Genomic DNA, 144179 nt, shown 5'->3' on the forward strand with positions numbered 1-144179 from the left:
AGAGTTTGACTTTGACCAAACCTTATGTACAACATATTTTGGACAGGAGGGAGTACTAATCGAGCTAGCTACCTAATTGGAGCGCAGGTTGCTCATCCGGAGAGAAAAGATGCACATTGGCATATCAGTTAGTAAGGTGAGACACGCTTTGTTTGGTGATTGTTGTTCCGCCAGGCTTATTTTTTTTAAATATAAATAGTTTAGTTTACAGGTAACACACATAAAGCCCGAAAATACAATAACGAAACACCGCTTGGGAAAAAAAGCCTTTATCTATCCGCACAATCACAACTTTGGAGAAGAGAAGTCGTGAAAGTAGGCACGCCACAGTAGAAAGACCATGTCTTTGCCCGTTCCCAACAAGCCACCATTATTGTGTCATCCGCCTGTTACCCTCCAAAACCCCCCGACGGGCGTTGGTTAAGCAACACGAAGAGCCGGGAAGCTCCCAGGGCCGCTTAGTGGATCCCTGGCACCTCGCGTCGTCCCGCAAATCTTCTGGCCAAACGTCCTGGCGGTTGCTAGGGCGTGCCACCCGACCTAGACCCGATCAGGAAGGTGTTAGTGCTTCGATTGTTCCTGCATGGCAGACACGTAAACATTAAATACGAGCCCTATCGGCTCTCAGGTTTCCTTGTGGATCGGCTCAAGGAGCCGATCGCCCCATGCTTCACGTTGGATTTACAATGGCATGGGGATCCTGCTTGATCAGGACAAAGCTAAAGCGATCCACGACAGTTTAGGGTTTTCACCGCATAATCGGAACGTCCTAAGTGCGATCGGACCTAGCAGCTACGAGAGACGATGCAAACTACCCCTGCGAGAGGCCTAAAAACCAACATAACGTTGATCCCCGGAACATCCCTCGCAGGGACGGTAAACAACACCTAACGCACCACCGGATCATCCGACCCCAGACATAAGGCCTAACTATGCAGATATTAAACTAATCCTTGCGTAGCAAGGAGCAACTATAACGGATCGGATCTACTAAGTAAGAACAAGCAAGATGCTGCCCTTACGTCTAGATCGACGTAAGGGCAGCTAGGTGTCTAGGGACGGCATTGCCACGCAGATATGCACGTGAAAGCACCAATGCAAGCCCCTAAACACCTAAAGATAAATAGTACTGCTCGCCATCAACAAGGCTTCAGCACGAGCAGTACAAGGATAACGAATAAACGTATACTGCCTAGATCGCTAGATGCGATCTAGGCAGCATGGTGCTTACCCGGGAGAAACCCTCGAAGAGAAGGGGTGGCGATGCGCCTGATTTGTGTTGGTTGAACGATGATTGTCCTCCTTTTCCGATAACCCTAGATACATATTTATAGTCCAAGGGACTTTCTAATTGAGGCGTGCACCTAACCGTGCACGGGCCAGACTCTATCTCTTTAATCTAAATTACAACGCGATCTAATATGTTACAGATACACGGGCAACTTAGCCCAAACTCTCAGCGCGAGGCCGATTCGAAGATGCTCCACGTGTACGTCCTTCAAGCCCATCTTCACTTACGGCCCAACTCCTGATTTGGCCAGAATCGGGTGGTAACACATGCCCCCCTGGTTTTGATAATGGTAATTGCAAAACCATCTGTTCCCTTCGAAGGGTCATGTCGTGGCAGAACCGTAGCAGTTTTCTTCGTGATGATGTCTTGCCTTCTCAACTTCTCTGCTCGATTTGACGGTTCTGGCACCACGTCCTCGGGAACTGCTTAGGCATTAAATCGCTATACCCCTTTTTATTTGGCCACTTCCTGTGGTTTCTTTCTTCATCCCCCTGCTCCACAGTAGCCATCGGCAAACCGAAAAACCCTCCTCCGCTGCCATGTCTTCCTCTTCGTCTTCTCCCTCATCGGGTCTTTCCACCCAATCCTCCACCTCCCGTGAGCCAACGCCTGAACGGGACCCACAGGAGGTCCACGCGGCCAACATTCGCCGCGCCATAGCCGACGGGGACGAGTCGACCCACGACTCATTCGTCTGGTCAGAAGACGACCAGTCCTTAACGGACGGGGAGAGCGACCTTCGCTTCCTTGCCGTTGGGCAATCGGAGGAGGAAAGCGACGACGACGGCTTCTCCTGGGACGGCTACTCCTCCGCCGAAGAGGTGAAGGAAGAGGAGGAGGACACCACCTCCTCCGACGAACCGCCGGCCAAGCGTCTCTGCCCCTGGCCCGGCAACATCAGCGACTTCGACAGCGACTATGGCGACGCTAGCGAAGAAGATGAGGACAATGAAGGTCCCGCCGGTGGTCACTACAGCAGTGACGACGAGCCGGCCGGGAGCAGCGCCGACAGCGGCGACGGCGACGATGAGGGCAGCAGCGGCCCTTAGATAGGATAGAGCTAGGAGTAGTAGATGGGGCAATGTTCCCCCTAGCAATTCCTTTTGAGAGCAATCAGCTCTTTATGTAAGAAACCCTTGTTTATCAATGAAGAATTCCCCATTTGATTTTACTGATTCCTTAGTGATGATTTAGCTGATTGCCCTTCGTACTGAGTCCGCCGATTGTCGATTCGGTAGATGCTCAATGAGCCGATGGCAAAGCATCAGCTTTTCCAATAGATTGCAAAACAGGTCGATCCAATCACCTTCTCAGATATTAACTTGCAATCCATGAAATTCAGATCCAAACCTCCAACCGGACAGGTCCAACGTGCAGCTGTGAGACCCCTAGATCCTTGGACTTTAAAATCATCCGATCGTAGTATTTGTCCTGACGGCACAACTCCTGGATTAATGCTTCCAGGAAAGCTCCTTAGTCCGTTGCTGACAATCTTGATCTTGAAGCCGATACTCCTGTAAAACAGGTGTCACTCGTTCACAGCTTCCCTCGTGCCGTTTGTTTCTTTGCAGCAACGAACTGGTTTAGAGCCTGATCAACGATGATGGCTCCTTCTTCCAACTCCTCCTTTCAACCCCGGTGGTTTTACTCTGCAAGAGCTCTCCTGTTCAGCATGGTTAGGACGCAGAGATAGCCAATTTCAACACCACTGGCTCTTCAGGATGAGGAATTTTTAGGGCTAGCTGCCCCCCGAGCCTTGGTCCAGGCGAGCACAGAAGTGGACCAGCCACATGGGTCGTCATCGGCTTTCCAACTGTAGCGCAACGTTAGCCGATTCTAACCGAATCGGCTGTCAATAGCAGAGAACCTCCAAGGTGAGCTGCCCCCCGAGCCATTCCAGCTCTGATCTGCATGCTTACGCAGGCGCTGCTGACCTCGAGGATTTGCCAATGGAGCCACCAACCATTCCACTGAGGGACTTCTTCAGTAGAACATCGCTATGTACCTCGGTGACTGCTCCATTAGGCTTCTGCCTGTAACAATACCTTGAGTCGATGGCCGTGCATCGGCTTTGAATTCTTAAGTCGATGCCTCTGCATCGGCTGTGCTCAAAAATTTGGAGTTTTCGATTTTTTGTGGCCGATTTGTTTATGTATCGGCCCCCATGCTTGAGCTGCTCTGCTGGACGTTTGACATCCGTTCCCAGCTTCGTATCCTCGTATCTCATCCCTCTATGTGCCCCCGAGCCGATTCTGTCAAGTAATTGATGGCATCGGCTCTTCGAGCATCTCGTTGGATCAATGCTGAACGCAGACAAGGTATGTTGAGGATAATTTTGGCCGATTGCGGGAATCGGCCTCCTTTTTTGTCGCAAGGATTTGGCGATGATTTGCAACTTCTTGGATTTTCATTGTAGCTACGTGGCATGCTGGAGATAAGATCCTTTGCTTTTCATTTTTTGAGGGCCGATCTCAGGGACCGGCCTTGCCACGTATGTCCAATGTCTTGGACTTGCTACTCCGTCCGGGTCATGGATATCATGTTCGTATCAGCCGATGCCTCTGCATCGGCATCAGCCGATGCCTGTGCATCGGCTTTCGCCTGTTTTGGGCGCCATACTTTCTTTGGCGGGCGCGCCTTTGTCTCCAACGTCTGCTGGATTTTCACGGCCAGATCGGGCCGTGCTCTTCTCAACGTATACGGTATCGTGCCTCGGCTTCTTCCAAGTTTCGCAGCCGCTGCACCCTACGCTTCTAAGAATGGCTGAGTCCATCAGGGCACCACCTTGGTCGGTGATACCTATCTTCTTCTCCATCCGACTCCTCAAAGTCTTCTTCTTGAGATGACTCAGCTCGTTTACTCTGATGTGGGAGAGGTCCTAGACGCTCGAACACTGAAACTTCGTTCGTCCTTCTCCTTTGCTGTGTGCATTCTGGGCAGTTCTCGATTGTTGGCAATCGGCTCATTCCTGAGTCCCAGCAATGTTTGAAGAAGGGACAGTTCCAGTGCCTATCCACGTTGTCTTGTTCCCCTGACCTCCCACTGGCGCGACGTTCGTACCCATCGTTGTTGCCGCTATTCTGACGATACCTCCTGTTCTCCGCATCAGACCGACGATATCTTTCATCGTCTTCGTCGTAGCGCCGACGTCGGTCGTACTGCTGCTCATATTTGTTGAGGAGATGCACGGATAATGGGCGCTGATACCGTATGCTTCTCACCTCCTCCTCGGTTAGGTACCGTCTATCGTCGTCTTGGGGCCGGTCGCGTGGAACGGCCTCTTCTTTATCCTTGCCACGGGAGTGGCTGCTCTCTGCTTTGTCCACGCCATGGAGGATCACAAACCCTGCCATATTGACATCGAAAGAGAACCCTGGCTCTCTTATGGAGTGGCTTAGGTCCACCATGTTGACGTCCGGAAACGGACGCATGTCTACCTTCATGGCAAACTGTCCGAAAGTTAATCGGCCTGATTCTATCGCCATCTGAATTTGTGCGCGCAACACTTTGCAGTCATTGGTAGCGTGCGTGAACGTATGATGCCATTTGCAGTATGGCCTCTTGTTCATCTCCTGTGCCGTAGGGATCTTGTGGCCTTCGGGTAGCTTCAACTGTTTCTCTTTCAGAAGCAGATCGAAGATCTGTTCGGTCTTGGTCACGTCAAAGTCCAACCCTCTTGGAGGCCCCGGCGGGTTCACCCATTTGCGGGACACGAGTGCGGCGTCCGAGTCCACTCGGCTACTGCAACTTCCTGATCTTCCGCGGAATCTTCATCCTCATCAGCATTGACCAGGGTTATCGCGCGCTTGAACTTGTCCTGGTACAGTTCTGGATGGCGCTGTTCATATAAGGTCAGTCTATTGACCAGGTGCGTCAACGAGTTGTACTCAACCTGGAACGTCAGGTCTTTGAACGACGCTGCAAGGCCTGCCACGGCCAGCTCGACTGCCTCTTTCTCAGTTAAGTGAGCCGAATAGCATCGGTTCTTGACGGTTCCGAAACGTTGGATGTATTCGGAGACTGTCTCTCCTCGCTTCGCCGAACCTGAGCTAGTTCGGCAATACCATCTTCAGTACCTTCTGAATGGTACTGGGTGTGGAACAGTTCCTCCAGCTGCTTCCATGATTGCACTGAATTTGGCGGCAACGAGGTGTACCATCCAAACGCTGGACCGGTGAGGGACTGCGAGAAGAACCTTACCCGTAGCTGATCCGATACTGAAACCATGCCCAGCTGGGCTAGGTATCGGCTCACGTGCTCGATGGAGCTTGACCCTTCTGACCCACTGAATTTGTTGAAGTCCGGAAGCCGGTACTTAGGCGGTAGTGGGATCAGGTCGAACTCATTAGGGTACGGCTTGGAATAGCCGATTATCTTCTTCTTCGGCAAGATGCCGAACCGATCTCTCGGGACTGCGCTGATTTGATCTGCGGTGGAGGTGCTGGCGGCTGAGCTTTCCTGGACCGGGTGCAGTGGTGTACTTGGCTAGCCACGCTTGTTTCTCAGCTTCCGCTCCTAGACTCCCCGCTGCTGCAGTCGTTCTCCCTGCCGGAACAATCGCTCCTGCTCTGGCGATCCCTCCTGGTGGGGCCTGGATCGCTTGCGTCCAGCTGTTGCAATCCGGCACATACGCGCACACGTATCCGTGTGGGATTTCCTTGGGCGGGTCATGGAAGAACTGATAGTCGCCCGGGTCACCCCCAACTTTGTAGACGACGTATGCCGGTGAGCCTTGTTGCTGTGGAGCCGCCGTTGCGTACGGCAGAGGTGGCCTGGTGTGGAGTTGTATCTCTCCCTGGTGAGTCCCTAGAACAGGTCCTGAAGGGGAGTATCGACGCTCCATGATCTCTTGCACCACACGGAGCGCAACGCGCTCCAAAGTATTCACCGGGCTCTCGGAGTGCCGATGCGGTGAATGGGCCACCATGTAGTTGATTTCCGTCGCAGGGCTCTGGTACGTTCCTCTGAAGGGAGGGACAGATCCAACCCATCGAGGATGCCTTGTGGTGCGAATCCTTTGAACCTGACGCCGTGCGATCGGGTCTTCTCAAAGGAGCCGATGAGTTCGGCGTCCAGGATGGCCTTCAGATCATCGTACTTCTTCTTGTGTTCCGTGGGGAGATCCTTGTACGTGATTTGTTCTTCTGCCATCTCGGATGTCGGTGTTGACGTGGATGTTGCAGAAAATGGTCCCACCGGGCGTGCCAGAATGTGTTACCCTCCAAAACCCCCCGACGGGCGTTGGTTAAGCAACACGAAGAGCCGGGAAGCTCCCAGGGCCGCTTAGTGGATCCCCGGCACCTCGCGTCGTCCCGCAAATCTTCCGGCCAAACGTCCCGGCGGTTGCTAGGGCGTGCCACCCGACCTAGACCCGATCGGGAAGGTGTTAGTGCTTCGATTGTTCCTGCATGGTAGACACGTAAACATTAAATACGAGCCCTATCGGCTCTCGGGTTTCCCGTGGATCGGCTCAAGGAGCCGATCGCCCCATGCTTCACGTTGGATTTACAATGGCATGGGGATCCCGCTTGATCGGGACAAAGCTAAAGCGATCCACGACGGTTTAGGGTTTTCACCGCATAATCGGAACGTCCTAAGTGCGATCGGGCCTAGCAGCTACGAGAGACGATGCAAACTACCCCTGCGAGAGGCCTAAAAACCAACATAACGTTGATCCCCGGAACATCCCTCGCAGGGACGGTAAACAACACCTAACGCACCACCGGATCATCCGACCCCATCATAAGGCCTAACTATGCAGATATTAAACTAATCCTTGCGTAGCAAGGAGCAACTATAATGGATCGGATCTACTAAGTAAGAACAAGCAAGATGCTGCCCTTACGTCTAGATTGACGTAAGGGCAGCTAGGTGTCTAGGGACGGCATTGCCACGCAGATATGCACGTGAAAGCACCAATGCAAGCCCCTAAACACCTAAAGATAAATAGTACTGCTCGCCATCAACAAGGCTTCAGCACGAGCAGTACAAGGATAACGAATAAACGTATACTGCCTAGATCGCTAGATGCGATCTAGGCAGCATGGTGCTTACCCGGGAGAAATCCTCGAAGAGAAGGGGTGGCGATGCGCCTGATTTGTGTTGGTTGAACGATGATTGTCCTCCTTTTCCGATAACCCTAGATACATATTTATAGTCCAAGAGACTTTCTAATTGAGGCGTGCACCTAACCGTGCACGGGCCAGACTCTATCTCTTTAATCTAAATTACAACGCGATCTAATATGTTACAGATACACGGGCAACTTAGCCCAAACTCTCAGCGCGAGGCCGATTCGAAGATGCTCCACGTGTACGTCCTTCAAGCCCATCTTCACTTACGGCCCAACTCCCGATTTGGCCGAATCGGGTGGTAACACATGCCCCCCTGGTTTTGATAATGGTAATTGCAAAACCATCTGTTCCCTTCGAAGGGTCATGTCGTGGCAGAACCGTAGCAGTTTTCTTCGTGATGATGTCTTGCCTTCTCAACTTCTCTGCTCGATTTGACGGTTCTGGCACCACGTCCTCGGGAACTGCTTAGGCATTAAATCGCTATACCCCTTTTTATTTGGCCACTTCCTGTGGTTTCTTTCTTCATCCCCCTGCTCCACAGTAGCCATCGGCAAACCGAAAAACCCTCCTCCGCCGCCATGTCTTCCTCTTCGTCTTCTCCCTCATCGGGTCTTTCCACCCAATCCTCCACCTCCCGTGAGCCAACGCCTGAACGGGACCCACAGGAGGTCCACGCGGCCAACATTCGCCGCGCCATAGCCAACGGGTACGAGTCGACCCACGACTCATTCGTCTGGTCAGAAGACGACCAGTCCTTAACGGACGGGGAGAGCGACCTTCGCTTCCTTGCCGTTGGGCAATCGGAGGAGGAAAGCGACGACGACGGCTTCTCCTGGGACGGCTACTCCTCCGCCGAAGAGGTGAAGGAAGAGGAGGAGGACACCACCTCCTCCGACGAACCGCCGGCCAAGCGTCTCGCCCCCGGCCCGGCAACATCGGCGACTTCGACAGCGACTATGGCGACGCTAGCGAAGAAGATGAGGACAATGAAGGTCCCGCCGGTGGTCACTACAGCAGTGACGACGAGCCGGCCGGGAGCAGCGCCGACAGCGGCGACGGCGACGATGAGGGCAGCAACGGCCCTTAGATAGGATAGAGCTAGGAGTAGTAGATGGGGCAATGTTCCCCCTAGCAATTCCTTTTGAGAGCAATCAGCTCTTTATGTAAGAAACCCTTGTTTATCAATGAAGAATTCCCCATTTGATTTTACTGATTCCTTAGTGATGATTTAGCCGATTGCCCTTCGTACTGAGTCTGCCGATTGTCGATTCGGTAGATGCTCAATGAGCCGATGGCAAAGCATCAGCTTTTCCAATAGATTGCAAAACAGGTCGATCCAATCACCTTCTCAGATATTAACTTGCAATCCATGAAATTCAGATCCAAACCTCCAACCGGACAGGTCCAACGTGCAGCTGTGAGACCCCTAGATCCTTGGACTTTAAAATCATCCGATCGTAGTATTTGTCCTGATGGCACAACTCCTGGATTAATGCTTCCAGGAAAGCTCCTTAGTCCGTTGCTGACAATCTTGATCTTGAAGCCGATACTCCTGTAAAACAGGTGTCACTCGTTCACAGCTTCCCTCGTGCCGTTTGTTTCTTTGCAGCAACGAACTGGTTTAGAGCCTGATCAACGATGATGGCTCCTTCTTCCAACTCCTCCTTTCAACCCTGGTGGTTTTACTCTGCAAGAGCTCTCCTGTTCAGCATGGTTAGGACGCAGAGATAGCCAATTTCAACACCACTGGCTCTTCAGGATGAGGAATTTTTAGGGCTAGCTGCCCCCCGAGCCTTGGTCCAGGCGAGCACAGAAGTGGACCAGCCACATGGGTCGTCATCGGCTTTCCAACTGTAGCGCAACGTTAGCCGATTCTAACCGAATCGGCTGTCAATAGCAGAGAACCTCCAAGGTGAGCTGCCCCCGAGCCATTCCAGCTCCGATCCGCATGCTTACGCGAGCGCTGCCGACCTCGAGGATTTGCCAATGGAGCCACCAACCATTCCACTGAGGGACTTCTTCAGTAGAACATCGCTATGTACCTCGGTGACTGCTCCATTAGGCTTCTGCCTGTAACAATACCTTGAGTCGATGGCCGTGCATCGGCTTTGAATTCTTAAGTCGATGCCTCTGCATCGGCTGTGCTCAAAAATTTGGAGTTTTCGATTTTTTGTGGCCGATTTGTTTATGTATCGGCCCCCATGCTTGAGCTGCTCTGCTGGACGTTTGACATCCGTTCCCAGCTTCGTATCCTCGTATCTCATCCCTCTATGTGCCCCCCGAGCCGATTCTGTCAAGTAATTGATGGCATCGGCTCTTCAGGCATCTGTTGGATCAATGCTTGAACGCAGACAAGGTATGTTGAGGATAATTTTGGCCGATTGCGGGAATCGGCCTCCTTTTTGTCGCAAGGATTTGGCGATGATTTGCAACTTCTTGGATTTTCATTGTAGCTACGTGGCATGCTGGAGATAAGATCCTTTGCTTTTCATTTTTTGAGGGCCGATCTCAGGGACCGGCCTTGCCACGTATGTCCAATGTCTTGGACTTGCTACTCCGTCCGGGTCATGGATATCATGTTCGTATCGGCCGATGCCTCCGCATCGGCATCAGCCGATGCCTGTGCATCGGCTTTCGCCTGTTTTGGGCGCCATACTTTCTTTGGCGGGCGCGCCTTTGTCTCCAACGTCTGCTGGATTTTCACGGCCAGATCGGGCCGTGCTCTTCTCAACGTATACAGGTACTGTGCCTCGGCTTCTTCCAAGTTTCGCAGCCGCTGCACCCTACGCTTCTGAGAATGGCTGAGTCCATCAGGGCACCACCTTGGTCGGTGATACCTATCTTCTTCTCCATCCGACTCCTCAAAGTCTTCTTCTTGAGATGACTCAGCTCGTTTACTCTGATGTGGGAGAGGTCCTAGACGCTCGAACACTGAAACTTCGTTCGTCCTTCTCCTTTGCTTGTGTGCATTCTGGGCAGTTCTCGATTGTTGGCAATCGGCTCATTCCTGAGTCCCAGCAATGTTTGAAGAAGGGACAGTTCCAGTGCCTATCCACGTTGTCTTGTTCCCCTGACCTCCCACTGGCGCGACGTTCGTACCCGTCGTTGTTGCCGCTATTCTGACGATACCTCCTGTTCTCCGCATCAGACCGACGATATCTTTCATCGTCTTCGTCGTAGCGCCGACGTCGGTCGTACTGCTGCTCATATTTGTTGAGGAGATGCACGGATAATGGGCGCCGATACCGTATGCTTCTCACCTCCTCCTCGGTTAGGTACCGTCTATCGTCGTCTTGGGGCCGGTCGCGTGGAACGGCCTCTTCTTTATCCTTGCCACGGGAGTGGCTGCTCTCTGCTTTGTCCACGCCATGGAGGATCACAAACCCTGCCATATTGACATCGAAAGAGAACCCTGGCTCTCTTATGGAGTGGCTTAGGTCCACCATGTTGACGTCCGGAAACGGACGCATGTCTACCTTCATGGCAAACTGTCCGAAAGTTAATCGGCCTGATTCTATCGCCATCTGAATTTGTGCGCGCAACACTTTGCGATCATTGGTAGAGTGCGTGAACGTATGATGCCATTTGCGGTATGGCCTCTTGTTCATCTCCGTGCCGTAGGGATCTTGTGGCCTTCGGGTAGCTTCAAGCTGTTTCTCTTCAGAAGCAGATCGAAGATCTGTTCAGTCTTGGTCACGTCAAAGTCCAACCCTCTTGGAGGCCCTGGCGGGTTCACCCATTTGCAGGACACAGGTACTGGCGTCCGAGTCCACTCGGCTACTGCAACTTCCTGATCTTCCGCGGAATCTTCATCCTCATCAGCATTGACCAGGGTTATCGCGCGCTTGAACTTGTCCTGGTACAGTTCTGGATGGCGCTGTTCATATAAGGTCAGTCTATTGACCAGGTGCGTCAACGAGTTGTACTCAACCTGGAACGTCAGGTCTTTGAACGACGCTGCAAGGCCTGCCACGGCCAGCTCGACTGCCTCTTTCTCAGTTAAGTGAGCCGAATAGCATCGGTTCTTGACAGTTCTGAAACGTTGGATGTATTCAGAGACTGTCTCTCCTCGCTTCTGCCGAACCTGAGCTAGTTCGGCAATACCAGCTTCAGTACCTTCTGAATGGTACTGGGTGTGGAACAGTTCCTCCAGCTGCTTCCATGATTGCACTGAATTTGGCGGCAACGAGGTGTACCATCCAAACGCTGGACCGGTGAGGGACTGCGAGAAGAACCTTACCCGTAGCTGATCCGATATCGAAACCATGCCCGAGCTGGGCTAGGTATCGGCTCACGTGCTCGATGGAGCTTGACCCTTCTGACCCACTGAATTTGTTGAAGTCCGGAAGCCGGTACTTAGGCGGTAGTGGGATCAGGTCGAACTCATTAGGGTACGGCTTGGAATAGCCGATTATCTTCTTCTTCGGCAAGATGCCGAACCGATCTCTCGGGACTCGCGCTGATTTGATCTGCGGTGGAGGTACTGGCGGCTGAGCTTTCTGGACTGGTGCGGTGGTGTACTTGGCTAGCCACGCTTGTTTCTCAGCTTCCGCTCCTAGACTCCCCGCTCGCTGCGGTCGTTCTCCCTGCCGGAACAATCGCTCCTGCTCCGGCGATCCCTCCCGGTGGGGCTCGGATCGCTTGCGTCCAGGCTGTTGCAATCCGGCACATACGCGCACACGTATCCGTGTGGGATTTCCTTGGGCGGGTCATGGAAGAACTGATAGTCGCCCGGGTCACCCCCAACTTTGTAGACGACGTATGCCGGTGAGCCTTGTTGCTGTGGAGCCGCCGTTGCGTACGGCGAGAGGTGGCCTGGTGTGGAGTTGTATCTCTCCCTGGTGCGTCCCTAGAACAGGTCCTGAAGGGGAGTATCGACGCTCCATGATCTCTTGCACCACACGGAGCGCAACGCGCTCCAAAGTGTTCACCGGGCTCTCGGAGTGCCGATGCGGTGAATGGGCCACCATGTAGTTGATTTCTGTCGCGGGGCTGCGGTACGTTCCTCCGAAGGGAGGGACGGATCCAACCCATCGAGGATGCCTTGTGGTGCGAATCCTTTGAACCTGACGCCGTGCGATCGGGTCTTCTCAAAGGAGCCGATGAGTTCGGCGTCCAGGATGGCCTTCAGATCATCGTACTTCTTCTTGTGTTCCGTGGGGAGATCCTTGTACGTGATTTGTTCTTCCGCCATCTCGGATGTCGGTGTTGACGTGGATGTTGCGGAAGATGGTCCCACCGGGCGTGCCGAGAATGTGTTACCCTCCAAAACCCCCGACGGGCGTTGGTTAAGCAACACGAAGAGCCGGGAAGCTCCCGGGGCCGCTTAGTGGATCCCCGGCACCTCGCGTCGTCCCGCAAATCTTCGGCCAAACGTCCCGGCGGTTGCTAGGGCGTGCCACCCGACCTAGACCCGATCGGGAAGGTGTTAGTGCTTCTATTGTTCCTGCATGGTAGACATGTAAACATTAAATACGAGCCCTATCGGCTCTCGGGTTTCCACGTGGATCGGCTCAAGGAGCCGATCGCCCCATGCTTCACGTTGGATTTACAATGGCATGGGGATCCCGCTTGATCAGGACAAAGCTAAAGCGATCCACGACAGTTTAGGGTTTTCACCGCATAATCGGAACGTCCTAAGTGCGATCGGGCCTAGCAGCTACGAGAGACGATGCAAACTACCCCTGCGAGAGGCCTAAAAACCAACATAACGTTGATCCCGGAACATCCCTCGCAGGGACGGTAAACAACACCTAACGCACCACCGGATCATCCGACCCCAGCATAAGGCCTAACTATGCAGATATTAAACTAATCCTTGCGTAGCAAGGAGCAACTATAATGGATCGGATCTACTAAGTAAGAACAAGCAAGATGCTGCCCTTACGTCTAGATTGACGTAAGGGCAGCTAGGTGTCTAGGGACGGCATTGCCACGCAGATATGCACGTGAAAGCACCAATGCAAGCCCCTAAACACCTAAAGATAAATAGTACTGCTCGCCATCAACAAGGCTTCAGCACGAGCGAGTACAAGGATAACGAATAAACGTATACTGCCTAGATCGCTAGATGCGATCTAGGCAGCATGGTGCTTACCCGGGAGAAATCCTCGAAGAGAAGGGGTGGCGATGCGCCTGATTTGTGTTGGTTGAACGATGATTGTCCTCCTTTTCCGATAACCCTAGATACATATTTATAGTCCAAGAGACTTTCTAATTGAGGCGTGCACCTAACCGTGCACGGGCCAGACTCTATCTCTTTAATCTAAATTACAACGCGATCTAATATGTTACAGATACACGGGCAACTTAGCCCAAACTCTCAGCGCGAGGCCGATTCGAAGATGCTCCACGTGTACGTCCTTCAAGCCCATCTTCACTTACGGCCCAACTCCTGATTTGGCCAGAATCGGGTGGTAACACATGCCCCCCTGGTTTTGATAATGGTAATTGCAAAACCATATGTTCCCTTCGAAGGGTCATGTCGTGGCAGAACCGTAGCAGTTTTCTTCGTGATGATGTCTTGCCTTCTCAACTTCTCTGCTCGATTTGACGGTTCTGGCACCACGTCCTCGGGAACTGCTTAGGCATTAAATCGCTATACCCCTTTTTATTTGGCCACTTCCTGTGGTTTCTTTCTTCATCCCCCTGCTCCACAGTAGCCATCGGCAAACCGAAAAACCCTCCTCCACCGCCATGTCTTCCTCTTCGTCTTCTCCCTCATCGGGTCTTTCCACCCAATCCTCCACCTCCCGTGAGCCAACGCCTGAACGGGACCCACAGGAGGTCCACGCGGCCAACATTCGCCGCGCCATAGCCGACGGGGACGAGTCGACCCACGACTCATTCGTCTGGTCAGAAGACGACCAGTCCTTAACGGACGGGGAGAGCGACCTTCGCTTCCTTGCCGTTGGGCAATCGGAGGAGGAAAGCGACGACGACGGCTTCTCCTGGGACGGCTACTCCTCCGCCGAAGAGGTGAAGGAAGAGGAGGAGGACACCACCTCCTCCGACGAACCGCCGGCCAAGCGTCTCTGCCCCTGGCCCGGCAACATCAGCGACTTCGACAGCGACTATGGCGACGCTAGCGAAGAAGATGAGGACAATGAAGGTCCCGCCGGTGGTCACTACAGCAGTGACGACGAGCCGGCCGGGAGCAGCGCCGACAGCGGCGACGGCGACGATGAGGGCAGCAGCGGCCCTTAGATAGGATAGAGCTAGGAGTAGTAGATGGGGCAATGTTCCCCCTAGCAATTCCTTTTGAGAGCAATCAGCTCTTTATGTAAGAAACCCTTGTTTATCAATGAAGAATTCCCCATTTGATTTTATCGATTCCTTAGTGATGATTTAGGCGATTGCCCTTCGTGCCGAGTCCGCCGATTGTCGATTCGGTAGATGCTCAATGAGCCGATGGCAAAGCATCGGCTTTTCCAATAGATTGCAAAACAGGTCGATCCAATCACCTTCTCGGATATTAACTTGCAATCCATGAAATTCAGATCCAAACCTCCAACCGGACAGGTCCAACGTGCGATCTGTGAGACCCCTAGATCCTTGGACTTTAAAATCATCCGATCGTAGTATTTGTCCTGACGGCACAACTCCTGGATTAATGCTTCCGGGAAAGCTCCTTAGTCCGTTGCTCGACAATCTTGATCTTGAAGCCGATACTCCTGTAAAACAGGTGTCACTCGTTCACAGCTTCCCTCGTGCCGTTTGTTTCTTTGCAGCAACGAACTGGTTTAGAGCCTGATCAACGATGATGGCTCCTTCTTCCAACTCCTCCTTTCAACCCTGGTGGTTTTACTCTGCAAGAGCTCTCCTGTTCAGCATGGTTAGGACGCAGAGATAGCCAATTTCAACACCACTGGCTCTTCAGGATGAGGAATTTTTAGGGCTAGCTGCCCCCCGAGCCTTGGTCCAGGCGAGCACAGAAGTGGACCAGCCACATGGGTCGTCATCGGCTTTCCAAGCTGTAGCGCAACGTTAGCCGATTCTAACCGAATCGGCTGTCAATAGCGAGAGAACCTCCAAGGTGAGCTGCCCCCGAGCCATTCCAGCTCCGATCCGCATGCTTACGCGAGCCGCTGCTGACCTCGAGGATTTGCCAATGGAGCCACCAACCATTCCACTGAGGGACTTCTTCAGTAGAACATCGCTATGTACCTCGGTGACTGCTCCATTAGGCTTCTGCCTGTAACAATACCTTGAGTCGATGGCCGTGCATCGGCTTTGAATTCTTAAGTCGATGCCTCTGCATCGGCTGTGCTAAAAAATTTTGAGTTTTCGATTTTTTGTGGCCGATTTGTTTATGTATCGGCCCCCATGCTTGAGCTGCTCTGCTGGACGTTTGACATCCGTTCCCAGCTTCGTATCCTCGTATCTCATCCCTCTATGTGCCCCCCGAGCCGATTCTGTCAAGTAATTGATGGCATCGGCTCTTCAGGCATCTGTTGGATCAATGCTGAACGCAGACAAGGTATGTTGAGGATAATTTTGGCCGATTGCGGGAATCGGCCTCCTTTTTTGTCGCAAGGATTTGGCGATGATTTGCAACTTCTTGGATTTTCATTGTAGCTACGTGGCATGCTGGGAGATAAGATCCTTTGCTTTTCATTTTTTGAGGGCCGATCTCGGGGACCGGCCTTGCCACGTATGTCCAATGTCTTGGACTTGCTACTCCGTCCGGGTCATGGATATCATGTTCGTATCAGCCGATGCCTCTGCATCGGCATCAGCCGATGCCTGTGCATCGGCTTTCGCCTGTTTTGGGCGCCATACTTTCTTTGGCGGGCGCGCCTTTGTCTCCAACGTCTGCTGGATTTTCACGGCCAGATCGGGCCGTGCTCTTCTCAACGTATACAGGTACTGTGCCTCGGCTTCTTCCAAGTTTCGCAGCCGCTGCACCCTACGCTTCTGAGAATGGCTGAGTCCATCAGGGCACCACCTTGGTCGGTGATACCTATCTTCTTCTCCATCCGACTCCTCAAAGTCTTCTTCTTGAGATGACTCAGCTCGTTTACTTTGATGTGGGAGAGGTCCTAGACGCTCGAACACTGAAACTTCGTTCGTCCTTCTCCTTTGCTGTGTGCATTCTGGGCAGTTCTCGATTGTTGGCAATCGGCTCATTCTCGAGTCCCAGCAATGTTTGAAGAAGGGACAGTTCCGGTGCCTATCCACGTTGTCTTGTTCCCCGACCTCCCACCGGCGCGACGTTCGTACCCGTCGTTGTTGCCGCTATTCTGACGATACCTCCTGTTCTCCGCATCAGACCGACGATATCTTTCATCGTCTTCGTCGTAGCGCCGACGTCGGTCGTACTGCTGCTCATATTTGTTGAGGAGATGCACGGATAATGGGCGCTGATACCGTATGCTTCTCACCTCCTCCTCGGTTAGGTACCGTCTATCGTCGTCTTGGGGCCGGTCGCGTGGAACGGCCTCTTCTTTATCCTTGCCACGGGAGTGGCTGCTCTCTGCTTTGTCCACGCCATGGAGGATCACAAACCCTGCCATATTGACATCGAAAGAGAACCCTGGCTCTCTTATGGAGTGGCTTAGGTCCACCATGTTGACGTCCGGAAACGGACGCATGTCTACCTTCATGGCAAACTGTCCGAAAGTTAATCGGCCTGATTCTATCGCCATCTGAATTTGTGTGCGCAACACTTTGCGATCATTGGTAGCGTGCGTGAACGTATGATGCCATTTGCGGTATGGCCTCTTGTTCATCTCCTGTGCCGTAGGGATCTTGTGGCCTTTGGGTAGCTTCAAGCTGTTTCTCTTTCGAAGCGGATCGAAGATCTGTTCGAGTCTTGGTCACGTCAAAGTCCAACCCTCTTGGAGGCCCCGGCGGGTTCACCCATTTGCGGGACACAGTGTCGGCGTCCGAGTCCACTCGGCTATCGCAACTTCCGATCTTCCGCGGAATCTTCATCCTCATCAGCATTGACCAGGGTTATCGCGCGCTTGAACTTGTCCTGGTACGGTTCCGGATGGCGCTGTTCATATAAGGTCGGTCTATTGACCGAGTGCGTCAACGAGTTGTACTCAACCTGGAACGTCGAGTCTTTGAACGACGCTGCAAGGCCTGCCACGGCCAGCTCGACTCGCCTCTTTCTCAGTTAAGTGAGCCGAATAGCATCGGTTCTTGACAGTTCTGAAACGTTGGATGTATTCAGAGACTGTCTCTCCTCGCTTCTGCCGAACCTGAGCTAGTTCGGCAATACCAGCTTCAGTACCTTCTGAATGGTACTGGGTGTGGAACAGTTCCTCCAGCTGCTTCCATGATTGCACTGAATTTGGCGGCAACGAGGTGTACCATCCAAACGCTGGACCGGTGAGGGACTGCGAGAAGAACCTTACCCGTAGCTGATCCGATCATCGAAACCATGCCCGGCTGGGCTAGGTATCGGCTCACGTGCTCGATGGAGCTTGACCCTTCTGACCCACTGAATTTGTTGAAGTCCGGAAGCCGGTACTTAGGCGGTAGTGGGATCAGGTCGAACTCATTAGGGTACGGCTTGGAATAGCCGATTATCTTCTTCTTCGGCAAGATGCCGAACTGATCTCTCAGGACTGCGCTGATTTGATCTGCGGTGGAGGTACTGGCGGCTGAGCTTTCCTGGACTGGTGCAGTGGTGTACTTGGCTAGCCACGCTTGTTTCTCAGCTTCCGCTCCTAGACTCCCCGCTGCTGCAGTCGTTCTCCCTGCCGGAACAATCGCTCCTGCTCTGGCGATCCCTCCTGGTGGGGCCTGGATCGCTTGCGTCCAGCTGTTGCAATCCGGCACATACGCGCACACGTATCCGTGTGGGATTTCCTTGGGCGGGTCATGGAAGAACTGATAGTCGCCCGGGTCACCCCCAACTTTGTAGACGACGTATGCCGGTGAGCCTTGTTGCTGTGGAGCCGCCGTTGCGTACGGCAGAGGTGGCCTGGTGTGGAGTTGTATCTCTCCCTGGTGAGTCCCTAGAACAGGTCCTGAAGGGGAGTATCGACGCTCCATGATCTCTTGCACCACACGGAGCGCAACGCGCTCCAAAGTATTCACCGGGCTCTCGGAGTGCCGATGCGGTGAATGGGCCACCATGTAGTTGATTTCTGTCGCGGGGCTGCGGTACGTTCCTCTGAAGGGAGGGACAGATCCAACCCATCGAGGATGCCTTGTGGTGCGAATCCTTTGAACCTGACGCCGTGCGATCGGGTCTTCTCAAAGGAGCCGATGAGTTCGGCGTCCAGGATGGCCTTCAGATCATCGTACTTCTTCTTGTGTTCCGTGGGGAGATCCTTGTACGTGATTTGTTCTTCTGCCATCTCGGATGTCGGTGTTGACGTGGATGTTGCAGAAGATGGTCCCACCGGGCGTGCCAGAATGTGTTACCCTCCAAAACCCCCCGACGGGCGTTGGTTAAGCAACACGAAGAGCCGGGAAGCTCCCAGGGCCGCTTAGTGGATCCCCGGCACCTCGCGTCGTCCCGCAAATCTTACGGCCAAACGTCCCGGCGGTTGCTAGGGCGTGCCACCTGACCTAGACCCGATCGGGAAGGTGTTAGTGCTTCGATTGTTCCTGCATGGTAGACACGTAAACATTAAATATGAGCCCTATCGGCTCTCGGGTTTCCACGTGGATCGGCTCAAGGAGCCGATCGCCCCATGCTTCACGTTGGATTTACAATGGCATGGGGATCCTGCTTGATCAGGACAAAGCTAAAGCGATCCACGACAGTTTAGGGTTTTCACCGCATAATCGGAACGTCCTAAGTGCGATCGGGCCTAGCAGCTACGAGAGACGATGCAAACTACCCCTGCGAGAGGCCTAAAAACCAACATAACGTTGATCCCCGGAACATCCCTCGCAGGGACGGTAAACAACACCTAACGCACCACCGGATCATCCGACCCCGAGCATAAGGCCTAACTATGCGGATATTAAACTAATCCTTGCGTAGCAAGGAGCAACTATAATGGATCGGATCTACTAAGTAAGAACAAGCAAGATGCTGCCCTTACGTCTAGATTGACGTAAGGGCAGCTAGGTGTCTAGGGACGGCATTGCCACGCAGATATGCACGTGAAAGCACCAATGCAAGCCCCTAAACACCTAAAGATAAATAGTACTACTCGCCATCAACAAGGCTTCAGCACGAGCAGTACAAGGATAACGAATAAACGTATACTGCCTAGATCGCTAGATGCGATCTAGGCAGCATGGTGCTTACCCGGGAGAAATCCTCGAAGAGAAGGGGTGGCGATGCGCCTGATTTGTGTTGGTTGAACGATGATTGTCCTCCTTTTCCGATAACCCTAGATACATATTTATAGTCCAAGAGACTTTCTAATTGAGGCGTGCACCTAACCGTGCACGGGCCAGACTCTATCTCTTTAATCTAAATTACAACGCGATCTAATATGTTACAGATACACGGGCAACTTAGCCCAAACTCTCAGCGCGAGGCCGATTCGAAGATGCTCCACGTGTACGTCCTTCAAGCCCATCTTCACTTACGGCCCAACTCCTGATTTGGCCAGAATCGGGTGGTAACACCGCCTCCACCTCCGAAGAATGCCCCTGCCTTCTCGCCCCTGGGTCGAAGGGCGTCGTACCATTGGAAGGCAAAGCGACTCACCCTAGACACGAATGAATGCACACGACGGGATGCCAAGGACAAGAAAATTGAGCAGGACCAAATCTTCACAGGAGCTACCCAAAAACATTGCAATTCTTAACACCAACCACCCATCTCGATGCAAGTTCTAGGATGAAGCCGCCACAAGAAGACACAGAAAGATGTGGCTACCACCGGTGGTAGCTAGGCCGTAGCCGACCACATCAGAACGTCACCACCATAGATCAGTATGTCGCCACCAGGTTCCCAAAGACCACCTCATTCACCTCCCCGCCATCCCATGACGATGACTCAAGGAGGAAACGACACCACGCTGCAGCCACCCAATACAAGGGATTCATGGTTTCCACCCGGGAGGGGGATGAAGGGGATGTGGGTTGGACCTCTACATTGCCTCCAAGGAGGAGGACATCACCCGAAGCGTCTTCTTCGTTACCGTGACCACCACCGCTGGTCAAAGGTTTCCCCCGGGCTAAAGCCCACCACCCAACGACCTTGAATACGTTTCAGATCTGGGAAGACCAGATCCAAAGTCAGTGGGATGGGAACAACGCTAGTGTAGGCCAACATCTTCAGACTAGCCGAAGGCCAACAGGGCAACCCCCACTGCCGAGGAGAAGTCCACCAACACCGGCGAACACCTCCTGTCACCGGATGGACATCACCGTCACCTTGCGAGGCCGCCTCCCCCAAATGCCTGAGCTCTCAACATGAGCAACGAAATCCTCTCTTCCACCTTCCTCAGCGGACAGGTAGGAGGAAGGGAGTGTATGGGCTAGTGGAGGCCGGCTAGGGTTCGTGGCCTCCTCAGTCGCCTCATGTTCAGAACAATCAAAAGTTGTAATGTTTAGAAGTTAAACATGCAGCTGGTTTTAATGAACTGAACAGTTGCCCAAAAAAGTACACACCAAACAGACTCAATATAAAAATACACACCACATGGTATAGCAGAACACTCCACTGTCAATGTAGGCGGTAAGCATAGGAAGCACAATAGATGCCATATGGTTGCTGCTCTGAATATTGCCCAGCGACCCAATGAGAATCCTAAAATAAAATCTTCATACCATCTCCAACCGTAATGCGTGTTGCTGCTCTGAATTAGATCGTGAACCAGCTACATAGCATATCAAATTTCGCAGCGAAATCCCACAATTGTACCGCCTGGACGAGCTCGACGGGCTCCGAGTCGCTGCAAATCCTCCACCTTCCTAATCTGCTCCTACATATACTGCATGACTTCGACAAGCCTGGGCGTGGGGGCGAAGGAGGTGAGGGAGAGGAGCACGAGCAGCGCGGCGACAAGGTTGCCGATGCGGACGGCCACGGTGACGCGACAATACCACCCCCGCCGTCGCGTGGCCGCCCGCGATATGCCCGTCGCCTTGTGGCCGCCGCTGACGTTGCATTGCGCTCCGCGGCCGCCTCTTCCCCCGATTCACGAGCTCCTCAGGGAGAGACCATCAAATGATTGAGAGAGGAAGAGAGGATAATAATGGTGTGACGGTGGGAGAGATACTTTCGTGAGAGAGCCGTGAGAGGGATATGCTCAATTGCTTGTTGCTTTGAGATATGTGTTATTTGTTGCTTTAAGATCTCTGCAGCTTCATCAGATATTTTGGCCATTCGAAAGGCCACTTGCTTTTTATAATTTTCGTAAAATATAATAGAGGTTCTGGTTCCATAAATTTTGGTTCTGACCCCACACTTTTGGTTCCATCAGTTTGGTTCCGTCTATTTACCACCGCCAGATCAGGGTGGATGGATGGTTATTAAAAATGCCAACCACCATAAAACTTGTATTTACCTAGACCTTTTTGTACTTTGATATAAAACAAGAAATCTGGTAATTTCTCTTTAAAACACGATAGGTGTATCAAAACAATTTGACATCTACGATAGGTGTATCAAAACAAATTGACAGCTTCAATAAAATATCTGATGACTCCTCGGAAAGTATTTGGTAGGTGTATCAAATCAATCGATTGATGGAGTTAAAAACCTCCTCGCCAAAAAAATCTGCTAACTGTATCAGCTGAATTCTGAAATCTGGTAATTGCCCCAAAAAATATCAGATAGGTGATTCAAATTAACCTCGTAGTCGGATATAAAAATCTGATAATTGGTCTCAAAAACCTGCCGGACGAGTCAAAATAATTTGGTAAGCAAATTTAAAATCTTGGAATTGCTCTTGAAAAAATTGCAGGTGAGTCAAATTAACCTGGTGGCTGAATTTAAAAATCTAATAATTCCTCTTAAAAAACTAGCAGGTGAGACAAATTAACCTGGTGGCTAAATTTAAAAAACTGATAATTGCACTTAAAAACTCAGAAGGTGAGTCAAATTAAGCTGGTAGCCGAATTTAAAAATCTGTTGATTGTTATCAAAAAACTAATAGTTGCATCAAATTAAACTGATAGCTACGTCGAAAAACAAAGAGTTTTATTAAGTATATTTCCAAACAACATGGTAATTTTCTAACCGTTCCTAAACAGCCTAATCGTTATTTCAAAAAGAGTAAAACGCTTGGTGGGTCATGAAGTTGCCACGAACGAGCGGATTAGTCACGAACTGGGAAAATGCTAACTTTCAGTCACGAAGTTGCAGCGTTGCGAAACGTTAGTCATTCCGGTAGAACTGCCGTTAAGTCACTAACGCCAGTTGTCATTCCAGCATTTAAACTGTAGTTTTCACATAATTTTGACAACATTTGGACTGTAGTTTTTTACATAATTTTGAAAGCATGTCTACTGTAGGTTTGCACATAATTTTGACCACATTTTGATTGTAAATGTGCACAAAATTTTGACAGCATTTCCACTGTAATTGGACAGGTTTGCACAGAACATTGACATTTGGAATACAAACTGACAGTAATATAACATCAAATCAAAAGAACATCAATATGATTAAAAGGACTACAACTTGATGCAACACCTTTGTTGCCATTGCTCAAAAGGACTGCAATCTGTCTAACACCTAGCCCAAATACCAAGATAAACTAGGGCAAAGAACATCTAATCAACGTACAGTATAAATCTACCACGAATTCCAAATCGAAGGATATGCTCACAGAGTACTAACCGTACTCGGGGTCAGGGGCGCCGCGCTGCCTAAGACGCGGAGGCATCAAATCGACGGCTGGAGAAGCCATCGATCTCCTCCGCAACCGCCGGCCGCTGCCTCCAAGTTCTTGGCCGCACGGTCAAATCGCCATGGCGCCACCTCTCCCTTTGTTCTGTTCGTGTCTGATGGAGGACGAAAGTGTTCTGTGCATAAGTTGGGCTCTGGGACGGCAGCACGCACGCCTCACATGACCACTAACGGCGCCGTGTGAGCGACTTAACGACGTCGTGCCGGACCGACTAATGCGTGGCTACGCTGCAACTTCGTGACCGAAACTTAGCATTTTCCCAGTTCGTGACTAATCCGCTCGTCCGTGGCAACTTCATGACCCACCAAGCGTTTTACTCTTTCAAAAATCCAGAAAAAGTCCTCTAAACTAACGTAGTAGTAGCTATACTTACGGAACTTAGTTATCTCTCTTCACAAAACCTTTTAGTAGCTTTTTAGTCAACAAGCTACTGAAATCGATGCAAGCTAGATAAATGTGTGAACTGCCAAAAGAACGACGCACTCGCCGACATACATGGGCTGCGCTTGGGGTAATGTGTTTATTCGATTCTTTTGTGTGTCTTGCTATAGCCTATCAAGTTTGCCTGCCCGGCGCAGTAAGCTAGGGTGGAATATTTCGTGAAACAACACTGCACAGTGGCTCTCAGCTATATTTAGTTAGTTCAAACCCGCCGCATGAGAGTACTAGTCCTGTGCCGCCCGCCGGTAGTCCCGTCCTAAATAAAAACATGAACTACCTTGTATATTTTTTCCCTTTTCTAAATAAAAAGGCGGGGCTCCTTCCGGTTGTTCTAAAAAAAGGATTTGAATTTTCTTGATGGAGGGGGCTCTCCTTTTTTTTTTGAAGCAATTACGAGTAAAAAATAAATGGAATAGTTGTTGAAATAGTTGATAGATTGTCCATTGAGTGTAATTTAATGGATTTTATATCTTAATGAAATGAAATTTACTTTTTTGGTCAATATGAAATAGAAATCTGTCTGAATGTAATAGAGAAACTAATTTGTTAGCACAGATTGTAATTAACTTTTGTACTTCTAAAAGATGCACCAAACATGGCACAAAATATTGTCGCCCACCTTAGCTCTATTGTGGCGTTATTTAATCTACTGAGGCGCATATCACTTTCCTCGATGCGGTTATTCATGATGGCTTTTAAGTGCTTCCTAAGCACGAGGGTGGTTCTTAGGCGTGTGCATAAGCATTTATAATCGCAAGGTCCAGCGTGCGTTGTTGTAGTGTTGCCTGAAAAACTTTTCCCTAATTTTGGTGAAATTCTCTAAAGTGGGGATGGACCAAAAGTCTTCTCCTACTACGGAAGGAGGTTGATCCCGTTGTCACATGCATAGTGGTGGAAAGGGGGAATAATTTTTGTCGTCAACACCGACATGGGATCAACAACTCCATCACCATCTTCACTGAGAACATCGCCGCCATCTCCATCTTTTGACTTCACCCCCCCCCCCCATTTGGAACTTGAAAAGCTTTCTATTATTGCAAGCGTGCTAGTAATCTATATTGTATTGTTCTTTATTGGTTGAAGTTATAATTTATGACTTTTTGTATTTCCTCTACGCATTGCCATGGTTTGTTATTTTACTAATTCTCCATCTTCCCGATGGCATATGATACCTTAGCCGATTTCCTTGTAGATTCATTATTTAGCTTTAGTTCAATGATGGTATGAATGCCAATGGAACTTTGCCTTTATGCTCTCATAGGTTTGTACCTTAGAGCATGGAAGAGAGGATGAAAAGTCATAGATGACATAAACCACTTCACAATTATTGAATTGTGATAAGGGATGGTTTTAATGGGCTCATGGCGTTTCAGGCTAACTATACGTTGGATTTCTACGGCTTCAGGTTAGTCAACAAGGCTCTAGTCTCCTTACTTTGAAGAAGCCATATACGGTGGAAATTCGTTAGTTCCACCGGTAAGTTTGATTCAAAACCTACCCATGCTTGTGGTGAAGGTAATGGTGAATCATATGACCTCGTATCTACCGAGCATAGTGTGGGAAGGCACTAGAGTCTCATGTCTTCATACCTAATTTTACCAAGCGCTCGGCACACCTGATTAAGTGCTCCGCCGAACATGAGGAACTAGCAAGGACGAAACTTCATTGTATGATCCTTCCTATTCAATGTACTTATCTTGGCTTGCCGCTAAGAATGAGAGGATTTTTTGATGGCGGCAAATATGTAACCGATAGTGGATAAGGTAGGGAGTAAGCTGCCAACTTGGTGAGCATCCATACTTCAAAGAGGGGGTCGACTAGAATTAGTTAAGGCAACTCGACATTGATCCCCATGCATGCGATGATGGCCTTGGACAAACCTACCAAGTCCATTGTAGGGTTTTACATGGTATATCGGGGTTTCCTCTGGCATGGTCGAAAGGACACAATAGGTGGTCATTACAAGGTGACGTGGAATAAGGTGTGCGCATAAGGTGGTTATGGCTCAATACTTGGTGGATAAGCAGTGGAGTGTGCTCGACATTTCAACTGCCAAAGGAGGAGATTGGACTTTTGATGGCTCCAACCTCATCGCGGGTTAGGGGCGATCGTTGTACCCTCTTCTGGAACAAAATGTGGTACGAGGGCTCCCGTTTTCGAGACCGTTTCGCGGGCATTGATTCTAGAGTGAGCACGCTGGATCAGAGGTCCTAAGTGTTTGACACTTCTAAACATTGAAAAAGTTGGAACCGAGGTTGAACAATGGAAGAGGGTGAAGCTCCTACGAGGAGAGTTGTTCAACAATGCCATTGTCAAGGTGGCGAACAGGAGAGTACTTCAATAGGTAGACTGGTGCAATGTGTACGTGAGAATACATTGTCAACGGCAATCTCTTTTTCTTTTCTTTTTGTTTAAACCCTTCTTTTACTTGTCGTATTAATCCTTTTGGCTTTGAGTGGACGTCGGGACTTCCATCTATGAGACTGATACACCTTTTCCATGGCGTATCCTTGAAAAATAAATAAATGGAGGGAGTACTATCTCTACAAAAATATAAGTAAAACATTCCATGGAGTCGTAAGTTTGAAAGAACAATCACATAAACACCTCACGTTTCAAAGTAATACTCACTTTCAGTTGAGAGAATCTTTATCAAATGACGATAGGACAGCTATCTGTCAGTGAGAAACCGATCAAAGAATTAGAATAGAAAAAAAAGGAACACTTCCTCCAGATCGTTAGCAATGTAAAATATCCTCCTCTACGACAATGTGCAGTTTGGTGAGTACAGAACAATGGCATCTAACACATACAGGAAAATCATATGTTGGAGCTACTGCTGCTACCACTTAACTACACAACCACATGACTACAGGAGTGGTGTGCTATACAGTTGTTGTAAGACTGTTGTCAATTGCTAAGTCCCTACCCGGTGAAGATCCTCAATTGCGTCTAATCTGAAAACAAATATGGTACTCCGCCATCGCTGTTCATCATGCATGTTACTTTCACTACTGTCAGCTTGGTTGCTCATGGATCATTATCAGCAGAGTATCTCGAGAATATTTGTTGCCGAATCTCACTACACTCATGTACATGAGCACGAGAATGGTGGCATCTCTGCTAATAACCTTCAGTGAGAATCAACAAAATTCAGCAGTCAATGCTTTCCGGAAGAATTCTGCACTTGGTTGAACTGAAGTTAACATTTCCAAATGTTAAATTCTGTACCTCGCAGTTCAATAGTATGAAGTGCTGAAATGACTCATTATTTCCTAACTAAAGTACAAACTGTTTCATATGAATCTGGTAAAGAAGTTTAGACACTTCTCTCCATATGCATTATAAGCAGTACTAAGAGGGAACTCAAGGTGTAGTTCATTTTGCAGGTGAGAAGTACTAAAAATCATGAGAATGAAAAAAACAACCATGAAAAGGGCAACTAAATAAGACAGTCATGAGGAAAGGCCACGGTGTACCTTATGCTGTAAACTTCAAGCAAGGGTCTTGTGTGTGGATTTCACTAACTACTTAACCGCCTCCCGGAAGCTTATTTCTTGTCCGTGGCATGCTCCCTCTTCGAAGTAGAGGAGTTTCTGTTGAAAATACAAGTAAGCTACCATCCTTGGTTCCTGCTATGAAGCACTCTTCGGGGGTCACAGCTAGAGCAGTGATTGCCTTCCCAGCTCCATGATACCTCCAAACTATATCAAGAGAATGCATAGAACGCAGAACTATTTGCCCAGGCTCACCGGCGCAAACCATGAACTCTCCACAACAACTAAGTTCCATGCAATTGAGACGTCCATGGGCTGGTTGAGAAGCAATATGTTTTCCATTGATGGAATGCATGTGCAAGGATACGTCACTCTCAGAATAGAATACCACCCTTCCATGCCGTGATGCCAGCAATTTTGATAAACCAAAGCCTGAAGGATGCCGAATGGACCTGACATATCTCCCTTCACGCAGTGTATGGAAAATGCAAGTTCCATCGTTTGAACCACTAACAACAATGTCCAGTTCCGTGCTAACAAATAAGCAAGTTATGATATCGTCATGACCGCACAAGATATGAACAGGCCTTTCCAATATGACGTGATCATTTTCTGAAAGTTCCGAATTTCCAGATCTCATTTTCTTCTCACTTGGTCTGCCTCGAAATGCATGCCAGATCATAACAGTTGTGTCATAACTTCCAGTTGCAACCACATTCCCATCAGATGAAACTGCATCGCAGAAGTTCGTTAATTAATAAAAGGGGGGGGGAGGGGAACTAGGGTGAGAAATTCATAAAGCAATATGGATTGAGATGCACCGTTTACATTTACAAAATCCAGGCATCATACAAAGACAGAAAGGAAAGAATAAAACAACCTTGAATAGTCACACAAGAACTCAGGAACAGTCTAATTAAATGAGATTGCCGTTAAAATTTTCTCCTCCCTTTTTTTAAATCTAAATTAGTACCTGCGTATCACAAATAGATGACATTTTGGACACTGACACGGTATTCAAGATGTAACTTTGACTGCTAATTTCTATTGTAATATATATATACACACAAATCAAGAAAAAGTAAGATTCCAGAAATACTTTCAAGAAACTATACATATCATTTTTAAAACCCCAACCCAAATAATTAAAATGATATTTATGGTCAAAATTTTATAAATTTGACTGAAACCATGTCCAAAGCGTCATCTATTTGTGATATGTAGACTATGCATTAAGTAAGCATATGCAGTGGTCAATAGACTTTATTCCTTACCAGCAACTACTTTGTATCTATGCGAGAAACACAATCAAGAGAGAAGGATAATTGAATATGGCTCATTTCAAAAGGCTGAAGCCTAATGTTTATTGTTAAAATTCCAGCTATTTGCTAAATGTTATTTGCTTAAATCTGGGAGCTTTGGAAGCAGGCCAGGTCCATGGGGTTAAGAAGTTATTTAACCTCCCCACTCCTACACCGCCTTGGGTGCACATTCTTGGTGAATGCTAGAGCTACGAACTCCAAAATAATCTGAAAACTTCAAAAGAAAATGGGTGACATAAACTCGCTAAAAATGTCTACCTGCAACACAGCCAACAACATCCTTATGCTGCCTGATGCTCTGCACAATTCTTCCATCACAAAGAGAAATTATCTGGAAACTATTTTCCCAATTTCCACATAAAATCAAATATTTCTCGCTGTTAATTTGCATAGTTGCTAAGAACTGTCTTCCAAGCTTGACGTTCTCAGCTAGGAAAGTGCCAATTTTACGTGGGGAGATAACATCTGGACCAACACCAAAGAAATTTTCCTACAAAATATTATAAATGTTATCAACAGAAGGATATATACTAATATGAAAATATTATACATCTTGTAGAGCTGTAGTCAGGAAGAACCTGTGGCCCTGAAAATGTAAAATTTCCACCTAACTGCATTCGTGTTGTCAACCACAGCTTCTCTGATAATATGAGTCCTTCGTTCATCAGAACAATTGTGCCATCCAACAAACCAATAAATAGTACAGCAGACATGTGGCTGATTGTGCTAGAAACACTTGAAGTTAATGTTATTGACTGTGGTGCAAAATACAGTGGATGAGCAATTGGGATAGGAGGCCCTCTTCTTGGATGTTTCACCCGGAAAATCTGGATAGGTGTCTGTCCAAAATTCGCAATCTGGTCCTCAATAGCATATTTCTGCAGCATGTCATCCATGTTTTCCAGATCAACTGCACCTTCGTATGTCACATAGTAAAATATGTTTGATGCCTATAAAGAATAAAATATATGAATCAAATAACATTCCATTTCTAGAGTTTCAAAGTCGCTGGCAAAGTAACATAAGTGCACCTCGACGGCAGGCTGTCCCCGTTGCTTGTACCCAAATATGAGATCAATCCAGTGGTGGAGATTAGAGCTCACATATTCACTTTCAAGTGCTTCTCTGTTGATATGAATGAATTCTTCCGGCGAACCCTATATTTTTGCATGACTTAATTGTATGACTGAACACTGAAGATGCACATGCATACTAGCAGACTCCCACTTACAACATTAACAAGCATGCTAGAGCTACATGAACATGAACTGACATGATTATGCAACAAAGTGCTCTTCGCAACATTAATATTTATGGAGTTAATTTTGTCAGTTGTGAATGTCAAAGCAACACTGGACCAAGCGCTAGCTTGGTGGCTTGTGCTCAGGGTGTTGAGCCAGCCCACCCGGGTTATCCGTAGCGGTAATTCACTGGAGAGGTCTCATTCTTCCTAACAACGTATATCCATGGAAGGGATGGGTAAACGTTTTTTTTAAATGGTCAAAGCAACACTGCATCACTGCATCTGTCTTTTTAGGCATAGCTAGTCCTAGGCTCAGGTAAAGGATGAGAGTTGTGGTAGGCTTCGCGAGCCAACGCAAAAAGAAGCCGCTTCATGGATATGTACCTAGTCCTGATAGGACTGCATGGAGTATCCTAGTAGACAAGTAGCTCATCCTCAAGATCACAAGTATGACAATGATGTGGATAGCAGACAAAAAGAGTATCCATTACCTTTGCCCACGGAGGGAGAGCAACATCACCTAATAGTTCACCATCCTGCTTCACACCAAGATGGTATGAATTTGAATTTTGAAGAAATTCGGGCATATAAAAGAATTCAGGAATAAGCTCTTTGACATCACTTGTATTTGACAGGCTGTTTTTGTAAGCGCTGTCAATGCTCTGGAAGAGACGATCAGCATGATCAAACTTGCCACCCTGTACAAGGAAGCGTCAGACAGGCATAAATTTAAGCAACTGCTTTGTGAATAATGTGAAAATGTTGCATGCAAGTACTATAAGAGCTCGTTTGGCTCCCATCATTTGGGTCTGGAATCAAAGAATTCATTTGTGATTCTAACAATCAACTTGTTTGGCTGTCATGGAATTGGTATCAGAATTCAATTGAAAAATCCATGGATTTCATCCCATGCCTAATAATTCCTCTTGGCACCCTGTCATTTATGTGGATTTGCCAAATGAAATGATATCATCAATGCCATTTCATTTCATTTCATTTCTGCCAAATGAAATGAGGGGTGCCAAACGATCTCTAATAAGTATTCACAGAAGATAAATGGTGTTGCGATAATAAGAGAACACAATGCTCAATTAAAAAAAAAGGATGAAATATTCCATGACAAGAACATTGACAACCTGAAAGCTACGATGCAGGGTTGTAAAAGGTTCGAGCCTGAGAAGGTAATGAAGAACGATTCCCATGCTAGAGTAGTGGGATCCATAATAAAAACTGCAGCAAAAAAATCATGGTCATTTAGTGCAATTAATGTGAACTCAGATAAAAGGAAAACCAAAGGAACATTTTTTATCTTAAATCAAGAACTAACCTCGGTATATCAGGATCGCAGAAATTAAGATATCTATCTTCAAAAACCTGACAATAGCATATAATTTACATGAAGTTCTCATAAGGGATCCTAACCTAAGGATCAAAAAGGGGATCCTAACCTACCACATGAAAATAAGCGCTCACTAGTTACCGGACCTTAAATCGCTTCTCATCCAACGCACCAACCGGCTTCGAAAGATCTCTAAAAGTAGATGACATGTTGAAATCAAGATTTTCTGAGGCATAATCGGCCAGAACCCATGGAAATATAGGATACTGAGTTAAATCGTTGTAAGATCGTCCAGCAAGGGTATTAAGACTCATTAGATACTCAAAATTACTGATTTCCCTCCTTCGCCATCTTTCCTTGGTATTCTCAGCTATTTCAAGTGCAACTCGTCTGTCAACAAATGAAATGACACTATTTTTGTCTTTAATGCTTCCTTTAGGGAACAAGGCGTCATTCCTGAGCGAAACTAAGAGAGACCCAGCATTTTTAACATCCTTTTGGGAGGAGAAGTTCAAAAATATAGGTGCATTTGAATCATCAAAGAATATCTCCATTGCAGTATACTGTAGAAGGTAGCGTGTCCAGTGAACTCCTTTTATCTGAAAAAATGGAAGAAAGAAGATGAAAAGAATAAAAAAAATAGGGTGACCGAGAAAGGGGTGGAGATACCTTGGCTATGCTCCACCTTCTGTGATGTTTGATTTTATTGGATTGGTTTTGCATCAGCCCGCCATTGATTCTAATCAAACTGTCTCGGCATCCATAAAGTCTCTCCGCACCTCCCAGCTCATTCTTGCTGTCGGAATCTTTCTTATCTCTGAATTTGCTAAAAACAGATGATCCTCCAGTTCCTTCAACCAGAAAATCAAAAGAAAAATGAAGAACGGTTCGTGTGATATTTAACTGTCCTGCTAGTTTTCTCTTTGGGGTTACAAGAACACAATGAACAGAACATAGCACCTGGAAAATATAGAGCAAACAGCAATCAACACATGTCTGGTAGCTGGAGGCAAAATGTATATGAATCTTTTTACCTTGGTATAATCATTATCTGTGTTAGTAGATGATGTGTCTTTCTTATTCTGAACTGGAGCGCGATGATCTGACAAATCTGCAGCATTATTCAGGTTTTGGTTCTCTGAAGGATTGTGGGAAGATTCGCTTGTATCATTGGTGTCTTCAAATGGTCTATAAGCGCTGTCATCTGTGATTCCTCGCACACCTTTCAGAAGGAAACGCTTCATTTTCTCAGGAACTTTGGTGCTAAAAGAAGGGTGGTCATCATAGGGCTCTGTGCTTTCATTCCTAGAGGATGAAGGTTGACAAAGACGTTCATCAAACATGTAGTTCCGCTTGAGCTTGAACCTCCGCCGCCATTTATCTTCTGTTTTGTCAAGTTTCCAGTGAGTTACAACGTCATTTGGAAAGGGGTTTGCAGACCACGGCCCCCTCTCATCAATCAGAGCACGGAAAATGTGTATCCACTTATCCTGATGCAAGAGGCAAATAATTAGTATGTAACTATAAGTTCTCCAAAACACAGTAAGGCATTGGCAGCATTTGACTTACAGCAACAATTTGCTGATCCTCGTCAAAAGCAAGTTCAGAAGCTGCTTTTCTACTGTCATCTACGGAAAGCACAGAGGTGATGGAGAAATGTATCTGATCATCAATGATCTGCACTAGTTGTGTCTCCTTGGTAGAATATTCGTTAAGTTTAGAGTGAAGTTCTCGCAGCTTCCTTAGGCGTTCAGCCTGAACATCCTGCATATGTTTAACCTCATAAGCAGCCTGAAAGAAAACAAAGATGATTGTTTGTCAGCACTTACCAACAATTATGGAATTTAACATGGTTCGTACAACAAAAAAGAGTAAACCTATACATCACGGATTATCCCCTACCCAACTCACCACATTAAGAAAATGAGAAGGAAAGACAAACAGCCATACAGTGCGCAATCAACCACCGACGGTCGAAGTTGCACAGCTTGAAACACAACCATCTCAATGAAATGCTAAAAGTTTCAAAGACAGAAACAAAAAGGTTCTGAACAAATATAAACAGAAGGACAAAGGAACAACCGTGGCAAGAACACGATCCTTTTGTATAAAACTGAGAATGAACCCAGCCTCTTTATTGCTGTTAACTTCAATGGAATCATCTCTTCCCAAAATATTAGTAACAAGCATGGACTTGCCATATATGATAGTTTCAAGAATCAAGTGTGATAACACATGGAAGCGTGCACCATCATCAAGTTGCCCATAATGAGATCGAACTATGAGTAAAGACCTGTAACAACAAAGGAATTAGAATAGTGTCTCACACAAGCTTATAACAAAGCTCGAAGTTTACAACGTACCATATTAAAAAATGCAGCTTGTTTTTGCTTTGTTCATCTTCTGCAATGAGAAATGGAAGCAATGACATGAACTGCAGAACGCACTTGGATGCATTTTCTAATCCAGCTTTGCAGAGGTACAGAATTACAAGGTGAAAGAAAATTCTTGGGAATATCTCTTCCCTCAATATTGTAGCCCTGTCGGCAAATATATTCATTTTTGCAATACCACCAGATACAACAACAGCCGCCATTTCTGCAGCAGGGACCACCAATTCACGAGCCCTTTGCCCCAGAGATGGGACTGCAACACTTTGGGGACTCTTTGGGACTAATTTGCTTGGTCCTTTTCCATTCAAATTACACATAATATTCCATACCTTGTCAAAGAAGCTCCACCAATCATCACTTACTTCATCCCTATCAGCAAATTGGCAAGAGCTCCAAGGAACACTGAGAATTTTCATATTTGATGAGGGTGAGTGTCAACGTCTAGTTACTCTGAGTTTAAATATTTTAAAAATTCTAAAAAATTCAAGTGAATGAAAATGCGTTGTTCAGCTTGAGAAGCAGGACAACTTTAACATATAAGCTTAAGGTTGAGTATGCACGGAGTGGCAATATTAAATTGTTTCAGTACCAACCTAGGCAACATATATTTCAGAAAAAAAATCTTGGCAACAAATGTACGTAAGAAATAGATGCATGTGCTAGTGGTGCTGGTGCATGTTGACAAATATGTATCTTTATTTTTTCCTTTGAGATAATACCAAAGCTTGGCATCTCGATGCAGAGATAAATAGAAAAAAAAAATAGTATATACAATGAATTGATGCTGTTGGCAGGCAGCACCAGCCATACTTCCTATTTATCATGTCCAACAAGCTGACAACATATAAATGCTAACTGTTGAAGAGGTGCTCATTACACAATATAAGACGTATCTTACAAGGCCAAGAAAGGGAATATGGCACACAAAGCCATGTGCATCGATCCTGAAACAATGCCACAGAAACCCTGATAATCTGTCTTCCCAACATAAGCTGTATGGATTGTTTAGGACATAAGAAACCGTATGAACTTGAAAAGAAAAGATAGAGAGGGTCTCACATCCTGCAGCAGGAAGAGTGGCGCCATATGATGTACACTGATAGGTCGATATGACAAGTACAATTCAGTGTCATATGAAAAAGATCACTAGTCCGTGGCGCCTGCCGTACCTCTTTATACGCCGATGATACGGTCGTCTTCATCAACCCTCCATCTCTGACTGTGCAACCTTCGGAGATCTCCTGCAGATTTTTGGCTCGGCTACTGGGCTTCACACCAACTTCCTTAAGAGTTCTGCCACGCCTATTCGCTGCAGCGCCGAGGAACGGCAGATCATTGCTCAGCACCTGCTCTGCCCGGTCAAGGACTTCCCTATACCCTACCTTGGTGTTCCCCTTTCCATCTGGAAGCTACGGGCCCAGGATTTACAGCCCCTCATTGACAACCTGCACGGCAAACTCGCAGGCTGGCGCGCCGGTCTTCTCTCCAAGGGCGATAGGTTGGTGCTCATAAAATCTGTCCTTGCAGCAACCCCCATACACATCATGTTGGCCACTGACCTGCCTAAGGCGATTTCCGAAGCTATCATCAAATGCCAGCGCACTTTCTTTTGGGCTAATGGTCGTTCTGACAGTGGCGGTAATTGTGCCGTGGCGTGGAACGATGTCTGTCGACCTACAGACCTCGGAGGCCTCGGCGTTCCAGATATCAAGCGCATGAGCTGGGCTCTCAGAGCTAGGTGGCTATGGCTCCATCGATCAGACACTGAGAAGCCCTGGGTCAACTTCCCAATCCAAACCAACAAACACATCAACGCCTTGGTTCATGCTGCTTCCTACATCCACCTCGGCAGCGGTGAGACGGCCCTGTTCTGGTCTGATAGGTGGATTGATAAGCAATGCATCGCCGACATTGCTCCCGAGGTCCTGATTGCTGTCAAAACACGTGCCAAGAGAACCAGGACAGTGGCCACGGCACTTCATGGCAACGCTTGGATCCAGGACATCGTCGCAGCTCTCTCTGCTGACGGGATCATCCAATTTCTGCACTTGGTTGACGTCCTTCAGTCGAGGCAGCTCTCTCCCGACACCCCGGACACCTTGATTTGGCACCTGACCGAATCCGGGGATTACTCCTCCAAATCTGCTTATAGAGCTCTCTTCGAAGGAACGGTCACCTCACCCCACCATGATGCCATTTGGACGTGCTGGGCCCCCCTCAAGTGCAAAATTTTCGCCTGGTTGGCGTCCCTGGACAGATGTTGGACCAATCAGCGGAGACAGAGACACGGCCTCACCACTGACGATACCTGTGCCCTCTGCGATCAAGGCTCTGAGTCAATTGCACATCTCATGGTTCAATGTTCCTTCTCCCAACAGGTTTGGTTCGACATTTGCACTGACCTCAACCTCCCAACCTGCATGCCAAACCAAACAGCTGAGTTCAAGGACTGGTTCGCGACGGCCACTGCCAATACCCACCCTGACTCACAAAAAGGAGCAAAGTCCATCGTCATTCTCACCATGTGGAAGCTGTGGAGAACAAGGAATGACGCCATCTTCAACAATGTCGCACCCAACAGGCAACACGTCGTCCAAGCCATTCTCGAGGAAGCCAAATCCTGGTCGTTAGCTGGTGCTTCTGCGCTGCGCCGCTTGCCTTTACATGCTAGACCTCCTGACCATCTGTTAGATGACCCACCTGTTTAGGTTAACAAAGTTAACCTGTATAGTTCTTTTGTTGTTTTTCTCTTTCTTTCTGTTGGCTCTTGCCTTTTGTACTTTGGTTTGCTCCCGTCTTCTTGACGGTTTCTTCTAATATATAATGACGCATGCTTTGGCATGTGTTCGAGAAAAAAAAAAAGATCACTAGAGTGAAGGATCAGGGTTAATATACCTGAACAAGGAGGATGGAGGCATGGGATAAAAGGATCTAGCATCAAACCCAGGTGTTGTGAGATAGGTGATAAGGCGGCAACATGTGATGCCATAAGGTGACCATCTCCTAGTGTATGTCAACAGAGCCCTTCGGTGGATGACCACTCTTGCGATCCCTCTTCGATGTGCCTTCCTTTACCAAAGCAGTCGCAATGGAGGTCTAAATCTGTGCCAGCCGTAACAGGGTACAGCTGAGAAACGTGTGCAAGCAGTGGAGGCACTGGGCAAGGAGCGATAGCTAGTGAGCATTAGCATGCGCAATGAATCAAGGTGAACTGCTGAGAGTGCACTGGCCTCCTCCCATCACACGAAGATCAGCCTTGTTGCGCAGAAATGTAACTCCCAGGCCAGCAGGCAAGCTATGTGGAAGGAAGTCGTTAAGGCGTAGAGTCTCCAAGCAGGAGTAAGTATATAAAATATCCATGTTGAAGTGCATAAGTGGATTGACTAACGGTTTCCATCAGTTCGAACTTTTGGTTGTGTTGGCTAGTATGTGAAGCTTGACATGGTATCAGAGCCAAGGTCTCAAGTCCTGTGTGGCGCAATTTATCTTAAAATTATTGTTGCCCCTCCGTCCATGTACAAAGCCTCTTGTGCCTACCTCTGAGTTCCACGTGCTGGGTTTCTCTTCTCCCGTCACACGTCTGACTATTTCCATCAGTTCACACCCTTGGTTGCGTTGGCTAGTGCATGAAGCTTGACAATCTGCACCTTAGAGGAAGCTGACACCACATTGCGGACATCTGTCCATTGAACTTGTCCAGAGTGGAGTCTATCAGCCAAAGAATATACCCCTTACATGGAAAGGTGGGCAATCCACATATACAGTAACACACCCCCGCTCAGCTGTGACTCGATGAGGCCTACACGTGAATAGAATCTCACGTATGACTCCATAAGGCCTATACGTGACAGAAAGAGGGCAAGAGCATTTTTGTAAAATTGCGAAAGTCAAAGACTTGAACCCAAGACATGTGCTCTGATACCATGTGAACCTGAAGTCTGAACTGATGGAAAGAAAGTGGGCAGTCCACATGTATACAACTAAGAGTTTGAGTTGTGGCCCACGCATCCTTCGTGAGCCCTCATTGTTTTACACTGAGCGGTTCAAAGGGAGACGTTGCCTAGGGCGTCGACATCTGTAACACAACAGGGGTAGCAACCTGGTGGTGGCGGGAGAAACTGTTATAACCCCCTGATTGTTGTTAGAGAGGTATTTGTATATTATAGTTTCCCTAGTAGCTAGGAGGTTCTCCGCATATTTCACACATGTATATGTACTATATATTGTGGCCTTTGGGCCCCGTGGAATATAAGTTGCATATGCCCTAACATGGTATCAAACCAAGTTAGGTTTTTTTGGGCACGCGCAACTTGTGCAAGTGGATAACCATCTCCGACTGTCTCCTGTCTCGTCTATGGCCATCTCCCTCAGCGCCGGCGCCTCTTCCAGCCCGCCGCTGGCCTCTCCTGTCACCGGTCTTCCTTCTCCCGGACCGCCGCTGGCCGCTCTCTTCCCGGCCCGCCGCCGGCCGCCCCGTCGTCCCGCTCTGCCGCTGGCAGCTCTTTCACCAGCACACAGCCAATCCGTCGCCGCACTCAGCCAATCCATCGCCGCACTCAGCCAATCCGCGGCCGTCCCGTCCCCAGCCGTCTCCCTCACCAGCACAGGCGCAACGCGTCCCGCTTTTCGATCGTATGTGCTTGTGTGCTTGATTTCGATGACCAGTCCATCCCGTCAAAAAAAAGTCTGCATCTTTCGGCACGATGTCCTGCCCTCCTTGTCCGGTGATTCTTGATGGTGTTTCTTCCGCCGCTCCCATCTTGCACTCATGTCTTCCCTTGCTACTTGGTGCTTGTCCATTGACTTCGTCTTCGTCGGCTAGCCACTCTCTGTCGACTCTCGTGGCTTCTTCTCGTGGTTGTGGCCGCCTTCCACCGACTCCGTCTACGTTGGCTCGCCATTCTACATCAACACCCGCGGCTTCTTCATGTGGTAGTGGTCGCCTTTCACTGATTTCGTCTACGTTGGCTCGCCGTCCTATATCGACAACCGCAGCTTCTTCATGTGGTAGTGGTCTCCTTTCACCAACTTCGTCTACATTGGCTCACCGTTCTATATCTATGCTTGCCGCTTCTTCACGTTGTTGTGGCCGTATTTCGCTGCCTCCGTCTACATCGACTCGCTCTACACCGACTCTCGGCATGCGGTTCTGACCGCTCTGCATTGACTCCTCTCGTGGCTTGTGCCCGAGTTAGTAGTCGCTCTTCGTCGACTCTACATGATGCTTCCATGGATGCTGGTGATCGCTCTTCCTAAGTCGATGCTGCTTCCGCTGTGTCGCTCACTGCGCATGAGATTGCGCAACTACGGTGTCTACTTGATGCTTAGGATTCTTCACCGACAGGTTCTGCAGGTTCTGTTACTGACTTTTCTAGCAATGAGAGACCACCCTCTACTCACTCAGGTACACCACCGGATACTTGATACTGGAGCATATTTTCATATGACTTACGATTCTTCTACTTCGTCCTCGATTCGATTTGTAGAGTCTCCTATTCATGTTCTTACTGTTGATGGTACTCCCCTCCTAGTCGTTAGTCGAGGCACTCTTAGCACTTTGTCGTTTCATGTTCCTTCGGTTGCCCATGTTTCTCAACTTACCATACAACTCTTTTCTAGTGGTCCAATTGTTGACTCTAGTTGTAGTGTCAACCTAGACTTTGATTCATGTTCTGTTCAAGATCGTTGCACTGCTTGGTGCTGTCCCCGACGTCGTGATGGCCTCTGAGAGCTTGACTGGCTTCGTCTTCCCTCCGCTGTCACCATGTCCAGCCTCTCGGCACCTGTTGTCGCCTCTACTACATCTTTTCAGTAGTGACATCATCGTCTTGGACAATTATGTGGTTCTCGTCTCTAATCATTAGTTCATCGTGGTGTTATGGGTCTGTCTCAGGAAACGCTTCTTTGGATTGTCTCGGTTGTAGGCTTGGTAAGCAGATTCAGCTACCCTATTCTCATAGTGAGTCAGTGTCTGAGCGTCCCTTTGATCTTATTCATTCCGATGTTTGGGGTACGGCTCCCTTCGCTTCGAAAGCGGTTCATTGCTACTACGTTATCTTTATCGATGATTTTTCTCGCCACACTTGGATATATTTCATGTCTTCTCGTAGTGAGGTCTTGCCTATATAAAATTTTCTTGTTGCCATGGTTCGTACCCAGTTCTCGACTCCTATTCGTTTGTTTCGTGCTAATTCTGATGGCGAGTGTATCTCTCGTTCGCTGCGAGCTTTTCTTGCCGAGGAGGGTACTCTTGCTCAATTCTCCTGTCCTGGCGCTCATGCTCAAAATGGCGTCGTTGAGCGCAAGCATCGTCACCTTCTTGAGACAGCGTGCATTGATGGTTGCCGCTTCTCTTCCACCTCACTTTTCGGCTAAGTCTGTCTCAGTGAAGTCTTGGGTTCAAGTCAAAATTGCCTCTGACCATGTTTAGGCCTTATCCAACCAGACGCGAGAGGGAGTGTTGAAAAAATAACTTTATGTCCATGTCGTACAGGCCTTATCGGAGCCACACAATAGACGGGGGTTATGAAAAAAAAACTAGACCGATGGGGGAGGATCCTTCATTAAGAGCGTATGTGAGGTACAGATTTCCACCCGCAAAATTAAATTCACCCACTGGGATTCTGTCGTAGCATTGAGACTAGAAAAGAAACGTGTAGGCTCCATCTGGATTCGAAGAACATCGTGGGGTTCATGGGAAACATGAAGCGGAGACACGAGTTAAGAGACCTTGCAAACAACAAGAAACAAACAACGCATTGTGTGTGGCAAGGGAAGAGACAAAGCTCTCATATATTTCAGATTTTGGCCCCTTTTGTAAGGAGGATGTCTCTATCTATTGGAAAGATGAAGGAGTAGAGGAAGTTGCATCTTCGCCTTACAGCATTTTACAATACTACCCCTAGATGTACTAATGCGGGGGGATACATGATTATTTCCCTAGTGAATATACTGGGAATATTCCGTGAGTCCTGCTTAGTGATCTACCTCTTGTTGGTGTGAGACACGAGCAACCCGCGGTGGCGAGGCGCTGCCTAACTGTAGCGTGGGGTTGATGCCTCCAGTAGGCGCGGGGTTGACACGCCATGGCTCGATGTTTCTCATAGGAGAGGAGCGCTCCATGCGCTGAAGCTTCTTGTTGACGCAGAGTTTGCGTGCCGACGCTTCCCATCAGCATGGAGTCAACGCTTCGTGTATGGGCACGCCGACAAAGGCGCACCTGACAGCACGGAGTTGATGCTCCTTGTCGGCGCATAGTTGACACGTCGTGCATCGACACTTCCCCGTCACTGCGGAGTTGATGCTCCGTGACGCTCTTTGTGCATTGATGACTCCCATAAGTGCAGAGTTTTTCCACTAAGTCTGGAGAGATGTTGAATCCAGTAGCGTGGGGACCCCCTCTCCAACATATAAGAACTCAGGTTGGGACAAAGGTGCCATCAAGCTTCCACCAGTGGGCTAAGAGCCTATCCACGTGAGAGGGGTTGTTGAAGTATATGTGGAATGCGCAACCTTCTCTATCTGTTCAGACTTTTGGTTCTACTGATTGGTGTATTGAACTTAATATGGTATGGGAGAAGAGGTCTTGGGTTTAAGCCTCGGCTTTCGCAATGTAGAAAAAAATACTTGCCCTCTTTCTGTCCATGTTTAGGCCCGATTGAGCCATACGTGAGAGGCGGTGTTGAAGTATATGTGGATTGCCCAACCTTGTCTATCATTTTGGCCTTTTAGTTCTAGTGGTTGGTGCCTCTAGTGGAAGTGGAATCAGCACTGCCTTTGTGAAATTCTTTCACATGCTCGACGGCTGACCGCCTCGCCCGCCGGAAGCTTCTGCACCACCTATGGTGTCCCCTGTGCGATCAAGCGCTGGAGAAGATGTGTCATCTCGTCCTCAAGTGCCCATTCGAGAGGTGCCAAGAAAAACACAATAGTAAAAAAGAGCGACGATCAATGTGATTGTTGGCCCAAGTCGCATCACATTAGGCCTGAAGCTGAAGAGAGCCGGAGCGAGGGTAGAATAGATGAGAGTCACAGCTCCACAAAGATAACGAAGAACGCGAAGATCACTGTAGTGAAGTTGTGTGGGGACAGATACGAACTGACTTGGATTGTGCACAACATGAGAAATGTCAGGACAGTGATGCCTAGATAGAGAAGCCCCCCAAGAAGATGATGGTACAGAGTGGTGTCCATAAGGGGTTCACCATCACCAGGACAAAGATGCAGACCAACAGGCCAGAACATGTACAAGAGGGAAATAAACAAAAAGTCCCTATACAATATGTAGTTCACACACACAGCTAACAACCCCGCTTTAGCAGTTCTACCAGCGACCTGGGATGTTCACTAGTTTTCTGTTTCTGTGCATGAAAGGCTGTAACCCAAACTCTATACAACAACAACAAAGCCTTTATTTCCAAACAAGTTGGGGTAGGCTAGAGGTGAAACCCATAAGATCTTGTAACCAACAATAACCCAAACTCTATCTTTCCAATAAAATGTAACACAAAAGTATTTTCCATTTTCTGGAGAAAAAAAAAACTTAATAAGTACAAGGGGTGAGAACACTGAGCAAATAACACCCAATAAAGTTACAAATACTCTGCAACTAGCTACACAAGATTTGCATACCTAACAACAGTAACTAAGACGTAGGAAAACATAGGGAAAGAACTGTACCTTCTACACTGACCATTGCTCTCAGCATTTAAAATTTCATTTACTGTACACTTAATATCTTCTTTCCATTTGTCATCAGATGAAGGTTCATCTGTAGTACTAGGAGATGGAAACTGTAAACAGATAAAAACAGTATGAAATTTGTATGTAGAATAATTTCTTTTCTGTTCAATACAAGTATTTCGAAGTTTACCAAGAGCTTAATTCCTATTTGATTGAAAAGCAACTCCTGGATAAGCTTCAAAAGATGTAACACGTTATCACAGCCAGGCTGTGAAAGGAAAATATTTTCTTCGGAAGATGTCTGGAGCAGGCTCTCGACAATATCATCAAGTATGTCCCGCAGGAAAAAAGAACTTGATAATTGTCCCTGCAGATTTTAATCTCAGTAATGTCATCAGAACCAGACAAACAATATGTGGTACCAAGCTATTCATATATAATGATTAAATAAAGGAGATAAGACCAAACCTGGTCAAATTTCAAAAGGAAAAAATGAGCTGTATCTTCAAGCTGGTGCCAACCACCTTTTACAGAGCTCAGGTAGTATGACAGGACCAAAGAATACAAGTTCCTGACAAGAATTAGCTCATTGATCTCCACATTGTCCGGCTCAACTTTAGAAACTGATTTGTAGTCCTTAATTACATCAAGATTTGTCGATGTCTCAAGCCAAGAGTTCCAACCATGCTCCTGCAAAAACATTAAAGGATTAACACACAGCAAGTAATTTATATACAGATAAGAAAATAATTCGGTACCATTAATGCCTCAATGTTTGTAGGGTTTGAATAGAGTAAACCAAGAAGGTTAGTTAAGATTCCCATGCGTGCCGAAGAATCTTGACAAGACTGCATATATTTGAAGATGCAAACCAAAATCTGAGGAAGGAAAAAACGACCCAAGCTTGAAGGGTTGCAGTTCTTATCTCTTGAGGAATCAGATTGAGAATGCTCTTGTAGGACCTGTACAAAAAAAACAGCAGACCAAATTTACAGTTTTTAACTATAGTAAAAAACGAAGGTAAAATAATAAAAATGAAGCAGTAACATGACACAAATTTGGAATACAACCTGCTTTGGACTGCTTCCACCAAGAAGGACATCGAAAAAAATAGCACTTAAATTATCTGAGGGTGGAAATTTCAAGAGCCTTTCAGATATAACACAGAAAAACAATCGGGGTGCTGATGTTATTTCTTTTCTGAAGTTTTCAGATATGGATCTATATTGTCCCGTGGGAAAGGCAAATAATTTTGCTGCTTTCTTCTCAGATGGAATCCCAACCAAAAGCTTTCCAAGGAGCTGAAGCCCCAACAATCTGATTGGCTCAAATTCCCTGAAAAAACGAACAAGGTCAGATATACCAAAACACTTGATATCTATATCAAACAAGTATGTTATATGTAGATATAATGTGTTTCAATATCATGTTTATTATCATAAGATACAAAATCCAGTGATACAAAAAGAGGTCCTTGATCTAATTTTCAACCATGAACTTTGGAAAAAGTCCAAACTACAACCATAAACTACGAAACCGTCTATATTACAACCCTGAACTATTGAAACAGTTTACTTAACCCGCTCGACCTAATTAGAGTTGTTTTGATCTGATGTGGTGCCCCAGTAGGCATGGTCTATCTGGGTTCAACAAGAGACCGGTATCCTCTCTGCAGCACTCTCGTCTTCCACAAATTGAATCATCCATAGGCAGGGAACGGCACGCCCTGTTCCATTTAAGGAGCACTGTGACTGAACCTTGGTCCCTGTAGGCTTTTGGGGAAATTGTGGATGGGTTGGTCACTTGGACCTCCACACCCTCTCATATATATAGCTCAACTTAGGCTTACATGTTAACTCATACACTAGAATAGTCTAGACACTACTACTATACTAACACTCCATAGAATACTCTAGACTTTGCTAATAAACTAACTTAGATTCTAGCACACTACTGGAATATTCTAGACTTTCCTAGGAGACTACTACTAATCTCCAATTCCCCTAGAGCATTCTACTAGAGTACTATTACACTAATCTTAGATTCCAACACTCCCCCTCAAGATGGGCGATGGATATCTATCATTCCCATCTTGTTACATGCCAACAAACATTCCTTACTACCTAATCCTTTGGTTAGACAATCTGCTATTTGTTCTCTAGAGGTTACATGGCTTAACTTCAAGGTTCCTTCGTCAAGCCGTTCTTTAATGAAGAATCGATCTATTTCCACATGCTTTGTTCGGTCATGCTGAACGGGATTGTTAGCAATGTTTATTGCTGACTTGTTGTCGCACCAAAGATTCAATGGCCCTCTCCGCAGTAGCTTCAATTCTGATAGGAGGCCTTTCATCCATAACATCTCACACAAACACACCGCCATTGCTCTATACTCTGCTTCTGCAGTTGATCTGACACAAAAGCCTGATGTTGACCTTCTGTCATCAAGGCAACTTGCCCAATCAGCGTCACAATATCCCTCCACACTCAAGTGCCCATTGGCCTTGAACCATAGACCTTTTCCAGGACTTCCTTTCAGATAGCGTAAAATTCTATAAGCTGCCTCTAGATGTCCACTTCTTGGGTCATGCATGTAGCGGCTCACCACACTCACGGCATAAGATATATCAGGTCTCGTATGGCATAAATAGATAAGTCGACCAACAAGCCGTTGGTAGCGCTCTCTATTAAGCTGGATCTCCCGACCGAGCACATAGCCGGTGATTTTGCTCAATAGGAGTTGAAGCGAGCCGACACCCAAGCATACCAGTCTCATTGAGTAGATCCAACACATATTTTCGTTGAGAGATAACTATTCCTTTAGGAGATCTCGCAATCTCAATACCCAAGAAATACTTGAGTTGTCCTAGATCCTTAACCTCAAATTCTCTGCTCAATCTCATCTTCAGCCGGCTTATTTCATCATTATCGTCTCCAGTGATAACAATGTCGTCCACATAAACTGCAAGGATGGTAATAAGACGCCCTGAATGCCTATAGAACACGGTATGATCCCTATTACATTGCTTGTAACCCATATTGCGCATGGCTCTCCGGAACCTATCAAACCATGCCCTTGGTGACTGCTTGAGACCATACAAAGACTTCTTCAATCTGCACACCTTCCCCTGGGTGTTGGAGTTACTAAAGCCAGGTGGAATGTCCATATAAACTTCTTCCCGGAGATCTCCATGCAAGAAAGCATTCTTGACATCCAGCTGATGCAAGGGCCAACCAAAGTTAGCAGCACAAGAAATAAGAGTTCTTATAGTACTCATCTTTGCAACGAGCGCAAAGGTCTCGTCATAGTCAATCCCATATGTTTGATCGTAACCCCTTGCCACCAACCTTGCCTTGTATCGTTCTATTTTCCCTTCGGGGATTGCTTCACGGAATACACCCATTTGCAAGTAACTCGGACGTTTTCCAGCTGGAAGAGTAACAAGATCCCATGTATTGTTCTTCTCAAGAGCTTTCATTTCCTCCAACATGGCCTCGTACCACTTTGGGTCTTGTTTTGCTTCTTTCCAATCTCTTGGGTTCACCACAGATTGCAATGATGCGATGAAGGCCCTGTAGTTCGTAGATAGAGATGCATATGATACATAATTAGCAATGTCATGCTCCTCCTGGTACCAATTTGGAGGTTTTCTAGCTGCAGCTCGGGTTCCTTTTCTTAAGGCAATGGGCAAGTCCATTGAATCTCTCGTAATAGATGGACCTGCGTCATCAGACAATTCATCAGTTTCAACACCTATTGGAGCATGTTGCTCCCCCTGCACCTGTGTGTCACTTGTCGTGGGAGCCTGTTGTTGCGCATGTTGCTCCCCCTGCACCTGTGTGTCACTTGTCGTGGGAACCTGTTGTTGCTGCTGCTCATGCTGCGATTTTCTCCGTGTATACACTTTCAAGTTCTCTTCCTCGTTTGGCTTTCTCCATCTCTCTTCACTTGTAGCTTGTCTCCTTGTAGACACCCTTAGATTTTCTTCCTCATTTGGCTTTGTCCATCTCTCTTCACTAGTAGGAGATGGAATTGAACCAACAACAACTCTGGATGGTTCATGTTCCTTTGTCCTCAAAAGTTCACTCTCCCCCTCTCGACTAGCTTCGATTGTGCTAGGAGAGTCAAAGTCAAACAACGAGCTGAGGTCCGTCTTCTCTCCATAGAACGGCTCAGACTCTCTAAATGTCATATCCATGCTAACAAATGTTCTCCGCTCACTAGGGCTCCTACACTTGTAGCCCTTTTGTCCAGATGGGTATCCAATGAAGATGCACTTCACGAGCACGAGGATCCAATTTTCCCACCGAAGGTCTATGGTCTCTAACAAAGCAAGTACACCCAAACACCTTTGGCGGAACGATGAACTCATTTTGGCCATAGATCATTTCATATGGAGTCTTCATCCCAAGCACTCTTGAGGGCATCCGGTTGATGAGATAAGTAGCAGTCATAACCGCTTCACTCCACAAGAATTTGGGCACATTCATGGTAAACATAAGTGATCGAGCCACCTCCAGCAGATGACGATTCTTCCTTTCAGCTACTCCATTCTGTGGAGAAGTATCAGGACATGAAGTTTGATGAAGTATTCCTTTTTGGGAAAGAAAACTGCCAAATTCATTGTTCACATACTCCGTCCCATTATCTGTCCTGATAATTTGAATACTAGCGTTGAAGCGATTTTGGACATATGCATAGAAGTCCTTGAAGCATGTAAACACCTCACTTTTATGTTTCAGAAGATATATCCAAGTCATTCGGGAGTAGCAATCAATGAAGGTGACAAAATACTTCATCCCGCTAACAGAGACCACCGGGGAAGTCCATACATCAGAGTGAATCAGTACAAAGGGCAACGTGCTCCGCAGTCCACGACTCACATATGATGATGTCCTGGTGTGTTTTCCAAACTCACATGCATCACACACAAGTTTTTCTTTGTCCACCTTCTTCATTTCTTCAGGGAATATCTTACTCATAGTATCAAAGGACATATGGCCCAATCGACAATGTTGGAGTATCAACCTTGCCTCATTATCATTGGTAACAACTGTGAGAGCAGTGCACAACGCTTCATCGGGTTCCCTTCTATCCAAGTACCACAATCCCTTATGTCTCACACCTATCCCAAGCCTCCTTCCAGTCTTCCTCTCTTCAATTATACAATTATATCGATCGGCAATTATTCGACAATCAATATCATCAACCAAAGAGCTCATAGACACCAAACTCACCGTAAACAATGGAGCATATAATACCGAAGACAATGTAATGGACGGAGTGCATTTCACTGTGCCGACCCCTTTCACAGGTTGATAAGTTCCATCGGCTGTTTGGATTGTCTCTTTATGCATGGGTGGATGTGGAGTATATGATGCAAACTCACTCCACTTACCCGTGACATGTGCTGATGCTCCCGAATCCAGAATCCAATTTGAACAAGTTCCATTTAATGCAGGAGCCTGACTTGAGATTGCTTCTTCTGTTTGTGCAAGATTCACACAATTTCCTAGGACAGTTGTTTTTCCACTTTGTTTTGGAATTTCTGCACTCTCCCTTGATTGTCTCAACTTCTCAATCTCCTTGAGCAATTGAGTCATTTTCTCAAGTAGCTTCTCAATTGTTTGATTCTCCCCCATTGATCAATATTGCTGAAAATCACCAACAAACCAGCTTATGTGCTTCTTCTCTTCTCTGCTATATTTGACCTACTCTTGCAGATCTCCCGACCCCTCTGGATCTTTCTTCTGGCTGCACACGCAGAAATCGGCACCTTTGCTTCTCCCTCTTCACTGCAAGCCACAAGTAGCTGCACCTCACCCAGCTGCTCCCTTTACCACCACACCGAACTTTGCAAGATTCACCACCACTCCGAACGCTGCAGACGGTTGGCTCCGCACCTCTGCAGCAGCTCACATCAACACTTCTACCTGGGCAGCACTCCACTCCTCTGCCCGTCTGTTGTATTTCCCCTGGATTTTGCGGAACTCCACCTCACTCCACCGAATCACCACAGGCAGCCCGTAGCACACACCATCACCGCCTCTAGCTCGATACCATGTAGGCTTTTGGGGAAATTGTGGATGGGTTGGTCACTTGGACCTCCACACCCTCTCATATATATAGCTCAACTTAGGCTTACATGTTAACTCATACACTAGAATAGTCTAGACACTACTACTATACTAACACTCCATAGAATACTCTAGACTTTGCTAATAAGCTAACTTAGATTCTAGCACACTACTGGAATATTCTAGACTTTCCTAGGAGACTACTACTAATCTCCAATTCCCCTAGAGCATTCTACTAGAGTACTATTACACTAATCTTAGATTCCAACAGTCCCACTGTTAACATTTTTTAAGAACGAGACAAGCTCAAGGGAGAAAAATTGTCCACATAGATGCCACACCATTCAAAACACACATGTTTTGCAAACATCAAACCATCTGTCAAACCAACTAACTGAGGGGTAAATTGAACTGTTTTCATAGTTCAGGGTTGAAAGACTTTTCTAGAGTTCACAGTTGAAGAGTAAAACATAGAGATGGGTGTCTATCTTACAAAAACTTGTACATGGAAAATATGATTTGCGCTGAATATATTAGACAACTGAACCCATGATAAAGTGAACTGCTTTATTTTTCTGGCCATATGATTTAGTATTCAACACTGCAGGAAGCAAGGTCAAAATATAGCAGTGGAAGCACTCATCTATGTGTTGTTTTCAAGTTTATCAAGTATCTAATAACTTTACACAAGCAAGCAACTATTTCTAACCATGGTCAAGTCCCATTGGGTCTAATTTGCATGATAAGCAACATCTGGATTTATATGCAGTGTATTCTTAAGCGGGAACTACTGTACATAATGAAATTAGCTTTGTATGCCAATCAATGAAAATATATTACCTCTGAAGAAGATTTAAGAAAATACAACAGCCACCAAGGACATTTACGTGTTCCAAGAAAGATGACAAAAGTGAACCATGTGAAAGAGCGGGAATGATCATGTTCAGTATGTCCTCGATGCATGCTATGTCTTGGCTCCTCTCGAAAAATGATGCAAGAGCACCTATATCAGCTAGAGAAACCTTCAGCCTGTGAAACAAGACGTTTGTTGCATTACGAGCTAAGTCTGTCGAAATGCTTAGAGATTGCCGATTCATGATACATTGAAGCAATGGAAATAAATAGTTGAACTACAAGATATCGGGGAGAGGGAAAAGAACTTCAAATCATTTTAAAGGTTTTTTTAAGTTGGATGTACTTACTTTATGCTCATTTCGGCTAAACTCAGAAGGAGTAACCGAAGCTTGCGAATTTCTTCTATCTTGGGTCTCTCTCCAATAACTTGTTTACTAATTGGATGCAGCAAAGGCTTGGAGCCAACGACATACTTAGAATCTATCTTTTCCCAATAATATTGTCGTAATATGTCAATAATCCTAGGAAGTCCACATAGTAGTGGTAAAAACCTTCCATCCGTTTCAAAATATTGTATCAAGAATATATAAAGATCTCTCTGCACTTCATAGTTCGAATATAACCATATTTCTGGATTCAAATAAACTTGCGAAATAGCGTCTTTCAGAAGAACTTTCGACATGCCTGAATATGGAGGAAATTATATTAACAATGTGCAGCTTCATCGCACACAGTGAAAAATGGAGAGAGAGAGAGAGAGAGAGAGAGAGAGAGAGAGAGAGGGAGAGAGAGAGAGAGAGAGAGAGAGAGAGAGAGAGAGAGAGAGAGAGAGAGAGAGAGATTACCGCAGTTCCTTACAACATCAAACATATACTTCACTGCAGGAAGGGTTTTCATATTTAACAGCTGAGGTGGAGCAGCTTGAAGCAAGAAACCCAGAATAGATAACCCTGAAAGAAGATACATCTGTTGTTGATTCGATACATTTCCATCCAGAACAGATGCGACAAGCTCAATGACATCAGCTGCCAATTTATCATTGATGACAGATGTATAACAATATTGCCCACCATCAGTTACAGAATCACAAAATTGAGTGAAGAGAGGGAAAAATACAGAGACTCCACCAACGCAATAAATAATATCCTGTGGCAAGCGTCTTGAGCATAACTTTGTTCCGCCAATGATTGTTGCTTCAACTGTACTATTGTCAGCACTATCAAGTGTGGATGACACACTGAACAAAGTCTTGCTGGCACTAGCCTGAGGATATGGAGAAAAGAAAATTACTTTATTGATCAATCTGAGCTCTTTGTAACACCAGAGCTCACAATCTGCTCAAGGTTGACCGACAAGGAGCAAATTCAGACACATATGGCAAACCATGGGATTTGTTTCCACACTATAGTTTCCCTAGAGTTGCTATGTTTAGTTCCCTTAGGTCCAAATTTGCATAAACTCTGCTGGGCCAATTCCAATTCCAATTACACTATAGACTACACATGGGTAATTACTGTTCATAATTGAGTGATACACTTGATGAAACAGGTGCAACATCATGCTTATCAGGAAGAGAATGGAACCTGTGCATTAAGACCGAAAATTATCTTTGATGAAATGCCATCTCGTGCGTCCAGAATTCCCCTGTACAATGAATCATCACCATGGAAAGAGTACATATAACTTGGTCCCAGATTATATATGCCGTTTATTTGCTCTGACGAGAGAGCATCAGAAAATACATAAACTGGGCCCATTTGACCAGTAAAAGCAAAGGTCCTTTCAAAACCAATAGAAATAGGCTCTTCACCAACAGGCCTCAGTTCTGTACCGATGGTGCAGCGGGTCATTAGCTCATTGACTTTTGCATACCTGAAAATAGCAACAATAAGTTTCAGTTTTGCAAGATAAAACCAGGCAACATAAAATCTAAACAAACCTTTCTAAGAAAGCTCAAAATACCCTTGCCTTGTCTAAACTGGGGAAATGGCCAGATAAAGTTATTGTATTGCAGAGAGTTGGGATATACCCTATGCTACAAAGCAATTCGGGCCATACTACACTTTGTGCCTATACAGTTACAACAATACATCAGATAATACCTAAACAGATGTAAGCACATGTTTAAGGACCCCAACAGTATCTTATATCGATGTAACAAGATGAATAAATAATTACCGTACCCTATATAAATATGAATAGCTGTATGTAATTTGAACATTATTGTAAATTATGAGTGCAGAATAATTTGCTCACCTACACTTCTCAGATGATACTAGCTCCCCATCAATATAACACCTCAGCTGGCTTCCTCCGGAGAAAGCCCTTCCTAGTGTATGAGTAACAGAAAGGAACTTCCACTCTTTCGGTGGGAGCTTGAGTTGTAACAAAACACACTGTTGTTTTTTATTGATGGACTGTCAAAAAAAGGTTAAGACCAGACTTAAGCATAGGATAAAAAAAAAATGCATGGCCAACGAACCAAAGATATCTACAGCTACCATAGTGGAAACAAGAGTAAAGTACCGTCATATCTCAAATGCCTGATTCCAGATTTAGGCCAACAAATAGATGTAATTTTCCGTTGTTAAAGGTAATCTTATCTATTTTTGCCACATGGGCTAGCACGTGGCAAAGCAAACATAAAATTCTCACTCCGCCATCCAAGTTGAACTTGGGCCCATCGCAGTAGCCCATCGGTGCATACTTACCACCAGCAAGTTCTTCACTGCCTTATTCTACACTAGTGGTTATAAAGTTGAGAGGGAGGAACGAAAAGGTTTAGATATCCTGGCCTTTTTCCAGGCTGCCATGTCAACCATGTGGTATCCAAGGTTGAAAGCTGCTTTGAAACCAACGCTACAGCGCTAAATGCTTTGATATTTGAAGTTTAGGGGGATATGATATCCTGTTTTCTAGTTCAGGGCGGTACAGACTGCTCTGCCGGTTTAGGGTGGTATATGACTGATTCCTTTGTAAACTCAATTGTATTTTGCATCCACATATTGTACAATGTAGCTAGAGATTTTTTGGGAGACAATAGATCTACCTCTATATATAAATTGTCACAACTTAAGAACTTCCGATGGAGTTGTAAGAATAGGGATCAGCGTAATCGCATCAACAGTGGTCTATTTACCCAACATTAGTAACGTGTATTAGCAAGGTTTAGCGGAACGAGGTGTATTTCTTGGAATTTTTCTTATGCAACTAGTAAAAATGTTCGTTGAAGCTGTTATCATGTCAATTTCCACGAATCAACATTAAAGCTGTTATTGTGTCTGTTTCCACTTAGTTGCAAGCTGGAAATTCAATAAATTGTATTGAGAAAATGATCGATTGATGTAGTCAAAATGGTGATTGACGATTATTTAGTAGCGCAAAGGAAGACATGTTATCCATGTACTAGCTAACAGAAGTCATTAATCTCATAAACTATTTCACAACTATAACTCCAATTTATGAAGTACCTGATTTGACCCAAAATAAAGGAGAAAAAACAGCATTACCTCATATACAAGAGCACTTTTGCTAAGCATGGCTGAGCACCCCCTTCCATCTTCTGTGCAAAAGGAGAAAAGCCCCATCATACCATTTTCTGGGAAATTTTCTACCCTTAGCCAGCAAGAAAAGGATAGCCCTCTATTATAAGGCCATTGAAATGGAGATTTTATTTCTATACCCTGTAAAGGAAACAGAAAGTGACAGAACGTCACCGCATTAAATTTTGTATGAGATTGTACGCATACAATTTCTGTGATATATAAAATATTCAGAAGACACATGAAGATGAAACGATCAAAATGAAGTTATTGTCAAGAACATCATCATGTTAAGCAAGAAAAATGAAAGGATAGTTTAACGCATGGTAGCATATGCCTAAAGTCTTACAGCAGATAGCAAACATGTACAATTGACCCAAAAATACGAGAGTTCAAAACTTGGCATGTTGCTACTTCAACCATGGATAACAATAAAAATAAATTCTAAATTGTTAAATAAGCACGATAGGACGCACAGAATCTTGGCCACTGAACTCAAAAAAAGCTTCTGGTCCCTTTTCCTTGAGCATGTGGTTGAGACTTGTTAAAAGCAAAGGAGTATGCTTCTGCTTGACACCAATCTTCTCGCTACGTAAGAGGGCAAAGATTTTCCGGATATCCTTCCCACATATACTGTGTGCCCCAATTATCTGAATCAACTCTGCAATTTCGATAACTGTGTCATCCTTTTCCTCAATTGAAAACCAATCCAGAAGAACACTAAGCATCCCTGCTCTGAAACAGCAAGTTCTATTTGAAATGGATTGCTTGAGCAACTGCTGCAATACAACAAGCCCATAATGCTGAAGTGATGTGCTGCTCTGCCAATCAGAAATTGTTCGATGTTAGAAAAATGTAAAACATATAGGTAGAATTTATCGAAGGAGTTTGAGAGGGGACCTTTTGTAAAACGTTCAAAAATAATATAACAACGTCCTCATTCTGGGAAATAAATTAAGAAAAGAATTGTGAGAATAATACAAGAATGAAGCACACAATAATAAAATGGACTCGGCAATGATAACGTCATGTTGAACTGGTTCAAGCATACTAGCCTTTATTGTTGTTTTCTCATTTATCTCAAACTTCCCATCAACTAGCATACTAAGCAATGCATCCAACAGCCTCCCACTTGGCAACCATTTGTAATAATCCAATAGCAAGCTCTGTAAAGTTTGATAACCCGCACCAACTAGCACTCTGAAAGCGGCCTAGACAAGACAAACCAAGACTAATTAGCACATCAGACAACACTACTACATAAAACATACACCAATGTGATTACCTTTGAAGCCTTATTTCCTTTAAGCAATAAGGTTAATGTCTCAAGGACATTAAGGACCAAGCGCTCACCAGTTGCCTCATTGAAAGTTCCGTTCAATAAAGAGATAATATGTAGAAAGCACCCTCCATTGCGAAATAGATTTTGATAATACTAAGCAAAAATAGAGTATAGAAGCATATTTGTCAAATATTAATTCATTTATAGTTGGAAACAAACACTGCTCTTATTTTTAACAGCTATATGCACCTACCACACGGTCCATCATAATGATCTCTCTCATGCTGACCAGTAAATCAATTAACAATTCCGAGTTGACCTTTTCATGTTCATTTGCTTGTGTGAAGTTCTCTAAATATTTGGAGCAGAGATGCAACTTTGCAGCATGATCTCGTGCCGAAGATGGAGGCAACTGGTCGCAATAAATGAAAAAGTTAGTTTAGTTTCAAATGGTATAGCAAGATTACCAAAGAGAAATTTGAGATAAACAGAGTTTTACTCTAAATAAGGCAAGAACTTGCTCCACTAATTCTTTTCGGAGGTTCTCTTCTTGGAATAAGTTGAATAAACACTCAATACAGTCAGCATTGTGCAAAACTAGAATTCTTCCATCGCTAGATATAGTTACATAATCCTTAAGAAGGCTTAGACTTAATTTTAGACATGTAAGAGTGTGACCAGTTCTGTCCTCACGCAAAGTCATCTCAATGTTTTTTTCCCGAAAACCATCTTTATCGATGACAATGTCAGGACGAGGCAAACTCCTGGAGTTTTGTAGTCCTTGTGCTTGAAGGCATGCGACCTTAAGTACTCTAGTAATTCCATCCAAGGATTTGAATGACGCAAGAGTTTGTTCTGTGGCAAGTTGAAGAATAACACGGCAGCATTTAAGGAGAATGCTGACCACCACTGCATCAGAAACACAATGCTCAAGTGCATCTAGTAGTGCTGAGCATTCTGGCTACAAAGAACAAAAGAAATATAAAATAGAAGGCTTTTAGAAAGAAAAAACTGAAAATAGAAAATATATCATCATTACTGATAAAAAATAATAATATGCTTATAAGGTCGCAAAAGAGAAAAGGTGTTACCAGGTTATATGTGTTCTCATTAAGTGTCGCAGCAAACTCCAAGAAGGAAATAGCTTCCACATGAAGAATGTTAACATCCGTTCGGTATGAGCTTTCAGAATCAGTTGCTATCTTATTATTTCTAACACTGTCATTTTGGTTCTCTGTAACAATATGAAATTGGATGTCCTCGGCAGATGACCCAAAATAGAAACAATCCTCAGAGAATATCAAATCCCATACACCTTCCTCTCGAAAAGCTGTAAGTAGAGCTGGCGCTAAAACAAGAACCCTTCTGAATGTACGGATCGTATAAAGTTGAATGGTCTTGGCTAATATCCTGAAGCATGAGTCACATGAGGAGAGCAATCATCAAATGAGTTATTCTTAAAATTTCAAATATACAGATATGCAATGACTTGAACTCGGATAATAATCATGCTATAGTTGCTGTTGCGTCAAACTAGTCAACTTCATAGGTAACAGTTGCAATGTACTCTGAATAGTTTTTTTTTGTAAAGGTGTACTTCATTGCTAGTACCTTGATTAATATCAACTACCATATTAAAGCCGCATTTGACTGAAATACTGATCTTTGCTTGTTGGATTTCAGTAAACTCCATGGTTGATAAAATACATTAGCTTCAGAAATAATCAACAGAGCAAATGAAACAGCTAGGTAGCATTGATCAAAGACTCAAAGTAATAGAGCAATGTAATTAACTATTTTATCTGAAAAATAATTTATGCCAGTACATATGAAAACTTACTTTATATGGCTTGGTAATTCCGATTCACAAGCACAAGTTTTGATGCATAGAAAGACTGTTAGGAGAACCCTTATCATCCATCTCACAGATTGTTCCTGATAAGCTGATGGGATGGATACAGAAATTTGACTGACAGCAATTTCATCAGAGCTGCACTTTACAACGTCCGAGGGGAGAATAAAAGAGCAAAGTGAAGTGCTCAGCTTTACAGAATAGTCATGCCATTCTGATATATCCAGAAAATGAATTGGGCCAGATATAGAATCTAACGCGAGAGAAGTTCTCATGTTATCCTTTTGCCGGTGAAACTCCTGAATCATAAATGCAGGCCAGCTGATGCTATTTGCAAACTTATGCACCAACCCACTTTCGCATAAAAATTGCAAATTGTTGGCATTGCCAAATCTGAATAGCAGTCAAGTCAAGGACTAAATATGGGGAAAATACTTTAGTAGAATAATAACAAGTTCAAATACACTGTCTAAGTTCTTCAACTATATTGTAAGTCAGGTGTACTACTACATCATTTTGTCAAGAAAAAATAAACAAAACACTTTTTTCTTGGTAGAGCATATTTGTTTCAGTCAAAAAAAACATCAGTTTGTCCCAATTATACATGACATATAATTATTCTTAAATCAAAGGTTACAACAACATATTGATGTTATTTATATTTTGAGAAGCCTATTAATATTCTACAAATTCCAAAACTTATGCTAATTATCAATTAAAAGTAATTTAGAGCACAGGATACACTGCCTCACACATAATTTCCAAATATAGTAGCTGGACCAGAAGAATTTCACCCCTGCAAAAGCACATTAATGTCCGAACATAAAGTGAGATCAAATATAGAAGGTAAAAGAGTCTGATTTCTTAACCTAGCATCTTTCCATTCTAATATTTTACGGCAGATTTTAAAAAAATCATTGCAAAACTTTCATATTATGACATGTAGAGTTCGCAAAATGCCCATAGGTATGACAAGCAACTAGCAAAATATAATTTTAGATGAAGAAGTCAATACCAGTCTAAACACTAAGTCTGTTGTATTGTTTAAGCTACTATACTTGGAACTTCTGCCCATAGGTATGACAAGCAGCTTTGTACTGAATCAGCAACACTTATTATGTATCGGAGGAAGTATATGATTAGTATTTATCTTACCCAGAATATTTAACCATTATGGGTATAATACGAGAGCATAATAAGGCAAGAAAAACATGAAATGACATACAGAACTAGTCTAGGTGCTTAAAGATGCACCTTTCATCTCTTGAGATAGATGAATGCTTGGAAACTGAAAATTTATTTGAAGGAAGTCCTAGCCCATCCAGTAAAATTTCCAGCCCACCAATGCTTTTGAAATGATTCTGTGCACGGGTACCACATATAGTCGATCGAAGGGCGCACAAAGTGGTAAAATGAAGTGAGAGATCAGTCCACTGCTCTTTCAAATTCAGTCTCTGAATGACCCGTAACAGTTCTGCAGTTACATTTCTATATTTGTCAAATAACTAAAATGAGAGAAATTCAATAATAGCCATATGATGACATTGTAAATTACAGATGGATACACTGGCAAACGTCTTTAGGCATCCAATACTTATGGTCCCTGATGCTTATGATGATGAGGTTACGGAGACATGGAGAGTTACAGCGGAGTTCTGATTTCTTCTTAGCACCTCACATCCATTCAATGATATGTGTTTGTGTTTGTTAATCAAAACAGAACTTAATTTTGTGCAGCTTAATATTTTATTGACTATTCTTTGTATTCTTAGTACTCCCTCCAACCATAATAAGTGTCGGATTCTTACTAAGGGATTAGTACAAACCTTGACCCTTATTATGAATCGGACGGAGTACTATTGTTTCTTCAGTGATATTTCATCTTTAATAAGAAGCTAACTTGAATAATCAGTGAAGTCTGCAGACAGTGTCTACACTCTTTATGTCATCGAGATCCCTTGAGGCTTCTCTCACATGCATGCAATTCTTCCTAAGTCCTCACTTTAGTTCAAAGCTTACTACATAGAGATCATCAATAAAAAGTAATTAACATTAAAGTCTTCTAATAACATACATGTAATTATCATTAATTGATACTCCTAAATCTATTGTCCAAAGAGTAAAAAGGCTTTATATGGCAATAGAGTAAAGTACACAACTCCACTAATATATGTTTGCAAAATAATTTGCAGAACTTATGATATCAATTTCAATAAACAGCTAAAGGGCAACTTTACCTACTAACCGATTGACAGAACCAGCTTCGAGCAGAAGAACAATAGCCTTTTGATGCCAATGTTGAAGTACATCAGGAATGATGTTTTCTGGAGTACTTGTAGCCAGATAACTGTTTGATGGGACATATTTAGTGGTATCGGAGAAGTGGGGATCCCTTGTAACAGTTGGCTCCAACTTTATGAAGTTCGAAATTATTGTGATTATGCATATGAGTATCTTTAGCATAATCCTTGTATTTTCTACTGCTTGACCTGAAGATTGGTCATCTACAGCATGTAAACCGTTCAAGGTTTTGAGCTGATCAACTGCGGCTGAACATAAAAAAGATTAAATAGTTAATTAAAATTTAGCTAGTAAGACAATAAAGCTACAATTGGAACATTTAGTAGTGATAATATGAAATTATAGTTGAACTAAGAACAAGTAAAAAGACCAGAATAAGAATCCAGCACTCAGACATATCTTTAGAATGAGTACGAGCATCTGAATTGAAGTGCTACCTTTTAGTAGAGATGTAACCTTCTGCACACCACCATAATAGCTAAACACTTTACAGTTATGCATGGAGCGAGTCAGAATTGTCAGACACTCCAGGACATGTAATCTTTCAGTGCTTAATTCCAGGGGTTCTGGTTGGTCCAAATGCTTCGGAGAAGATTCTGGACTGGTGCCACCTAATAATGCAATACAGGAGCAAATGTGATCTCACTTATCACAGTAACAGCAAAATCACAAGCAGTATCATACAAAATCACCCATCCTCGATTTATCATTCACAGACAAGCACTATAGGTCACATACGGTGCTGCCTGCAGACAAATTGTTGTGTAGTGAGTACTGCAGCAATACCTTAGTGTGAGTAGTGTTCACGCATGGCATAGAGCCTTATGCCCTTTTGGATGGGGCCACATTGGTTAAATTTCATATGGCGGTCGGCCGGTGGCATCTGGACAGAAAACTTTCTATTTTGGATATACTAAGTTCTTAAGACCATCTTTTTAACAAACATAACAGTAAAATCATACAGAAATTGGCAAAGATTTCCATAACTAAATAGATTAACAACAGAGCCCAATGCACGACTATGGAAAAAATAGTCCTTAAGAGCATATAGACTGAATGGAAGAAGCAAAAGGTGTTGGACAAACGGAAGCTCTAGTTAAGCTGACTACTAAATTAACTAGCTTAAAGGTGTAGGACTAAAAGTAGGCATGAAAGTGTTAGTATCTCTAGCCTCACTTTCATGAAGAAGAGGATGACACTAGGAGAGTTGGGGCAATTTTCGTTGGTTTATTTCACACACATCTCACACAATGCCATGCCAAACTGAGGGCATGGGGTTACAGATTTATAGCTGCTAGCCAGCCAGAATATCCTAGTCTTCCCACCCCACATTAGCACCCTGGTGTACCCCCTTCTGGTTCACGTGACAAGGACGATCGACTTCAGACGTGACACACCGGGCGGCGCGGCGTCGGGCGACGGCAACGGCGGCAGGACGGCGGGCTGGCCGAAGCGGAGACAGTACCAGTACACGAGAGGCGTTCCAGATGTGCTCCCTGGGGGCGCCGGCGGTGACGGCGCGGCCCTGGCGGCCGGTCAGTCCGGCGGCGGCAGGGCTGGGTCCACCAGAACCTTGGCCTCTGGCGCGGTCGTCGAGTTTGACCGGTCAACGTCGCAAGCTGGAAAGGGAAAGCGGCGTCGCCGTGCTGGCCGAAAGGTGCAGGCGCTGCGCGCCAAAGCTCGGGCTGCTGTTCAAAGCGCCGGCCTGGTGGGTCGTGGTGGGGCCGCTGTCAGCGCCTCACCCTTGGATGCTTCTAGCTCTGGCCTTGGTGGGCCCGGTGGGACTGCCGACGTCGCCTCGCCGTTGGACGCTACCGGCTCCATGCCGTTGCTGGTCCAGGGGCTGGTCAAGGATGGGACCGTGGTGGTCCGCGCGGCCGATTCGGTGGACGAGGGAGCGGCACTGGAGGCGTCGCACATGGGAGCGGGGCTCCGCATTGGATCCATCCTGATCCCAGCCGCGGATGCTGCTCTCCTGTCTCCGTCGAGGCCGGGGCCCCCTTCCATCCAACTGCGTGAGCAGGGCAGCGCCGTGGAGAGGACGACGACTGCGTCGCTCTCACGTGCTTCTTCCATGTTGGGCCACTCTGGCTGCAGCATTGGGCCTTCCTCGCCACGCCGGCAGTGCGCAGCGTTGGTGGGTGGTGGAGACGGTGCGGGCCAGGCCCAGCAAGGGACGTTGCTGGCACTGGCCGAGCGCCAGATGGGCCAGGTCCAGGACGTCGCGGATGATGCGGAGGCCCTAGCTGCCACGCCGCGGCATTCAAATGCTGCGCGGGAGAACGGGGAGATTTCTCCCCCTGTCGACGTCGACGTGGCAAAGGAGACGTCGCTGGACTCTCCGGTGCTCCAGCTGGCCGTCGTCGTCAACGCTGAGGATGCTGACTCTTCGGAGGCGCACAAGTTCAGGGTCGAGGATTCCGATGGCGAGCAGGTTGACGAGGAGATTGTGGTGGACACACCTCCGGCGCGCGGCGTTCGCGACGTAGGCTTGGTTCCCTCTCCCTCGCTCGTGTCCCCGGCGGTGTGCCGCTTTGCTTCGCCACCAGTGGTGTTTCAAAGATCGCGGCAGCCCCCCCCCCCCACCACGGACGTCGCCCATCGCAAGGCCGCGAACCCTAGGGGAGTTTCTCACAGCCGCCAAGTCGAGCTCAGACGCTCTCCTGCAGACTCCGGCTGTTCGCCGCAGGCTGGCGGAGCTAAACTTCCAGCCTCGCCGTAGCTCTAGGATTGCAGGGCAACCTGGTGGCTTGAACGTGGAGATGAGAGCGGTGCGCAACCTGATGCGCAAGCTTGGCCTTCTCAAGGGGGATGAGGCGCCATCGGAGGCGGCCCTGGAAGCCTATCATAAGATGTACGAGCTGCCCCTGACGGATGACATGATTGAGGCGATCGCGGAGTTCTATGGGTGGTCGCTCTCGACGATCCGAGGATGTTCCCCACCGCTGTTGGGGATGACGGGTGGTCGCCTCATCGAGGCTTGACCCCTGACGGTGGTCCACGGGTGTCTTAAGCTGTTCCGATGTTGTACGAACCTAAGGTGCTGGTGGCCAATGTGCGAGGCCTCAATGATCGCGCAAGGCGTACGGGTCTTAGGAGTGTTGTGAACACTACGGGTGCGTCCATTGTATGTCTCCAGGAGACAAAGCTATCTGTTGTAACCCATGCGATTGTTATTGAGGCGCTAGGCGCAGACTTTGATGCTTACTTCTGCTTGCCGGCGACTGATACTAGGGGGGATCATTGTGGCTTGGACTAGCCGTGTGGTGCAGCTCGATAGCGCCCATTACGGGGCTAATAGTGTCACAGCTAGGGTCTCCCCGGTGGGTGGTGGCTCGGATGGTGGTTGACGTGTGTCTATGGACCACGAGCCGAGGCCGACAAGGTCGCCTTCTTAGAGGAACTTCGCGATGTCCGCAGGGGTCACCCCGGACCGTGGGCTCTCTGCGGGGATTTTAACCTGATCTATCGTGATGAGGACAAGAACAACGGCAACCTAAACCGTAGGATGATGGGCAGATTTCGACGCTTCTTGAATGACTGCGAGCTGAAGGAGATCTACCTTCACGGGCGACGCTATACGTGGTCTAACGAGAGGGAAACGCCCACTCTTGTCCGGCTGGATCGGGTGTTTGTCACGGCTGCTTGGGAGGAGCTGCATAGTAGCTGCATGCTGCGCTGCTTGGCGACGGTGGTGGCTGACCACTGCCCACTCCTACTGGACTGCACCACCAAGTCCTCAGGACCGAAGCGGTTCCAGTTCGAACGGTTCTGGCTTCGCTTAGAGGGCTTCGAGGAGGCTGTGCGGAGCGCCTGGGATGTTGTGGAGGGGGACCCTGACCTCTTCCGGCGGCTCACTGCTAAACTAAAACGCACAGCACGCAGTCTGATGAGCTGGAGTGACAAGAAGGTCGGTTGTGTCAAACTGCAGCTGATGATAGCGCGGGAGGTCGTCCTGAGGTTGGATGTGGCCATGGAGACTAGACAGCTGTCACCAGACGAACGCCGACTCAGGGCACACGTCAAACATGCTTACCTGGGTCTGGCCTCTCTGGAGCGCACCATGGCTAGGCAGCGGGCCAAGATCGCGTGGCTCAAGGAAGGGGATGCTAACACGGCCTTTTTCTACCAGCACGCAGCTTACCGCCGCCAGAAGAACGTGATCCACAACCTGCAGGTGGAAGGCGCGGTTACCTCCGACCATGCGACGATGGCTGGAGCTGCTTTCGCACACTTCGAAGGCCTGCTTGGAACCTCGGAGGAGAGACAACACTCGCTGGACTTGGACTTCCTGGACACCCACTCTGAGGATCTCTCGGAGTTGGAGGCTGCGTTCACTGAAGACGAGATCTGGGAGGTGATCCGGCGACTGCCTGTGGGCAAGGCGCCCGGGCCCGATGGGTTCACGGCTGAGTTCCTCCAAAAGTGTTGGGGCGTGGTGAAAGGCGACTTCATGGCTGCCTTCAATAAGCTGTTCACGCTGTGTGGGCGCGGGTTCCAAGGCCTTAACCAGGCCCTGCTAATCCTGCTGCCTAAGCGTCCGGATGCGGCTGCGTTAGGCGATTACAGGCCGATCAGCCTGATCCATATCTTCGCCAAACTGGTTGCTAAGGCGCTCGCTACGCGTCTTGCCCCTCGGATGGAGTCGCTGGTGGATCGCAACCAATGCGCGTTCATTCGCAAACGGTGCATCCACGACAACTTTATGTTGGTCCAGCAGACTGCTCGGTTCCTTCACCGGGAGAAGCAGTCGCGGGTGATGCTTAAGCTGGACATCGCCCGCGCCTTCGATTCCGTCTCGTGGGGTTTCCTCTTGGAGATCCTCCGCAAGGTAGGCTTTGGACCAAGGTTCCGCGAACTGGTGTCCATTCTCCTATCTACGGAGAGTACTAGGGTGATGCTCAACGGCGAGCCAGGCCCCCCGATCTGGCATCGACGGGGCCTGAGACAGGGAGACCCCTTGTCGCCAGCGCTGTTCGTTCTGATGATGAACTCGCTCAACAGGATGCTAGCTAAGGCGATGGAGCTGGGGATTCTGAGACGTTTAGCGCGACGGGATTTAGTGACGTCGGTATCGCTTTATGCAGACGATGTGGTGATCTTCTGCCATCCAGATGAGACGGAACTGCGTGCTGTACGCGGTATCCTGGAGCTCTTTGGTCATGCATCAGGGTTGCGTACCAACTTCGCTAAGTGCTCGGTCTCTCCGATCGCCTGTTCGGATGAGGAGTCGGTGGGCGCAGCTGAACTCATGGAGTGTCAGCTTGCGCCTTTCCCGGTGAGGTACCTTGGCATCCCGCTGTCCACCAGAAGGCTGACGGCTGCATCATTCCAGCCTCTGGTAGACCGCCTGGCTGACAAACTTCCCACCTGGAAGGCATCGATGATGCCTAGGGCGGGACGTCTGACGCTGATCCGTTCGGTCCTAGCAGCGATCCCTCTACATCAGCTGATGGTGCTGGGCATCCACAAGAAAGCACTAAAGCAGGTGTATAAGATCTTGAGAGGATTCTTATGGACGGGTAGGGCGGATGCCAACGGTGGGCACTGCCACATCAACTGGGCGCGGGTGTGCAGGCCGCTGCGGCTGGGGGGCTTGGGAATCCCAGACCTTGAGCGCACTGCCATCAGCCTCAGGTTGAGATGGATCTGGCGGATGCGCACTGATCCTCTGCGACCATGGCGCGGGCTGGACATGCACTTCTCGAAGACGGAGCTGGATGTCTTCGCGGCCTCCACCTACATGGTGGTCGGCAACGGGGAATCCGCCCTCTTCTGGGAAGACAGGTGGCTGGACGGCAGGTCCATCAAGGAGATGGCGCCGGAGGTGTACGCCCTAGTACTGAAGCGTCGGCGGAAGGCTCGCACGGTCCGAGAGGCGTTGGTCGCACTCTCCTGGATCCCCGACATAGTTGGGGCACTGAGCGCCCTAGCACTGTGGCAGTACGTACAGTTGTGGGGCAGACTCCGGGACACCCAGCTATCGGCGGGCCCAGATAGGCTGATTTGGCGTTGGACGACGGATGACCGGTACTCGGCCAGCTCCCGTTATGACACCCTCTTCCAGGGGGCGGTCATCTCAGGCTCCTGGAAGCTTAACTGGAAATCCTGGGCGCCGCCTAGGGTGAAGTTCTTCATATGGCTGGCCTGCCTCGACAGATGCTGGACGGGGGAAAGACTGGCACGACGTGGACTCCCGCACGCGCCTACATGCCCGTTATGTGACCAATCTGTCGAGACAATGAGCCATCTGCTCACAGGATGCTCCTTCTCCAGGACGGTTTGGTTTGAGGTTCTGTCGTGGATACGATCCACCTCAGGCCCTCCCACGGTTGAGGGTGACTTCGCGGAGTGGTGGTCGCAGGCGGTGCGGACCGCCCCCCGCCAGCTGCGCAAGGGCACTTCGTCGGTTATCATGCTTACGGCATGGTGGATCTAGAAGCATCGGAACGCGGTGGTCTTTGACAACGTGCGACCTTCGGTGACATCCTTGTTCAACGACTTAGTGGCCGAGGCGCGGCAATGGGCGGACGCGGGAGCCCGGGGTGTGCGCCAGCTACTCCCCTAGATTAGTTTTTCCTTTTCCTTGGGTCGAGTTGTACGGCGTGTTGTGTCCGTGCTCGGACTTGTACATAAACTCTTCTTTATCTATCAATGCATCGAAACGCAAGGCTTTTGCGTTTTCGCGAAAAAAAGAATATCCTAGTCTAAAGATGCTAACTGCCAGTCCTTATGCTAGTCTAAGATTCTAACTGCCAGTCCTTTGATGCCTCTAAAAAGCAGTCAAAGATCAGGGATGCTATCCTATCCTAACCACCTGTCCTTCACAAAGGACCATGTGTGTGCTGCAGTTCACAGGAACATGTGTGTGCTGCAGCAACTCCACAAAGACCAGAATACAATAACTTATTCATCATTCTTCCCCTAAGTCTTGTACGCCGTCTTGCGGGAGCGCTGAGCCATCCCGATCCGGGAGCAGAGCTCGAGGAACTTGACCCTCCCAAGAGGCTTGGTGAGCAGATCCGCGAGCTGATCCGTGGTGTTGACGTAGCTTGCCTTGATGCTCCCTTCCTCCAAGCAGTCTCGGATGAAGTGATACCTCAACCGAATGTGCTTGCTCCGTTCATGAAAAACGGGGTTCTTTGCCAGGCCAGAGCAGACTTGCTGTCCACCAAGAGCTGCACTGGTCTAGTGTCTCGACCAAGGAGATCACCGAGCAGTCGAGCGAGCCAGAGCGCCTGAGTGCAAGCGGTGGAGGCTGCTATGTACTCAGCCTCACAGCTGGACATGGCCACCACCTGCCGCTTGACCGATTGCCAGCTCACGAGGCACTTGCCGAGGAAGACGAGGATCCCGCTTGTGCTCTTGCTGGTGTCGATGTCGCCGGCGTGGTCGCTGTCGCTGTACCCGACGAAGTGCGCCGCCCCAGGACACCTAGGGTAGTGGAGGCCATGGTCAAGAGTCCCCGCAATGTAGCGGATGATTCTCTTCACAGCCTGCAGGTGCTCCGTCGTCGGACGCTCCATGAAACGACTAACGTAGCCGACGGAGAAGGCCAAGTCTGGCCGTGTGTGGGCGAGGTAGCGAAGGCTCCCCACAAGACGCCGGTATTGTGTGGCGTCCACTTCCTCTGTCGTGCTGTCGCGGCTCAATTTCAGCCTCTCCTCCATCGGAGTGAGGGCTGGGTTGCATCCAGTGAGCCCAGCTAGCTCAACGATGCGCTTGGCGTAGGCGGTCCGCCGAAGCGTGATCCCGGAGTGGTCCCGGTGCACCTCGGTCCCCAGATAGAAGGAGAGGAGCCCCAGATCACTCATCTGGAAGGTGGCCTTCATCTCTTCCTTGAACGCTGCCACCTCTGCATCCTTGATGCCGGTGATCACCAAGTCGTCGACATAGACGCCCACCAACAGGGTGTTTCCTCCACTCCCCCGTCGGTAGACAGCCGCCTCATGCGGGCTTTGCTCGGAGCCCATTGCCTTCAACGTGGAATCCAGCTTGGCATTCCACGCCCGTGGTGCCTACCGCAGGCCATAGAGAGCCTTGCGCAGGCGGAGTACCTTGCCCTCCTGGCCGGGAATCGCAAATCCCGGCGGCTGCTGCACGTAGACCTCCTCCTTCAAGTCGCCATTGAGGAAGGCAGACTTGACATCCATGTGATGGACGCGCCAGCCCTCCTGGGCAGCGAGCGCAAGGAGGAGTCGCACGGACTCCATCCGTGCCACGGGAGCAAAGGCGTCGTCGAAGTCGACCCCCTCCTGCTGCAAGAAGCCTCGTGCCACCAAGCGAGCCTTGTGCTTGACGATGGCGCCGGCTTCATCCCTCTTCAGCTTGAACACCCATTTGAGGGTGATCGCGCGGTGACCACGAGGGAGGTCAGCAAGCTGCCAGGTGCGGTTCTTCTCGACCGCATCCATCTCCAACTGCATGGCAGCGCGCCATGCTGCGTCTCTCTCAGCCTCTGCAAAGGACTGAGGCTCGCCGTCGTCACGCGCAAGCTGCAGCTGCGCCTCCAGGTCGCGTGGCACTTGTCCCGGCACCGACTGGTCGCCGAGAAGGTTCTCCATCGTACGGTACCGCAGCGGTTCGCCGCCATGATACGCGTCGATGCGCTCCCCGTCGTGAGAGAGCGGGGAAGCGAACTCCACCGGGCTGTGCTCAACATGAGCTGGTGTAGACGTGCCCGGAGGAGTGACTACCGGTGCTGGAGTATGTGGTGACGCCGGCTGTGGTGGTGTAGCAACCACCGGGGTCGATGGAGACTTGGGGACCGAGGTAGGCGAGCTTGTTGAAGAAGAGCTGCCTACTCCCCCGGCTGCCTCGAAGTGGACGTACTCGACAATGAAGTCATCATACGTCGGAGTTGAGCTGTCCTCCACCGCCTTGCCCCATGCCCATCCTCGCCCTTCATTGAACACGACGTCTCGCGACGTGCGCACACGCTGTGTCTTGGGGTCGAGGATGCGGTAGGCCTTCGAGCCCTCCGAGTAGCCAATGAACACTCCCGGAGTGCTCCTGTCGTCGAGCTTGCCGATGTGGCCGAGCTCCTTGGCGAATGCGAGGCAGCCAAAGACCCGCAGGTGGGAGACTGCCGGCTTTCGCCCATGCCAGGCCTCGTACGGCGTCCTGCCGTCGAGGGCCTTAGTAGGCGAGCGGTTGAGGATGTAGACGGCCGTCAGCACCGCCTCTCCCCAGAAGACAGCCGGCACCTCTCTCTGCTTGAGGAGGGCCCGAGCCATCCCCACAACCGTCTGGTTGCGCCGCTCGACGACGCCGTTCTGCTGCGGGCTGTAAGGCGCGGAGTAGTGGCGCTGGATGCCTTCATCAGCGCAGTACGACGCGACCCGCCCGCTGTGAATTCGCCGCCGTTGTCGGTACGCAGCACGCGCAGCTTGCGGCCGCACTCCGCCTCCGCAGCAACTTGCGAGCGCCTGATGGCGTCCGCTGCCTCTCCCTTGCTGCCGAGGAGCACCACCCACATGTAGCGGGAGAGGTCATCGACGAGCAGCAGGAAGTAGCGTCGTCCTCCTGGTGTGGCCGGTGTCACCGGGCCACACAAGTCCCCGTGCACGAGCTCGAGCTTCCCTTGGCTCTGAAGCTCGCCTGTTGGGGAAAGGGGAGTCGTCTCTGCTTCGTCAAGACGCAGACGTTGCACAGCTGCTCCACATGGTCAAGGCAGGGCATGCCTCGCAGCATCTCTGTGGTACTGAGCCGCTTCAGGGCCTCGAAGTGAAGGTGCCCGAAGCGCTCGTGCCACTGCCACGCCTCGTCCTCCCGACGAGCAGCGAGACAAAGGGGTTGTGCCACCTGCACATCAAGAACATAGAGGCGATTTGTGCCTCTGGTTACCTTGGCAAGCAGGCGACGGTGGCGATCCCAGATGCGCAGAACTCCGCTCTCGATCAGCACTCGGGAGCCGTTCTCATCCAGCTGTCCCAGGCTGATGATGGAGTTCCTCAGCGCGGGGGTGTAGTAGATACCGGTGAGCAGCCGGTGCTCTCCAGTCTTGGCGGCGAAGATGACGGAGCCGACGCCCTTGATCTCCACAGCGGAGGCATCCCCAAACTTGACGGAGCCTCGCACGTCGGAGTCGAGCTCGGCGAAGAACTCCCGTCGGCCGGTCATGTGGTGGGTGGCGCCGGTGTCGAGGCACCACCCGCCAGTCTTGTCGTTGCCAGAGCAATCGCCGAGAAGGGCGTGTGCTTTTGGCTCGTCAAGGTGGAGGAGAGCGGTACAGTGGAGAGCTGCTGCGGTCGGTGCCGCTGGAGACAGCTCGATGCTGGCATGCGCCATGAACAGAGCTGGCTCCTCCTCCCCCGCCTGTGCGACGTGGGCCTGGCCACGTCGTGGCTGTCGGCACTCGTTGGCCCAGTGACCAAGCTTGCCGCAGTTGTGGCAGGCATCGTCCTTTGCCGGCTTGGGCTTGCCGGCGGCGCCTCTGCCGGCATCACCTTGCGCCTTGGCATGGCCATCCTTCCGCGCCTTGCGTGGCTTGCCGCGCTTGCGGCCGCTCGTCGAGGAAGAAGGCTCCCCCTTCTTCCTGTCACCGTGGCCAGCGTCCCACTGCTCCCGAGTGAGGAGCAGCTTCCCGCCGGTGGTGATGGGCCCCGACGAAGACTGTGGCTCGTCGGTTTCGACGACCTTGAGGCGACCTATCGCCTCCTCGATCGTCATGGTGGAGAGGTCCAGCAGTGACTCGATCGAGCGAGCCATCTGCTTGTACTTCTCGGGGACGCAGCGAAAGAGCTTCTCGACAGCTCTCTCCTCGTCGTAGGCGTCATCGCCGAACTGCACCATCTTCTGCAGCAGAGTGTTAAGACGGAGAGCAAAGTCATCAACGTCCTCACCTGGCTTGAAGGCCAGGTTCTCCCACTCCTTGCGAAGTGCCTGCAGTGTGGACTTGCGAGCACGGTCGCTGCCGATGCGTGCTGCGGCGATGGCGTCCCAAGCCTCCTTGGCAGTCTGCTTGTGGGAGAGCGAGAACTGCATCTCGGCTGGGACTGCGGCGATGAGGGCATCCAGCGCCCGTCGATCCTCATGATGGTCGACGTCGCCGTCGTGGACTGCCTCCCACATGTGCCGCACCTGGAGCATGATCTTCATGATCGCGGCCCACTCGACGTAGTTGGTTTATGTGAGGGTAGGCCACCCAACACCGGGACCAACATCCCTGACCACCGTCCGGACCCCGTAGAGGCCGCGGTCTTGGTCATCCCAGCCGCCACCGCCGTGCGCGCCTCCTCTGGGAGCGCCATCCCGAGGTGCGCGGGCATGCTCGGCTGCCCACTGCGCTGCCCGCTGCGCCGCCTGCGGTGCCGCTGCGTCGACGCTGCCATCAGCAGAAACGGAGCCGTTGGTGCTGCCACGCAGCACCTCGACCTCCGCCGCCGCTGCACGTGCTGCCTCCGCTGCTTCTGCTGCTTCTACCTCCGCTCTGGCTGCTGCCAGCTCCGCCGCTGCCAGCCTCGATGCCCTTGCTTTCGCCGCAGCGGCCGCCGCGGCCACTCGTTCACGCTCCTCTGCCGCGGCGCGATCGGCCTCCTGCCGACGCCGCGTGCTGGAGGTAGCCGTGTGCTGAGAGTGGCCGTCGGACATGGCTCGCTGCCGGGGGCTGAGCGCTGCTTCCGACGAGCTGCTGCTCGACAACCCGGACGGAGGGAAGTAACCAGGGGCAGTTGAGGCTGCTACTGGTTGGGGCTGCTCCCTTCCCTGTGAAGGGGAGGAGTAGGAGATGCTCAGGCTGCAAGACAACCTGGCTCTGATACCACTTGTTAGTATCTCTAGCCTCACTTTCATGAAGAAGAGGATGACACTAGGAGAGTTGGGGCAATTTTCGTTGGTTTATTTCACACACATCTCACACAATGCCATGCTAAACTGAGGGCATGGGGTTACAGATTTATAGCTGCTAGCCAGCCAGAATATCCTAGTCTAAAGATGCTAACTGCCAGTCCTTATGCTAGTCTAAGATTCTAACTGCCAGTTCTTTGATGCCTCTAAAAAGCAGTCAAAGATCAGGGATGCTATCCTATCCTAACCACCTGTCCTTCACAAAGGACCATGTGTGTGCTGCAGTCCACAGGAACATGTGTGTGCTGCAGCAACTCCACAAAGACCAGAATACAATGACTTATTCATCAGAAAGAACCATTATACCCCTCTTATATTTGCTCTGGAAGATTAAGATTAAAAAAGGTACCACTGGTGCTGCCTACTGGTTTTACTGCTGCCGAGACCATTCTGGTACTTTACTTCTACTTATGTGACTCAACTACGTGTGACCTGACAGTGGCAAAACAATAAAAATACAAGAGTGGCCCTGCCAAAGTAAATAACAAGGCTCTGTGTAGTGGCAAAAGCATCCAAGAGTTACAATTTTGTCTCTACACCTAATTCCAAACTTCTAAGTCCCATGTTGAACAGGACATCATAATACATTGTATGAGCATAAATAGTAGGTAGGCTCTTATATAGTGCCACAAGCAAAAGTAGAATGCAGAAATATCATCATTCTGGGTGAAAAAAAAAAAGCATTGGAGAGAAACGAGAAACTGGAGCTGTATCCCAAAATATAAACTCATCATACAGTAGAGCCACTTACTTTCAGTGATAGTTGACGTTATCAGAGAAATTTCCTGAATCAGAATAAGAATGACCTCAGAAGGATGCCCGTAAGAGCATCCAACGACTATTTCATCAGATCCCAATTCTTGATCAACCGATTGCTCAATATGGTGTGGACCCCAATCTCTGAATGTTTGTAGAAATTTTAAGACAAAAATTTGCAGGGCTTTCTCCTTTTCGTCCTGTAAAAATTATTGCAAAGGGATACAAGATATAGTACTGACTTCTGACTAAATTGCTGATGGGAGTAACTAAACAATACACTGATTAATTTATCATAGAACACACATAATACAGTTATGTCTGACACTTGACAGAAATCTAACCGGATTAAGCGATCATTCTTATTACGTATATTTCAAGAAAATCAAAAGTTGTACGTTGTAGGTTGCAACAACACGTGTTGATACAAATGTTATCATGCTGGGAGCAGTTTTAATCGAAGTGAAACTATAACTGAAAGTTAAACGAGAAAAATACATTTTTTTCATTGTAAAACATTCCTTGCTGAACACAAGCTAAATCTAAGCCAAGTGGGCAAACAAGTAGGAAGGGTCGATCTACCAAGCTTAAAGGGCATACCTGATCATGGGCATTCTCGTAGTCCTCCCAAAGTGTATTTAAGACTCCCTCCTCTGCGCTATCACTAGAACGAGATGAGAAATAATTAGGAGAGCCAATCATGCTGATTTGCGCATAACAATCAAGTGACCATCATAGATTCTATCTATAAATCCTTACAGTTACGATTGTCCAGAAAAACATATTAAACGCCATTGACCAGTAACATGATTCAGTCTCAAATTACTGTTACACTTGGTGTGGTGTGATCTTACTGTACAAGTTCATCTTTATAGATAAAGCCCAAAACGGCCGCAGCAAATACAACTATACAAGTAGGTATTAGTACAAGTGTTTCTCAAAAAAAAAAAAAGGTATTAGTACAAGTTCAGGCTCGTCTCGGGAAAAACAACTCGCGCGTTACTAGTTTACTACTCAACCATACTCAGAACACACACTGGGCTGCTCCCAGAGCATCGGCATCGCTCTCTCCTATAGCATGCATTTCTCATAGTTAATTACATAAACACTTTACGTGCACGCGATTGCTCTAACAACAGCGAGATAGAGCGGAACAGCGCCCCAAAAAATTTTGGAGCCCTCGACCCGCACAAACAAGTCGCGTGTACCAATGCGAGGAGGTGAATGAACCGGATGCGGCCAAACAAATAAAACGTACCTGAAGACGACGCGGGGCTCGGGGGCGTCGTCGAGGTCGGCGCCGGGGAAGCAGCCGCCGCGGACGGAGGGGGAGGCGGGCGCGGGCGCCGCGGCGGGGTTCGGCGACTTTCGGAGGAGACCCCGCACGAGGTTCATCGCCTCCGAACGGAGCCTACTGCCAGCACCGGCGCATCACCGTTCACCGTTCACCACCGGCCGGCGACGAGGAAACAAACCCTATACGGGGTTCGATTAATCCGGAATGCGATCTCGATGTGGGACGGGGAGGAGCTCGATCGCGATCGACGGAAAAATTTCTCCGAGTGAGTGCGGGAGCGTGCGACGCGTGCTCCGAGCTCGCCTATGTTTAGACCCCGCGGAAATGGAGGGAGACGAGACGGGGATTGGGATTTTGGGAGGAGAGCGGGGACCTGGTGATCTGGGGGAGGAAGGAGAAGTTCAGGGGGCGTTTCGGAAAAAGTAGCCGCTAATCCGTTAGCTATTTAAATCTGATTGCATCCTCTTGGCGTTTACGCCTTTCTCTACTACGCGATATGAGCATGAAGGCGTATTTTTTGTTCCAATTGAGCTGTGTGTGATTGTGTGAGTTTGCAACCTTTGATAGCCATATTAACATTGGCAGGCTATCAAAAATATCGTTAAAGTGCAAACAAACTTCGCCGGTGATTCAGGGTGCCGTGGCACACCAGTCATGCTCGAGGTTAGTGGGCATCCTTCAAGGCGGAGCTAAAAGTCGACCGCGCATCGGATGGAGGACAGATTGGGTATCAGGTGTTGCGCAAGGTCAGCGGTGGCAGGAGTAGCACCGAGGCGATGATCACAAAATGTTGTTACAAGTGCATATCAGCCATTGGGTGGTAACTAGAGAAATGAATTCGCGTCGATTTGGTTCAAACTTGAGATATTCCCTTGTCTTGCATTTTTAGACTGCAAAAGCTTGGGCTGTGATTATGTCACGGTGCCTTGCTCACCAAATCATTTTAGTGCCGAATTGTAGCTGCACGTTTTTATTAGCAAGAAACATAAAAACGACCTAACACCTTAGATAATGCAGGTTAAGGTAACTTTTTACCACACCTCAAGTTAAGGTAATTTTATGAGAACTTCTCCTCAAGTTAATGTACACCTAACAGAAATATACTATGGAGAATATGATCAGGACAGATTCGCCAAGACAAGCCAAATCAAACAATATTACTTACACCATTCATACCTAAAACTGATTAACAGAAAGGAACCAACAAAAATCAGTAATGATTTTCTGACTATGTGATCAACAGGAATTTCAACAACAAACACAGTTAGCCACAAGTACAGTTTGGGCTCCATATGATCAGGACGAATTCAACATGACAGCCACGATTGAACATGATGACTTGCACGAGTCACACTTTAACTGCATAACAGATAAGAAAACAACTTAATGTAGTGAAACGCAACTTTCTATCCAGGATGAACTGGACGAACGAACCGATCACAATTGACTTGCACCAACTGCTTAACAGAAACAAAGCAACCTGATATTAGTAGCATGGAAGGACAAACAGCAGCAGGCTAAAAGATGATGGATTTGTCCATTTTGCAATGCATCACTATTAGTGAGCGGCACATCAGAGATCAGTGAGTCCTTGCTATCGACAACAATCTGCCACGATCTGCAGAAAAATTACCAAACACATAAGTCATAACCAAGCGTCCATATTAAAATTTATAATTTCAGGTGATGTTTTACTTATAACTAGTTTCATAGGTTACAAGAATGTATTTAACATGTGAACTTCACCTATGCAGAAAATAACTTAATGCATTTTAACAAAAAAAACTGAAGCAATGTAAACTGGTAATACAACATCAAAAAGGTTGACTAGCAATCTCTATTTTCACCAACCAGACACTTCTTGCTTCATCAGCTATTTAACCAATGAACAGCAATAGCGGAAAGGGGACTTTTTATTCCAGGGGTAATGATGCAATTGGCGCCCTGCTTCCCATGGACTGCTCCATATAGTAGCACAAGGGTTTTCAGGCAGAAGAATAACCAGACCTGAGTCCAGAATTCAGAAATGGCCACAGAAACAAGAGGCGACTTTTATTTTATGGCAGGACACACTGACATAAGTTTAAAGTTTTTAGTAAAAGCAAAAAAACAGCTGAGTTCCACACCTGTTAAAATATATTTACAAATGAAAAAAAAATGGTGAACTAATTTATGACTTGGATCCTAGTATCACCAAGTGTTTGTCCAACAAGTCCGGTACTGCTACTTGACAGATCTTTTGAAGACTAGATCAAGATTGAAGCCATATTAAAATGTCATGAAACGGAAAGAACATAGATTGCACTACTTTTGGTTCCAAGTAGCTGGGTTGAGCATCAGCAAACAGTAACTGAAATATGCCTCTAATCTGAAATACAACCTTTTGACATTACGGTGAGGATGAATTCGACAAGACAACAACAATTGATCATCAGGACTTGCAAACTTCTATGTGAACTGCTGAACAGAGAATAAGCAACTTGACACTTAGCAGTAGCAGCGCTGAAAGAAACCAGCAGCAGACTTTGATTTTTTTGTTGGATAATTAGGCACAATTTCCATGATTAATTCCAGAATATAAAACATGATGACAGCAACTACTAACATGTGAAACTCGAACATACTAGATGCATTAATCAACATGAGTAGCAGCAGCGCAAACGGTAAAGCATCCATCGCTAAACAGATCGAGATATGTCGCACGTACCGATCTGGTGGAGGTGTAGCAGATGATGTCGCAGCAGTAACGTTGTTGATGACAACGTTGTTGACGACGGGTCGAAGTAGACGGCGTTGAAGACGACGGTAGGCAGCACCGCCCGACTTGGACGGAAGGCGACCCGTGATGAAGAACTTGAGCAGTCGCGCAGAGCGCTTCCCAAAAACCTAATTCGCCCTCTCCCGTACAGGATCGCAAGGACGAGTGGTTCCGGAGACCTGCTCTCCCGTTCGCCGATGCACGTCGGCGCGCGGGATGGAGTAGGCTACGATGGCGGCGCAAGCGAGAGAGGTGGAAACCCTAACTCGTGTATTCGGTGTGTTTCTCGCGGTAGCCGGGCAAGAGATTATATAGGCTCGGGAAACCCTAGGCAACGTGGGCCACGCCCACGTCGCACGAACGTTTCGAGTCGGTTACAGATAGCCCACGATCCGGGAGCGACCCGAACCGACTAACTGCGACGCGTCCGTCTAGGACTCTGTTCGTTTTCCTGAGCTGCAAAAAGTAAGGAAAGTCTCGGCTCGAGGCTCAATCCACTCACCACGAGCGTGGCGCGCGTCGTCACGTGTCGAGTCGAGTCGAGACAAGCGAGCGAGGAGGAGGAAGAGCGCGCGTGTAGCACTCCTATTCTCACTCACTTACTAGTGGTGAAACAACCCACCTTATAAGGTGGTCTAACTTCCTCCCAACTTTCCATGTGGGACTAAACTTCCCACCACTTGCCACTCACTAGTGAGCTGCCACCAACTTGGGCTCAAACTCACAAGGCTGCCACTATGTGGGCTTTGAGGTTTATAGGGAAAACTGAAATCTAATTTGGGCCACTAAAAGTGGGCTCAATATTTCAACAATCCCCCACCAGATCTCAAATCCCCATTTAGAGATTTACCAATACTCGATGCTTGTTTATATACCAGTGTTTCAGCGGAGACTGTTAAGTTGAACTTCCGCCTAGAACCTTAAGCTACATCCATTCACACTTGAACAATGGACTAAGCCTTGAATTGCAAATTTTGCGTGAACAGGGTTTCACTCAAAGTCATAACCGAGTACATGGCTGCCGGTAGCCTACCCCGCGGGTGAAGCATATGCGTCATACTTCGTGGTCTCTTCATGAGTTTACTAGAGATCACCCAAATCTCATAGATTGCGACGTTTAACAATCGGACTCATATAGGTGTGTTATTTCAAGAATGCTCTGTAGGGCAGCAACTTTGCTATAATAGCCAACATAAACACATTAAGGCTTGTCGCCAACCTGCCTTACAGCAATTGAGAGTTGTGCATCTTCACATAGAGAGGGTTACATAATACTCTCCCCAATTAAACCACTAGTTTGTTCTTCCCAGGTCCTAATTCACGGGATCTCCGATCACAAAGGTTGGGTTACCACTATGGTGTAACATCAACGGGTCTCAAACCCATCTCCCTCGATGCACTTTCTATCACATTACGTGATAGTCCCTTTGTAAAGGGATCTGCCAGGTTTTTGTCTGTTTGAATATACGTAACAGTTATTACTCCGGAGTTTCGCAATTTCCTGACAGACTTCAAACGTCTCTTGACGTGTCTTGATGACTTCGCGTTATCCTTAGAATTGTTCACTTTGACAATTACAGTTTGATTGTCACAATTCAAAAGGATTGCCGGAACAGGTTTTTCAACCACGAGGCAAGTCCATCAAGAGCTCACGCAACCATTCCGATTCAACGGTGGTTGTGTCTAAAGCGATAAGTTCTGCTTCCATAGTTGACCTCATCAATATGGTTTGCTTGCAAGATCTCCATGACAACTGCGCCACCTCCAAAGGTAAATACATACCCACTTGTGGCGTACGGATCAGCTACATCCGAGATCCAATTCGAATCACTATATCCTTCAAGCACGGTTGGGTGCCCCGAATAGTGAATCCCATAACTCATTGTACCACATAGGTAGCGCATGACCCTATCAAGTGCATGCCAATGATCGGTACCGGGTTTGACATGAACCTACTCAACTTGCTAACAGCAAAAGAGATGTCGGGTCTAGTCGCGCTCGCTAAGTACATGAGTGAGCCAACGATCCGAGAATATCTCAATTGATCTATGGCGATTCTCCGGTTCTTGCGTAATGTCACACCGGGATCATAAGGTGTTGAAGAAGGCTTGCTATCAATATAGCCGAACCGGCTCAAGATCTTCTCAACATAATGGGATTGCGTTAGAGTAATCCCACTCTCGTTCTTAATCGGCTTGATGTTCAGAATCACATCAGCTTCTCCCAGATCTTTCATATCAAAGCTCTTTGACAAGAAAGACTTGACCTCGTGTATTACTTTCATGTTTGTACCAAAGATCAGAATATCATCCACATACAAACATAATATTGTTGGAGATATGCCCAAGAGGCAATAATAAATGGTTATTATATATCTTTGTGTTTACGATAATGTTTATATACCATGCTATAATTGTATTAACCGAAACATTGATACATGTGTGATATGTAAACAACAAAGAGTCCCTAGTAAGCCTCTTAACTAGCTTGTTGATTAATAGATGATTAGTTTCATAATCATGAACATTGGATGTTATTAATAACAAGGTTATATCATTATATGAATGATGTAATGGACACACCCAATTAAGCGTAGCATAAGATCACGTCATTAAGTTATTTGCTATAAGCTTTCGATACATAGTTACCTAGTCCTTATGACCATGAGATCATGTAAATCACTTATACAGGAAAGGTACTTTGATTACATCAAACGCCCACTGCGTAAATGGGTGGTTATAAAGGTGGGATTAAGTATCCGGAAAGTATGAGTTGAGGCATATGGATCAACAGTGGGATTTGTCCATCCCGATGACGGATAGATATACTCTGGGCCCTCTCGGTGGAATGTCGTCTAATGTCTTGCAAGCATATGAATAAGTTCATAAGAGACCACATACCACGGTACGAGTAAAGAGTACTTGTCAGGAGACGAGGTTGAACAAGGTATAGAGTGATACCGATGATCAAACCTCGGACAAGTAAAATATCGCGTGACAAAGGGAATTGGTATCGTATGTGAATGGTTCATTCGATCACTAAGTCATCGTTGAATATGTGGGAGCCATTATGGATCTCCAGATCCCGCTATTGGTTATTGGTCGGAGAGAGGTCTCAACCATGTCTACATAGTTCACGAACCGTAGGGTGACACACTTAAGGTTTGATGTCGTTTAAGTAGATAGGGAATAAGGAATGGAGTTCGAAGTTTTGTTCGGAGTCTCGGATGGGATCCAGGACATCACGAGGAGGTCCGGAATGGTCCGGAGAATAAGATTCATATATAGGAAGTCATATTCCAAGTTTGGAAATGATCCGGTGCATTTATGGCAGGTTCTAGAAGGTTCTAGAAAAGTCCGGATGAAATCACCATGGAAAGTGGAGTCCCGAAGGGACTCCACCTTGCATGACCAGCCAACCCTAAAGGGAAGGAGTCCAAGGTGGACTCCCCAAAGGGTGGCCGGCCAACCACCCAAGGAAGGGGTGGGAGTCCCACCTTGAGTGGGATTTCCCCCTTGGGTAGGTTTTGTCCCTATGGAAGGTTTTGGTTTCGGGTCTTATTCGAAGACTTGGATACCAACACTTGGGGATTTCCACCTATATAATGAGGAGGAGAGGGAGGGGGCAGCCCACTCTTGGCCGCACCACCTAGGGCTGCCCATGGCCGGCGCCCTAGCCACCCCCTCTCCCAAACTCTAGCCTCTCCTCCTCCACCACTTCTCCCGCATACGCTTAGGCGAAGCCCTGCCGGAGTTCTCCACCACCACCGCCACCACGCCGTCGTCGCTGTCGGGATTCCGAGGAGGATCTACTACTTCCGCTGCCCGCTGGAACGGGGAGAAGGACGTCGTCTTCATCAACACCGAACGTGTGACCGAGTACGGAGGTGCTGCCCGATTGTGGCACCGTGATCAAGATCTTCTACGCGCTTTTGCAAGCGGCAAGTGATCGTCTACCGCAGCAATAAGAGCCTACTCTTATAGGCTTTGGAAATCTTCAAGGGTGAGTCTCGATCATCCCCTCGTTGCTCCCGTCTTCTAGATTGCATCTTGGCTTGGATTGTGTTCTTGCGGTAGGAAAATTTTTGTTTTCTATGCAACGTTATCCTACAGTGGTATCAGAGCCGTGTCTATGCATAGATGGTTGCACGAGTAGAACACAATTGTTTTGTGGGCGTTGATGCTTATGTTTTCTTTAGTTTGAGTACTTTGCATCTTTGTGGCATAGTGGGATGAAGCGGCTCGGGCTAACTTTACATGACCGCGTTCATGAGATTTGCTCCACGCTCGACATGCAACTTGTATTGCATAAGTGGCTTTGCGGGTGTCTGTCTCTCCTACTATAGTGAAGATTCAATTTACTCTTCTATTGACAACACTAGTATCACCGTTGTGGTTCATGTTCGTAGGTAGATTAGATCTTACTCGAAAACCCTAAACCACGTAAAATATGCAAACCAAATTAGAGACGTCTAACTTGTTTTTGCAGGGTTTGGTGATGTGATATGGCCATAATGTGATGATGAATATGTATGAGATGATCATTATTGTATTGTGGCAACCGGCAGGAGCCTTATGGTTGTCTTTAAATTTCATGTTGAGTAGTATTTCAAAGTAGTTGTAATAGTTGCTACATGAGGTGAACAACCATGAAGACGGCGCCATGGACCTTGACGCTACGCCGACGATGATGGAGATCATGCCCGTTGATGATGGAGATCATGTCCGTGCTTTGGAGATGAAGATCGAAGGCGCAAAGACTAAAGGGCCATATCATATCAAATATGATTTGCATGTGATGTTAATCCTTTATGCATCTTATTTTGCTTAGAACGCGACGGTAGCATTATAAGATGATCCCTCACATTAATATCAAGATAATAAAGTGTTCTCCCCTCGTATGCACCGTTGATATAGTTCGTCGTTTCGAAGCATCTCGTGATGATCGGATGTGATAGACTCAACGTTCACATACAACGGGTGTAAGCCATGTTGCACACGCGGAATACTTGGGTTTGCTTGACGAGCCTAGCATGTACGGACATGGCCTCGGGACAACGGAAACCGAAAGGTTGAACACGAGTCATATGGATGATATGATCAACATGTTGATGTTCACCATTGAAGCTACATCATCTCACGTGATGATCGGTTTTGGTGTAGTGGATTTGGATCGTGTACCACTTAACAACTATGAGGGATGTTGTATTAAGTGGGAGTTCATTAGTAATTAGATTAAAACATGAACTAATTATCATAAACATAGTCTCGAGTAGTATTTTGAATTAATTTGTAGTGTTGGCATCCGTTTTTCTACCAAGCGCTAGTCTTGTTATTGAGATAGAAATACTGTTAAAATCTGACAATAAACTTTACGGACTGGTACCGTATTGTTAAAGAATCAAGAAATGATTAAGTCCTATTGCAAATTTTTAGTTAACCTCACATTGTTGATTCAGAGAGTTATGGTTTCAATTAGTACCTAAAGTCATCTTGTCTCCGTGAAACTTGAAGTTCAAATCTGTTTGAAAAGTAAGGAGCTGAAAATTTTAGTTTTCGGAAATAATCAAAGGTATGAGATATATGTGATATCTAAGACCTTATTGCAAGATGATAGAATATAATTTGGTGAGACTACATAAACTCATAAGTTTTATGGGAATGTAGGAAGGTTGAAGACGCAAGGCGTCCCAATCGTCCAACTATTGGGGCACTAACGATATTCGCATATCCATGAAGTGATCGTCTTTAGTATGCACCGTTGCTAAGACTCGTCGTTTCGAAGCATCTCGTGATGATCGGGTGTTATTGATTCCACGAGTGCATACAACGGGTGCAAGCCAGATTTGCACATGCGAATACTGAGGTTAAACTTTACGAGCCTAGCATGTACAGACATGGTCTCGAAAAATCGTCACGATATGATGGATAAAATTATGAGTGAAATTGTTCATCATATTAAAAGGTTACTAATAGTGAAATCCGGAACACTTGTCATATGATGATCAACTTCAAAGTAAGAACCTCAAGGTTATTGGTATTTGATCAACAAACCTAGAAGTTATTGATGTTGAAGTGTTTTTATGAATAATGAGGAAAGCTAAAAGAGAAACTACAAAGGATATTTTGGCAGAAAGAAAAGAAAAGACTAGAAAGTCTAGCTCAGGTGTATATAAATGATATACATGTTATGGTTGTATTCCTAGTTAAGTCACATAATGAAATTCTTGGGTATTAGTACCATATTGGTTGGTATGAAGTGTCATACAAAACAACGCAATACAAGAATACAATGGCCTAAGTGACTGACAAGGAATATGATAGGAATACACGTCTGGAACAAAAATAAAGAGTTATTATGTTCATCGTTGGCATTCTATCTAGCCCTTAGAATTTATAATAAAGAACTTAATAATTGTTATTTTGCTCTGGTCAAATGAAAACAATGAGTTGTTCAAATTATGACATTACTCCATGTATGATGGATAAGTTATTATAAATCTTAATGGTGAAACACACATACATAACACTGACGCTAAAATGCCATAAGGCAAATGATTTGAATTCCACTTATTTGTGGAACCGCCATTTAGGTCATGTTAGAAAGGAACGCATGAAGGAACTCCATGCAAATGGATTTTTGGAGTCACTTGATTTTTGAATCATTTGACGCTTGCAAATCTTTTCTAAAGAGAATGATTAAAATACCGTTCATAGGCCAAAAGTTGAACGGGCAACTAACTTAGTGGAAAAATACATGATGATGTATGTGGTTCATTGGGCATAGTTGTGTGCGGGAGATTCTTCTACTTCATGAAAACTTTCAACAATGAATTGAGTATATATATGTGGATATATTCAATAAGGAAGAAGTTTGAAACATTTGAATGGATTCAAATAAATTTCAGCATGAAGTGGAAATCATCGTAATAGAAAAGTCAAATATCTATGATTGGATCATGGTAGAAATATTTGAATTACAAGTTTTAGCGAACATCTAAGAGAGTTATGAAATTGTTCTACAACTCACATTTCTTGGAGTATCATAATGATGATATAGTATCCGAGATATGTATCCAAATCTTGTTGGATTAATGATGAGATAAAATATTATGACGCCATTATATTTTTGTGGATTATGCTTTAGTGACTACCGCTTTTACACTGAATAGAGCATCATCATGATCCGTTGAAATGACACCATACGAGTTATGGTATGGGTATAAACCCTAATAGTCTTTCTTTAAATTTTGGTCTAAGAGTTTACAACCAAAGTCGGATGAATGTCTTTGTTGGTTATCCCAGAGATTTAATTGGGAATTCTTCCCACGAGACAAAGACAAAAGTGTTTGTCAATGTTTCTTATTTCCGAGAAATTGTTTCTAGTGAAGTATTTAAGTGGGAGGACAATATAATTTGATAAAGTTTATGAACCTGAGCATAATGATCAGAGTAGCGCAGCATCGGAATTTGTTTCGAAAGCGGCCACGACGATCATGGCTCCCATGACTACAAAGTGTTTTAAGCCATGAAGATCGAAGTACATATTGAACCTTGTAGGTATGGTTTACTTTGTGATCAAATAAATGATTTGTGAACAAAGAATTGAGTTTGAACAATGATAAACCAACTACAAACAAAGAAGTTATGATGGGCCCTGACTCCGTTAAAATGGCTATGCGCCATAAAATCCAAGATAGGTGAATACTTTTCGAAAGTAAATGAATCTATGAATTTGATGGACTTGGATGAAATATCCTTAAATAAGCATGACTTGTCGAAAAGTTGTTTACGACAAAGTTCGAAGAGTTGACTACGATAAGATTAGATCTTCCGTAGCAATGCTTATGGTCTATGTGGATTATTCTAGTAATCTCTACATATTTCTTTATGAGATATATTAGTAGGATGGCAAAATATATTACTTAATAGAAGTGTGTATTAAAGGTGTATACAAGATACAACCTAGAGTTTTGCTAGTCCGTAGAATACTAGATAGGAATAGGAACTTCAATTGGATGAAGTGAGTATTGCGGAGTTGGAATCTTCACCGGATGAAATAGTCAAAGAGTTTTGATTTCATCAGAAACGATGAAGGTTCTTGCATTTGCAAGAAATTAAGTGGGAGCGCTGAGACATATTTGTAATACTTTATGTAGCTGACATATCGTTGATTATAAATAGTGTAATTATATAATTGATTAAAAAGGTTTCATTGAGAATTAACTTCAATGAAATAATATGGATCGAAACATATTTAGTGTCAAGATCTATGAAGATAGATTGAAACACATAATAAGTTTAAGTCAAAGTACATAGAAAGGATATTGAAGTAGTTCAATATTAAGAAAATGTTCTTGTCATGTGAAGTTTTAACAAGACTTGAGTGTATCTGACACTCAATGAGTAAAAACACATGAGTGATTTTAAATCACAATTAATATGTACATGATACGTCTCCAACGTATCGATAATTTCTTATGTTCCATGCTACTTTATTGATGATACCTACATGTTTTATGCACATTATATGTCATATTTATGCATTTTCTGGAACTAACCTATTAACAAGATGCCGAAGAGCCGATTCGTTGTTTTCGTTGTTTTTGGTTTCGAAATCCTAGTAAGGAAATATTCTCGGAATTGGACGAAACTTTCGCCCAGGGTCCTATTTTTGCACGAAGCTTCCAGAAGACCGAAGAGTCAACGAAGTGGGGCCACGAGGCAGCCAGGGGATAGGGCGGCGCGGCCCAGGCCTTGGCCGCGCCGGCCTGCCCCCGGGCCCCTCGTGTGGCCCCCGACCTACCCTTCCGCCTACTTAAAGCCCCCGCCGCGAACCCCCCAGTACCGAGAGCCACGATACGGAAAACCTTCCAGAGACGACGACGCCGCGAATCCCATCTCGGGGGATTCAGGAGATCGCCTCCGGCACCCTGCCGGAGAGGGGATTCATCTCCCGGAGGACTCTTCATCGCCATGATCGCCTCCGGAGTGATGAGTGAGTAGTTCACCCCTGGACCATGGGTCCATAGCAGTAGCTAGATGGTCGTCTTCTCCTTGTTGTGCTTCATTGTTGGATCTTGTGAGCTGCCTAACATGATCAAGATCATCTATCTGTAATACTATATGTTGTGTTTGTCGGGATCCGATGGATAGTGAATACTATGATTATGGTGATTATCAATCTGTTGTTTATGTGTTGTTTATGATCTTGCATGCTCTCCGTTATTAGTAGAGGCTCTGGCCAAGTTTTTGCTCTTAACTCCAAGAGGGAGTATTTATGCTCGATAGTGGGTTCATGCCTTCATCGTGACAGTAGGTTCTAAGGTTGTGATGTGCTGTTGCCACTAGGGATAAAACATTGATGATATGTCTAAGGATGTAGTTGTTGATTACATTACGCACCATACTTAATGCAATTGTCTGTTGCTTAGCAACTTAATACTGAATGGGGTTCGGACGATAACCTGAAGGTGGACTTTTTAGGCATAGATGCAGTTGGATGGCGGTCTATGTACTTTGTCGTAATGCCCAATTAAATCTCACTATATTTATCATATCATGTATATGCATTGTTATGCCCTTTTCTATTTGTCAATTGCCCGACTGTAATTTGTTCACCCAACATGCTTTTATCTTATGGGAGAGACACCTCTAGTGAACTGTGGACCCCGGTCCTATTCTTTACATAGCATACAATCTACTGCAATTGTGTTTTACTATTTTCTTTGCAAACATCTTCCACTCGATACGCTTAATCCTTTGTTACAGCAAGCCGGTGAGATTGACAACCTCACTGTTTCGTTGGGACAAAGTACTTGGGTTGTGTTGTGCGGGTTCCGCGTTGGCGCCGGAATCCCGGTGTTGCGCCGCATCACATTTCGCGACCATCAACCTTCAACGTGCTTCTTGGCTCCTACTTGTTCGATTAAACATTGGTTTCTTTCTGAGGGAAAACTTGCTACTGTGCGCATCATACCTTCCTCTTGGGGTTCCCAACGAACGTGTGAGTTACACGCCATCAAGCTCTTTTTCTGGCGCCGTTGCCGGGGAGATCAAGACACGCTGCAAGGGAGTCTCCACTTCTCAATCTCTTTACTTTGTTTTTGTCTTGCTTTATTTTATTTACTACTTTGTTTGCTGCACTAAATCAAAACACACAAAAAATTAGTTGCTAGTTTTACTTTATTTACTGTCTTGCTCTCTATATCAAAAACACAAAAAAATTAGTTACTTGCATTTACTTTATTTGCCTAGTTTACTTTTTGCTTATTTCATCATGCTTAATCCTAAGTTTACTGTGGAAGAGATACCGGTAGGACGAGGGTGTATCATTGGAAGAGATAATATAGAAGAATTTTTCACCTATGTTAGTATGGATGAAGATTTTAAAGATATACCATTATTAAAAACTGCCCCTACTTATGAAAGTGCTGCTGCCTGTTTAATACACATGTTGGAAACTAGATTTGTTAGTCTCAATCCCATAATACAACATATGTTTCTTACACTTACGGATATAGAGATGGGAGAAAAGAGAAATTTTGTTTTAAAAATCCTTGCTAGAGAATTTGAAGATATAGCTAAAGAAGCTAGAAAAGTTTTTATCAAGCATAAGAGGCTTGGTTTCTTTCCTGATTTTAAACAAATACTTGAAAAGACGGATATGGATAGAATTAAGTATACTAGTAATGTTAATGATGGTAGAGAAATTAAAGCGCCAATGCCTAGTAAGCTACTAGGGATGCATGAAGCTTTGGAAAATAATTATGCTTGGCTTGTTCCTGAAAATTTGTTTGATGAGAATAGTAAGCCTAGGAGTAATGAGAAAGGAGTTACTTATATAGACCAGATACAATGCATTGTTGAGAAAGCTCCCAACGCTGAAGATAATAATGTTGATGCTCCATCTCTTGATGTTACTTGATTTACACTTTCTGCGCCTAGCTGAAAGGTGTTAAAGAAAAGCGCTTATGGGAGACAACCCATGTTTTTACTACAGCAATTTTTTGTTTTGTTGAGTCTTGGAAGTTGTTTACTACTGTAGCAACCTCTCCTTATCATGTTTTTGTACCAAGTAAAGTTTCTATGTCAAAGTTGATGTTATATTTGGGATCGCTGCGCAGAAACAGCATTGCTGTCTGTCACGAATCTGGGCACAGTCCTCTGTGGAAAATTCGAAAAAATCTGCCAATTTACGAGCGTGATCCTCAGATATGTACGCAACTTTCATTAGTTTTGAGTTTTTCCATTTGAGCAAGTCTGGTGCCAGCTTTAAATTCGTCTTTACGGACTGTTCTGTTTTTGACAGATTCTGCCTTTTATTTCGCATTGCCTCTTTTGCTATGTTGGATTTATTTCTTTGATCCATTAATGTCCAGTAGCATTATGCAATGTCCAGAAGTGAAAATAATGTTTGTGTCACCTCTGAATGTGTGAATTATTAATTGTGCACTAACCCTCTAATGAGTTTGCTTGAAGTTTGGTGTGAAGGAAGTTTTCAAGGGTCAAGAGAGGAGAATGATATACTATGATCAAGAGGAGTGAAAGCTCTAAGCTTGGGGATGCCCCGTGGTTCACCCCTGCATATTTTAAGAAGACTCAAGCGTCTAAGCTTGGGGATGCCCAAGGCATCCCCTTCTTCATCGACAACATCATCGGGTTCCTCCCCGAAACTATATTTTTATTCAATCACATCTTGTGTTCTTTACTTGGAGCGTCGGTTTATTTTTGTTTTTGTTTTTGTTTGAATAAAATGGATCCTAGCATTCACTTTGTGGGAGAGAGACACGCTCCGCCGTTGCATATGGACACATGTGTCCTTAGGTTTTACTCATAATGTTCAAGGCGAAGTTTCTTCTTCGTTAAATTGTTATATGGTTGGAATTGGAAAATGCTACATGTAGTAATTCTAAAATGTCTTGGATAATGTGATACTTGGCAATTGTTGTGCTCATGTTTAAGCTCTTGCATCATATGCTTTGCACCCATTAATGAAGAAATACATAGAGCATGCTAAAATTTGATTTGCATATTTGGTCTCTCTAAGGTCTAGATAATATCTAGTATTGAGTTTTGAACAACAAGGAAGACGGTGTAGAGTCTTATAATGTTTACAATATGTCTTTTATGTGAGTTTTGCTGCACCTGTTCATCCTTGAGTTTGCTTCAAATAACCTTGCTAGCCTAAACCTTGTATCGAGAGGGAATACTTCTCATGCATCCAAAATCCTTGAGCCAACTACTATGCCATTTGTGTCCACCATACCTACCTACTACATGGTATTTCTCCGCCATTCCAAAGTAAATTGCTTGAGTGCTACCTTTAAAAATTCCATCATTCACCTTTGCAATATATAGCTCATGGGACAAAATAGCCTTAAAAACTATCGTAGTATTGAATATGTACTTATGCACTTCATATTTTATTAAGTTGCTCGTTGTGCGATAACCATGCTTCTGGGGAACGCCATCAACTATTGTTGAATATCATGTGAGTTGCTATGCATGTCCGTCTTGTCTGAAGGTCTATCATTTTAGTGGTTGGAGCATGCAAAATTGTTAGAGAAGAACATTGGGCCGCTAACTAAAGCCATGAATCATGGTTGAAGTTTCAGTTTTGGACATATATCCTCAATCTCATATGAGAACAATAATCATTGCTACATGCTTGTGCATTTAAGAGGAGTCCATTATCTGTTGTCCATGTTGTCCCGGTATGGATGTCTAAGTTGAGAATAATCAAAAGCGAGAAATCCGAAATGCGAGCTTTCTCCTTAGACCTTTGTACGAGCGGCATGGAGGTACCCCTTTGTGACACTTGGTTGAAACATGGCATGCAAAGATCCGGTAGTCCAAGCTAAGTAGGACGAGGTGCGGACACTATTAGTATACTATGCATGAGGCTTGCAACTTGTAAGATATAATTTACATAACTCATATGCTTTATTACTACCGTTGACAAAATTGTTTCATGTTTTTAAAATAAAAGCTCTAGCACAAATACAACAATCGATGATTTCCTCTTTGAAGGACCATTCTTTTACTTTTATTGTTGAGTCAGTTTACCTATCTCCTTCCACCTTAAGAAGCAAACACTTGTGTGAACTGTGCATTGATTCCTACATACTTGCATATTGCACTTGTTATATTACTTTATGTTGACAATATCCATGAGATATACATGTTATAAGTTGAAAGCAACTGCTGAAACTTAATCTTCCTATGTGTTGCTTCAACACCTTTACTTTGATTTATTGCTTTATGAGTTAACTCTTATGCAAGACTTATTGATGCTTGTCTTGAAGTACTATTCATGAAAAGTCTTTGCTATATGATTCACTTGTTTACTCAAGTCATTACCTTTGTTTTGATCGATGCATTCATTACATATGTTTACAAATAGTATGATCAAGATTATGATGGCATGTCACTTCAGAAATTATCTTTGTTATCGTTTTACCTGCTCGGGACGAGCGAGAACTAAGCTTGGGGATGCTGATACGTCTCCAACGTATCGATAATTTCTTATGTTCCATGCTACTTTATTGATGATACCTACATGTTTTATGCACATTATATGTCATATTTATGCATTTTCCGGAACTAACCTATTAACAAGATGCCGAAGAGCCGATTGCTGTTTTCTGCTGTTTTTGGTTTCAGAAATCCTAGTAAGGAAATATTCTCGGAATTGGACGAAACTTTCGCCCAGGGTCCTATTTTTGCACGAAGCTTCCAGAAGACCGAAGAGTCAACGAAGTGGGGCCACGAGGCAGCCAGGGGATAGGGCGGCGCGGCCCAGGCCTTGGCCGCGCCGGCCTGCCCCCTGGGCCCCTCGTGTGGCCCCCTGACCTACCCTTCCGCCTACTTAAAGCCTCCGTCGCGAAACCCCCAGTACCGAGAGCCACGATACGGAAAACCTTCCAGAGACGCCGCCGCCGCGAATCCCATCTCGGGGGATTCAGGAGATCGCCTCCGGCACCCTGCCGGAGAGGGGATTCATCTCCCGGAGGACTCTTCATCGCCATGATCGCCTCCGGAGTGATGAGTGAGTAGTTCACCCCTGGACCATGGGTCCATAGCAGTAGCTAGATGGTCGTCTTCTCCTTGTTGTTCTTCATTGTTGGATCTTGTGAGCTGCCTAACATGATCAAGATCATCTATCTGTAATACTATATGTTGTGTTTGTCGGGATCCGATGGATAGTGAATAATATGATTATGGTGATTATCAATCTGTTGTTTATGTGTTGTTTATGATCTTGCATGCTCTCCGTTATTAGTAGAGGCTCTGGCCAAGTTTTTGCTCTTAACTCCAAGAGGGAGTATTTATGCTCGATAGTGGGTTCATGCCTTCATTGACACCTGGGATCGTGACGAGTAGGTTCTAAGGTTGTGATGTGCTGTTGCCACTAGGGATAAAACATTGATGCTATGTCTAAGGATGTAGTTGTTGATTACATTACGCACCATACTTAATGCAATTGTCTCGTTGCTTAGCAACTTAATACCGAATGGGGTTCGGACGATAACCTGAAGGTGGACTTTTTAGGCATAGATGCAGTTGGATGGCGGTCTATGTACTTTGTCGTAATGCCCAATTAAATCTCACTATATTTATCATATCATGTATATGCATTGTTATGCCCTTTTCTATTTGTCAATTGCCCGACTGTAATTTGTTCACCCAACATGCTTTTATCTTATGGGAGAGACACCTCTAGTGAACTGTGGACCCCGGTCCTATTCTTTACATAGCATACAATCTACTGCAATTGTGTTTTACTATTTTCTTTGCAAACATCTTCCACTCGATACGCTTAATCCTTTGTTACAGCAAGCCGGTGAGATTGACAACCTCACTCGTTTCGTTGGGACAAAGTACTTGGGTTGTGTTGTGCGGGTTCCGCGTTGGCGCCGGAATCCCCGGTGTTGCGCCGCATCACATTTCGCGACCATCAACCTTCAACGTGCTTCTTGGCTCCTACTGGTTCGATTAAACCTTGGTTTCTTTCTGAGGGAAAACTTGCTACTGTGCGCATCATACCTTCCTCTTGGGGTTCCCAACGAACGTGTGAGTTACACGCCATCAGTACACAATCAGATGTCCTGAGCTCTAAAAGTTAGGAGCATATACCAGAATGATTCATGTGATGATCATTGAAAAACAGTAAGAATATCCATGTGTGCTTTAGAAGGACCAAGGATATATATATAGTTTTATATGGGTAATGACAAACAAAATCGTTGTAAAGTGTTGCACCGATATTAGTTTGGTCATATATAAAAATAAAATTCAATCTCAATTAGGCTAAGTGTTATTAAAAAGGTAGCACAATGCTAGATTTAGAAGAGTTCTAAATATTGTGACGGATTCAACAAAAGAAGGCAGAGTATGTCATTGTTTTGACAATGATTGGGGATGTTGAGTCAAGAAGTTCTTTGAGAACTTGGTGTAGTTCCGATAGTGTCAGAACTTTGAAGCTATATTGTGTGTGACAATATTAGTGACATATTTCAGACCGCGGAATTAAGGTTCCACAAGAAGACCAAACATATTTAATGCCGATTCATTTGGAAAATGTGTGATGCGTGAAGACGCAAATGAATTGCAAAATACATACGTTTCTGAGTGTGTCAGAACCGTTGACTAAAACCTCTCCCGTGAACAGAACATGATAAAGCACCAGAAGGCCAAGGTGTTATATCTTTACATATGTAAACTAGATTATTGACTCTAGTGCAAGTGGGAGACTGTTGGAGATATGCCCAAGAGGCAATAATAAATGGTTATTATATATCTTTGTGTTTATGATAATGTTTATATACCATGCTATAATTGTATTAACCGAAACATTGATACATGTGTGATATGTAAACAACAAAGAGTCCCTAGTAAGCCTCTTAACTAGCTTGTTGATTAATAGATGATTAGTTTCATAATCATGAACATTGGATGTTATTAATAACAAGGTTATATCATTATATGAATGATGTAATGGACACACCCAATTAAGCGTAGCATAAGATCACGTCATTAAGTTATTTGCTATAAGCTTTCGATACATAGTTACCTAGTCCTTATGACCATGAGATCATGTAAATCACTTATACAGGAAAGGTACTTTGATTACATCAAACGCCACTGCGTAAATGGGTGGTTATAAAGGTGGGATTAAGTATCCGGAAAGTATGAGTTGAGGCATATGGATCAACAGTGGGATTTGTCCATCCCGATGACGGATAGACATACTCCGGGCCCTCTCGGTGGAATGTCGTCTAATGTCTTGCAAGCATATGAATAAGTTCATAAGAGACCACATACCACGGTACGAGTAAAGAGTACTTGTCGGAGACGAGGTTGAACAAGGTATAGAGTGATACCGATGATCAAACCTCGGACAAGTAAAATATCGCGTGACAAAGGGAATTGGTATCGTATGTGAATGGTTCATTCGATCACTAAGTCATCGTTGAATATGTGGGAGCCATTATGGATCTCCAGATCCCGCTATTGGTTATTGGTCGGAGAGAGGTCTCAACCATGTCTACATAGTTCACGAACCGTAGGGTGACACACTTAAGGTTTGATGTCGTTTAAGTAGATATGGAATAAGGAATGGAGTTCGAAGTTTTGTTCGGAGTCTCGGATGGGATCCAGGACATCACGAGGAGGTCCGGAATGGTCCGGAGAATAAGATTCATATATAGGAAGTCATATTCCAAGTTTGGAAATGATCCGGTGCATTTATGGCAGGTTCTAGAAGGTTCTAGAAAAGTCCGGATGAAATCACCATGGAAAGTGGAGTCCCGGAGGGACTCCACCTTGCATGACCAGCCAACCCTAAAGGGAAGGAGTCCAAGGTGGACTCCCCAAAGGGTGGCCGGCCAACCACCCAAGGAAGGGGTGGGAGTCCCACCTTGAGTGGGATTTCCCCCTTGGGTAGGTTTTGTCCCTATGGAAGGTTTTGGTTTCGGGTCTTATTCGAAGACTTGGATACCAACACTTGGGGATTTCCACCTATATAATGAGGAGGAGAGGGAGGGGGCAGCCCACTCTTGGCCGCACCACCTAGGGCTGCCCATGGCCGGCGCCCTAGCCACCCCCTCTCCCAAACTCTAGCCTCTCCTCCTCCACCACTTCTCCCGCATACGCTTAGGCGAAGCCCTGCCGGAGTTCTCCACCACCACCGCCACCACGCCGTCGTGCTGTCGGGATTCCGAGGAGGATCTACTACTTCCGCTGCCCGCTGAAACGGGGAAAAAGGACGTCGTCTTCATCAACACCGAACGTGTGACCGAGTACGGAGGTGCTGCCCGATTGTGGCACCGTGATCAAGATCTTCTACGCGCTTTTGCAAGCGGCAAGTGATCGTCTACCGCAGCAATAAGAGCCTACTCTTATAGGCTTTGGAAATCTTCAAGGGTGAGTCTCGATCATCCCCTCGTTGCTCCCGTCTTCTAGATTGCATCTTGGCTTGGATTGTGTTCTTGCGGTAGGAAAATTTTTGTTTTCTATGCAACGTTATCCTACAAATATAACACCTTCGCCCCCACCATGGCGATAGTAAACGCACTTGTCAGCCTCATTGACAACAAAGCCTACAGAAGTTAAAGTTCTGTCAAACTTCTCATGCCATTGCTTAGGTGCTTGTTTCAGGCCATATAAAGATTTCAGCAACTTGCACACCTTTCTTTCTTCACCTTTTACCACAAACCCATCAGGCTGATCCATATAGATTTCCTCTTCCAACTCTCCATTAAGAAAAGTTGTCTTTACGTCCATTTGATGAACTATAAGACCATAGGAGGCAGCCATGGATAGTAGTACTCGAATGGTGGTAAGTCTAGCGACAGGTGAATAGGTGTCGAAGTAATCTTCTCCTTCTCTCTGTGTGTAGCCTTTCGCTACAAGCCGCGCCTTGTACTTCTCAATAGTACCATCAGGTCTTAGCTTCTTCTTGAACACCCATTTGCAGCCCACGGGCTTGCATCCATGGGGTCGTTCTGATAGCTCCCAAGTTCCATTAGAAAGAATCGAGTCCATCTCATTATGGACAGCTTCTTTCCAGTCATCTGCATCTGGAGATGCATATGCCTCTGCAATGGACGTGGGAGTATCATCCACAAGGTACACAATAAAATCATCACCAAAGGATTTTTCAATCCTCCGTCTCTTGCTCCCTTTAGGAGCTTCATTGTCATCCTTCTCAATAACAATCTCATGTGATTGTTCAAAATACTCATTAGATGTACTAGATTCAGGAACTATCTCAGTAGAAATTCTAGCAATGCTATGCATATCTTTCATAGGAAACATATTCTCAAAGAATGTTGCATCACGAGATTCCATAATAGTATCAACATGCATATCCGGTACTTCAGATTGAACTACTAAAAATCTATAGTCTACACTCCGCGGAGCATAACCTAGAAAGATACAATCCACTCGTCTTTGGTCCGAGTTTGCGCTTCTTAGTAATTGGAATATTGACTTTCGCCAAACATCCCCATGTGCGCAAATACGAAAGTGATGGTTTTCTCCCGGACCACTCCTCGTGAGGGGTTTTATCTTTATTCTTGTTAGGAACTCTATTCGGGACATGACATGTAGTCAACAAAGCCTCCCCCACCATGCCTTTGATAAACCAGCGAGTGGCTAACATGGAATTCACCAAGTCGGTCAGCGTGCGGTTTTTCCTCTCGGCAACCCCGTTTGATTGGGGCGAATAGGGAGGCGTCCTCTCATGAATAATACCATGTTCCTCACAGAATTCATCAAAGATTTTAGGAAAATATTCACCACCACGATCCGACCTAAGACACTTGATCTTTCTCTCTAGTTGATTTTCAACTTCGGCCTTATAAATTTTAAAGTAGTCTAAAGCTTCATCTTTAGTTCGCAACAGATAAACATAGCAAAATCTAGTCGCATCATCAATCAATGTCATGAAATATCTCTTTCCACCTTTTGTCAACACACCATTCATCTCGCATAGATCGGAATGTATGAGTTCTAGAGGTGCCAAGTTTCTCTCCTCGGCCGCCTTGTGAGGCTTCCGAGGTTGCTTTGATTGCACACAACTATGGCACTTAGAACCTTTGGCAATGGTGAAATTCGGAATTAAACTTAAACTAGATAGCCGAGACATTAAACCAAAATTAATGTGACATAAACGAGAATGCCAAACACTGGTATCATCACCGACATTGCCACAAATATGGTTCACGGACTTATTACTGAAATCGAAAGCGAAAAGCGGAACAAGCCTCCGCACTCATAGCCTTTACCAATAAATTGTCCAAACTTGGAAACAACTACTTTATTCGACTCTAAAACAACCTTAAACCCATCTCTCGCATAGAAGGGAGCCGCTAACGAGATTCTTGTTCATAGTAGGGACATGCTGCACGTTCCTCAGCCGCACGATCTTCCCGAAGTGAACTTCGGATCTACCGTGCCAACACCACGAACGAAGCATGTGACCCATTCCCCATCAAGACGGAAGAATCCCGGGCGACCTGGTAAGAAGTGAACATGGATATGTCAGCACATACATGAACATTAGCACCCGTATCAATCCACCAACATGGAGATTGAAATACTGAAAGAACAGTAAAGAGATTACCGTACCCATCAGCATTGCTAGCGGTCACCGTGTTGACTTGCTTCCCCTTTTTCTTGCGGTCTGCCCTCTCTGGACAGTCCTTAGAAAAGTGGCTAGTCTCTCCACAGGTAAAGCAGCTCAGATCTGCTTTGTTTATCATCTTCTTCTTCTTGAAGGTTGTAGTCTTCATAGGCTTATTGAAGGAGGGCTTGTTATTCCCTTTGTTCTTGCTCGTAGGGTTTCTTCGCACCATGTTGGCGCTAGACCGACCCTCTCCTTTCTCGGTAGTATCCTTAGCCCGAGCTTTCTCCTCAACATCAAGAGACGCTATCGGGTTTTCAACCGATATCTCCTGTCTCTTGTGTTTGAGAGTTGTGGCAAAGTTCCTCCATGAAGGGGGCAACTTAGCAATAATGCATCCAGCCACAAACTTGTCAGGTAAGGCACACTTAAGGAGTTCAAGTTCTTTCGCAATACACTGTATCTCATGAGCTTGTTCGACTACAGAACGGTTGTTCACCATCCTGATGTCATGGAAGCTCTCCATGATGTACAGTTCATCGCTTGCATCGGTTGCACCGAATTTAGCATTCAGTGCATCCCAGAGCTCTTTACCATCTGTTATGTGCATGTACACATCACAGAGACGATCAGCAAGAATACTCAGAACGCATCCGACGAAGAGAGTATTGTTTTCCTTGAACTTGTTCCGATCTTGGTCAGATATAGTTCCTTCAAGTAAACAATTACTAACTTCGAACACTTTCAGATGAGTAAGCCAGAGCGTGGCCTTAACTTGCCACCTCTTGAAGTGCACACCGGTAAACTTATCCGGCCTCAGTGCATCAGCAAAACCAGCCATTGTTAACTCAGGAAATTGCCTATAATTAGGTTTTTGATTGTTGGATAATTAGGCACAATTTCCATGATTAATTCCAGAATATAAAACATGATGACAGCAACTACTAACATGTGAAACTCGAACATACTAGATGCATTAATCAACATGAGTAGCAGCAGCGCAAACGGTAAAGCATCCATCGCTAAACAAATCGAGATATGTCGCACGTACCGATCTGGTGGAGGTGTAGCAGATGATGTCGCAGCAGTAACGTTGTTGATGACAACGTTGTTGACGACGGGTCGAAGTAGACGGCGTTGAAGACGACGGTAGGCAGCACCGCCCGACTTGGACGGAAGGCGACCCGTGATGAAGAACTTGAGCGATCGCGCGAGCGCTTCCCAAAAACCTAATTTGCCCTCTCCCGTACGGGATCGCAAGGACGAGTGGTTCCGGAGACCTGCTCTCCCGTTCGCCGATGCACGTCGGCGCGCGGGATGGAGTAGGCTACGATGGCGGCGCAAGCGAGAGAGAGGTGGAAACCCTAACTCGTGTATTCGGTGTGTTTCCGCGGTAGTCGGGCAAGAGATTATATAGGCTCGAGAAACCCTAGGCAACGTGGGCCACGCCCACGTCGCACGAACGTTTCGAGTCGGTTACTGAATAGCCCACGATCCGGGAGCGACCCGAACCGACTAACTGCGACGCGTCCGTCTAGGACTCTGTTCGTTTTCCTGAGCTGCAAAAAGTAAGGAAAGTCTCGGCTCGAGGCTCAATCCACTCACCACGAGCGTGGCGCGCGTCGTGACGTGTCGAGTCGAGACGAGCGAGCGAGGAGGAGGAAGAGTGCGCGTGTAGCACTCCTATTCTCACTCACTTACTAGTGGTGAAACAACCCACCTTATAAGGTGGTCTAACTTCCTCCCAACTTTCCATGTGGGACTAAACTTCCCACCACTTGCCACTCACTAGTGAGCTGCCACCAACTTGGGCTCAAACTCACAAGGCTGCCACTATGTGGGCTTTGAGATTTATAGGGAAAACTGAAATCTAATTTGGGCCACTAAAAGTGGGCCCAATATTTCAACATTTTTTGACCCTGAGCAGACTTTGATTAGTTAGCCCTTACTAGATAACAGTGCCATGAATCCAAGATATATCATGCACAAAAGTCATAACCAACTCAAAGTCAGCATTTGATGAGCAATGTGCTAGTACTAATTCCAACGGTTACAAGACTGGGTTTGAGATGTGGCCTTCAGCTATGGGTTTGAGAATTGAATTTGGCATAGCTCCATACAAGACTAATTATTCACAAACCACAACCAGCAGATTAAGCAAACATATAGAAGCTTTAACGAAAAGGCAAGACAATAGACAAGACGTAATGTAAAGCCAAGTATCATACCTGGAGTGTAGAAGCTCATGTAGGGTAGGACGCTAAAATAGACTCCAGCCTCATCAACCTTCTTAACCTGTCCCGAATTGAGCTTTATCGTGAATAAGCCAGCACCTGAGCTAACAAAGATGACATCCACACCCTCTGCAAAGCCGACCACTAATGGTTCGTCATCAGGATTCACAACAGGTACTGTTTTCTCCAGCTCAATGACCCTGTATTGTACCCATTCAGCAGCTTCTTCTGTATCCACCTTCCTTGACCACGTATAAAGGCTGGAACCCTGAATGCAGGCAAATCCCAGTGAAGCGTTCTCCATCGCCATGAGCGTGATGTCCCACTCTTTGGGTTGCGGCGACTCAATCATGGATAATCGGTCCTTGCCCAAGTCGTACTTGACGATTGCATTGTCATGCTGAACCGTGAAGTAGACTGCATCTCCGACAAGGGTGCCTCGCCTAGGCTGGAGCGCGCTCCACGCGCCCGTCTCTGATGAGTAGACGCTCGCGACTATGATATCCTCGCGGTCATGGGTGGCCGCGAAGACGACGCGGAAGGGCCCGCCGTGGCAGTCGAGGTGGTCGCAGCCGTCGGCGGCGCAGAGCACCGCGGCGGAGTAGATGAGTCAGTCGATGTCCGGCTCGGGCAGGTCGTGTCGGTCGCCCGTGACGGGGTCCCAGACGAGGTAGCCCTGGCTGGCGTCGTGCTCCAGCATGTGGACGAGGACGCGGCCGTGGCGGCAGTCGAGGGGCCGCGTGCGGCGGCCGTCGGAGCCCGGGTGCGGGAATTCGGGTATTGAAGTGGTGGAGGCGAAGCGGTCAGGCGGGGGGCCCTTGCATCACCATGAGCTTGTGGAGGAGGCCGAGAAGCGGTAGCTGCGGCGGAAGCCGCGGTCGCAGATGACGCGGAGCCACGGCTTGCAGACGAGGGCGGCGCGGAAGAGGTGCTCCGGCTCGTCCGGAGGGAGGCGGAGGAGGATCTCGGCGATGAGGTCGTCGTTCAGCGGGCGCGGCGGCGGCGCCATGGTGCGGTGCGCTCGTGGTTTGTGTGGGGGATTGGGGAAGAGTCGGCGGAGCGGTTGGGAATGACGGCGCGTCGGCGCTGCGCCCTGCGGCACACTCGCGCTTGCGCGTGGACTGTAGAGTGATTTGGTGAGTGGCCTATTTGCTTTTGGCTGGGCTCTTTGTTCTCATTTCACAGGCCGGGGCCGAGCTTTGGGCCAAGCCGAACAACGCCTGATGCAGAAAATGTAGGCTAGGCTGGTCAGGCCGAAAAATCAGGCCCATGCGTGGGCCGGGTGCTCCTATTTGGGAGAACTGCTATACGCCGACCTGGCAAATCCTATACACCGACCAGGTCAGCCGCTACCGCGCCCCGCACACCCCGCGCGCGGTATGGGCTGGCCTGGTCGGCCCAGTTCGCCTATTTTTTCTGTTTTCTGTTTTTTTTTACTGTTTTTTTTCTTTTTTATTTTCTATTTCTGTTTCTTTTTATTTTTTGTTTATTTTCTTTTTATTTCTGTTCAAATTTTAAAATTGTTTAAATTTAGAAAAAAATCTAAATTGAAAATTGTTCAAAATTAAAAAAAATGTTCAAATTTTAAAAATGTTCAAATTTGAAAACCGTTCAAAAACAAAAAAAAATGTTCAAATTATAAAAGCGTTTATATTTGAAATCCGTTCGAATTTGAAAAATGTTTAAATACAAAAAATGTTCAAATTATAAAAGCGTTCAAATTTGAAATCCGTTCAAATATATAAAGTGTTCAAATTTGGAAAAAATGTTCACATTCGGAAACTGTTCATAACTAAAAATGTTAGTTTTTGGAAAAAATAAATTTTACAAATTTTTAAAAATGTTCAAATTTAAATTATGTCCATATCCGAAAATGTTCAAATTTCGAAAAAAAATCAAAATCTGAATATTTTTAAAATTTCGAATCTGAACAGATTTTGAAATTTGTTCTCCGAATTTTTTTTTTTAAAGTTAGATATTTAAAAAGAAAAATATTAACAGAAAAGAAACAGTAAAAAAAAGAACGTACCTACTCTTATTGGGCCACGGCCCAACCCACCGACCTGGTCGCTGGGGTGTGCGGCGCCCCGTACATGCCGACCAGGTCGGTGTACAGCATCCCCCCGCCGACCTGGTCGGCGCGTGCGGGGTGCCGCACACCCCCAGCAACCAGTTCGGATAGTTTGGGCCGCGGCCCATCAGCTCAGGTACATTTTTTCGTTTTTTTCTTCTATTTTTTTCTGTTATTAATATTTTTCTTTTTCAAAATCTAACATTTTTTATGAAATTATTTTCAAGATTTTTTTCAAAATATGAACATTTTTAAATTTAACAGTTTTAAAATTTGAACGATTTTATATTTTGAATATTTTTCAAAAAAAATTATATTTTTCAAAATTTGAACATTTTTCACGTTTGAACGATTTTTAAATTTAAACATTTTTCATGTTTGAACAATTTTCAAGTTTGAACGATTTTTAAATTTGAAAGGTTTTTAAAATTCAACATTTTTCATGTTTGAATGATTTTTAAATTTGAACGGTTTTCAGATTTTAAACGTTTTTTATATTTGAACATTTTTTAATTTAATTTTTTAAAAAGATTCTATTTTTCGAATATGAAAAATAAAAGTAAAAAAAGGAAACAGAAAAAACGAAAGAAAAACGAAAACAAAAAACAGAAAAAAGAAAACAGGAAAAAAAGAAACAAAAAATAAGAAACAAAAAAGAAAAGAAAAATCGAAAAAGGAGGCAGCCCGCACCCAACTGGGCCGGCCCGTACCGCGCGCGGTACGCGCCGACCTGGTCGGTGTATAGGGTTTGCCCCTATTTGGCGCTTCCCGCGCCCGACAAACACGTCGACACCTATAGCGCATCGCGAATGGACTGGCTCACCGTCCCGACGTGGCCATCTTCTTCCCCCTCCTATCTTCGTCTTCCTCTCGAGAACTGCACTAATGGCCGCCCCCGCCGGCCGTAATCGCCTGCCTCCGCTGCCCACGCCTCGCGCCGCCTTGGCTCTCCACCTTCTTGGTCTACTGCAGAATAGGCTATCAGTGACAGGCTCAAAAGGATCACTAGTGACAGGCATAGCGCATGTCACTAATGACTAGTCACTGGTGCGAGGTTACTAGTGACAGGCAAAGTGCCTGTCACTAGTATGTGTATACTAGTGACAGGCAAAAGAGATGCATGTCACTGGTTGTGATCGCCGATAATTAAAAAAAAGGATGAGCTTTCTACTAATATTCTATATTGCACAATAAGATGCTATGAAAATAATATGTATTTTCCACGAATATTTCAAATCGCACAATAATATGTTGTTGTATCAATGATACATTTACATCACCCAATATAACATAATATTTTCATAGCTAACAGTCATGCTAGCATAAGTATTTGGATTCTGTCATAGACTAAGGAAGGAGAACAACACCACCACAGTACATGTATTATGGTCATATGCATAGCTGCAAGTTACTTTCACTGTTCTACATTTCCATCAACTTGTTGAGGTGCACCTTTTTCATTAGGCCTTCCTTGTATGGCCATGAATCGCGCATGACACTGATGAGACACTAATGACGTGCTTAACCTGATACAAACAAGGAAATGAGGATATAATTGTGAGCAATGGCACCAGGTGGATAAACACTTGTTGGAGAATAAAGAGATTCTAAATAAAAAATCAAATAGTGGCACAAAAATAATCTTTCGCTATTATTTCTCTCACGAATGAAGTTATAAGCCTAAACACTAATTATTTGGCAGGTCAAACATGAAACAATCTCACCCATATGCAAACGAAACAATCTCACAATGCAATTGTTGTGAACGCACTGAAAGTTGAGCCTGGACGGACAATGGAGTGCCTAGAAACATGTATATGATCTAGCACTCCAAATATTCAGAGTAGAAATCCCGCGAGTAAAAAACGTGATTAGTAATCCACCTTACTTGGGAACTGAAACCCATGGCACCAGTCTAGTACCAGTATAGCTTCTGGATTCAACGTGTGCAGGTTAAGCTACAACATATAATTACAGGATATAGCTATTCTTGCATGGTGATTGGGAGTAGGAAGTTGGACTACCTCAAATAACAGAGCAACGAAGTTGTCCTCCAAGGCATTCCTTGCAGCAGCTTTAAGAAGGCAGCAGCTTTAAGAAGGCAGTAGTGCCCAATCTGCTCAAGGAGCAGATACACCTCCTCTTCTAGAACGACCATCGCTTCTGTTAAAGAAGCCCATCTTTGGATGAAATATGTACTGAAAATCTGGAATATACACGATGGATTTGCTGTGTGGTCATTACATGGAAATAAGAATCAGTGCTTGGACACGAACACAATCAGAACGGATGAACATGCTAGATCAGATCGTATTTTTCTCTTGGATCAACTCCACAATGGATGGAATACTTGCTTATACATATTGACGCTATGGTCCGGTAATTAATTTGTGTCCATCTATTGCAGTTCTAGATTTCTGTTCTCCGTTCGCCATCTGGAGATTCAGTCTAGGTACTCTATAATCTGTACTCTCCCATGTATACTGCTATGGTTCTATCCAGTGTACAAGATTGCAAGTAGCTCGGTGAGGCATAGGCGCTGCTGGAGCACAGCAAGGCAACAAAAACAACTCGTACCAAGAACAATTGGAGAAGTGGAGATGGGAGGAGGGGAAACTCACCGGAGGGTGTAGTCGCGACTATGTACATGCGCACTGATATTTGCATTGTGGGCGAGTTCATTGGCTGCAACATCTCTCTGCCAGGCCACCCATAGGACCTCGCGGCGACCACGCCTTCTCCTCTATCCGGCCGTCCACAAATTACATCTGGATGGTACATGAACTGCACCATAAGGTATCATGGCCCAGTGCGCAAGTACACAAATCTCATGTTATTTTGAACACCAAAACTACAACCTATGCAATTTTCAAGCAGGCTGCAGCACGACAGGAACAAACATCAGTCAAAAACACAAGTACTCATGTACTAGAAGACTAGCAGTACGCAGCTCAAGCGACATGGCACAGCCGAAACACATAACAGCAGTACAAGCATCAAGTAGCAGTAACGTACCATGCACGATCTGAATCGGGAGATATTAGGCATCACTGCATCAATGAACAAATATAAATGTCCTAATCAATGAAGAAAATTCTTGTGAAAATAATGCTCACTGAAAAGCAAGACCAAAGAAGCCCACCTTCAGATCGGAGTGAAAATTCGACCATAGTCGGCCAGGCGCGTCATTGCACGTCCCTGCCGCTAGACGAGGAACCTGATTTCTCAGCCGTACCAACAGCAGCTGGTAGTTGGTCGGGCCCTTCCCCGTTGTCGCGTTTGCCGGAGGAGGACCCGACGTCTTCCCGGGCGTGGAGCAAGACGACGGGACACCAGTCGACGAGCGCGAAAGGAGGTCTTTGATGGCAGCGGCGACGGTGGAGAGGTCTGTGAGGACGAAATCGGAGATGAGGCAGCGGTCCAGTAGGCGCCGCAGGATAACGGAATTAGGGAAAGGTCTTGAGGAGCGCCGCAGGATATCGGAGATTAGGAAGCCCTTGAAGGCGGCCATGTGGAAGATCACCGAGGGGTGGTGGCGGTTGTGAGGGAGGTGAGGAGGAGAATCTGGTGGATCATGGCGGCCGCCTCGGTGTTGGGGACCGCGGGGAAGACATGGGGCACGGCGCCCGGAGCTAGCGCGGGTCACGTCCAGGGCTCGCGTCGCGGCCGTCGGCAGCCATCCCTCTCGATGGTCGACGAGATCCATGAGTGCGAGCAAGGAAGGGGGTTGCTCGGGAGAAACGAAAGGGAATGGGGATTGATTTTTGCAATCACATGGCTGTGTCGTTTGCTTGATCAGTTGATCCCTGCTTCCTCGCACAAAGAGACCCGTGTGATGGCCATCGGACGCGTGAGGCGTGAGGCGTGAGTAAAGATGGCAATGGGCAGGGCATGGGCAGGGTAGAGCAATACCATACCCATACCCGTATAGCCAATGGGTACAAACTTCTACCCATACCCGTACCCATGGGTATAAAACTTTACCTATACCCATACCCGGCAGGTACCCGTATCCATTGGATACCCGGTGGGTAGGTTAAATTTTACACAAGTCAATCACAATTTACATTTATCGATAACAAATTTGATTAAAAATTAATTATCTGAACTCAATGACAGGTTTTTAAGTACATAACAATTAACAAAACATAAAAATCACATTCTCATATTCTATTCTAACTCATAAGTCAACAAAAATAAATGTGTCACGTAAGATTTGACAATAAATGGGCAGGGTATGGGTTTACCCGCGGGTACGAGACTATACCCGTGCCCTGCCCATGACTTAACGGGCAGGGTATGGGTACTACCCGTGGGCATAAAAGTGTACCCATACCCTACCCATGCGGGTACGGTACCCGCGGGTACCCGTACCCGTGGGTAAAATTGCCATCCTTAGGCGTGAGAGACGTGCGCACTCCTTTTTTTTTTTTGAAACAGAGACGTGCGCACTCCTTGACGCAAGAAACAGAGCAAGCAAGTTTTAGAATTCAGCAGTGCTTATACACGATTGATTTTTTAAACGATGCACTGTATGGCCGTCCGTTTCAGCTGGCTAGCAATCGCCTCCATTCCATCGGCAATTCGTGCGTTGGTCGGACAATGTTTTTCATACGCATAGCCATTCTCTTTAAGTTGTGCGGCAAAAATATGGGACGATTTGTACACCTAATGTCTCTACACGATTGTGCGTTATTAATCAAGAGATGATGAATGTAAAAACATCTTATGCAAAACGTCCAGTCATGGCTCTTTTCTTGTAGTGTTGTAGGCCGACCCATGGAGTAGTGACAGGCTTTTATAGATGCATGTCACTAAAGAATTTTTCTCTGTAGCATGGCTCCAAAAAGAACCGCTAGTGACCGTCTTTTTTATGAGCCTGTCACTATTGTTTTCTACTAGTGACTGGCTTATGCGAGCCTGTCACTAGTGTTTGTACTAGTGACAGGCATAATTTTGCCTGTCACTAAACATCTGGTGGCTATAAGCATTTCTGCAGTAGTGCACGGCCTCCATCGGTCCACCGCTGCCCCCAGTCTTCCTTCTAAACCCCCCATCTTCTCTGGTTCCGGCGAGCTTTCCGCACCACCCCCGAACCCTAAGTCGTTGGCTACCGCACCCCCACCCTAAACCCTAAACTTTTCTTCCTCACCTCCGCTGATCATCTTCTTCCTCTCCGGGTGTGCATCGCGAGCAAGGTGGGCCGGACCGCTGCGTCAGACGGGGTACGCGTCACCCCGCTAACCGATGCAACGGGCGTCAAATAGGAATTACCGCATGGGCCAGGAGAGGAAAGCCCAACATGCCTCCGTCCTCGGGCCAGGCCTCTTCACTAATTCGCACAAACGCAGGCCCAACCTAAGTACAACCTAGATTTCAATTGCGGAAACTCAAACCCAAGAGGGTGGGCATGCATCAGCTCATACCCACTATCCCGTGCCAGCCCTATACACCAATCAGGTCGGTGCCTACCAAGCACCGCACACCCTAGTTAGGTTGGGCTTGGCCCATTTAGCTTTTTTTCTTTTTTTCTTTTTTTCTTTTTCTTTTTTTATGTATTCTATTTCTTTTTTGTTTCCTTTTCTTTTCTGTTTATTTTCTTGTTGTTAAGTTTAGAACAAGAAAAAAAATAAGAATTATTAAAATTTTAAAAATCAATATGAATTTTTAAAATTCGATTTTTTTTCAAATCTGGAAATTGTTCATATATAAAAATAATAAATTTTCAAAAATAATGTTTTTCAAATTTTAGAAAATATACAAATTTAAAATCTTCTTATTAAAAAATTTAAATTTTGAAAAGAGTTTAGTTTGACAAAAAAGTTCAGGTTAGATTTTTGAATTTTTGAAAAACACAGAAAAAAGAAGAAAAGAAACAACAGAAAAGGAGAAAAACGAAAAAAAGGAGAAAAAAAACCTGGGGTGAGGGGCACCCGGTCCGCACCGACCAAGGTGGTGTATAGCTAATTCTCGCCTAGTTGAGAATTAACTTAGTGTTCAGACAAGTCTAAACCTAATAGATTTGCATCAATGTTGTGTGTCCTATGCGTTGCAAGTGCAGTTGTGAGATTTTTTAATTGCGAGTCAAGTTACAAGCTGAGCTTTTTAAATCGCAAGTGAGTTGTAACCAACAAAAATGGTTCACACAATACAAAATTACGAGGATGATATCACCTTGGCCAAGAATTAACTCCGTTCTCATTCAGCCTAGTAGTTACACCGAAGTCGGCAACCTCATTTCTTAAAAAAAAATGCTTCAACCGTTGATCTGGGGACCATTTGAAATAAAGAAATGTTGTATGAATTTTGGAGCATAGGATATTTTTTATAGGAAATTTTCTATGGTGTTGTTTCGAACAAAGGAATATAAATCTTTTTAAAATTTCTATGCAATAGACTATTCCATAGGAATTTGGAGGAAAATTAACATGAGGTCTCACCTCATGTTTTCATCTACTTATGCTTATAATTCCTATGTTTTTCCTCTGTAACATCCAAACAACGTTTTTGAAATGCTCATGTGGTTTTTGGTTTCTATAGGAATTCAGGATACATGACACCTCAAATACTGCAGTTTTCTTATTACTATGCTGTGAGTTCCTTTGCTCCAAACGGGGCCTTAGTCATGTGAAGTTACCCACATTATTTTTATTAAAAATAGTCAGCCATGTGTCAGGCAAGATCTTAAACTAATGTGGGAGTTAGTCAAGTTTTTTCATTGGAAAAAGTTAGCCGTATACAAGGCTTGAATTTTGTTTCTACGACATGGAGTGACTCGCGTTTCCTTGAACAACAATGCCTATGAGGCTATGAGTATGCATCTTCTGGTTTAGATTTTCAACGCAAGGGAGCAAGACTGGAGAAAATTTGGGTGTTGCTGCCGCCTGTACACAGTACGCTTATGCTAACAATCGTTCATCATGTTGAATTGTTGAGCCAGTACAGGAGCCATTGGATCAATGAATACGTAAAAGTCCTCATATGTGAGCAAGCAAGATACTTGCTATACACAGAATCCACCTGCAACGACCCTTTACCTACAATTTCTGGAAAAATAATCGAAAGAATTTGGAGGAAGCTCAATAGCCTGAACAAAAACCCAAGTTGTACTATCCCGCGCCGTCGTCCGGTCACCCCTTCGTGACACCAAAACTAACCCGGTTGGAGAGTTCATTCAGAGAGGCCTTGTCTTGCGGCCGGAGGCCCGGCCGCAGAGCAGCGCGTTCTTGGGGATGGGGTTCTCGTCCCGCCACGAGTTGGCCGGCGAGTACACCCGGAGGTAGAACTGTTGCCCCAGGTACTGCCTGCCCCAGCTCTCCGACCTCACGTTCCACATCCCCACATTGTCCAGCGGCATGTAGATCGCCGTCCACGACCCTGGATACACCTGCAAAAAAAGGTTCAGAAATCAGATACGGATGTTCCTTGAAGTTGATCTACTTGTCACTGACGATGAACAACATACCTGCAATGTGTACCGAGCGATCGCGTCTCTAAGGTTGTAGCTCTGCCGGCTCGCCGGCGTCCACGGTCCTCCCTCCATCCCGACGACCCAGAACGCGTAGCCGTCGATGTGCCACGACTGCACCTGGTTCTCGGCGTTCTCGAAGACGACCTCCACGTAGTCCCGCATGTTGGACGCCATGACGGCGGTCTGGAGGTAGCCGGGGCCACCGGATGGGTTGTCGGGCATGCTTCCCGGCGTGAACACGCCCTGGATGTTGTAGAAGTCGGCCACCTTCAGGGGGGTGTCGGCCGGGATGAAGGACACGCTGTTGACCGCGTATCTCAGCTTGCCGTTGATGGTCTCCCGTGAGTTGGCAAGCCGCATCGTCCTCGTTGTGTTGACGAGGCCGTAGTGGTACGAGCCTTGAGGGTTCGGCCTTGGTCCGCTCGCCGTCAGATTCCACCTGTGTATTCAGAGAGTTAGAGGAGCAGCTGATGTTTCAGTCATTTAGGACGGTGTATGCAACTTTCAGTTTCTTCAGTTGTGTTGTTAGTTGTGGCCTACAAAGCAATGCTGTGCAATTGACAACTGAGATGAACATATCTTTGAAACAAAGAAACTACCAGTAGAACATTTCAACAAAATGTTCAGACATTTTCCATAGCAATGTATGATGCAGAGGTGGACAGCCTTACCGGATTGACCTAGCCTGATTCAGAGACCAATCGATCTCGATCGTAGGCCCTGGGGGAGGTGGTAACGCTGCACGGACTCCATTTGAGTTGCTGTAATGGAGCACAGCAGTGTTGGTGAGTAGAGGGTTGGTGAACCGCGTCGACACCACAATGGTGTAGTCCTGGGGTGGCTGATCAGCCGTCACAAGGAACGAGTAGGACTGTCCAAGATGAACATCGAGCGACGAGTATGTGGTCTGCATGGTGTGTGATCCCTCCACCTCAACCAGGAGCAAGGAATGGCCCTGGATCTTTATGTTTACGGAGGTTGAGATGCCCACATTCGACACCCGAAAACGATATGTTTTCCCTGGGAAGATCATGTCGAGCTAGTTCAGTACACTTTTTTTTTTTGCGAGAGAGTTCAGTACACATATGTGTACACATATATGGAGTACTTGTCAGCTATTTTGCCCTGTTTTACTCTGATCATTTTACCTTGGTCTACTGTGAATTTGTTGCCATTCCAGCCTTGGCCATTGATGAGAAGCCCATCAGGGAAGGGAAGGTCATTACCACTGTCCAAGATGCCTTTCAAATCCTGCAGAAGTTCTTTTTTCAGTTTGGGTGACGCGCTAAAATTCAGGGCAAAATAACATTATTTTCACGAAATGATGCGCTTTAGTACATCAAACATAATACAACTTACAGTGTGGTTGAGCTTGAACCAGTCACCGGCCAATATAGTGAAATCACCAGCAGGGGGGTCGAATGGAACCGGGATCCTCGGGCGGCTCAGGACCCTGATGCCACCGTACCCGCCAGCCGCCTTATGGAACGCGAGAGAAGGGAAGTAGTAGTAGCTCCCAATTTGGTCCTTGAACTGCATGTTGTAGGTGAAATTTCCCCCCGGTGGGATCGGGCAGTTTGTGCCATACACACCGTCCTGCCATGAGCTCCTCCTCTGCTGAATTCCTTGCCTACAATGCATAAATTACATGATTAAAAAATGGTATTATTTATCCCAGTCGAAATCTCTCACACGCAGACTTAACATTTGCAGAACTATGCATTTGTCATACAAGGGTTTCAAGATCAGGTAAGAATGAGATTAATGAAGTCGCAATTCAGTATGTAGCCCATAGCTCATATAGAAATGTGTGCCATCTCAGTACATTCATTGATTCACAACATCAGAGGAGCACATCTGATGGATCCAACTTTTAACTGTGGTTTTCTTACACGAGAAGTTCTCCAATATGCAGAGCATGTGTCTGCAGGTGGAAATTCAGTAAACTCCTGCTAGCCTTGAAAAGGCAAAAGAAGCCACAAAACGCATCAACCTGCACATGCTCAATGCTGAAACACACTTGGCCCACTTAGACTACTAGTAGCAATATATTAGTTGTGCATTTTGTTTCTTTACATTGTTGATCTGTAACGAAAGCGAAAGCAGGAAGCAAAAGGAGGAAAAAACTGTTAACTCTACATGAGAGGATAAGAGATGCCCTACGAATAGATCTCATAACAGTATCAGATCCCGTTTATGGTTAAGTAAATCTAGACACTTGCGTGCCCTGAGACAGCTCACTCCCAGGGCCGACATAGGTCACGAGCTCTGCAGCTGCAAGTGGCTACTCTGCATCTACTGAAGTATAAATCTAACCACTCGCTTGCACAGTTGCGCAGCTGGTGTATTGGGAGCTGGCATATTCTTCCGTGGGCGTCCACATTTGGGCAACCAAGTCCTCTATCCCGGCAACAGCGTCGTCAGTAACATGTGGGAAAAAATGTCATTTACTCAAGATCATATTATGATGAATTTATCCCGGGGATGTCGGTAAGACAGTAACATATGCGGGTGAAAACGGGGCAGTGAAACAATTCTCCGCACATTTGAAGGTTTCACTTCTACGAATCTATATAGCGTGTAAATAGGCTCGGAAATGAGCCGACGGGCAGGAATGCAGCATCCGGGCAGCTTTTTTTTTTTTTGACGGTGTCCTAGAAGCATATAGACCGAGCTTGGAATGAACAGTTGAACAGCCGATTCAGGGAGAGACGCGTACGGTGTAACCGTGTAGAGATAGTAGAATTTACCATGAGAGTAGGAATGGTGCGGGGAGGTTGTTGAAGACGTTGATGATGATGTTGTCGTTGGTGACGGCGTCGATCTGCGGCCCCGGGAACTGGCCGTTGATCAGGATCCCCTGCAGCGCCGGCGAAAATGATGCAGCTCAAGAACAGAGCAAGAAGATGAGCGCCATGCGCGTACGGGCGGATAGACGTACCTCCTGCTTGACGCCGAGCGGGTAGATGTCGCCGAAGGTGATGTTCCAGGTGTAGAAGCGGTAGGGGTCCTCGGCCATGGCCACGACGAAGGAGGCGAGGAAGAGGAGGAGGAAGCAGAGGGGCGGCGAGGGGGCCTCCATTGCCCAATCTCCTCGTCACACGCCCGCTAACACTGTACTGTACTCTCTGAGTAATGGAGGGAGGGAGTGATGAGTGAGGAGTGAGGTGGTGGCGGGGCACAGGGGTCAAAGCGTGGCAGGGAGGAAAGGGATCGATCGATCGATCTGGTCTGCTCCGACTGAGATCCAGTGCCTTGTTTGTGTCAAGGCACTGTTGAACAGTACTATGCCTTGATCCCCTTTTCTGGCTGTTGGATCGAGAATGGACAGTCAGATGCGTATGAACAGTTCTCTGCTACAGAACACGTCTACAGAACATCAGCTACAGGTATTCGTCTACAGTAATATGCTGCAGGGCCCATCTACAGTACATATGCCACAGTACTCAATCATGGTTGTACATTTGCAATCCAACGGTTAATATGTCAAGGCACATCACTGTTCATTGGTGACTTGATAGAGTCAAGGCACCGGATCTCGATCCGGTCTGCTCTAGGCGAGGAGAGGAGAGAGGGAAGATAAATGAGGCGCAGCGCAGGCTGTGTGCAGTGATGGCGATTGGTGGCTGGCTGGAGCCTGGAGGGATGCGCGCGTCTGCGTACGTAACGCACGCGCTTTGCTAGATTTCGGGCTGGGATCTCGATCGCTGCAGCCTGCAGGAGAGAGAGAGGAAGATGGTCCTCGTGGTTTCAGGCCGGGCGCAAAGACAGAGGTCGTGCCGTGAGTTGGCAAGGCCTGATTCACGGGTCGTGGCTGCGTGGGAGAGGGAGGAAACGGCCAGACGCGTCGGCGGCGGTCGGGATTAATCCCACGCATATGTAGGCCTGGAATTAAAACTCGAAATTCGCAAGATAGGTAACTCGCGACTCGAGTCGGTCCAATCCGACCAAAATAGGCAAGTATATTTATGGTTTTTCAACTTGACAATCTTATTCTCCTAATATATTGATTGTTCTGGTACAATAATTCTAATGCTTGTTGGGCACATTTATGCCCAACTATTCGGGAAAATGCATTGTATATTTTTCATGTTCTATTTAACAGTTTTAAATGAGCTACTCGTAAGTTACTCACCAGCTTTGCGAGTCGAGCCGAGTTTCAAATCCAAACTCGGTTGTTAAACGAGTAGACTCGAGCTAACTCGATTGTTGATCGAGCTTTAGCGAGCCGATCCGAGTTGGCCCGGCTCGGGTCGAATTCCAACCTTACGCGTATGGAGACAATCTTCCTGAAGTTCCCCAAAATAACACTACTCCTAGAGTCCTAGGGGCGTTGCCGCGGTACATGCATATTGTTATTTCATAAATAGAAAGTGGGATGTAAATGAATCTAATCGCATTATTATTGTTGTCATACCATTTATCATATTTTTTAGCGGATTTGGATCGGAGAGCTCGTCTTGTGGCATGAATAAGCTCTTCTTTTCGTATGGGTCTTTTTTTCTGTTAGAGATGGATCGGAGATTAGACTCTAGGAGGATAAATGGCTAGGCAATGCGACGTTTCGAAAATAATATCCAGCATTATACAATATTGCGCGTCACAAGAATGGTACACTCGCATCTCCTATAGTGTTGAAAACTTCCCCACGTGACATTCAAAAGAAGTTTCACTCGGCCTAGACAAGCATCGTGGAATGACTTGGTACAGCGTCTGGATTCGGTCCATTTGACGCAAGGGTCCAATGTATTCAATGGAATCTTATAGAGACTGACAAATTCTAGGTGGTTTCTATGTGGCAATGCTTTAATCCAACCTCGTGTTACTGTTGATAATATAAAAACATGGAAGACAATAAAACTAAGGTGTTTGCATCGTATCTTTGTCAAGGGGTAATTCTTACCAAAGATAATCTTCCAAAATGCTATTAACAGGGAAGTAAAACGTTTGTCTTTTGTCACCATGACGAGACCGTAAATCACTTATTCTTCAGGCAAAAGTTTGATAGATTTATACGGTCAGTCATCCGGATAGGTTCTACCTTATACCCACAATGTAGCGTTGTGAATATATTCGACAACTAACTCAATGGCGTAAATCCTAGGTTCAAACTACTTACTAGGATTTTAGCGATTGTCGCTATTTGGTCGCTTTGCCTATGTAGGAACGATAAGATTTTTAACATTAAAATGCTTCTTTTATGCAGATTATCTATCGGTGTATAACTACGCTTCGTTTGTGATCGCCTCTACAGCGTGTGGAGCATCGCAACCTCTTTACAAAGATTGAAAACGAAAAAATTGGTTTGACGTACCTCAATGTATCCGCGTTGTCATGTATTTATAGTACAGGTCTGTACATGGATATACATCACGATGGTTCATATCCAAACAGATACAATAACCTGAACTAGATTCGTGTCAATCTCTACTCTACAACTTAGCGTGCAAGTCATGGTTGTGAAGCGCTCCTAGTACGACCTGATATGTCATTTAAAAGTCTACACGGTTGGAGGATAAGGCAAACTATATTTTTTTCAACATGGATGACGGTGTGATCTGCGGAGTAGGTCCTTCTCCTTGGACTCTTTTTGGTTTCATCTATGTGTACTCGTCGAGAACTTCAAGTACTTCGGTTTCATTTGTGGTTGCAATTTGTGGATTCATACGATTGTCCGCAGACTAGGTTTGGTGAAACTAGAGCTATTCAAGTCACATTTGATGCAATCTTAACTATCTATCATGGGCGGGGCTAGAACTATTCATGGGTATGCAATGAATACCAATAATTTGTTGCAAAAAATTTCAAAAAAAGCTCCTATATGCATGTATATACATGTTAGCTTTCTTTTGTACATGTATAACTTGATTAATGAAGCTCCGTGATTCGCCAAAAAAAAAAAAACTGTCCAGAGCCCTCCCTGGTTAGCCTTTCTACCTGGGCCAAATGAGCTTTCGCGGGGTGTTTTCCCTTTAATTGGGCTGCCACCAATCACCGAAACTCCTGCCAGCGACCACAGGCCAGAATCGAATCGACACCCAGGACAGCCGACGCTCCTATTGGCCGCTTTAAGCGGAGTGGTGATTTGCCTCCGCTCAGACCGGTGCGATCGAGAAGCACGTATCGTTACACATTTAAGCGTTCGACGATCTCGTACCCACGTGCGATTCGGCGATTCCTTGTATCGTTACACATTTTCAGGCTGGTTTCTTCGAGTCTAGTAGTATCTTTCGAGCGTCTGCATACATTTTTAAACTATATGTACGAATATGCGTAGGGGACTGCCGTTCACTCTAGGTGGAAATATACTGTTAAGAACTTGTATTGTTGTTCATCTACATCGATATTAGAAAAAAAAACTACAATTAGTTGGAATTATTTCGTCAGTGACAAAAATAAATCTGAATGAACTTTTGTCATCTCGTCAACTAATGCTGCAGGTTTTTTAACCTTTCAAATTACAATAACACTACATGGTGATTTGAAAACTGCAAAATGACACTTCGCATGGAACACTTCACTATCTTTTCGAATTACATCTCAGCTGGGGAAAACGGTATTGTAGAAACAGACATGAACCATATTTGTCTGGTCTTGAAGAAAATTTGCAATCTTCTTCCTTTCTTGAACACTCCATTTACGAATTTTGTTCTTTGAATAAGAGAATAATTCAAAGGAAAAATTAGAACACATGCTCCATTTTAAAAAGTATGACTGACTAGTTGTAACTTGAAACATTTCTATTACATGAAGAAATTTCAACTATGAACAGATTCCAGCCTTGAACGGTTTCCGTCTTTGAACAATTTTGAAAATGAACGCATTCGCAACTTGAACATTTTTGAAAAAAATGAACGGATTTCCACGTTGAACGGTTTCCAAATTAAACAATTTTTAAAAAGAATGGAGTTTCCCAGGTTGGACCTTTGTGTTACATGAACGGATTTCCACGATGAACAAATTCAAACCATGAACGGCTTCCTTACATAAACATTTTTAAAAGTTCAGAACGGATTTCCACCTTGAACATTTCTAGTACATGAAGGAATTTTAACTATGAACAGATTCCAACCTTAAACAGTTTCCGCCTTGAACGGATTCCGTCTTTGAACAAATTTAAAACTAACACATTCCTACCTTAAACATTTTTTAAAAATGAATGGATTTCCATGTTGAATGGTTTTCAACTTAAACAATTTTTAAAATGAACATGTTTCCCAGGTTGGAACTTTGTGTTGCATGAATGGATTTCCGTGACGAACAAATTCCAACCATGAATGGTTTCCTTGTACAAACATTTTTGAAGAATAGAACGGATTTCCACCTTGAAACATTTCTACTATATGAACAAATTTTAACTATGAAAAGATTCCAGCCTTGAACAGTTTCCGTCTTCGAACAAACTTGAAAATGAAAGCATTCCCACCTTGAACATATTTGAAAAGTTAACGGATTTTTAGGTTGAACAATTTCGAACTTAAACAATTTTAAGTGATGCAAGGAAATCGGATCGCTCAAGCGAAAACGACCTGGGCCGGGGCCCATTTACATCCGCTCGATGGTGGCATGCTTAGGCGCGCGTTGCTCGATCCAAGTTGTTATCAGTTGTTTTCGGTTTTTTGCTAGTTTTAATTCAGATTATAAATACGATAAATTTAAAATTATTCTGAAAAATGTTCAGATTTTGAAAATTTTAAATTCGAAAAATGTTTAAACAAGAAAAATGTTTAGATTTGAAAATGTTCAAGTTTGTAAAATGTTCAAACTAGAAAATTGTTTAGATTTAAAAAAATTTCAAACTAGAAATTTGTTCAGATTTGAAAATGTACAAATTTAAAAATTGTTTAGTTTTGAAAAACATCCAAATTTTAAAAATGTTCAAATTCAAAATTTGTTTAGACTTCAAAATTGTTCAGATTTTAAAATTGTTCATATTAGAAAAAAGAAAGTCGAAAAAGATGGAAAAACCGGAGAAGAAAACCGGACTAAATAAGAAAATAACCAGCAGCAAAAAGAAAACCGTAGACGACCAGGATGCAGACAACGATGTAAATGTGATGCACGAAAAACCGGAAACGACAATATCGCTAGTAATGGGCCGGCCCATGTAATCCATCCCTGTGCGGAGCCCCTTATACACATCGCAATAAGCGATGAATAGGGATTGCCGACGCGAACGGCTCCTCCTTGTCTTCCTTCAGGCCTCGTCGGCTTGTGGCGATCGATCTCACATTCTCACCCGCCTCCAGCCGGCGTTTTGTGCCCCTGTGCCGGCGTGCCGACGTGCTGCCGTCCGTCGCCACTCGCCATTGCTAGACGCTAAGCGCCGGCTGCCGTGAAGAATGCGACCAATTCGCTTTGCGAATCTTCATAAATTGTTCTTGGTTTTCTAAAGGTGCTTGCGTGGAGAAAGCTATTTGGGCAGCTTATTTTCTGATGCCCCGGAGCCCTGCAGCAGTTCATCACGCCTGTTCGACTATCCGTGAATTCAGCCACTATCATCACCGATTTTTCAGCACCATACAACAACATATCAGCAGCAGTTCATCACTTTTTTTTTCGAGAGCACGCAAATTGCGTGCCATATTTTTATAGAAGGTAGAAAAACATAGTACAAGAGATTACAACCGATTGCACACAATCAGCATAACCCACCAACACTCCACACCTAAACCCTAGGCCTCACTCTCGCCGTAGGGGCTCCTCCACTCCCTCTCTCGCACTCCTCCAGAGCTTAAACTCATCATGGATCCTATCCACTAGCTGTGAGACATCACATTGATCCCGGGCGTTGCCAAAAACCCTGGCGTTACGTTGCTTCCAGATTAGCCAGGCCGTAGCAATGACCAAGGAGTCAAAACTCCTTCGGTCTTTTGACGCCACCCTTTTCCTGGTCTGAGACCACCAAGATTCCAGGGTACTCTCCAACCCTGGCTCCTGAAGCTGAAGCCCGGCTCTTGCCAACCCTCTGAACCAGACCTGTCGTGCATAAGAGCATCGGACCAGCACATGATCAACATTATCTTCGCCCTGCAAGCAAACTGCACAAGAATCGGGGTTATCCTGCAGACCATGCCGGTGCCGTCGGTCAGATGTCCAAAGCCTATACTGCAGAGCCAACCATCCGAAGATTTTACACTTCAACGGCGCCCACGACCTCCAGAGCGGCGTCTCCATACTGAACCTGATGCTACCCTGGCACAACATGGAGTAAGTAGCCTTAGCCGAGTACAAACCTGTCGCTGAACCAGCCCAAGTAAAACGATCTGGTTGGGCCTCATCTCTGTGCACGCTCGACACTAGGACCCAGAGACGCAGGCAATGCACGCAGCCTGCCTCCGACAACTGGCCCTGGATATCATCAACCCAGGAATTGTTAAGCATCGCGTCAGCCACCGTCCTCCGATTCCTGCAGCAGTTCATCACTACTATCCGACTGTCCGAGAATTACTGAATAGACAAGTGAACAGTTCACCCATGGTAAGAACTAAGAAGTGCTTCAGTTGTAATTTCTGCTTTGATTTTTACAAATTATGATCCTGCTTAATATTCTTTTATAAAATTACTTGTAGGTCTGAAAATGAACAAATGCAGGACAAGTTTACTGATTTGAAATGTATGTGAGATAAAGTTGCAAAGAAACTGAAGGTAACATCGATGGTGACGCCAACGCCGATGTCTATTAAGGTTCAAAGCCAAAAATGAAGAGGGAGTAATCTTCCTTCCTATGAATTACAATTGGCACTAGTGTAAGGCATCATCAATCAAAAATATAACAACCATAATGTGAATTCTTTTTTATTGCGAATACCCAATATGAAAATCCTGGCTCCGTGGCTTCCTATTTTCTAGGGTTCTTTTGTGGTACCCCAATTGAATGACAGCCATTTATTTCCATCCATCCAATAGAACAAAAAGTTTTAACCACGGTCTAATATGTTAGGGCATCTTCAATGCCGCGACCCAAACAGACGCGTTGGGCCGTTCATTTTGAGCCGTTTGGGGGGCCGCGCAAACAAGCGGACAAGTAGACCTGGCCGTTGGTCCGTTTGTGTCGCGCACTGCGCCCAACACGCAAACGCACCCCAAAAGTCAAATACAACAAAAAAAGGAAAAAAACAAAAACATTTAAACCTAAAACATATTTCATTAAACATATGCCCTATTTTGGGCAAATTTATACATATGCCCTATTTTGGGAAAATTTAAACTACAAAATAAAGCCCTCTATATGGGCTTTAAACTTTAAAAAACCCTATCCTAGGGTTTGAGGAAGACGAGGTGGCCGCCGGTGCGCCGCCTAGTCCCTTTGGGCCACGTCGCCGTGGGTGTCGACGACGTCCCCGGGCGGCGATGCGCTGTTGTGGCTCGACCGCGCCGGGGACACCGGCCACGGCGACCACTGGGCCTCTTCCCAGGCCGAGTGGGGGTCCGGAGCCGCCCGCTGCTCCGCCTCGGAGGCGGAGCTGCCTCTCCTGCTCCGCCAGGCGCCTGGCCTCCTCGCGTCGGCGCCTCTCCTCGTCGCGGTGGCGTCTGGCCTCCTCGCGTCGCCGCAAGGCTTCCTCCTCCCGATGGGCCTGGCCGAGCAACGCCCAGGCCTCGGTGTCCTCGACCGTCTGCCGGGCCTCCTCCTCCATCGCAAAGGTGCGGATCACCGTCGCGAGATGAGGCCACTTGGCCTCATCCTCCGCCTTGGACAGCGCCAAAGCGACGCGCATGTCTGGGTCGTCGTCATCCTCCGGCTTCGGCACCAGCGAGGCGGGTTGCGCCAATGTCGCGCCGACGCGGGCGGCTGATGTCTACGCACGCTTCTATTCTTGTAGACATTGTTGGGCCTCCAAGTGCAGAGGTTTGTAGAACAGCAGCAAGTTTCCCTTAAGTGGATCGCCCAAGGTTTATCGAACTCAGGGAGGTAGAGGTCAAAGATATCCCTCTCAAGCAACCCTGCAATTACAATACAAGAAATCTCTTGTGTCCCCAACACACCCAACACACTTGTCAGGTGTATAGGTGTACTAGTTCGGCGAAGAGATAGTGAAATACAAGTAATATGGATGATTATGAGTGGTAAATACAATTTGAAATAAAAATGGCAACAAGCAAACATGTAGTAGAATGGGTTGTAAACGGTGTTTCAATGCTTGGAAACAAGGTCTAGTGATCATACTTTCACTAGTGTACACTCTCAACAATGATACCATAATTGAATACATAGATATTATCACTTCACTACGCTACTCTGAACCACTCTCCGATTTGATAATAAACACAAATTCATTGCCTAGGTCTGCATAACCATTCCTTAAAGTTTGCATTCTCAATCTATGGACACCCCACGCTGTCACTTTGAGCATACAAAGATGGTACTAACTAGTCACCAGAATTCATAAATATTTCTATAAATTAAGCATAAGAAACAAACACGATGTGCATGATGACCCATAAGTATAAGGGATCGCAACAGTCTTCGAGGGAAGTAAAACCCAAATTTATTGATTCGATGCAAGGGGAGCCTGATACGTCTCCAACGTATCGATAATTTCTTATGTTCCATGCTACTTTATTGATGATACCTACATGTTTTATGCACATTATATGTCATATTTATGCATTTTCTGGAACTAACCTATTAACAAGATGCCGAAGAGCCAGTTGTTGTTTTCTGTTGTTTTTTGTTTCAGAAATCCTAGTAAGGAAATATTCTCGGAATTGGACGAAATCTTCGCCCAGGGTCCTATTTTTGCACGGAGCTTCCAGAAGACCGAAGAGCTAAGGAAGTGGGGCCACGAGGGGCCGACACCATAGGGCAGCGCGGCCCAGTGCCCCGGCCGCGCCGACCTAGGGTGTGGGGCCCTCGTGTGGCCCCCGCGTTGCCCTTTCGCCTACTTAAAGCCCCCGTCGCGAAACCCCCAGCACCGAGAGCCACGATACGGAAAACCTTCCAGAGACGCCGCCGCCGCGAATCCCATCTCGGGGGATTCAGGAGATCGCCTCCGGCACCCTGCCGGAGAGGGGATTCATCTCCCGGAGGACTCTTCATCGCCATGATCGCCTCCGGAGTGATGAGTGAGTAGTTCACCCCTGGACCATGGGTCCATAGCAGTAGCTAGATGGTCGTCTTCTCCTTGTTGTGCTTCATTGTTGGATCTTGTGAGCTGCCTAACATGATCAAGATCATCTATATGTAATTCTATATGTTGTGTTTGTCGGGATCCGATGGATAGAGAATACTATGTTATGGTGATTATCAATCTATTGTTTATGTGTTGTTTATGATCTTGCATGCTCTCCGTTATTAGTAGAGGCTCTGGCCAAGTTTTTGCTCTTAACTCCAAGAGGGGGTATTTATGCTCGATAGTGGGTTCATGCCTTCATTGACACCTGGGATCGTGACAGAAGGTTCTAAGGTTGTGATGTGCTATTGCCACTAGGGATAAAACATTGATGCTATGTCTAAGGATGTAGTTGTTGATTACATTACGCACCATACTTAATGCAATTGTCTGTTGCTTAGCAACTTAATACCGAATGGGGTTCGGATGATAACCTCGAAGGTGGACTTTTTAGGCATAGATGCGGTTGGATGGCGGTCTATGTACTTTGTCGTAATGCCCGGATTAAATCTCACTATATTTATCATATCATGTACATGCATTGTTATGCCTTTCTCTATTTGTCAATTGCCCGACTGTAATTTGTTCACCCAACATGCTTTTATCTTATGGGAGAGACACCTCTAGTGAACTCGTGGACCCCGGTCCTATTCTTTACATAGCATACAATCTATCGCAATTGTGTTTTACTGTTTTCTTTGCAAACATCTTCCACTCGATACGTTTAATCCTTTGTTACAGTAAGCCGGTGAGATTGACAACCTCACTGTTTCGTTGGGGCAAAGTACTTTGGTTGTGTTGTGCAGGTTCCACGTTGGCGCCGGAATCCCTGGTGTTGCGCCGCATCACATTTCGCGACCATCAACCTTCAACGTGCTTCTTGGCTCCTCCTGGTTCGATTAAACCTTGGTTTCTTTCTGAGGGAAAACTTGCCACTCGTGCGCATCATACCTTCCTCTTGGGGTTCCCAACGGACGTGTACATTTACGCGCATCAAGCCTCATTTTCTGGCGCCGTTGCCGGGGAGATCAAGACACGCTGCAAGGGGAGTCTCCACTTCTCAATCTCTTTACTTTGTTTTTGTCTTGCTTTACTTTATTTACTACTTTGTTTGCTGCACTAAATCAAAATACAAAAAAATTAGTTGCTAGTTTTACTTTATTTATTGTCTTGCTCTCTATATCAAAAACACAAAAAAATTAGTTACTTGCATTTACTTTATCTAGTTTGTTTTATTGCTACTAAAATGAGTAATCCTGAAGTTGAAGTTCGTTCTTTTAAGCAACAAGGTGGAGAAAGTTTTAAAGATGCTTGGTATAGAATTAGTAATGCTCATCAAAGGTGCATTAAGAAACACTCCACCACTATCCTTCTTAGGAACTTTTATGTTGGTTTATCTAGTTGGAATAGATATGTTCTTGATACTCTTTCGGGAGGTAATTTCCTAGGTACTCCCGCTTTAGAAGCTAGTTGCATCATTGAGAGTCTAGTTGGAATACCACCTGTTAATGAAATTAAAATTGAAATCTCCCTTGAGGATGTTATGAAAAAATTGGAAACCATAGAGAAAAATTTTCCAAGTATTGAAACTAAATTGGAAATGTTATTGGATAAAACTGATGAACTTGATAAATCCCTAGGAGGAATTGATGAAAGAATTAGTGTCCTAGGAACTTGTTTTGTCAATGATAATCAAACCAATAGGATTGATGAACTTGAAAAAGCTATGGGAACCTTGGGTTCAACCTTTTCTTCTCTCAAGTATAATGAGAAAGCTTATGTGGTAAAGAGCAAAAATTCATGTACGCCGCTAAAGTGCCTAAACAAAAGAATTATTATAGGCCTAAAATTTCTAAAACCCCTAACACCACCATAGAGAATTTAGATAATGGAGCACCTAAAGTACCCTCTGCAACAAGTTGTGTTTGCATGAAAAATAATGATGATGCTTCTACTCTCGATGTTACTTGATTTGCACTTTCTGCGCCTAGCTGAAAGGCGTTAAAGAAAAGCGCTTATGGGAGACAACCCATGTTTTTACTACAGCAATTTTTTGTTTTGTTGAGTCTTGGAAGTTGTTTACTACTGTAGCAACCTCTCCTTATCATGTTTTTGTGCCAAGTAAAGTTTCTATGTCAAAGTTGATGTTATATTTGGGATCGCTGCGCAGAAACAGCATTGCTGTCTGTCACGAATCTGGGCACAGTTCTCTGTAGAAAATTCGAAAAAATCTGCCAATTTACGAGCGTGATCCTCAGATATGTACGCAACTTTCATTAGTTTTGAGTTTTTCCATTTGAGCAACTATGGTGCCATTTTAAAATTCGTCTTTACGGACTGTTCTGTTTTTGACAGATTTTGCCTTTTATTTCGCATTGCCGTATTTGCTATATTGAATGAATTTCTTTGATCCATTAATGTCCAGTAGCTTTATGCAATGTCCAGAAGTGAAAATAATGATTGTTTCACCTCTGAATGTGTGAATTATTAATTGTGCACTAACCCTCTAATGAGTTTGCTTGAAGTTTGGTGTGAAGGAAGTTTTCAAGGGTCAAGAGAGGAGAATGATATACTATGATCAAGAGGAGTGAAAGCTCTAAGCTTGGGGATGCCCCCGTGGTTCACCCCTGCATATTTTAAGAAGACTCAAGCGTCTAAGCTTGGGGATGCCTTGGGCATCCCCTTCTTCATCGACAACATCATCAGGTTCCTCCCCTGAAACTATATTTTTATTCAATCACATCTTGTGTTCTTTACTTGGAGCGTCGGTTTGTTTTTGTTTTTGTTTTTGTTTGAATAAAATGGACCCTAGCATTCACTTTGTGGGAGAGAGACACGTTCCGCTGTTGCATATGGACACATATGTCCTTAGGCTTTACTCATAATGTTCAAGGCGAAGTTTCTTCTTCGTTAAATTGTTATATGGTTGGAATTGGAAAATGCTACATGTAGTAATTCTAAAATGTCTTGGATAATGTGATACTTGGCAATTGTTGTGCTCATGTTTAAGCTCTTGCATCATATGCTTGCACCCATTAATGAAGAAATACATAGAGCTTGCTAAAATTTGATTTGCATATTTGGTCTCTCTAAGGTCTAGATAATATCTAGTATTGAGTTTTGAACAACAAGGAAGACGGTGTAGAGTCTTATAATGTTTACAATATGTCTTTTATGTGAGTTTTGCTGCACCGGTTCATCCTTGAGTTTGCTTCAAATAACCTTGCTAGCCTAAACCTTGTATCGAGAGGGAATACTTCTCATGCATCCAAAATCCTTGAGCCAACCACTATGCCATTTGTGTCCACCATATCTACCTACTACATGGTATTTCTCCGCCATTCCAAAGTAAATAGCTTGAGTGCTACCTTTAAAATTCCATCATTCACCTTTGCAATATATAGCTCATGGGACAAAATAGCCTTAAAAACTATCGTAGTATTGAATATGTACTTATGCACTTTATATTTTATTAAGTTGCTTGTTGTGCGATAACCATGCTTCGGGGAACGCCATCAACTATTGTTGAATATCATGTGAGTTGCTATGCATGTCCGTCTTGTACCGAGGGATCTATCATTTTAGTGGTTGGAGCATGCAAAATTGTTAGAGAAGAACATTGGGCCGCTAACTAAAGCCATGAATCATGGTTGAAGTTTCAGCTTTGGACATATATCCTCAATCTCATATGAGAATAATAATTGTTGCTACATGCTTATGCATTTAAGAGGAGTCCATTATCTCGTTGTCCATGTTGTCCCGGTATGGATGTCTAAGTTGAGAATAATCAAAAGCGAGAAATCCAAAATGCGAGCATTCTCCTTAGACCTTTGTACGAGCGGCATGGAGGTACCCCTTTGTGACACTTGGTTGAAACATGGCATGCGAAGATCCGGTAGTCCAAGCTAAGTAGGACGAGGTGCGGACACTATTAGTACACTATGCATGAGGCTTGCAACTTGTAAGATATAATTTACATAACTCATATGCTTTATTACTACCGTTGACAAAATTGTTTCATGTTTTCAAAATAAAAGCTCTAGCACAAATACAACAATCGATGCTTTCCTCTTTGAAGGACCATTCTTTTACTTTTATTGTTGAGTCGGTTTACCTATCTCCTTCCACCTTAAGAAGCAAACACTTGTGTGAACTGTGCATTGATTCCTACATACTTGCATATTGCACTTGTTATATTACTTTATGTTGACAATATCCATGAGATATACATGTTATAAGTTGAAAGCAACCGCTGAAACTTAATCTTCCTTTGTGTTGCTTCAACACCTTTACTTTGATTTATTGCTTTATGAGTTAACTCTTATGCAAGACTTATTGATGCTTGTCTTGAAGTACTATTCATGAAAAGTCTTTGCTATATGATTCGCTTGTTTACTCATGTCATTACCTTTGTTTTGATCGCTGCATTCATTACATATGTTTACAAATAGTATGATCAAGATTATGATGGCATGTCACTTCGTAAATTATCTTTGTTATCGTTTTACTCGCTCGGGACGAGCGGAACTAAGCTTAGGGATGCTGATACGTCTCCAACGTATCGATAATTTCTTATGTTCCATGCTACTTTATTGATGATACCTACATGTTTTATGCACATTATATGTCATATTTATGCATTTTACTGGAACTAACCTATTAACAAGATGCCGAAGAGCCGATTGCTCGTTTTCTGCTGTTTTTGGTTTCAGAAATCCTAGTAAGGAAATATTCTCGGAATTGGACGAAATCTTCGCCCAGGGTCCTATTTTTGCACGGAGCTTCCAGAAGACCGAAGAGCTAAGGAAGTGGGGCCACGAGGGGCCGACACCATAGGGCGGCGCGGCCCAGGCCCTGGCCGCGCCGACCTAGGGTGTGGGGCCCTCGTGTGGCCCCCTGCGTTGCCCTTTCGCCTACTTAAAGCCCCCGTCGCGAAACCCCCAGTACCGAGAGCCACGATACGAAAAACCTTCCAGAGACGCCGCCGCCGCGAATCCCATCTCGGGGGATTCAGGAGATCGCCTCCGGCACCCTGCCGGAGAGGGGATTCATCTCCCGGAGGACTCTTCATCGCCATGATCGCCTCCGGAGTGATGAGTGAGTAGTTCACCCCTGGACCATGGGTCCATAGCAGTAGCTAGATGGTCGTCTTCTCCTTGTTGTTCTTCATTGTTGGATCTTGTGAGCTGCCTAACATGATCAAGATCATCTATATGTAATTCTATATGTTGTGTTTGTCGGGATCCGATGGATAGAGAATACTATGTTATGGTGATTATCAATCTATTGTTTATGTGTTGTTTATGATCTTGCATGCTCTCCGTTATTAGTAGAGGCTCGGCCAAGTTTTTGCTCTTAACTCCAAGAGGGGGTATTTATGCTCGATAGTGGGTTCATGCCTTCATTGACACCTGGGATCGTGACAGAAGGTTCTAAGGTTGTGATGTGTTGTAGCCACTAGGGATAAAACATTGATGCTATGTCTAAGGATGTAGTTGTTGATTACATTACGCACCATACTTAATGCAATTGTCTGTTGCTTAGCAACTTAATACTGAATGGGGTTCGGATGATAACCTGAAGATGGACTTTTTAGGCATAGATGCGATTGGATGGCGGTCTATGTACTTTGTCGTAATGCCCGGATTAAATCTCACTATATTTATCATATCATGTACATGCATTGTTATGCCTTTCTCTATTTGTCAATTGCCCGACTGTAATTTGTTCACCCAACATGCTTTTATCTTATGGGAGAGACACCTCTAGTGAACTGTGGACCCCGGTCCTATTCTTTACATAGCATACAATCTATCGCAATTGTGTTTTACTCGTTTTCTTTGCAAACATCTTCCACTCGATACGTTTAATCCTTTGTTACGATAAGCCGGTGAGATTGACAACCTCACTCGTTTCGTTGGGGCAAAGTACTTTGGTTGTGTTGTGCAGGTTCCACGTTGGCGCCGGAATCCTCGGTGTTGCGCCGCATCACATTTCGCGACCATCAACCTTCAACGTGCTTCTTGGCTCCTCCTGGTTCGATTAAACCTTGGTTTCTTTCTGAGGGAAAACTTGCCACTGTGCGCATCATACCTTCCTCTTGGGGTTCCCAACGGACGTGTACATTTACGCGCATCAAAGCCAAAGAATATTTATAAGTTTTAACAGATGAGTTGTCAATTCACCTAGACTTGCTCGCAACAGTTTACTAGAGGCATGAACCTACTATCGAGCATAAATACCCCCTCTTGGAGTCACAAGTGTCCACTTGGCCAGAGTTTCTACTACCAACAAATAGCATGCAAGATCACAAATAACATATGACATGAATATATAATCAATCTTAACATAGTATTCAACATTTATCGGATCCCAGCAAACCAAACATAGAGGATTACATAAGGATGATCTTGATCATGTAGGGCAGCTCACAAGATCGATACATGAAGCACAAAGTGAAGAAGACAACCATCTAGCTACTCCTATGGACCCATAGTCCAGGGATGAACTACTTACACATCACTTGGAGGCGGGCATGGCGATGTAGATGTCTCCGGCGATGATTTCCCCCTCCGGCAGGGTGCCAGAAAGAGCTTCAGAATCCCTCGAGATGGGTTTGGCGATGGCGGCTGATGACCCACAAGTATAGGGGATCGCAACAGTCTTCGAGGGAAGTAAAACCCAAATTTATTGATTCGACACAAGTGGAGACAAAGAATACTTATAAGCCTTAACAACTGAGTTGTCAATTCAGCTGCACCTGGAAAAGCACTAGTAACTAGGGTGATGTGAAACAAGCAGTAATATGAGAGCAATAGTAACAGTAACACATCAGCAGTAGCAGTAACACAGAGGCAATGGCACCAGAAAATAGTTGATACTACTTCTAATGGCATATAGGACCGAGTGAGTATTTGATGATGAAATATGGACCTGGGTTCCTAACTATCTACACTAGTGGTAACTCTCCAATAACAAGTGTTGGGTGAACAAATTACAGTTGGGCAATTGACATAATTATTATAGAATTAAGACAGAACATCCAGTTTATTAATCATGTAGGCATGTTTTCCATATATAGTCATACGTGCTCGCAATGAGAAACTTGCATAACATCTTTTGTCCTACCAGCCGGTGGCAGCCGGGCCTCAAGGGCATCTACTGGTAATTAAGGTACTCCTTTTAATAGAGCACCGGAGCAAAGCATTAACACTTGGTGAAAACATGTGATCCTCATATCTAAGCCATCCCCTCCAGTTATCCCAGTTGCTGTCACTTTGGGGCCTCGGGTTCCGGACATAGACATGTGCAAACAACTTGTAGATACAATCTAAGCAATAATTATAGAGCTTAAATCTAAGATCATGCCACTCGTGCACTAGTGACAAGCATTAAACACAACAATATTGCAGCAACAATAACTTCACAAACTTTATTGATAGACTGATCATAATGTAACAATTTATCAGATCCCAACAAACACAACACTGATTACATCAGATGGATCTCAATCATGTAAGGCAGCTCATGAGATCATTGTATTGAAGTACATGGGAGAGAGAGTACCAACTAGCTACTACTAGAACCCGTAGTCCATGGGGGAACTACTCACGGAGCATGATGGAGGTGGTGGCGTCGATGGAGAAGGCTCGGGGGGTCGATCCCCGTCCCGGCAGGGTGCCGAAACAGGAACTTCTGACCCTCGAAACTAGTTTTCGCGATGGCGGCGGCGCTCCGGGAGTCTTTCTAAAGTATGATAGATATCTTTACGGTTTTCACGTCGGGAGGATTATATAGGCGAAAGGGCGATGTCGGTGGGCGCCCGAGGGGCCCACCTCATAGGCTGGCGCGGCAGGAGGTGGGGCCGCGCCGCCAGGTGACATAGGCATCCCAATGGGCCTGCCGAAGATAGTACCCGGGGTTTACTAGAGGCCCATGACCCGAAGAATAAGGAGATTCGGAAGCCCAAGATATTATTAAGGAAAGCTAGAGTTGTATTAAGAAAGGATACTTGTAATCTTGCGGGACGGGTTAGAAACCCTCCCGGACTCTGTAAACTTATGTATTACGAAACCCTCGGCTCCACCTCCTATATAAGGGGGAGTCGAGGGACAAAGAAAGGATCGAATCTATTGTCAACAGAACCCTAGTTTTCATAATCAGCAAGTACTTTTCGGCTGAAACCTTCGAGATCTACTTGCCCTCTACTTCCAGCAAAACCCTAGTCTACAATCAGTAGGCATTGACAAATTAATCCTTTGTCAATTGGCGCCGTCTGTGGGGACTAGAGGTTGCAAGGAGTTGATCTCGATGGCACGTCCAGAATCGTCAACTTCGTCGGTGGCTAGCAATGCGATGGATCGAGGTAAACGGGAAAAAACTGATCTAGTCGATTTTATTCCTCACCCGCCCTCCCGTATGGATGCATGTGCCTATCTGGAGGAGCCCATCGTCATGACGTTCGGAGAATTCCGATTTGGCATCAACAAAGAAGGATCTTATCGTCTCGAAGTTCCGATCTCGTCGGAATTTTCAACGATCGATTCTGGCTTTTCATCGAGTGATGAGGAGTTTCCGTCGCCACGCTTCATCGACACCAAGGCAAGCGGAAAGCTCGTCAAAATCTTCAGCGACACATCTTTCGAGTCGTCTGCGGACTCCTTTATAAGCAGCGATTCCGACAGCATCGACAGCTTCAACTTCATCGACAAATCTGCTGCCATCGGCAAGGTCTTCACCAATCTCTACGATGGTGTCACCAATCCCGACAAAAATCAATACTCAAAATATCATCAAGTCTATGCAATCGAAGAGGCAAGCCGAGCAGAACCAGAGACGTCAGAGGCTTTCGACGATTTGGGAAACCCATACGTCGATCCCACTGATCTCAGAAGAGGCCTAGGCACTAAATATGTCGGGTCTACACCTCGCGACAGAGTTCAACTCCTGCAAGCAGCGTGGGATAGAGCCGCAAGAGCCATGGATGGTACAGAATCAATGAACACAACTGCTACTGTACAAGAACTGCAAGCTTATCAATATAGACTTGCTCGTGTGAGTAGGGAGCTGGAAAAACAGACAGCATCCCTGAATAGAAGAAAAGAGGCAGCCTCCGCGTCAAGCAGGTGTCGAGCAGAACTCAGTCGACAATCAGAAACTTCGGGAGATAGTCACAGAGAAGCTCGGAGGAGGGCAAGATCTAGGCTACAAAATATACCTAAAGAAGAGAGGGGAAACATAATTCAAAATCTCGACATGTCCTTCATGTCGATTGATACAAGGGGAAATATCATCCCGAAAACGCCAGAAGCAGGATACATGGCAACGCAAGCTTACATACTCGCGTCCAGACCACCCCCTGGGGACCCGAGAGAAGCATTGTTTAATATGGCAATGGCTGGAGTTGGAGTTATGGGAACAGCGTTAGCAGCCACGCCTCCCGAAGAAAACCCTAGGCAAAATAGTCCACGACCCACGGCAGCGGTGCAAGATCCACCAAGAACAAGTGGAGCAAGAGACACAGCAGCTCAAATAAGGGTGGATAGAGTGCGACAAGAAAGAAGAGAACGTCAGCATTCACCAGAAGTTGCCGACGAAGATATGTGTGGACTCCCGTGCTTTACGAGACGAGTTCGAAAGACTCGCGTCCCGAAAGGGTTTAAGTTACCCGAAAATTTCAAGAAATTCGACAGCCTGCAGGATCCCGAGGATTGGCTCATTGATTATCTCGAGATGGTAAAACTAGTAGGAGGAACCAGAGCAACAGCCATGCAAAGTATCCAAGTTCACTTGAGTGGTGCCGCAAGATCTTGGATAAAGAAACTTCCCCAAGGTTCTATCGACAGTTGGGATAGTTTTGAGGATATCTTCGTAAGGAACTTCCGATCCACCTGCAAGAAACCTGCGTCATTGGAAGAGTTGAGGGCGTGTCGACAGAAACACGACGAGTCGATGAGAAAATATATACAGAGGTGGAACATTATTAAAAACTCGGCAGAAGATATATCTGACGAGAGAGCAATAGACGCGTTCGTGGCAGGAATTCGACGAGGAGATTTCGTCGAGGACTTAGGCAGAACTAATCCTAAGACAATATCAGCGTTGATGGAGATAGCAAACAAGTGGGCAGATGGAGAAGATGCGATATACAACAAGCTACATAGGTCGCCAGAAGAGGATCGTGGTCGAAAGTTTCAAAATAGAAGGCGATTTTCTCGCCAGTTCTACAATAATGATGCTCCTGGCCACATATCGGCTGGTTTCCGAGGAAACTCTGGAGGGAATAGTCGAGATGACTACCAAAGGAGTAATGAGCAACAAGGCGACAATAGAGGTGATTTCCGTGGTAACAGGCAAAATAGTGGACCAAGGTTTCAAAGACTTTATGTGTCCCCCGAGGAGATGATGAACGGACCATGCCAGATGCACTTTTATCTCGACAGCAACGGGAAGAGGCAGTCAGGGCATCTCCAAAAATACTGCCGCAATTTTCATGCAATGTTGCGAGCCGCAGGAATCGCAAATGCCCAAGCAATGAACAGAAACCCCCAGGGGCCAAGGAGTGAGATCCACCTTCCGCCTCCTCCCGCAATTACGGACGAAAATCGGCACCAGCTCAGAATAGCGGCAGCACCACACCCACCTCCATATGTTGACCCCAACTCCAATGGTGCGGTCTCGATGATTCAGAAAGCTAGGCCATCTAACAGGGCGCAGAAGGTAATCTCGCGGCAAGTGTTCATGGCAGAAAAGATGCCTCCACCAACAGTTGAGTACCTAAATTGGTCGGGGCAAGACATTGGCTTCACAATTGCGGATCATCCACAGCAAGTTCCTCGACCAGGACAATCAGCACTCATCTTACCCGCCGTAATTGCTGGCTTTGACGTGTCCAGAGTTTTTATAGATGGTGGCAGCAGTTTAAACCTTATGTATGCAGATACATTGAGGAAGATGAACATATCCCTGGCAAACCTGAAACCAACTGATACACGTTTCCATGGGATCACACCAGAGAAGCCAAGTTATCCGTTGGGCAAGATCAATCTCGACGTCCAGTTTGAGACCCGAGAAAACTACAGGATAGAGAATCTGGAGTTTGAAGTTGTGGATTTCCCGTCGCAATATCACGCTCTGTTGGGTCGACCAGCATATGCCAGGTTTATGGCGGTACCTCATTATACGTACTTATTGTGGAGGTTGCCTAGACCCAAGGGACCTATCACAATTAAGGGAAGTTTCGCGCTGTATGATAAGTGCGACAAGGATTTTCATCGACTGTCAGAAACTTTCGGGATGCAAGCAGAATATATGGCGCCAAGACTCACTGACTATGATGTGCTGCCAGATGCAGGGAGGTCACTCAAGGAACCAACGTTCAATACTGCCAAGGATTCAAAAGAGGTGCAGATCCACCCGACAGACCTAAAGAAAACGACATCCGTTGCAACAAACATGGATGTCGCATAGGAAAGTGCGCTCGTCAAGTTCCTCCGTGAGCACTGGAAGATCTTCGCATGGTGTCCAGCTGACATGCCAGGAGTACCCAGGGAACTTGCCGAGCACCACCTCAACTTAGATCCCCTCGCGAGACCAATCAAACAACCTTTGCGGCGTTTTTCGGAACCAAACCGCAAAGCAATGCTATCAGAAATAGATCGACTCAAAGATGCTGGTTTTATTAAAGAGATATCTACAGAAGCCACGTGGGTAGCTAACCCAGTGATGGTGCCGAAGAAAAACACGAAAGTCCTTCGCATGTGTGTCGACTTTACGTGTCTCAATAAACACTGTCCTAAGGATCACTTTCCCCTCCCAAGGATCGATCAAATCATCGACTCCACGGCAGGATGTGAATGTCTTTCCTTCTTGGACGCGTACTCTGGTTATAACCAGATCAGATTAAAAGAAGATGATGAAGCCAAGACAGCGTTCATAACACCTTACGGCGTGTTCTGCTACAAAACAATGCCCTTTGGTTTGAAAAACGCGGGAGCGACATATCAGCGGATGATGCAGAAGTGCCTTGCAACGCAGATTGGAAAAAATGTACAAGTCTACATTGACGATGTCGTGATAACATCAAAGAAGGGAACAACACTGATCGAAGATTTGAAGGAAACCTTCGACAACCTCGACAAGTTCTGCCTTAAGCTAAACCCGACAAAGTGCTCTTTTGGCGTCCCTACGGGAGAACTTCTTGGGTTCTTGGTATCGGCAAGAGGGATTGAAGCCATCGTTACTATGAGGAAGCCGACAAAGTTGAAAGAAATACAACAGCTGACGGGGCGAGTCACAGCTTAAAGTAAGTTTGTCGCCAGATTGGGAGAAAAAGCACTGCCGTTCTATGCATTAATCAAGCAAGGAGAGAAATTCCAATGGAACGAAGAAGCAGATCGAGCTTTCGAGAATCTCAAGCGCACAATTTCGACACCACCAATCTTGGTGGCGCCTAAAGATAAAGAACCTCTCTTGTTATTGCTGGCGTGTAGTCAACACGTCCGTTGGGAACCCCAAGAGGAAGGTGTGATGCGCACAGCAGTAAGTTTTCCCTCAGTAAGAAACCAAGGTTATCGAACCAGTAGGAGCCAAGAAGCACGTGAAGGTTGTTGGTGGAGGAGTGTAGTGCGGCGCAACACCGGTGAAACCGGCGCCAACGTGGAACCTGCACAACACAATCAAAGTACTTTGCCCCAACGTAACGAGTGAGGTTGTCAATCTCACCGGCTTGCTGAAAACAAAGGATTAAACGTATCGAGTGGAAGATGGTGTTTGTTTGCAAAGAACAATAAAAGCAGTAGAATGTATTCAGATGTAAAAGAATGGACCGGGGTCCACAGTTCACTAGTGGTGTCTCTCCAATAGATAACTAACATGCTGGGTGAACAAATTACAGGCGAGCAATTGACAAATAAAGATTCAATATATATCAACGATGATTACTATGTGATTTAATCAGGGCATTACGACAAAGTACATAGACCGCTATCCAGCATGCATCTATGCCTAAATAATCCACCTTCGAGGTTATCATCCGAACCCCTTCCGGTATTAAGTTGCGAACAACGAGATAATTGCATTAAGTATGGTGCGTAATGTAATCAACACAAATATCCTTAGACAAAGCATCAATGTTTTATCCCTAGTAGCAACAACACATCCACAACCTTAGAACTTTCTGTCACTGTCCCAGATTTAATGGAGGCATGAACCCACTATCGAGCATAATTACTCCCTCTTGGAGTTACAAGTATCAACTTGGCCAGAGCCTCTACTAGCAACGGAGAGCATGCAAGAACATAAACAACACATATATGATAGATTGATAATCAACTTAACATAATATTCTCTATTCATCGGATCTCACCAAACACAACATGTAGCATTACAAATAGATGATCTTGATCATGTTAGGCAGCTCACAAGATCTATAACAATGAAAGCACAAGCGGAGAAGACAACCATCTAGCTACTGCTATGGACCCATAGTCCAAGGATGAACTACTCACGCATCAATCCGGAGGCGGGCATGATGATGTAGAGCCCCTCCGGTGATGATTCCCCTCTCCGGCAGGGTGCCGGAGGCGATCTCCTGAATCCCCCGAGATGGGATTCGCGGCGGCGGCCTCTCAGTAATGTTTTCCGTATCGTGGCTCTCGGTACAGGGGGTTTCGCGACGGAGGCTTTAAGTAGGCGGAAGGGTAGGTCAAAGGGCGTCACGAGGTGGCGACACCACAGGGTCGCGCGGCCCAGGCCCAGGCCGCGCCGCCCTGGTGTCTGGCCACCTCGTGGCCCCACTTCGTCTCCTCTTCGGACTTTTGGAAGCTTCGTGCAAAAATAGGACCCTGGGCGTTGATTTCGTCCAATTCCGAGAATATTTCCTTACTAGGATTTCTGAAACCAAAAACAGCAGAAAAACAGCAATCGGCACTTCGGCATCTTGTTAATAGGTTAGTGCCGGAAAATGTAAAATAATGTTGTAAAGTATGTGTAAAACACTCAAGTATTGTAATAAAAGTAGCATGGAACATAAGAAATTATAGATACGTTTGAGACGTATCAAGCATCCCCAAGCTTAGTTCCTACTCGTCCTCGAGTAGGTAAACGATAACACAAATAATTTCTGAAGTGACATGCTACCAACATAGTCTTGATCAACATTATTGTAAAGCATATGAGATGAATGGAGTGATCTGAACAAAAGATTGCTAACAAAGATAATGACTAAACAAATGAATCATATAGCAAAACTTTTCATGAATAATACTTTCAAACAAGTATCAATAAGACTTGCATAAGAGATAACTCATAAGCAATAAATTCAAAGTAGAATGAATTGAAGCAACACAAAGGATGATTAAGTTTCAGCGATTGCTTTCAACTTGTAACATGTATATCTCATGGATATTTGTCAACATAGAGTAATATAACGAGTGCAATAAGTAAACATGTAAGAATCAATGCACACAGTTAACACAAGTGTTTGCTTCTAAGATAGAAGGGAATGGGTAAACTGACTCAACAATAAAGTAAAAGATTGGCCCTTCGCAGAGGAAGCATTGATTACTATTTTTGTGCTAGAGCTTTTTGTTTTGAAAACATAGAAACAATTTTGTCAACGGTAGTAATAATTCATATGTGCTATGCATAATACTTCCTACAAGTTGCATGTCTCATGCATAGAGTACCAATAGTGCTCGCACCTTGTCCTACTATCTCGGAAAACACGGATTCTCATCGCATAACATATGCTTCAACCAAGTGTCACAAAGGGGTACCTCTATGCCGCCTGTACAAAGGTCTAAGGAGAAAGCACGCATTGGATTTCTCGCTTTTGATTATTCTCAACTTAGACATCCATACCGGGACAACATAGACAACGGATAATGGACTCCTCTTTTTCATGCTTAAGCATTCAACAATAGTTAATATTCTCATAAGAGATTGAGGTTGTATGTCCAAACTGAAACTTCCACCATGATACATGGCTTTAGTTAGCGGCCCAATGTTCTTCTCTAACATATGCATACTCAAACCATTTGATCATGAAATCCACTACTTCAGACAAGACGAACATGCATAGCATCTCACTTGATATCCAACAAAGGTAAAGTTGATGGCGTCCCCAGAAAAAATGGTTACCGCTCAACAAGCAACTTATAAGAATTAAGACACATAACTACATATTCATCACCACAATAGTTTTTAAGCTATTTTTCCCATGAGCTATATATTGTAAAGGTAGAGGAATGAAATTTAAAGGTAGCACTCAAGTAATTTACTTTGGATGGCAGGAAATACCACATAGTAGGTAGATATGGTGGACACAAATGGCATGGTGTTTGGCTCAAGGTGTTTGGATGCACGAGAAGCATTTCCTCTCAGTACAAGGTTTGGGCTAGCAAGGTTGTTTGAAGCAAACACAAGTATGAACAGGTACAGACAAAACTCACACAAGAACATATTGCAAGTATTATAAGGCTCTACACTTGTCTTCCTTGTTGTTCAAACACTTTACCCGAAAATATCTAGACTTAGAGAGATCAATCATGCAAACCAAATTAAACAAGCTCTACCGTAGTTCTTCATTAATAGATTAAACTACATGATGCAAGAGCTTAAACATGATCTATGAGAGCTCAAACAATTGCCAAATTGTCAAACCATGTGCATCATTTTCCAATTCCAACCATATAGCAATTTAACGAAGCAATAAGCTTTCGCCATGAACATTAAAGCACAATTAAGAACACAAGTGTTCCATATGAAAAAGCGGAGCGTAATATCTCCAATATAAGAATAGCGAGATCCAACTTTATTCAAACAAAAACAAAATTAAACCGACGCTCCAAGTAAAGAACATAAGGATGTGACGGAATAAAAATATAGTTTCACTAGAAGTGACCTGATAATGTTGTCGATGAAGAAGGGGATGCCTTGGGCATCCCCAAGCTTAGATGCTTGAGTCTTCTTAAAATATGCAGGGATGAACCACCGGGGCATCCCCAAGCTTAGACCTTTCACTCTTCTTGATCATAGTATATCATCCTCTTCTCTTGACCCTTGAAAACTTCCTTCACACAAACTTCAAGCAAACTCATGAGAGGGTTAGTGCATAACCACAAATTCATATATTCAGAGGTGACACAATCATTCTTAACACTTCCGGACATTGCACAAAGCTTCGAAAGTTAATGGAACAAAGAAACTCATTCAACATAGCAAAAGCGGCAATGCGAAATAAAAGACAGAATCTGTCAAAAACAGAACAGTCCGTAAAGATGCATCTGGACTGGCACTTAACTTGCTCAAATGGAAAAACTCAAAACTAATGAAAGTTGCGTACATATCTGAGGATCACGCTCGTAATTTTGCAGATTTTTTTGAATTGTTTACAGAGACTTATGCCAGAATTCGTGACAGACAGCAATGTTGTTTCTGCGCAGCGATCCCAAATATAACATCAACTTTAACATAGAAACTTTACTTGGCACAAAAACATGATAAGGAGAGGTTGCTACAGTAGTAAACAACTTCCAAGACTCAACAAAACAAAAATTGCTGTAGTAAAATAAACACATGGGTTATCTCCCAAGAAGTGCTTTTCTTTAACGCCTTTCGGCTAGGCGCGAAAGTGCAAATCAAGTAACATCAAGAGAAGAAGCATCAACATCATAGCTTGTTCTAATAATAGAATCAAAAGGCAACTTCATTCTCTTTCTAGGGAAGTGTTCCATACCTTTCTTGAGAGTAAATTGATATTTAATATTACCTTCCCTCATATCAATAACAGCACCAACGGTTCGAAGAAAAGGTATTCCCAACACAATAGGACAAGATGCATTGCATTCGATATCCAAGACAACAAAATCAACGGGGACAAGGTTATTGTTAACCGTAATGCGCACATTATCAATCCTCCCCAAAGGTTTCTTTTTAACATTATCGGCAAGATTAACATCCAAATAACAATTCTTCAATGGTGGCAAGTCAAGCATATCATAAATCTTTTTAGGCATAACAGAAATACTTGCACCAAGATCACATAAAGCATTGCATTCAAAGTCATTGAATTTCATTTTAATGATGGGCTCCCAACCATCTTCTAACTTCCTAGGAATAGAAGCTTCAAGTCTTAATTTCTCTTCCCTAGCTTTAATGAGAGCATTTGTAATGTGTTTTGTAAAGGCTAAATTTATAGCACTAGCATTGGGACTTCTAGCAAGTTTTTGTAAGAACTTTATAACTTCAGTAATATGACAATCATCAAAGTCTAAACCATTATGTTCTACAGCAATGGAATCATTGTCACCAATATTTTGAAAAATTTCAGCAGTTTTATCACAAACAGCGGTTTCAGCAGTTTCAGGCAGTTTTGTACGCTTTGCACTAGGAGTAGAAACATTGCCAACACCAATTATTTTACCATTAATAGTAGGAGGTGCAACAACATGTGAAGAATCAACATTACTAGTGGTGGTAATAGTCCATACTTTAGCTACATTATTTTCTTTAGCAAGTTTTTCTTTTTCTTCTCTATCCCACCTAGCATGCAATTCAGCCAACAATCTAATATTATCATTAACTTGGATGGCATTTGTTTTAGCAAACCTAGCATCTTCAACTTTCTCAGGCATAACTTTCAATTTTAAAAGATCAACATCAAGAGCAAGACTATGAACCTTAGAAGCAAGAATATCAATTTGACTAAGCTTTTCTTCAACAGTTTTATTGAAAGCAGTTTGTGTACTAATAAATTCTTTAAGCATCACTTCAAGACCAGAAGGTACACTCTTATTATTATTGTAAGAATTACCATAAGAATTACCATAACCATTACTATTAGAAGGATATGGCCTAAAGTTGTTGTTACCATAATTATTCCTATAAGCATTGTTGTTGAAATTATTGTTCTTAATGAAATTCACATCAACATTTTCTTCTTGAGCAACCAATGAAGCTAAAGGAACATTATTAGGATCAATATGAGATCTACCATTTGCAAGCATAGACATAATAGCATCAATCTTATCACCCAAAGAAGAGGTTTCTTCAATAGAATTTACCTTCTTACCTTGAGGAGTTCTTTCGGTGTGCCATTCAGAGTAATTGATCATCATATCATCAAGTAATTTAGTTGCGGCGCCCAGAGTGATGGACATAAAAGTACCTCCAGCAGCTGAATCCAATAGGTTCCTTGAGGAAAAATTCAATCCTGCATAAAAGGTTTGGATGATCATCCAAGTAGTCAGTCCATGGGTTGGGCAATTCTTTACCAAAGATTTCATTCTCTCCCATGCTTGAGCAACATGTTCATTATCAAATTGTTTAAAATTCATTATGCTACTTCTCAAAGATATAATCTTAGTAGGAGGATAATATTTACTAATAAAAGCATCTTTGCATTTAGTCCATGAATCAATACTATTCTTAGGAAAATAAAGCAACCAATCTTTAGCTCTTCCTCTTAATGAGAAAGGAAACAATTTCAGTTTTATAATATCACCATGTATATCCTTATACTTTTGCATTTCACAAAGTTCAACAAAATTATTAAGATGGGCAGCAGCATCATCAGTACTAACACCAGAAAATTGCTCTCTCATAACAAGGTTCAGTAAAGCAGGTTTAATTTCATAGAATTCTGCTGTAGTAGCAGGTGGAGCAATAGGAGTACATATAAAATCATTATTATTTGTGCTAGTGAAATCACACAACTTAGTATTTTCAGGAGTACCCATTATAACAGTAGTAAAATAAACTAAGCAAATAAAGTAAAGACAAGTAACTAATTTTTTTGTGTTTTTGATATGGAGAACAAGACAGTAAATAAAGTAAAGCTAGCAACTAATTTTTTTGTGTTTTGTTTAAGTGCAGCAAACAAAGTAGTAAATAAAATAAAGCAAGACAAAAACAAAGTAAAGAGATTGGAAGTGGAGACTCCCCTTGCAACGTGTCTTGATCTCCCCGGCAACGGCGCCAGAAAAAGTCTTGCTGGCGTGTAGTCAACACGTCCGTTGGGAACCCCAAGAGGAAGGTGTGATGCGCACAGCAGTAAGTTTTCCCTCAGTAAGAAACCAAGGTTATCGAACCAGTAGGAGCCAAGAAGCACGTGAAGGTTGTTGGTGGAGGAGTGTAGTGCGGCGCAACACCAGTGAAACCGGCGCCAACGTGGAACCTGCACAACACAATCAAAGTACTTTGCCCCAACGTAAGAGTGAGGTTGTCAATCTCACCGGCTTGCTGAAAACAAAGGATTAAACGTATCGAGTGGAAGATGGTGTTTGTTTGCAAAGAACAGTAAAAGCAGTAGAATGTATTCAGATGTAAAAGAATGGACCGGGGTCCACAGTTCACTAGTGGTGTCTCTCCAATAGATAACTAACATGTTGGGTGAACAAATTACAGGCGAGCAATTGACAAATGAAGATTTAATATATATCAACGATGATTACTATGTGATTTAATCAGGGCATTACGACAAAGTACATAGACCGCTATCCAGCATGCATCTATGCCTAAATAATCCACCTTCAGGTTATCATCCGAACCCCTTCCAGTATTAAGTTGCGAACAACAGATAATTGCATTAAGTATGGTGCGTAATGTAATCAACACAAATATCCTTAGACAAAGCATCAATGTTTTATCCCAAGTAGCAATAGCACATCCACAACCTTAGAACTTTCTGTCACTGTCCCAGATTTAATGGAGGCATGAACCCACTATCGAGCATAATTACTCCCTCTTGGAGTTACAAGTATCAACTTGGCCAGAGCCTCTACTAGCAACGGAGAGCATGCAAGAACATAAACAACACATATATGATAGATTGATAATCAACTTAACATAATATTCTCTATTCATCGGATCTCACCAAACACAACATGTAGCATTACAAATAGATGATCTTGATCATGTTAGGCAGCTCACAAGATCTATAACAATGAAAGCACAAGCGGAGAAGACAACCATCTAGCTACTGCTATGGACCCATAGTCCAAGGATGAACTACTCACGCATCAATCCGGAGGCGGGCATGATGATGTAGAGCCCCTCCGGTGATGATTCCCCTCTCCGGCAGGGTGCCGGAGGCGATCTCCTGAATGCCCCGAGATGGGATTCGCGGCGGCGGCCTCTCAGTAATGTTTTCCGTATCGTGCCTCTCGGTACAGGGGGTTTCGCGACGGAGGCTTTAAGTAGGCAGAAGGGTAGGTCAAAGGGCGTCACGAGGTGGCGACACCACAGGGCCGCGCGGCCCAGGCCCAGGCCGCGCCGCCCTGGTGTCTGGCCACCTCGTGGCCCCACTTCGTCTCCTCTTCGGACTTCTGGAAGCTTCGTGCAAAAATAGGACCCTGGGCGTTGATTTCGTCCAATTCCGAGAATATTTCCTTACTAGGATTTCTGAAACCAAAAACAGCGAGAAAAACAACAAGCGGCACTTCGGCATCTTGTTAATAGGTTAGTGCCGGAAAATGTAAAATAATGTTGTAAAGTATGTGTAAAACACTCAAGTATTGTAATAAAAGTAGCATGGAACATAAGAAATTATAGATACGTTTGAGACGTATCAGTTATACATCGCAGCCACACCTCAGGTGGTCAGCACGGCTCTGGTAGTCGAAAGGGAGGAAGAAGGAAAACTCCATGGAGTGCAGAGGCCAGTATATTTCATCAGTGAAGTACTATCACCTTCAGAACAGCGGTACCCGCAATACCAGAAGTTGGCATATGGAGTCTTCACAACAGCAAGAAAACTGCGACACTATTTTTCGGCACACCCGATAATAGGAGTTAATGAGGCTCCTCTATCAAATATACTAAACAACCCAGAAGCTACGGGTCGTGTCTCCCTTTGGGGAATAGAGCTTTCCCCTCGGGACATCACGTATGAAAAAAGAAAGGCAATAAAGTCGCAAATTTTACCAGACTTCATCGCAGAGTGGATGGAGTTACAAAATACAGGACCTCCAGATTTATCGAGAACCTCGACTATGAACTTTGATGGGTCCAAAAGGTTAGAAGGCGCTGGAGCAGGCGTGATACTAGTATCACCTGAAGGCGACAAGTTGAAATATGTCTTACGGATGATGTTCCCAAACGCGTCTAATAATGAAGCAGAATATAAAGTTCTCATACACGGGATGAAGATGGCGAAAGCTTGCGGTGCAACCCGACTGAAAATCTTCGGCGACTCACAGTTGGTGGCACAGCAAGTTATGAATCAATGCGATGCAATCAACGAGAGTATGATAGCATACAAGGAGATGTATAATGAGCTGGAAAAACTGTTTGATGGATGCGAGGTAAACCATATCAGCAGATTAAGCAATGATGAAGCCGATGTTCTTGCAAACATCGGGTCCCAATGTCTCGCGATCCCTCCAGGCGTGTTTTGGGAAGAAATAAGCGAGAGATCAACAAAGCCAATGAACACAAAGAAGAAGGAGAAGGAAGAAAAACCTTCGAGTGTCAACAAAGAATCATTGGAAGAGGAACAGGAGCTAGTCATGATGGTGCAAATTCCATGGATGCAGGCATACATATCATACATCCTAAGGAAAACAATACCCGACGATCCAGTTGAAGCAAGGCGAATAATTAGACGATCCAAAGCTTTTATTGTGGTAAAAGGGGAGTTGTACAAGCGAAGTATTTCGGGCGTGCTACAGAGATGTGTCACACCCGAAGAAGGAAGGATAATCCTGAAAGATGTACACGAAGGAATATGCGGGCATCATGCAAGCAGTCGAGCTATTGCGGCCAAAGTCTTCAGGGCAGGATTCTATTGGTTAACAGCAATTGAGGACGCGAAGGAAATAGTGCGTACTTGCGACGCGTGCCAAAGATTCGCCGCAAAACCTCACTCTCCGGCGGCAGAACTGATGCCAATCCCATTATCCTGGCCCTTTGCTCAATGGGGTCTCGACATGGTGGGAAAACTACACAAAGCTTCGCCAGGAGGATATGAGTATATGCTCGTTGTTGTCGACAAATTTACCAAGTGGATAGAAGCAAAGCCGATAAATTCACCGGACGGCGCGTCGGCAATCAAGTTTGTGAAAAGCATCGTCTTTCGGTTTGGAGTTCCTCACAGCATTATCACAGACAATGGCAGTAATTTTACGTCCAAGGAGTTCAAAGCATATTGTGCGGAAGTGGGCATCAAATTGAGTTTCGCGTCTGTTGCACATCCACAAACCAACGGTCAAGTCGAGAAAGCCAATGGCATCATCTGCAATGGTATCAAGAAGCGCCTGTTGGGACCATTGGAAAAAGCTCGGCATACTTGGCCAGAGGAGCTGCCAAGCGTGTTGTGGAGTATTCGAACAACACCAAACACGGCGACGCAGGAGACGCCATTTTTCCTGGTCCATGGAGCCGAGGCAGTCCTGCCGATAGAAATAGAACATGATTCTCCAAGAGTTATAGAATATGATGAAGAAACTTCGAGAAAAGCTTTGGAGGATGATGTCGATGCACTCGATGAAGCTCGAGACGAAGTACTGTCACGAGTCACCAAATATCAACAGGACCTGAAAAACTACCATAGTCGACGATTGCGACCAAGATCTTTTCAAGTTGGGGACTTGGTTTTACGACTTAATCAAAAAAGTCATGAAAAACTCGAGTCACCGTGGCTTGGACCTTACATCATCACAGAAGTAATCGAAGGAGGAGCATACAGAATTAAGGACAAGAAGACGGGGATTGCCGAGCCAAACCCTTGGAACGTGGCGCAGCTCAGGCGTTTCTATGCTTAGATGCCGAAATATAGTCTCCTCTGTAAACATACAATGTACTGAAACTCCCGCAAGTTTTCAGACGCACTCTTTTCCTTTTTCGGGGCACCGAGTGGGGCCGGGAAAGGTTTTTAATGAGGCGGGCTCGCGGTGCTGCAATATAATAAAGATAGTGGAATTATATATCTTTTCGACAGGCTCAGAGGCTTCTACCCAGAAGATACAGTATATATATACACAACGTCGACAAATACAATCTGCAAAAAAATTCTCCTTGGTACAAAATACCTCGCCAAACAAAAATACGTCGCCAAGTAGCGATCAAGATAAAACTCGGGGTTTTCATACCCGCAAAAATAGTGCACAAAAATAATTTATCTTGCCTTGGGACAACCTCGCATTATAAATAAGAAAAACATCGCCATCAACACGCCCGGGGGCTTGGCATTGAAAAAAAGAATTATAGTGACTCTACAATACAAGTTATACACAAGATACAATCCTTGGAGCAACAAACCTTCAAGGATTACCCAGTATATTATCTATCGTCAGACGTTCATTATTTATTGCGCGAGTCCTATGTTCAGCATAACTGCCCTTCACGAAGAATTCGGCGTCCATCCGAAGAAGTTCATCCATCATATCTTCGGCAACAGGGGTCACAATGTCGTCATATTTGCCGAAGTTCTTCTTCCTCTTCGCCATCTTGGCCAGGCACTTTGGAACAATCTGACCCACATCTAACTTCGGGTAGCAGATTTTTATCATGATCATAGCAAACCTTGCGCCAGCAGCTAATTGAGCCCTCACAAAGCCGTGGATTCGAGGAGCATCCCGAAATTTGTCCATTAAGGCAGGAAGAGTTTTTGGCATCTTATTGCGAGGAAACATGGTGCCGTAGACCAGAGACAATGTCCTTGTACAAAATTCGAGATAATCGCGAACTTGAAGCGCGTGATCCTGAAACCTGACGATCTGGCGAGTCTGTTCAGGCGTGCCCCAAAAATTTGAACCATGATCATGCGCAAGCCGGAGAAGTGCATTGGATCGAGCCTCAACACGCTCATCTTCGGCAGCAGCGTCCAAGAAAGAACCTATTTTGAAAGAGTCAACAGAAAAGCAGGAGACAGGGAAAAGGAAAGTCTGACTAAGTTAAGGAAGCACACCTGCCATATCCAAGCTAGCATCCGTCAGCAGCTGTAGCATGAAATTTTCTCGAGCAGAAGCTGCAGCACCTTCAGCAACCGCAGTTTCCTTTTCAGCTATGGCATTTCGAGCTTGCCGAAGTGCAATTTCTTCCCTCTCAGAAGATTTTCGAGATTGCTCCATTAGTACAAGTGATTGCTTCTTCGTGGTTTGGAGCTGTTGGCGAAGTTCCTTTAAATCTGATGCTGAAACCTTTCTCGGCGAACTTTCAATAACTTCGACAGCAACAGGTACTTTCTTCGAGTGAGAGGAAGTGGGTAAAACATCGGAAGGACGAGGAGTTGCAGAATAGTTGTCAAAAATCAACTGAAAATAAAGATTTTCGGCATCAATCATCCAGCAAATATAGGTTTCGATTAAACATTGAAGTATGTACATCGCTATTACAAAAGAAACACACATATATTATTTAATATATGTTAAATTATTACCGAAATATTTCGCATCGGTTGTAAGGAACACAATAGTTTGAGGTAGAACCCGGACACATTATCAATAACAATAACAAACACCAATTTCAAACAAAAAATTAAGCATTTTATTAGGAAGCATTTTATTAATAACCTCACTGGATTCCTCAAGCCATGCTATGATATCTGAATACATTAATTTTAATCTTGAGTGAAGACACGGGTTATTTACTCTCTCTGTTCTTAAATAGAAGACTCTCTTAAAAGTGTGATGTAAGACTTCTCTTTTAAACTTCTTGTTGCGGCAGTAATTGCTAAAGAAGTATTTATGTTTTATTTCTTGAAACAAAGAAGTATTTAAGCTATTTAGATGAAAATAGTACAAAATGATTATTCATTAGAAAGTTGATAATGTAAATTCAATAGCTTTCTCATGACATGCAGTAAGAACAGTAAAGTACCCATATCATTTGTATTGTGTCATCTACATGGGATATGTGGATTCATAGTTGAATTTATTTTTATGGTTATTGAAATAATAATATGAATATAAATTATACGCCATATTTCTAGGGATAACATACTATACATTGGAGTAAGTTTTTGAATTTCCATTATGTTACCCGCAAAAAAAAAGAATTTCCATTATGTTGGCAAGGAAAATTAGAATATTGCCCCACAATACTATCTTGTCTAAGTAAGCTGAGCCGCATCAGCTATACTCCTACATGCTAACTTTTGAACATGCAACTATTCCAAAATTATGTGTTGCGCGATAGCTTCTTTTTTCTTTTATTAATATTTTGTTAAACAATATTAGCAAACCATTTAGAAGTTTTACAATTCAAATGCATATTTTCAACGTCTTACAGTTTTCTTAAGAAATGTATGTATGTTCCTGAATTGTAAAAGAGGTCCATTAATTATCATCACTAATAGCGTCGCATAGAATTTAACCTAATTGTATAGACTCCATGTATGCCTTTATTCGACTCCAAGAAAAATTAAATATATTCAATGTATTTTGAATAAACAATAAATGATAGTTTTCAAGATATCGATCTGATATTTACCGACTAAGCATTTTGTGCAGTTGCAAGAGCTTTGCAAAAATGCAATGGAGTAGTACAGATATATGCAGTGGTAATATTTGTACTTGCATGATGTTCGATGGAATACCTGAGTCATGAAAACTTAACAAAATAGCATTATGAAACATGCATCGGTAATTCGAGTTGCACTTTGCCAGCAGAAAATGATTTGCGCAACAGGAGATTTTACCTTATATTTTGCTATGATTCTGAAGAATGAAGATGCACCCAAAACACGCCGTAATCAACTGAACTCCTTAGATAAGAAGCTTGATGAGAGAACATTAATACACTGGACAATGGAGAACTCATGTCTTGTGCGGATGCGAGGATTCCATGCCGCAGGGCTGATGTTGCGGAAGGCATCTAGAATTTCCACTTCACGCCACATACGACCTTTAAATCAATCCACCGATGAGAAACAACTTTGATCCGGATGAATTCCCAGCTGTGCATATTTAATCAGTGGCATGCATATATAGGAATCGGTGATATGTATTTATACCCAAATTTTTTGCAAAAGAAAACCTTTACGATTCCACGTAATGGATGGCTGTGTAGTATTGTAGTAGGCACTCTTT

At 45.4% G+C, this 144179-nt stretch overlaps 3 protein-coding genes across 3 annotated transcripts; all 3 read right to left on the reverse strand.

The window, feature by feature from the left end:
• Positions 1-27119: 27119 nt before the first annotated feature.
• Positions 27120-71971, reverse strand: LOC124680603 (BEACH domain-containing protein B-like). Its single transcript, XM_047215670.1, has 39 exons — positions 71835-71971; positions 71177-71240; positions 70572-70776; positions 58411-58584; positions 57910-58221; positions 56927-57146; positions 56415-56468; positions 55661-56065; positions 54912-55230; positions 54320-54781; positions 54074-54232; positions 53824-53973; positions 53594-53749; positions 53439-53480; positions 53015-53359; positions 52506-52679; positions 51253-51413; positions 50580-50868; positions 49842-50259; positions 49344-49680; positions 48982-49170; positions 43135-43399; positions 42823-43026; positions 42533-42754; positions 42255-42431; positions 42062-42174; positions 33353-33784; positions 33072-33282; positions 32559-32780; positions 32024-32479; positions 31659-31949; positions 31136-31588; positions 30978-31024; positions 30787-30880; positions 30142-30348; positions 29439-29564; positions 28986-29357; positions 28666-28897; positions 27120-27817 (listed from the first exon to the last, which is right to left on the reverse strand). The coding sequence occupies exons 1-39, from the start codon at positions 71969-71971 to the stop codon at positions 27120-27122; spliced, it is 9594 nt and encodes a 3197-aa protein (XP_047071626.1).
• A 1363-nt stretch (positions 71972-73334) lies between these two features.
• LOC124680604 lies at positions 73335-97010 on the reverse strand. The gene is made up of 3 exons (XM_047215671.1): positions 97005-97010; positions 96489-96942; positions 73335-73491 (listed from the first exon to the last, which is right to left on the reverse strand). Exons 1-3 carry the CDS (start codon positions 97008-97010, stop codon positions 73454-73456), a joined length of 498 nt encoding a protein of 165 aa, XP_047071627.1. The 3' UTR covers positions 73335-73453.
• An 8693-nt stretch (positions 97011-105703) lies between these two features.
• On the reverse strand, positions 105704-109118 carry LOC124680605 (L-ascorbate oxidase homolog). Its single transcript, XM_047215672.1, has 7 exons — positions 108978-109118; positions 108787-108896; positions 107396-107666; positions 107185-107287; positions 106708-107056; positions 106031-106475; positions 105704-105952 (listed from the first exon to the last, which is right to left on the reverse strand). Exons 1-7 carry the CDS (start codon positions 109116-109118, stop codon positions 105740-105742), a joined length of 1632 nt encoding a protein of 543 aa, XP_047071628.1. The 3' UTR covers positions 105704-105739.
• Between the last annotated feature and the right edge of the window lie 35061 nt (positions 109119-144179).

Source organism: Lolium rigidum, unplaced genomic scaffold, assembly GCF_022539505.1.
Source record: "Lolium rigidum isolate FL_2022 unplaced genomic scaffold, APGP_CSIRO_Lrig_0.1 contig_20394_1, whole genome shotgun sequence".
NCBI lineage: Eukaryota > Viridiplantae > Streptophyta > Magnoliopsida > Poales > Poaceae > Lolium > Lolium rigidum.

Bases quoted from the DNA above. Each gene is read 5' to 3' on its own strand.
- LOC124680604 (XM_047215671.1), bottom strand. The intron at 73,492-96,488 runs GTATGATACTTG...ATTTTTCTGCAG, and splicing joins CATGAGCTTCTACACTCCAG to ATCGTGGCAGATTGTTGTCG.
- LOC124680605 (XM_047215672.1), bottom strand. From the start codon at position 109,118: ATGGAGGCCCCCTCGCCGCCCCTCTGCTTCCTCCTCCTCTTCCTCGCC. The intron at 108,897-108,977 runs GTACGTCTATCC...CCGGCGCTGCAG, and splicing joins CGCTCGGCGTCAAGCAGGAG to GGGATCCTGATCAACGGCCA. The intron at 106,476-106,707 runs GTAAGGCTGTCC...CTGAATACACAG, and splicing joins AATCAGGCTAGGTCAATCCG to GTGGAATCTGACGGCGAGCG.
- LOC124680603 (XM_047215670.1), bottom strand. From the start codon at position 71,971: ATGAACCTCGTGCGGGGTCTCCTCCGAAAGTCGCCGAACCCCGCCGCG. The intron at 32,781-33,071 runs GTTGTTCCTTTG...GTTTTCTTTCAG, and splicing joins AGGATCGTGTTCTTGCCACG to GCTGCTTATGAGGTTAAACA. The intron at 27,818-28,665 runs GTAGACATTTTT...TCTGCGATGCAG, and splicing joins TGTTGTTGGCTGTGTTGCAG to TTTCATCTGATGGGAATGTG.